Consider the following 144,179-nt stretch of genomic DNA (forward strand, 5'->3'; position numbering starts at 1 on the left):
GGGTCATAAGGCAGTTCTATTTTCAACATTTTGAGGAACCTCCATGCTGTTTTCCAGAGTGGCTGCACCAGCTTGCATTCCCACCAACAGTGGAGGAGGGTTCCCCTTTCTCCGCATCCTCGCCAGCATCTGTCATTTCCTGACTTGTTGATTTTAGCCATTCTGACTGGTGTGAGGTGATATCTCATTGTGGTTTTGATTTGTATTTCCCTGATGCCGAGTGATATGGAGCACTTTTTCATGTGTCTGTTGGCCATCTGGATGTCTTCTTTGCAGAAATGTCTGTTCATGTCCTCTGCCCATTTCTTGATTGGATTATTTGTTCTTTGGGTGTTGAGTTTGCTAAGTTCTTTATAGATTCTGGATACTAGTCCTTTATCTGATATGTTGTTTGCAAATATCTTCTCCCATTCTGTCAGTTGTCTTTTGATTTTGTTAACTGTTTCCTTTGCTGTGCAAAAGCTTTTGATCTTGATGAAATCCCAATAGTTCATTTTTGCCCTTGCTTCCCTTGCCTTTGGCGTTGTTCCTAGGAAGATGTTGCTGCGGCTGAGGTCGAAGAGGTTGCTGCCTGTGTTCTCCTCAAGGATTTTGATGGATTCCTTTCTCACATTGAGGTCCTTCATCCATTTTGAGTCTATTTTCGTGTGTGGTGTAAGGAAATGGTCCAGTTTCATTTAACTCTTAAAGACTGTTATCAACATTGCCTGCCTCTTTTCTTTCATAACCAGCTTCTCTGGAGGTTTTTCTCTTAAATTCATGTTTTAAAATTGAGTAACAGTTTTAATTTTAACAATCCTCCATAATACAGCTTTGTTTTCTATGCATTTAACTTTTTGTTTTTACATGGCTCATTTCTACCTTTGAGTTTTAAAATTTTTTAAATTTTCTGATTTGTTAGGTTTAAGTTTAGCATTCTAATATTCAGACTGATTTTGTAATATAGCATTTAATATTATGAATTTTTCTGCAATTACTGCATTAGCCAATTTTCATCAGTGTTGACATTATCAATCACAAAGTTTATATTCTTGGATTGGGTAGTAGAAGATGGGGGACAGAAAGAAATAAATCAATACGTAAAATACATTTTGTAAGAGATCAGTGTTGTGGAGAAAAATGAGTAAGAAACAGGAATAAGGAATGCTGAGGGTAGGGAGGGGGCTTTGTGATTATAAATGGAATTATTAAGCTAGGCCTCACACACAAGGTGATATCTATGCAAAGATCTGAGTGAGGGGAAGGAGGGACCTAGGCAGATATCTATGGGAAGAGCATCCAACCAGAGGAGATGGCAAGGTCAAGAGTTCTGGGGGCAGAAGGGGCAGTTGGCCAAAGTCTTTGAAGAGGAGCAAGGACAAAGGTCCAGCTGGAGCAGAGCAGACAGAGCAGAGGGTCAAAGGGGGACATGTTCAAACAGTGAACAGGGCATGTGAAACCGGGTTGTACAGTCCTTGTATGTGCTTTCACCATTAACAGGACTGGAAGACAGGGGAAGGTTTTAAGCAGAGGATTGAGATGGTCTGATCCAACTTCTACTTTTTCAGGTTCAGATGTTGACAGCAGACCAGGCACAGGCAGCAGCAGGAAGGTCGGGCAGGAGGCTATTGAAATAATCCTGGTGAAGGATGAGAGTGAGTTGGATTGTGGTGGTAGAGGTGAGTGTAATTAGGAGAAAACACCAAACAATTGTAACTATCAGTTTCCAAATATAACTTCTGCTTGCCATTTCTGTTTCTGTTATTATTTTGCATTCCATCTGCCATGACTCTTATTAAATTTCTTCAGTGTTTCTCTCTTCATATGATATTCTTAAGCATTTCTTTGGGTCTATCTTCCAATTCACTAATTTTTCTTCAGCTTATTCTAGGCTACTATTTATACTACATGTGGATTTTAATATCAGTAACTATATTTTTAACTTACAAATTCTTTCTCAGATACATTTTCAATGATGTCTTATTCTTCTCCATATCTGCAGTTTCTTTCTTTTATGTTTTTAACTATCTTAAATATACTTATTTCATAGTTCCTATTATCTGAAGTTCTTGAAGGTCTACTTCTGTTGTTTATTGGTCTACAACCTCTCCCTATGGATTACTCTTTCACGAATTACCTAATTTTTCCTTGTGAGCTAATCTTCGGTGGGGCTTCAGCTTGAAAAATATTTTGTAAGCTTGTTCTGCCAAATTGGTTTTGTGCTTGCTCTCCCCAGAGCTACCAAAATAATAGCTGTCTGGAATCCCTTTTCTGTTAATTTCTCAGCTTGCAATTTTCCAGATCTCTCCTGGAGTATCTATTTAACTTCCAAACTCAAGCATGGCAGTATTTGGTAAGAAATCACCAGAGATGATGATTTTGTTTTTATGTCCAGGCTGATGCACAGATCTTATTTGTGAATTCCTCTAACAGTAGATAGATTCCTTTAAGCCCTATACTTTATTTCCATAGTCCTTGGGAGGCTCTTATATCAGGTATACAACCATCTATCCCCAGTGCTCCAGGGCTAATGCCTCATTCATTGTTTGCTTAAGCACATCAAAGTCAAGACCTTTGTTAGAAACAGGGTCAGCTCATAAGCTAACTGGTGAAGTTTGCATTTTTAGGGTTCTTACAGATTTCCCTTCTTGTCAACTCATTTATTTAAACAATGTTGGTTGTCCAATGTGACACCCTGGCAAAAATGAAGTCTGGTCCTGCATAATCTGTTATCAGTTTACGTTTCTGGGTTAACATTCTGTGTATCACCCACAGGAGCTACCTAAGTTAGACAAACTGAAATGATTACTTTGCTTCTTCTCTCTTCTTCTCCTGGATTTCTTCCCTTGCTAATCTCTTATGTCCATATATGATTCATACATTGAGGCCCTGCTTGAATGTCACGCCCTTAAGGAAGCCCTCCCTCATCTGCCAGAGAAAAGTTATCTTCTCTCCCACAGGTTTTTATCTGAGTCTCTTATTTAGCACCTGTTGACTCCCAGATCTATTGTGCCTATTACTATGCTCTTACTTTTTCCCCACCCTGAGTAATGAACTGGAAACTTTTGATCCACGACAAGATGTGTAGTTAATCCATTTTGTATATATCCCAGATGCAGCACTATAGTCTTTCAGAGTCTGAGATCTTATTAAACAAAATTAAATTTAAGCAGAGTCTCAAACAGAAGCTATAATATAAACATTCTAGAATGGGATTAGTATACACTGAGTGAATGCATAGATTAGGTATCTGTAAATCCATTATAATCTTAAGACTTAATAAAAGTAAAAATAGTCTAAATGGTTGAACCTGTCACATTTCAGGCACTTTGTTAGTGTTTTACTTATAAAATCTCTAATTCTTATGATAATTCTGAAAAACAGATGAGGTTAGGGTAGTACCTCAAGATCTGAGATGGAGAATTGAGGTTTGGATCTAGATATACCTGGCTTCCAAAGACAACAAAAAACAAATGCACAAAAATACTAACATAGAAAAGCTATTTGCTTTACTGAAGATAAAGGATTGTTTATTTTGTGTAGATGACCAGAAATCATGGGCTGATGATTGGGATGACACCACTCATTATGAGAGCCGACCTCTGGGATCACCTCCTCCAGGAAGCACTGGCTCCTCATACTTGCTTAGTTTCCTCCTACTGAGCTTCCACAGTCCTCTACGTATTTATCTTAATTGTTATGCTTTACTGAGTTGGTTTTAACAGTCTGTTTATGGGACTGTGTCCCCATTAGGCAATGACTGACTTGAAAACGGGAACTTTATTTTTTTTACTCTGTTTTTCTAATTTATTCCCATAAGATATGAATAGTGTTCTTACCAAATTTTTTACATGCCCTATCCTAGTCTTGGAGGTTCACAATACAAATTAATAAAGGGTTTTAAGAAGTCCCACAGAAAAGAGTTTCATTTAGCCTTAACTAAAGAAGCATTTCCCAATCTCACTTGACCACAGGGTCTTTTTTCTTGGAACACTTATTAACTTATTATGCATCTAATGCTCCAGAAAATAAATCTTGAGGAATAGTGTTCTTCCCTGACTTTCTTGAATGTTCCCTTTCTCCTCATTTTTGGGATGACAGGTAGATAATGACAGTGACACATACTGGAACCCACTAATTTTATTATATAAGATGAATCCCCCTCATACCAATTGCTGAAAGACAGTATGCTATGTAAACACAGAGATGTTAAAGAAAACTCAACTGTTAACAAGAGAATGGACTTGGCATTTCTGCTTTGGAGGGAACCATACTCATTCCAGGGATATGGGAGGGGGCCTTTCCTTGAACCCAAATCTGCTCTTTGCTTTGATTTCTCCTTTAGAACATGATTCTGTTCCTTCAGAAACATGGACTTCTTTGTCTATTCTTTCTGTTGGAGCACATAAATCCGAGTGGCAGCTCTAATATTGAGAAATACATAAAAAGGGAAAGAGTTCAACAGTTTTCTCAGTGCTAATGACAGCCAAGGGCTGAGCCCTGTGTGTTATAAATGACAGGGCTGTCCAGGGGGTGGGAAGAAAATCCGGTGTAGTCAGTTTTTATCCCTTTTTATATTTTTTGGTTTTAAGGAGTAGAATCTTTCAGTAGCAGAAGCAGTTGCAATCAGCCTCACCTGTTTTTTTGGATCTCACAGCTCCTTGGGGACAAAGGGAAGGGAAGATGACCTGGAGAAGCAGAGGGGCAATGATGCCAAGTACTCAGCAGCCCTGCTTTCCAAAAGATGTACTATGCAGAGGTGCCTTACTTTTTATAACCACTTTGGTGTCTCTCGCCCCATGAAATGACTCCTGAAAAGTCTCTTTTTCTGTGGCCGTAAATGCCTCTACTATGATCCTCAGGAAAACACTCGTAAAACACACTCATGTGAGGAATTCAACCTTATTTGTCTCCTGGGTCCCTGGTATACTACAGACACAGGCACAGACCTATATTTATTACCAAGACATTTGGGTGTAGTGGCCCCCCAAGATTCTCGGTGCTCACTGCAATTATAAAACACTTGCTAAGGTAGAAGAATGACGATATTTTTATTCCTTGAACTGTTGTTTCTGTCTTGCTGACTCTGCTTGGTAAGTGGGTGGATTCCTAAATCAAAAATGAAAGTTAATTCTAAAATATTGCTGGTGAACATTTTCATAAAGGAGCATGACTATTGCTAAGGACCTGTCATGGAGCAGTATTACATTTTTTTGTTCCACTAAATTCTCATGATGCCCCATAAGGTAGTAGTTATTCCCTTTTTACATATTAGAAAAGTAGATATCAGAGATCAGGAGGTCACAGAGCTCCAGAATAATGGAGCCGACCCTTGAAACCAGGTCTGCAATATCTCTGACAGTGTAATAGGAAGTATGGGAGAGGTGGGGCAGTTTTAGGTCATTGCCTGGGAGGTAACACCTGCATAATGATGTGAAGGAGAGGATCTCATGGTCTGTGTGGGAAGGTACTACCAAAGGACATGGGATCAGGGAGGCATGAAAATCTGGGGCCATTAATGCAACTCATCTCCTATACTGAGCCTATAAGCAAGGACTGAGGGCAGAGAAGCAGACTAGGGGAGGAGGCAGGGTCCAGACAATACAGGGCCTTGGGGGGCATGCTAACATGGTCTCATATCATTTTAAGGCCAAGAAGAAAGCCCTGACAGGTGAATTGGACTAGCTGGTACCAGTGGAAGTGGAGACCAATGGGCAGAGTTGAGATATGTGTCTGTTGAACAGACAGAAGGATGTGGAGATGTTTTAGATGTGGGGACTCAAGGATCATGGCTGGGTCTCTGAGTTTATGGTGAATGATGGTACCCTTCCCAGAGAGAGCGAGAAGAATGGGGAGAACAGGGCCTTCAGGGGCAGGAATCATGAGTACTATTTGGAGAACTGACTTAGCAGTGTCCACATGAGGAAAGCAGAAACTACTAACTTTTCACCCAAAAAGGAATTTGTTGCTGGAAAATAGTTGCATTATAATGAGGTGCTTTTGCTTTTTATGGGCTCTTTCCTCCATTTTTTTTTTCTTTCTAATTGAAAGATAATAATTAAAATATCTCCAGGTGGTGGGTATTATAGAGGGCACAGATTACATGGAGCACTGAGTGTGGTGCAAAAATAAAGAATATTGTTATGCTGAAAATAAAAAAAATAAATTTAAAACAAAATATTTCCAAGGCCCTAAAACTGGTGTATGCTCAAGGTACTGTGCCTACCATGACCATGGGGTAAGTTGACTGTGCTAATGGTCCTGAAGGGACTGGAAAGCAGAGGGAATGGGATAGTGCATAGAGATGGGGAAGCCGTTGCCCCCAGTGGGTGGGAACTCACCAGCCACTCACCCACTGACTGTGAGGGAACCACCAGCTCCTGATGCCTCGCAAGGGCCCTCATTACTCTCCCAATGCTACAGCAACCTCTACTATTGATGGTGTGTAAATCAGCCTTACAGAAACTGTTGGGATCATGGCAACTGCCATTGAGTGGAAGACATCAAGGTGGCCATGGCCAGAGGTGCTGCCAAGAGCACGATTGTTTTTCATTGCTTTCCCTTCCTCATCGCATTGGAGGCTTCAGAGTCTGGGAGTTGTCACTTGCAGACCTCCAGTCTTCGTAGGACCAGGAGAACATAAGAGAGCAAATGCACGGTCAGTAATCAACAAATACCTGGCCCGTGCCTGCGAAGTCTGAGATGTCTGTGGAACATTCTACTGGAACCGTCAAGTGAGATCACCTGGAGGGGAGCATAGAGAAAGAAGAGTCAACGAACTGAGTCTAAGAATAGGATCACCATTTCCATCAGACCAGGGACGAGACACGGACAAACTGGAAAGGTAGAAAAGGCAGAGGATCAGCTGTACTAAATCCTGGTAATGGGGGGAGGAGGGCGAACGCATCAAGGTGCCTCTGGAATTCACATCACGAGCATCATGGGTAACCTTGACGAAGGTAGTTTCAATGAAATGCTGTGCAAGGACACCAAAAGAACTTTGTGTGTCCTGATTATTTTATGAAAACCCTCATGATGTGTGGATGATTACCCCACATATCCCCTGAGCCCTGGGATAAAATTCCAAACTCAGGTTTCTGACAAGGCCAGTTAGTTCTCTTTCTACTATTTCAAAAATTCATAAAATAATCACCCTTCTTCCTTTGCAAACAATGACATGGCAAAACAGAATGTTCTGATCTTCTCTTGCAGAAATTCTGGCCACGTGCAACTTGGCCCACATGGAGTCTCAAATTAAAAAACATACTTGGATACAAAATTCCACAGCCACTAGGAGTTCTCCTCGAGAGGCACTGTGAGTGTGTGCAGATGGAAACCAGAAGTGGGTATGGTCTTCTCATTACCACCTCCCCCAACACTTATTTTATCATCCTTCCCTTAAAGACCAGGGAAGATTTTGTGTTCTGATCCCTTTATTTTCAGGCAACTGCAGGGAACTTTAGATCACATCTGTCAGCTAAAAATTCCAAGGAAGCTGCCTGTATGCTAGTCGGGCTTCAGAAGATGAAAGGTCAAGTAATAACTGGTGAAGGAGAGGAGCTGCAAAAGAGGAAAATGAAAATCTGCTGAAAAACAGGGAGTTACTGTAGAAGGCTACAGAACTGAGAAGGGTCTAAGAGAACGTTCCCAGCTGATTCCAAAATGTCAGTGAAATCACTGCCCAGAATGAGCAGCACCAGCAGGAATATTAAGAGAGAGAGAGAGAGGAAGATTCCAAGGAAGAATGACGTTCTGAGGCTTTCAGTTATCTGGGGGGAAACCAGGTACATTCCTTCTGCCAGGCCCATAATGTGTCTGTGGCCTGGATTTTGCAACGGTCTCCTAATTCATCTCCCTGCCTGGGGCACAGGGCCTCCCCCTCCCCCGCAGGACTCTGCACAAGAATAAATGTGGGGCCCTTTTGCATGGGAATCATCAGGCCCTGTGGGAGGGAGGAGAAGGAAGGAAGGGGCTGATCAAGTCTGGACGACATAGACGCGGTAAACTATGTTAGGGTTCTGCCATCAGAGCACTCGCTCGTACTCCTAACCTGGGTCCTCCACCCCTCACTAGCCAGGTGCCTTGGAAGAAGTTGCTGACCTTTCTGCACACACATTTTTATCATCTGAAGACAATGTGATGAAGAGTGGCAACCTCTGGAGGTCGGTGTGATTTTTAGAAAAGCTACTATGGGTAAAGTATCTGGACTTGTACCTGGTACATGGGGTAAGTGCCAGCAAGGGTAAGCAAACAGTGAAAGGTAACTGCCTTGAAGCACAGTACAAACCACATGTGTGCAGCCTCTCTGTTGGGAGCCCGCATGGGGAATTTTACCAACGTCCCACTTTGATAGATCGATATGTGTATTTCATGTATTTGCACAAATGCACCTACACACACACACACATAACCACATGCAACATGTGCATGGACAGTCTATTTAGAAGCTTGATGAAGGTAAGACACTATTAAAGGGAGTTTGTTACAGTTACATGGAAACAGCCAAGGGCCTATGCTCCCTTCCCTATCTCCCCTGATTACTCTGGTTGGAGAAGGGGCGTGTTTTGTCCTCTTCACTGAGGACTTCTCTGTGGGAAGGAGCTGAGGCACGCCTAGCAGGAATTCGGAGCAAAGGCCACACATGGAGGCTGTACCCCAAGCTGGACAGTGGTCGTCTGCCTCTGAGGTGAGATGGCATTCTGATGACGGCCCAAGGTTCCACTGATCTCACTTCTCCCACTTTCACGACTGGCTTCTTCATTTCATCTCTCATTTTGTGGTTGATTCTTTCTCTATTAGGTTGTGATAAGATGAAAATTTTGTGGTTGAGATCAAGATGTCTGTAAGCGCAGTTTCTCCCAAGGGGCCGCCCTCCTCGGCTTATGGATGGTTGCCTTCTTGCTGGGTCCCCTTCCATGGCCTTCCCTCTGTGCACCTGCATCCCTGCTGTCCCTCTCTGTGCCCCAATTTTTTCCTCCTATAAGGACACTGGTCAGATTGGGTCAGGGTCTACTCTGTTGACATCTTTTTAAATTTAATCACCTCGCGTTAAAGATGTTATTTCCAAACACAGTCATATTGTGAGGTACAAGAGGTTGGGGCTTCAACAAATGAGTTTGTGGGGGACACAGCTTATCCCATAATACTGACTCATGGGGCTTGTGTGCCTACTGGGCATTGTACCCTTTGCCAAACCTTAGAATCCTACTGGACACTGGAATGCTGACATCAGTTTTGGGGCATTATGAGCTTGACAACAGAGGAACTGCTGAAAACGCATTTTCAAAGAGATAGGACGTGGTCAATGTAGCAAAATGTTGAGACTGTGACCTACCTCAGGCTAGTACTTTGGAGTCCAACAGATGACAAGTAGAACTGTGTTTTCTTTGAATATTTACGATAACCTGAGATGCCCCTAGGACTGCTCTGGCACCCAGAGTAACCTGGAATCCAGTTTGAGAACTCTATCACATTTGGTCTTCCCAATAATTCAGAGTTACATATAATCTATTGTACTCTTTGTGAAAAGAGGAAATGGGTCATCACTAGCCGTCAGGGAGATTCAAATTAAAACTACACTGAGATATCACCTTACACCAGTTAGAATGGCCAAAATTAGCAAGACAGGAAACAACATGTGTTGGAGAGGATGTGGAGAAAGGGGAACCCTCTTACACTGTTGGTGGGAATGCAAGTTGGTGCAGCCTCTTTGGAGAACAGTGTGGAGATTCCTCAAGAAATTAAAAATAGAACTTCCCTATGACCCTGTCATTGCACTCCTGGATATTTACCCCAAAGATACAGATGTCGTGAAAAGAAGGGCCATCTGTACCCCAATGTTTATAGCAGCAATGGCCATGGTCGCCAAACTGTGGAAAGAACCAAGATGCCCTTCAATGGACCAATGGATAAGGAAGATGTGGTCCATATACACTATGGAGTATTATGCCTCCATCAGAAAGGATGAATACCCAACTTTTGTAGCAACATGGACGGGACTGGAAGAGATTATGCTGAGTGAAATCAGTCAAGCAGAGAGAGTCAATTATCATATGGTTTCATTTATTTGTGGAGCATAACAAATAGCATGGAGGACATGGGGAGTTAGAGAGAAGGGAGTTGGGGGAAATTGGAAGGGGAGGTAAACCATGAGAGACTATGGACTCTGAAAAACAATCTGAGGGTTTTGAAGGGGCAGGGTGTGGGAGGTTGGGGTACCAGGTGGTGGGTATTATAGAGGGCACGGATTGCATGGAGCACTGGGTGTGGTGCAAAAATAGTGAATACTGTTATGCTGAAAATAAAAAATAAATTTAAAAAACAAAAAAAATTAAAAATTAAAAAAATTTTTTTAAAAAGAGGAAATGGGTGCTAGGACTAGAGTTGTAATTTCACTAAGGAAACACAGTTAATAAATAGGAAACCTAGGTCCATCTGCCTCCAAAGCTCAGTTTTCTCTCTATTGCTGGGACAGGTAGAGTTGATCAGCATACGACATTCAGTCCTACCTCCTTTCAACCACCATACCTCCCTGTGCTGCTGAAAGCTCAATGAAAAACCACTCTTTCCAGATTCCCTTGTGGCAAAGGTTCAGGATGTAAAGTAGGGCTTGCAAATCAAATGTGCTCACAAGAAATTTTAAGGGGAGAGTAAAACAGAGGTCATCACCAGGGCTGAGATGTGGGCACTTTCTCCTCTGGTGTCAATCCAGCAACTCGCCTCTAGGCTTGACCATTAAGATCATTAAAGCACTGAGCAGACTCAGAGTCCTTTTGCTCAACTGCCACATTTCTGGAGGTCAAGGTGGTGACAGCAATGGGAGCTTCCTTGGACTGCAGCCACTGAGGCATGCTCTTGAACTCAGTTGTTTTAGTAGCTAGCCTCAAATTCTTCACTCTTTGATTGGACAGTAATAGCAGCTCTGGGGTGTGGGGGAAGAGGTGTGATTCTTGTGATGCTCTGGGGCATTCCTAGATATACAGCTACTGTCCACACTTCCAGCCTTTTTAATACTTTAGAAAGCCCTGAATTCCCTGTTAAAAGGTCTTTAAAAATTCTTGAGTGATATATGTTTCCTATACATATGTCTGAGTGATATCATTATATTGCACTATGTTAATAACTTATAGAGAAAAGCCACTACATTTGTACTAAAAAAAATAGAAAGCATAAAAGAGTATTCCAGCCATCATGGCCTGTGTGCTTAGAAGGCTCAGATGGTAGGAAATTTAGGAACACCTCAAAAAGATAGGAAATTAAATTCTATGTAAAATCCAGTGGCTATAAAAGAACATTGCTAGAAAATTAATGGGCTACCACTTATGGTTTTAGGATTCATTCAGTTTAAATAGATAGTTTCAAGAATAAACTTTGCCATATTCACACCACGAGCTTTGTGTGTGTGTGTGGTTGGGGGGGGGGTTGATACACAGATGCAGACATCAGACTCGCACACTCATACACATACATATACCCAGATGGTGGAGTCTGTCTTTGAAACTTATGTTACCACGAAATAGAGGCTCCATTTCAACACAAATAAAATAGATTAATAAATCAAATTTGGCTGAGTATCAAGAGAATGCATTCCTCCCAATAATCCCAAAGTCAGTGTACTCCCCGAGGTTCTAGATGGACTTGAATTTGGGAAGTTATCCTTCCTATGCAACTATTCCCCACAAAATGAATTGGGTTGTGTCTTGGTAATTGCTCCCACCAAAGAATGGGGCAGCCTCTCTTTAATATCCAATCTAAATGTCATTCAGACCTAAGTTTGCCTTGTAAATCAGAGAAGGGCAGCAGGGACCTATCTGCCCTGGGTCAGTGGTGTCAGTTGGGGCCTTGGCAGGAAAATGGAAAGCACACTCAAAAGGGTAATTGAAGGGAGTTTAATGAAAGGCCTATTTACAGTTAAGGTCAGGGTTAAGGGAACCAGTGTGGGCTGGAGTTCCCTTAACTGGAGTAGTAATTAGCTCTAGCTTCTGCTAGCATATCCTCTCTCCCTGCCCATCCAGAGCTAAAGGCCATCACCCACTCTAGGTCCTGAAAGGACAGGGGAGAAAATAATTACTGGGCTACAGAGAGAGCTTTAGTCATGGGCTATAGCCATAGGAAAAGAAAAGTGACTACTGATAAGCCAGCAGGGAAACGGAACTGGCAAAGATAAATATGAACAAATGCCCCCAAAGCCCATCCTACATGGCAAAAGTTTCAGGTTTTGTAGTAAACAAACAAAACTAACAAAACAGGATTCAAGATGACATACTCATCAAATGTTCTGGGTCATGTTACTTAAAAATTCCAAAATTGTCTTCGCAGCTTAAAATAGGAATAATAATACCAAGGGTGTCCTAAGGATCAAAAGGAAGAACAGAGCTTAAAGTGATGTAAAAACTATAAAACACAATAAAGCCTACTTATTTTTATCACCATTACTATCCTGATCATCTTCAGAGATGCTCAATGATTTCAGAAGAATATCTGAACAAGCCATCTTATAGGACAAAGATACGATTTTCCTTCATTCCAGAATATTTCATAGTTTGGTCTCTGTGGGCCACCCCTATTTAAATATCAGGGACACATGGAACTAAGTACAGTGAGGACATTTTCAGAGAATAAATAGAACTCTTTACCCTTAAAAGAACTTAAGGAAACATAAGTGACACGGCTTTTTAGTCTTCACTTTCAGTAACTCCACGCGGAAACTTGGAAAGATGTGTATTCAGAGGGTCTTTCTGTCTAAGGTGGCAGCAAACCAGCCACCACTCTCCGCTCAGGTACCCATAACAGACATTGCAAAATGCAGAGATAACATTAGAGTACAGAGAAAACATCAGAACCTTCTTCAGCATAGCATGCCAGGCAACCACTAGTAAAGAAGTGGTCGGAGGTAGCCCATAGATGCATCACATTCACTATCACTGAACATTCAACTGGCCAGCAGTGTGTTGAACTCAAGTGAACACCCAGGTATTGGCTCATACCTCACAACTTATAAAGGATTCCAGTACATAAAAGAAAGTTCAGAAGAGAGGAGTTGATTTAGCGGAAGGACTCAGGAATGTTTTCCTGAAATTGAGAAGACTTAGAGGGGCCAAGAGGAAACCTTTCATTTAATCTGCAAGATTTGTGTTAAAAAGGGGCAGCTAGGTTCCTGGGGCTCATAGGAAAGAACTAGAATCAATGGGGAGAAGCATCTGAGAGGAGTATCTATCAGCTGTTTAGCATTCAGAGCTAACCAATGATGGTGGACATTTAAGTTCAGTTGAACCTGAGTGAACCTGTATCAGGTGGTTTTCAAATAAAGTAATTCCTGATTTAGGAGAGTGGGTAGGGTAGGGGACTACTAATATCCATTCCAGGTGTAGATTTCCAGAGTTCTAGGCCATTCTGGGTGTTTGGTGGTGCACACCACCTCTCAGAGGGCAGCTTAAAGGAGAGCCATACTCACTCGCTTGGGACTCTTCTGATGGGTATAGCGTTGGCAAAGCCCCATACAGTCCATTTGCCAGCTTTATTTTATAACGTGTCAGCCAGAACTCTTCTAGCCAATATTTTGTGCCCCCAAAAGGAAATCTCATGATGCAGTAAATTATTGATGATGCTGCCAAAAAGGAATTTCACTTTTGGATCAAATTTGGATTAAATGTAGTAAATCCACAGCATTAGTTTTTAATAACCAAAAAGTTCTGTCGATGTGCGTGAAGAGAAAAAAATTCCCCCTTTTAAAGGTTTAAAGGTTTGATGTAACACTTGAAAGCTGAGATGCAATCAATCATTAACAATGTTTAATATTTTCTACCTTCTAGAAATACAATACGGTCAAGGTGCTGAGGTGCGAAAACTGGCCAAAGTTCAAATCTCATATTAGATGAAAATCACTTTTGAAGTATCATTTTCTTGCCCACATTTCAATTTAGCTATTTCTTCACTATATCACCTTTATTCATCAAATGAAAAGACCTCGCCTGATCCTTGGGTCTCTAGGCACAAGTAGGGGGAAAGAGGACACGGTGAAACACATACAAGAAAAGAAACATTAGAGCTCCCAATTTCTGTATAAAATGACCCAACAGCAAAATGGGATTAAGAGTCTCCATATGGAAGGACTAGGTATCTATGTAAATATGAGCAAACAAATTTCTGCAATGCTGCCACTTTTTTTGGGACAAGCTTGAGGCCCTGGATTCTGTCTTATTTATCTGTTTCCTCAACTCAGCCCAGGGCTCAGAACACAATGGGGATCAATAGATACACAGTGAATTGCATAAAATACAAACTCCCAAATCCTCCCTTCTCGGTGCTCCCAGAGTATTCAACGTATGAGAAGTGTCTTGTTCATTTTTCTTCTTTCTTATGTGTGTGTCTCTTGTGACCTCCTGTGAGGTTCTTGACAGCCCAAAGCATGACACCTTATGTCATTGTGTCCCAGTGTTTAATTCAGTGCCTGCTGGGCACTCCTTTAATATTTGTTTCCTTGGTGAGATCACACACATATATTCAAATAGGCTTTACCAAAGAACAGCAGTGTATGACAAAGAATAACAGATTTCAGAGAGGCCAGGGTCCTACATTGGCCATTTACGAACTCCAGAAACATGGACAACTATTTATCTTCATTTATAAAAGGGGGAGAATAATCATTTAAATATACAATGTTGGGGTGCATGGATGGCTCAGTGGGTTAAAGCCTCTGCCTTCGGCTCAGGTCATGATCCCAGAGTCCTGGGATGAATCCCCGCATGGGGGGGTCTCTGCTCAGCAGGGAAACTGCTTCCTCCTCTCTCTCTGCCTGCCTCTCTGCCCACTTGTGATCTCTGTCTGTCAAATAAATAAATAAAATATTTTTTAAAAATATATGATGCTTGTCATTTACAAAGTACTTTCATACATACGTTAATTCTATTTAGTGTTTATCTTGCCAGGTATACCCAAATGTATAACAGTAACAATTATGAGTGCCACATATTCTTACGTTGAAAATATCATTTAATTCTTTCTGCCCCATCCTGATGGCCATATACTTGCTAGCACACCTCTTCCTGCAGATGTGGGAACTGCTGTGGCCCATCTTCCTTTCAGAGCAGACCTGATGCCAGACTTGACCTTCTCCTCCCACCCCCATCACCCTCTGTAGATCTCTTCTCTCATTAGTTGTCAGTTTTATCTATCCTATCTGCCCGAACCTCCTACCTCCATTTCCTTGTCATGGCCCATTGGCTCAGTGATGGAATTTCAGACCACTCAAATGGGCTATGATCTAGCTTTCCCCTAAGTTACTCCTTTCATGATCTGTTGATAGACTCCATACATAGAAATTACAAGCAAGAGGTGCCTCTCCAAACTTCTGAGACATTGAGATTTCCTTAGAAGCACAGTGAGGTGGGTATCATTGCCCCATTCTTCCAATGAGGAAACCAAAGCTTGGGACAGTAAAGAACGTTGTTCAGAGACACAGAGCTAGTGAGTGGCAGATCCAGAATTGGAACCCAGGTGCTCTGAGATCCAATCCTGTGCCATTTCCCAAGTACATGTTTCTTGCTCATATAGTGAACTGGGTTACTGTGTTCTATGCATTTAGTACTTCAGTAGTAAAAACAATGCATCATACTGGTAAATTATGTGGTGGTAAAAGTTCTTTTCTGTACTACCTTCTCATTTCTAAATGTACCAGAATGAAGTGAACTCTTATTTCTCAGGAAGAGCGCAGGAGAATTCATCTCCCTACACTACAGAGGCAGCGTGACATGTAGAGAGAGAAAAGGCTTAAGAAGCAGACCAGACAAATCACAGTATACTGGCTTGATGGCCTTGAGCAAGTTATTAACTCCCTGGGGGCATTTCCTTATGTAGAAAATGAGAATAATATGTGTCAAATTATATGTCGTAGTTCTCTGGGTGGTAAGGAATGAAAACCATATTTTTAAACACCTTGGCAAATCAACAAATCTAACTCACGATCTTTTCTGTTTCCTAAATGACTATCTCCTTCTACTGCCAATAAAGAATACTTTTAAAGAAAGAACTGACTCTGCCATAAAACCCTAAATCCTAAATCCTAAATCCTAATTACAGAGTTCCAAAGAAGACAGAATTCTGCTTTGTTTGGGGGTTAACACCTTCATTAAGATGACATTTATGGAGAAGAGTTGTGATGAAATCAAGGACCTGTCTAATTCCTTTTTGTGGATTCATTATTCAAGGAAGAGTAGAATCCACTAGCTGCCAAAGCCCTGAGTAGAAGCATAATTTCAAAAGCTAAACCGACTTACCACATAAGAGCAATACAATTGTAACCTCAGAGTTATTCAACCTCAGATGGAGAGAAATGACATAGAAATATGAGTTACATAAGTGAGGAGCCCAAGCCAGCTTGCAATATTTTCCAAGAATTTCTTTATAAAAGCCATGGAAAATATATTGAACAGCTATTTTAGCCTTAACAGTGTGTGTGGCAGAGTACCTCACAAAATCTTCTGACGAGTTTTTGCTGCTATGTTATTGTAAGATCTGTGTTTTATAAATTTTTCATAGTCAATTAATTCAGAAAGACCCTCAGACATGATCCCAGGCAATATCTCCTCAGCTCAGGCACCTCATCCTCAGTCCCTGTGGGCTGCTTGAGGAAGACAAGGAGGGGGGAAAGAATGGTAATAGACAGTTCTGGAATATTCTACCTCACAGGGTCCTAGTAATATTGAATAAGTTTATACTAGAACTCTTTATTCACCCAAATGTTAGCTTCTCCAAGAAAACCAGCATTGAATTCAGTTACAGTATCAACTGTCGAGGTTGTGTTTCTTTGTAAGTTCTTTCTCCTCTGCCTATCTGTGAGTCTGTGTCTTTGTACTGGACACCACCCTGCCCCTCTTCTCCTCTCATTCTTCTTTACAAGCCATTCATAGTCACTGTTTCGGCCTCCAACTCTGTAGATAATTTTTAAATCTGCAGCTCAGGGGTGCCTGGGTGGCTCAGTCTGTTAAACATCTGACTCTTCATTTCGGCTCAGGTCAAGATCTCAGGGTTGTAAGATCGAGCCCCACAATAGGCTGCCACTGGGCGTGGAACCTGCTTAAGATTATCCCTCTTGGGACACCTGGGTGGCTCAGTCAGTTAAGTGTCTGCCTTTGGCTCAAGTCATGATCCTGGGGTCCTGGGACTGAGTTCAATTCGAGGTCCCTGCTCAGCCAGGAGCCTGCTTCTCCCTCTGCCTGCTGCTCTCCCTGCTGGATTTAAGATTTAAATAATCTTATTTAAGAAAAAAAAAAAAGATTTTCTCCCTTTCCTCTGCCCCCTCTCCTCTCTTAAATAAATAAATAAATAAATAGACACATAGATAATGAATAAGTGAAAGTAAATCTGTAGTTCAGAGCTGTCTTGAGTGCCCAATGTCATAGATTGGATTTCTGAACATGTCCTCCTGACACTGAACAGAAAACTTCAAAAACTGAATCTGAAACTGACCTCCTCAATTTACCACCAACTCTTTTCTCCCCTTGACAATCAGTCAAATAAAAATATAATAAACCACTAATGTTTACTTACAGTTTTATTTTTTAAACACACCTCAGTTAGGGTCAAAGTAGAGATTTAAAATGTAATTTAAGGTAATAAGAATTCTCAAAAAGTACTACACTCAAAATCAGAATAATTTACAGCATGATTGCTTTCCTTTTTTTTAACATAAACTTTGGGAAGTATAACTTCTGTGCAAGTGGTCTCCTTTCCCAGAAGGTAACGGAATAACAATTCCATTCTACTTATTCTCTTCCCTTTCATGACCTGAGATCTATGAGAGAATAAGTGTGAAAAATTGGTATTCATGCACTGGATGGTAGAGAGCACAGGACAGAGAGAAGGGAAACAAACCTGTGAATGTGCAGCTTACCACCTAGAGATGAAGTACAAGTGGGGAAAGCTCAAATAGGTCAGAAAGTGGCACACAAGGTAGCTAGAATTTGAGGGACACAGCACCAGGGTGAAGAAAGGTACACCCAGAGATAGCTCCAGAGGGCTGCAGAGAGGTCCTTTGAATTCTTGGGTGAGTACCATTGTACGCATGCACAAAAGGAAATTACCCAAAGTCAGGAAAGAATCATATAGAGGACTGACATGGTGTATGGGCCAACCAAACAGAAATGGAAAGGCATTATAATAATTGGGATACCAGGTCAAGTTCTCAGAAGGGTGGGGCGCCTGGGTGGCTCAGTGGGTTAAAGGCTCTGCCTTTAGCTCAAGTCATGATTCCAGGGTCCTGGGACTGAACCCCACATTGGGTTCTCTGCTCACCAGGGAGCCTGCTTCCTCCTCTCTCTCTGCCTACTTGTGATTTCTGTCAAATAAATAAGTAAAATCTTAAAAAAAAAAAAAAAAAGTTCTCAGAAGGTTATCACCACAGCAGTGGGGCTGAACTAGCCCTACACATAAAGCTACTCTGGACATGTTTTAACAAAGCTCAAAAGCAAACACTGAAAGGATTCAGTTGTTCCAAATAACAGCATACAAGAACAAAATCCAACACTACAACAAGAAATGTAACAAAACTCAGCATCTAACAACATAAAACCACAATGTCTGGCATCCAATATCATATTAACAGGATAGTAGAAACCATAACCAGGGGGCAATTAACCAATAAAAACAGATCCTTACATGACAGAGATCATGAAACCATCAGACAAGAATATTAAACATGTTCCGTATTGTCAAGAAGACAGCAAACCCATAAACAGGATGATAAGAAAAAATACAAGATATAAGAATAAGACTCAAATGGAATTTCTAGAAATAAAGTCATATGCCTAATTAAAAAAAATAGATTATATCCTAAAGAAGAATTAATGTGAAGATCTAACAACTAAAATTGCCTAAAATTTGGGACACCTGGGTGGTTCAGTCCATTGAGCAGCGGACTTTTAATTTAGGCTCAGGTCACGATCTCAGGGTCCTGGGATCAAGCCCCACATTGGATTTTGCACTCAGTGGGGAGTCAGCTTGAGATTCTCTTTCTCCCTCTTCCTTCACCCTCTTCCTCTGCTCAAAAACTCTTTCTTTCTTAACTAAATAAAGCTTTTTTAAAAAATGCCCAAAATGAAGAGAAAAGAAATGACCAGAGCATCAAGAAAGAACAAAGAGGGGCACCTGGGTGGCTCAGTGGGTTAAGCCTCTGCCTTCAGCTCAGGTCATGATCCCAGAGTCCTGGGATCGAGCCCCGCATCCCGCATCGGGCTTTCTGCTCAGCGGGGAGCCTGCTTCCCCCTCTCCCTCTGCCTGCCTCTCTGCCTACTTGTGATCTCTCTGTCAAATAAATAAAATCTTAAAAAAAAAAAAAAAAGAAAGAACAAAGAAAATAACCTTCAAAATGAAAGATATTGCCGGAACGTTTCAAACTAACAAAGCAGTGTGAAATTCATTTCCAGCAGATCTGCACTGTAAGATATGTTAAAAAGATATTCTTGAGGCAGAAGGCAAATGTTACCAGATGGAGATTCAGACCTAAATTTTAAAAAATGAGTCCCAGAAATCATAAATATATAAAACATTTTTTCCTGTTTATTAATGTCTTATAAACAATTAACTTTATAAAATTTTTTAAAACGCATTAAATAGTGTTATTTAGAGCATAGGTAAAGTAAAATGTATGACCATTCTAGCCTAAAGTAGAGGAAGGGGAAATTGAAGTATGCTGCTCTAAGTTTCTTACAGAGCACATAAAATGGCATAATAATAACTTGAAGGTGAACTGTAGTAAGTTAGACAAGAATACATCAAGAAGAAATATCAGCCCCCTCCAAAATGCATGCATATAACAAAAGAGCTTTTAAATATATAAAGCAAAAACAGAATTGAAATTAGGAACACAAGAATCCACAAGTGCAGTTGAGAGTTATAAGAATCCACAAGTGCAGTTGAGAGTTTCAAAACTCTGCTCTCAGAAAATGATAGAACATGTAGATAGAAAATCAGCAAGGAATAAGAATTTAAAAAAAGAAAGAAAATCACCAAGCCTATGAAAGACTTGAACAACACTCTCAACCCACTTGACCTCAGTGAAATTTATTGGACACTCCACCCCAACAGCAGAACGCAAGTTCTGCAACAAGATTGATCATATCCTGGGATACATATCAAGTCTCAATAAATTTAATCAAACATATGTTATCTGACCACAGGAATTTAAACTAGAGACAAATGTCAAGAAGATATTGAAGAATCTCCAAATATGTAGAAACTAAATAACCCACTTCTAAATAATCCATGAATGAATGAAGAGATTCAAAGTCAAATTAGAAACTATGTTGAACTGAATGAAAATGAAAACACAACATATCAAAATTTACAGAATACAGATAAAGCAGTTCCTAGAGGAAATTTATAACACTAAATATGCTATAAAATAGGGGTCTCAAAATGATGTAAGGTTCTATTTAAGAAACTAAAAGAACAAATGAAATTACATGCCATTAAATGCACTCATTTTAAATGTACAGTTCAGTAAGTTATAATAAAGTTATATAATCCATGTATAGACCACTATAATCACCCCCAAAGTATCCTTGAAGTTATAGTATCACTACCGCCAGCATCACTAATACCATCCCAGGGTGACAAATGATCTGCTCTCAGTCATTATAGATGACATTTCCCTATTGTGGAATTTCATAAAGTGCATTAATATGGTACTTACCTCTTGCATTTCTGCTTTCTTTTGTTTTTTCTTTCTTTTTTCTTTTCTTTCTTTTTTTTTTTTTTTTAGCAAGTTTTTGAGATTCAACCTTGCTGTTGTGTTCCAGTGATTTGTTCCCTTTTACTGCTGAGTGATTTCCCATTATGGGACTATATCACATGTGTTTTTCTATTTGCCTGTTGATGTGTATTTTGATTGTTAGACTGCAAATTTTGATTACTACAGCTAAAACTGCTCTGAACATTTGGGAACAAATGAGTCTGGGACTTCATCTGAAACTGCACATTTGCTTGGCTTCCCCTCCTTCCTTATCCTGGTTCTTCTGTTCCCTTATTGGTATCTTCAGGGATACTTTATTAATTAATCATTTGTGCCTGCATCCTTGGCACAGAATCTAGTTCTTTTTTTTTAATTTCTTTTTAGCATAACAGTATTCATTGTTTTTTTGTACCACACCCAGTGCAGAATCTACTTCTGAAAGAACCCAAGCTAAGACATCACCTGAGGCAAATGCATTTCAGTATGATGCTTATCTTAAGATCCTCCCTGCCACTCCTCATCGCCTCCAGACTAATAAGAGATCAAGTGGCTTGCACAGTCCTAGCAGGGAATTACAGTCTGCTCCAGGAAATAGCTTCTTGCTACTAACGTTCACAGGAACCAGGGAGCATGCATAGAGGAGGACCCTGAGGTTTGGGATCTGAGAAAGTAGACTATAAAATCGGATAGGTGAGAATTTATTGATTCAAGATTCAACATTTTTGCAAGAATATATGGAGTTGGTCCCAGTTCACTGGCTTGAACCTGACAAAGGACAATAATGAGATGGAGACGCAAGAATTGCTTTAGCATACCATAAGGAAAATGGTCAGGCAGTAAGGGAGTTGAGAATATTAAAATGGATTTATTAGGTGAGAACAGAATTTCTACTATCTGTGTTTCCAAGGAGGGCCCCCAAGGACATTCATGTTACTAAGACAATCTACACTAGCACAAAAGCTATTGGCATTTTTTAGAAATTCAGTGGCGACTATCTACTATAGGCCAGAGTAGACAGGGGAGGTGCTTCTGGAATGGTAGAGGCCAGAAAACTGTATTCAACCATCAGAGACGAAGTGACCATAATTACCAAAATGGACAGCAAGCCTAGAGTTGCCAGTAGGATGCTCTGGCTTACAAAGATCCAGAGCAATAGATAATACATCTTGAAATTCCTAGGGGTGAAATAGGCAAACAACAGACCAGGATGATGCTCAAATTGTATAATTACAAAAAAAAAAAAAAATGAGGCTGGAAAGCAAAAATCTGATTTCATTTGCTGCTGTGGGAAATTATGGTCCAACCTCATTTCCAGTTCTAAGACAGTTCAAAGAACCAGCCCCTATTGACAGAAGAGATCCCCTTGTTGAAATTCTCTACGATATCACAAGATATATATATATATATATATATATATATATATATATATATATGACAAATATTCTGGTGATTTGTCCATAAACATGTGCCATTTTTTCTAGATAGAGGGTATTGAGAAAGGAGAATACCTAGAACATTCAAGGGATATTGGGTCAGAGATCAGAGGTGACACACCTGGATGGCAGGTAGCCTCGATTTTCCCAAAAAGCAGGGCTTGAGACAGGGATTTCTTATATGTAGTTTACTGGCAAAAGAAATATCAAATCAGAGTAGGGTCAATAGGAATAATGGAGCAGAAAAGGAGGGAAAAAAAACCAATCCAATGGTATGTTACCAAGTTGGTCCCTAAGGGGGCAACTATGACTTGATCTTGCCAGAGACCCTCTGAAGAATAATTTAGGATGAATCTTCAAACTGTCCACTGAAGAATGAAAAAAAGGAATATTTACCTGCCAGTTCTCCTTCCCCATTTGTCAAGGGTCACCTTACTGCTTTAGTCCCCCAACACTTCTTTGTTCTTTGCATCAGAATGGCTGGTGCTCTTACTTGGCAAGTATCCCAAAAGGCAGGTCTGAGAATCCCCTGGGCAGAAAGCAAGAGATACTCAGTGCTGCTTTAGCAGTAGGGACTAAACCTTGTTTTATTAACTCTATTTCAAAGCCTCAGAGATTGTGGCTGTCTACCTTTCTGAAGGAGACTCCATTAAAGAATGGATTTGCATTTCCTCTGTCTTGGGGATGAGGTGAGGGCATTACTGGGCTCCATATTGCAGAATATGGGAGGCAGATATGAGGCAGGCAGTAGAGGATCTTATTTACAAGGGGTGGACCATATCAGACATCTCTGATATACTACTTCAAATCCCCTTGACCTTGTTTATCTCTTATTCCAGTAAGCACTGTTCTGGGTAATCTCAGACTGACTTATTGCCAGTGCAATCTGACAGAGCCTCATGTCAAATCTGCACCATGCACCTCTCCTTCTCTGGTTTCTCTCTTGATCCTGAGGCATGAAATGTGCTGGGGCTAAGCACAGAATCCACATAGGCAAAACCCGGAAGTGAGGCAAAGTTCACACTTCTCAGGGTGAAACTGGAGCAAACTGCAGGGAGAGAGGTGGATAAGTTCTTCTCCTTCTCTCTCCATATTGTGGGTAATATGGAAATGCATCACATATGATCCTCAATCAGTCCTGTGGGATCAGACAATTAATAACCCCTAGCTGTGACCCACCCAATAACACATCTTTTGGTTGTCTCTCTCTGCTTTTCTCCCCAGTGTGAAAGAGCTGTTCCTACCAAATCACTCATATATAAGCCACCATATCTTAAGCTCTGAATGTTGGGGAATCCAGATTAATCAAGGGGGTGACAAAATCTCATTATTTCAAGACAATAATTATCTATCCAGAAAACCAAAGAGACACAACAACGAAAAAACTCTAGTAACAGAGCTCAGTACTTTGGTTCACAATAAAAATACACAAAAATGAATAGCTATTCTATCTGTGCATAATAACTTTAAAAATTTGAAGAGGAAATTTACTAAACCAAATGAGGACACAATGACTACATTCTGATCCATAAAAGATATGAATTATTGGGAAGACATGCCATGTTCTAAGATGGAAAGACTTAAAAGATATAAATATGTCAATTCTCCACAAACTATTCTGTACATTTAATGAAATTCCAATGAAAATTCTCATTCTTTAGCCTAACAACTTAAAAGATAGCCAAAAGATAGCTGAGAGAATAAAATCATGAAAATAGCTAGGGATATGTTTAAAAGAATAGTAATTGATATGCAAGTTTGCTATAATGCTATGATTTTAAAATTGTGCATAACAACTTTAGATAGTCCAGGAAACTGGCTCCAGTTGAGACAGATGTAATATATGTTAAAAGTGGCATAATGTATCAGTGAGGATATGTTAGGATATTAGTGGATAGTTTGTAATAATAATAGCACAATTGGTTAGTCACTTGGGAAAAAAAATTACATCTTCCCCTCCTTCATAGAGAAATAAGTTCCAGATGGAAGAACAACATCTTAGTTTGGTGTGTGTTCCTCCATAAATTTTTAACATTTGCTTATTTATTTGTCTATTTTACATTAAGGATTCCTTGTCTATAATGTTCTGCAGTGTGCTTTCTTCATTTTTTATTAGTTACCTCTAGTGTTCGGAGAAGGGGATGGGTTTGAGAGTGAAGATAAAAGGAAAGTTGATATAAGTTAATTGGTTCGTTTAAGAAACAGCAGAGGATATGCCATGCCATGCACTGTCCCTGGTGCTGAGGATATAGGCGCGGACATTCACATTAACTCTGCCCTCATGGAGCATACCTTATGGACGAGCAAGGCCATAAACAAAATATATGAATAAAATATAGGTCACATGGTAGAAAATGCTGCAGAGGAAAATAAAGCAGAAGAAGGGGCAAAGAAGAAAGACTTTGCTGAGCATGTGACCTTTGAGAAAAGATGTGACAGAGGTAAGGGAAAGTGCCATGTGGATATGGGGAATATTCCCAGGCAGTGGAACAGTGAGCACAAGTCCTGAGGAGGGAGTGGGCCTGGCTTGTTCAGTGCCCTGGCTTGGGTGCTGTTCCTTGGAGAAAGAGTAGCAGAGAATAAGGTCAGCAAGATAAGACATACCTTGCAGGGCCTTATAGGGCATTTGAGGACTGTGGTATTTCCTCTGAATGACAGAGCAAGCTGTTGGAAGGTTTAAAGGGCATGACATGACCTAACTTAGTTTCCTTAACAAGATGACTCTGTGGTTACTAAGTTAAGAATAGCAGGTAGGGAAACCACAGAGGGGGCCCAGCAAACCAGGATGGAGATGATGGTATTTGGGACCAGCATGGTGGCAGGACAGGTAGCATAAAGCAGTTGGCTTCTGGATATATTTTTTAGGAAGAGCAGAAAGATTTGTTGACTAGTTCAACAAGGACTGTAAAGACAAGAACATCACTAAGACTCTGAGGGCTTCATTATGAGGAGTGTGTGAGGTGGATTTGCCTTTTCCTGAAATGGGGAAGCTGATAGGAGAGGTGGGTGCTGGCAGAGGTGGCAGGGACTAGTTTTGGGTGTGTTTACATTTGAGATGCTTGTTAGATGTCCAGGTAGATATCAAATAATCAGATGGATGACCCTGGAATCTGAGAAACAGGTCAGGAATGGACATAAGAATTTGGAAGTCATCAGGCCACATTTTAAGTCATGAGACTGAATGAGATAACCAAGGGAATGAGGTCATGCTTCAGTGATTCTGATCATAAATATTAAAATTTTTACATAATAATAATAATATAATTATAATATAATATATAATATAATTATTATATTATTATATGTATTATAAATAATAATAAATTTTACATAATAATACATAATAATATTTGTGTATTATTTTTATAATTGTTCAAAACTGGTAAAGCACTGAAAGAAAATAAATGCAAAATTTATACAACTGACTGTAGAGTAAAATATTCTGAGTTTGATACCAAAGGCAGATTATGAAAGAAATCATTAACAGATATGAGTACAATGATAATTTTTTCAATGTTCTAGCTATCACACGTGGTATATGTAAAAATAAGAAACCAACAGGTTATCAGCAAAATCAGTGCCAATATGTATGATGTACAAGTTACTAATCTTAATATGTAAATATTTTCTTGCAAATAAGTAAGAATAAGATAAATATCCAATGGGGAAAAATAAGTATAGATCTGAACACAAAATTCATAAAAGGGGAAAAAAAAAACAAGCCATCAGCAAGTATACAAGAAACGTATAAACTAAAATAACATTTTCAACTAAATTGGCCAAAAAGAATTTTTGTGCAATACCACCTCCTTTGGGCAGGGGAGCTAAGATGTGTGTGTTCTTTATACTTTTATTGTAAATTGACATTAAATTTCGTGAGACTAACGTGGCAGTCTAAAAGACCCTTATTACTACACACATTCTTTGACTAGAGTGTCTATCTCTTGCAATTTATCCGAAAGAAATGGTCTTGTGTATGGGTCATGATTCATATAAAAAGAAGTGAACTGTGATATTTTAAAATAGTAAAATGGCAAATCATAGAAACTTAGATGGCTAATATTAGATATAACTAAGTAAATGTTATTACATCCATGTGATGTACTCTCATAGACATGAAAAACATGTTGTAGAATGATTACAAAAATATTCACATGAGTACATCTTATTTGTCCAATAAACAGAACTGATAGCAAAATAAAGGGCAGAGTAACTTTGAACCTTAAAAAATATATATGTTCATTCTCAGTAGAACAATCCAAAAGAAGATAGTTGAAAATACCACATTTCGTTTTGTCTGGGTAGTAGAATCACAAGTGATTTTATTTTTTTCCTTTCTGCTTTATTGTATTTTCTCGATGTTTTACCAAAATAAATGTTTTCCTAACTTTGTGTGGTTGAAAAATGAAATCTATATAAGGAATAAAAGAAGAAGGTCCAGCAGTCCTGGTTGCCATCCAATATTATATAATCCTGGAGTGCTTCAAAACCACCCAGTTCCGTGCTGACAGCTTGTCCAGATGTCTGGGATGAGAGTCACAGGACATCTTTGTCCTAGCGAATCCGATGGCTGGGCACACAAACAACCTGCTCTTTATTTTATTTATCTGTATTTTGACAAGGCAATTTTCCCTGTCATCGTCCTTATGCTTTTCTGTTATGAATTCAAGGCACTCTACTACGTACTTAACATGCTTTATGACATCCATGCAAATATCCTCCAAGTTGAGTGTTAATATTTCATTGACTAACGAGGAACCCAAAGTACAAAGACTTTGAGTAAGTTGCTCAGTGTAATTGGCAATTAGGGAGCAGAGCCAAATTTCGAAGGCTGGTGTCTCTACCTCCAAAACGTCTCACTATCTACCAAAATATTTATTCTACAGAGTGAATGGCCTGAAAAATGATTTAAGCGATAAAAGGACATAAATTATAACACAATGAGCCTTGTCATGAAACAGTTTGTCTCTTTTCAATTATATTCCTAACCTGGTTACATGAAGAAAAGGTGCTCAGTTTTCTAAGAGCCTATCCACAAAACCTACTTAACATTTGCTGATTCTCCTTTGTCTAATACTAAGAGAGCAGATCTACTGCTTGGAGCCTAGTTAGAATTTAATAATACTGTTTTGTCTTACTGCATTTGGTTCTACTTCTTTTTAGAGCAAGAATGCTGCTTTTTCCATTTAGAGTTGTAATACAAATTTTGTTTTTAAATAAATTTAAATTATTCATAAGTAGATTTAAAGAAAATATTCAGTCATTACCCATACAAAGACAGCTTGGAAAATAATTGAAACAGAGTTTGAAAAAGGATATAGTTAACTTCTTTCCAACCCTTATCATGGTGGCTTGGTATCTTCTGCATGATTCCACTTAATTCTCACAGTTGTTCCATGAGATTGGCATTAACACCCCCAGCTTACAAATTTGGAAATGGAGGCATTACATGGTGAGGTAGCTCAAGGATGCCCAGCTAATAAGTGGTGAACCTGAGATTTGAACTCTACGTTTTGGGTTTGCAAGGACTCAGTTTTAGACAATGTCATCCAGAGGGAGCTAGTTAATTGGTCTGCTCTTTTTTTTTTTTTTTTTTTTTTTTTTATGCTGAAGCACCACACGGATGGAACTTTATTACATTAATGTTTACATTAAAAAGAAAAGTTTACAATCAATGCTCTTTGCAATTCGTATACAAGTGGTAAGCCAGGAGCATGCAGTCAATCCACGAGAAGTTCGGTATAGGGGAGACTGCTGTGGGCTGGTGTTGACAATAAAGCTCTGTGAAGTGGATATGGCTGATATGGGCTTCCAAGAATAGGCCGGGCCCTGGGAAGAGATTCAGGTGCATTTCAGATGGAGCAACTGAGGGGACTTCTCTACCACTAAGGCTGATGTCTGAAACATAGTGCCTGACCACCCTACTGCTTTGTCCCTGTAAATGCCCAGGGAGGGGAAACATTTGAAGCTTCTGTCAATATTTCACATCTTACTGTGATTTTTCCATATTTTGCTGAAAGTAGGTTGGAATAACAGAAAACATTCCAAGATCTGGGAGGTCCTCAAAGCACAAACACCACCAAATCGGCAGTGTGGAAGCAATGAAGCTGATGTTCAAATTTGTTCCCATTTTGGTAACTGTCAATTCCAAACCTGTGTGCCTATGTAAAGGTCTTTTTCTTTTCTTTCTTCCTCTCTTTCTTTCTTTCTTTCTTTTTTTTTTTCTTTCTTTTCTCTCTCTCTCTTTTTTTTTTTTTCCACCATGGTTGTCCAGATATCAATGATACTCTCTGCAAAAGATCAGGGCAGTGGTCTGGCTCATAGAAATCTCCTCATACAGTTCTCACTGGGATAATTATCAAAAAGGAGTCTAAAGACTTATAGGACTTGACAAAACACATGGTTCAAACTTCTGGCCAAGTTTTCTAGCCTGTGAGCATATAAAATTCTAGTCAGGAAAACAATGACCATCGTGGGCCTCTGCTGGCCAAGACTCCATGTTTATTATTGGGAGGATCGCTTACAGCCCCGGGGAGGTCACCGTGTTGACCTGACAGGCTTCCCATCCCATCTCTTCTTTAGCTGGTCATTCAAACCATTTAAACCTGACCCATCAGATCCTTTCGTCCTAAAAACCAGATGTGCTCAGCAGGAGGGAGAAAAGGTCTCCTCTGTGCTGAACAGAATCCAAAATCTGTGGTGAAGAAGGCCAAACTGACAAGCAGGCTGAGGGTTTGTCTTCTCTGCCCCCTCCCTGACCTCTGCCTCCTTCTAATTCCCATGCTGGCCCTGGTAGTGTACCCAGGAGGAGGGCCCTGTTTCCTCCCATCCTCGGGTCTCAGTAGTGCCCCCAGCCCATCTGCTTTATCTCTGAGGTGTTCATTGAATATGCCCCCTCCTCTACCCCACCAGGGCCCCCGACCTCACCCACACTCTCATCATCGCTGCCCTGGATTAGGAAAGAATTTCTCAACTGACCTCCCATCTCTCTCCCTCGAAGATAATTCTCTGCATTCTAACAAGGTTAATCAAAACAATAACAAGCACAAAGATGGCAGCAACCACTGAGCATCTGCTGTCAGTGAGCTTCCCCTGGGCATTGTACACACATCTTTTCTCCTGTCTTCCCTTCCCCCTGCACCCACAGCATACCCTCCCCCACAGCGACCCCAAGCTGCTCCTATTTCTTCAGGATGCTTTCAACATCTGCCTATGGGACTCCCAGCAAGTCACCATCCCCACTTGAGACCCCATTTCCTCTGGTGTAAAATGAGACTCCATCACGTTTAATGTTAAGTCCTGTGGATTTAAAATTGCTGAGTTTTCTTTCTCTTCCTTATTAGTCTCTGTGTGCTTCCAAGATGGGAGAGGAGAACACTGGTTAGACATTCCCTGCTAACCCCAATTTATCCAGCTCCAGGAGCATCTCGTTTTCCAACCTGACTCTCCGGACACCTGCCTTTCACTGTGGAGTCTCCAGCTCTGACTGCATTAGATCCACAGCTGCAACAAACCTGTGGGTCCACATGATTTTGTATTTGTTCCCCTGGCCTCATGCAGCTCAGGTTTGTGTCCCTGTGTCCTTCCAGGTTAGTGATACAGGCCTTGTGCTGTTTTTCATAGAGACTCTCAGCAGCCGTTACAACAGTAGGGAAAGGTAGATGGAGAGTCACATTTATAACATCCCAGTTGAGAGAAGGAGCACTGTAGCCTGATGGCTTGGGTTTCTTTCATATCCTGATCCTGCCATTTACTGGCTGTGTGCCTTTGGACAAGTTACTCAACCTCTCTGGCCTCAATTCCCTTCTCTGTATAATGGAGAAAATAGCAGGTACTTCACAGGTTGTCATGGGGAATACGTTACTTAATTTAAGTCAAATGCTTAAACTAGTGCCTAGCACACAGCTGTTATCTCCTGCTATCTGCTGTTATTAGCTATTATGAACTAATTCTAAGAATTATGATAGAATCACAAGTCACAATGATAATAAAAATAACAGACCCTAATTACTGAGTGCTTAAGATGCTACCTTTTTTAATATGATGTTTCCTCATTCCTGACAGCAAAGTGTTTCATTTTGCAGATAATAAAACTGACACAAAGACTGTCTCAGTGCCTTGCTCAGAAGAAGAATATGCTTTTGAAGACAAGACTGAGATCCAGGTCACTCTTGAGTCCCAAACTCATATTGTTTCTACTGTATCTGCTATGCCATGACCACTTCTCCTCTAATTGCTTTTGGTTCTGATGTTCTGCTGAGCTGTGCAGAGAAGCTGAAGCTCATGGTCCGGGACTCTCCCCTGTGCTGGGCAGCCATACAGGTACTACTGTTTGTGGATTATGCTCCAGACGCTGCCCCTACTGCACATTCCAGAGCTCTGATGGCATCTCTTATTCCTCCCTTCCAAGGAAGCATTCTGTAAGATAAGGGGAATATTTTTATAGGGTTCACCTGGACTCTACCTGAATATGCTATTCTGGCAACAATAGCCTTGCAAGCTTCTCCCAAGTCAAGGGGCATCTTCCTCAGCGTCCTTGAACAAAAGTGATTAGCCTCACATGTGCCACTTTGTTTGTTTCTCAGGGTTGCCCCACTCTCCTCCCCACCACCTGAAGCCTCTGCTCATTTGGAAATGGCCTCCACCTGAAACTCCTAGGCCGCATTCCGTCTTGCAATGGTGCCGTCCCCCCTTTATGGGTAGCACTGGATGAAGGTGGGGAAGCCACACTTCCCCGGGCAGCGTGCTACCTCTGTTCTCCCTTAGCCCATCCCAAAGGGCCTCTCTAAAGGCTGAGCATAACCAAGTTAACTGTCATGTCAAAGAAGGAACATGTTTTATGTAACTGTCCATTATAATCTGCGACATAACTACAAAAAAAGGTAAACCCTTCAGGGTAAGGGCTCTATTAGACATGCTCAGTTTCTCACCTTGCACTGCCATGTCTACAAACTGCATGACAACCGCCCATGCAAGGTCTCTACAGTATGACTCCTTACTCTGTCTCTCATTCTAGGGAAAGACAGTGACCCTCACCATTCATCAATGGCTCCCATCATTCCCATCATTTCCACAGATTAGCTCTAGACACAGAAATCCCACAGCAGTTCAATTACCCTGTTGTTCTCTGTGGAAGCTTCACCAAGACAGTCCAGGGTGTGCTTTGGCCTTTGACATTTGGGGTTACTACTGATGTGCCATGCCATCCCCATGTAGATTTCACCAATCATTCCCCAAGACAGGCAGAGATCCAGAGTCACACGCACACATTCATACTTCCAGTGAAAAATAAACTAGGACTTAGCAGCCGTGAAGATGGGGAAAATTAAAGTTGAAGGTTTGCAGTGCTCAAACAGTTGTTAATCCTGCCATTAAAGGATTTAAAGGATAATGGAAAGGGTGCACGCTACAGATGGCAGTCCTGGAGGGGCTTCAGAACCCTGGACCTAGGATCACAGATTCAAACCATTGAGTCAACATCATTGTATCAACTGCCTTGACACTTTCCCCCTGGTTTCTGATCTCGTCCCCTGTGCTCACCACCTGCCTACTCTAGGTGGGCCCCATAGCCCTGCAGCATTCTCTCCTCATGAAGAGACTCCTCGGATCTATGACGATCGTGCCTGTCTGAAGATATCCATGATGCTGTGCACAGCTTGAAGATCAAGACCCTGTTGTCTTCACTCCTTTGTTTCATATCTTTGCACTCAGGGGATGAAAGAGTTAATGAAGATATGCCGAGAAGCTGGATCACCTACAAGTCTGTCTGAATTTAGGAAAGCAAAGACAACCAAATTCTGAACTTCCCCTTTGAAGAAGAGTTCAGTCCCCACAGTCGTAATTTGATCTTTAAAATGGATTGTTCCAGTGACGAAGATGATCCCTAATAAAACACATTTTATCATAATGACTGAAGTCATGTTTTGGCCATCCATTCAAAGGCAGAAGTTACTGCGATAGAAGAATTCCACTTACAAACAGAGATGGATGGCCAGAATTACCACTCGCTAGTAATGTCATCTGAGGCATGATCTGCAATTGCCTGAGCCTTACTTTGGTTGAAGAGTCGGGGGGACCATTAGTTATACTGCTGCCCATGGACTTTTGCAGTGTCCTAAAAATGGGGTCAAAATCGCCATCATTTCTTCCTGACAAAGGAGTTTTGTGACTCCATGAAGTTTTAAATGTAATATTAATAGCATATGGGCCATTTCATTTAAGCTGGTATGAGTAATTAGAAAAGACTTGGGGGTTTGGTTGAAATAGCAAAGGCTGTAGACTCAGGAAGGTTCTAAGTTCTGATTTCCACACTGTCAGCTGTGTGTGTCCAGGCATATTATCTAAATTCTCTCATCTCATTTCTATTACCTATTTAAAAATACTTATTTTTTTACTGATTAGAAAGTTTAAAAAGTTTTATGTAACCGAAGACCTGGTTTCCATCTACTCTCTCTTCCTGATCAACTCCTCTTCTGATCAATATCTCTTTCAATCTAATAAAGAGATCTAGGGAGTGTGTTTTCAGCGATTTTTATGAAAGACATTTATTAGGCCATAAAAAACGATGTTAACATTTTTATCCACTTGTTGGGACGTGAAGTTCTACAATCTCTTTTTATGGGTAAGCTTGTTTTTCTTCATTTTTTTTTTTCCAATCCTGAACTCAAAGTCGGCCCAAATATGGTAACAGTAAATCATTCGGACTGGGTTAATACAGGGTGTTATAGGTTTAGATACCTCTCGTTCCCCTTGCTAATCTCTAAGACAGAGAAATTAGCAAACCTTCATTAGAATGGTTGTTTTGTGCATTAAACCCTTGGGTACCACGTAATGTGATCTCTATTTTCCTTACCTTTCAAATATCTGGCTCCCGAGAAACCACAGCTCTGCTGGCTTTTGTGGAACAGACCACAGCAATGTTTTTTAATTCTACTCAATTTCCCTTCCATCTGTTCTTTCCCCAGAAAGCACTTGTTACTTTTCTGTCTCCCTTCAATGAATGCCAAGTGTGATAGGTTTGTTTCTTCCCTTCTTCCATCAAGCCAAAGTGCCTCCTTTGCTTTGGCCTGTCTTCATGGGCTCGTCTTCATGGGGTCATCTTCCTGGACTCAGGGCTATAACTCTCTCTTAGTGTCTCTGAAGTTTTTAAATTTCATTTCTGGTCATTTGGGGGCCTTCCAAGTGATGAAAACCCACTTTTTAAAGTCAGCTTTGAAAAACGTTCCATCTTGAGCTAAATTTTGTAAAATGTTGTTAAGTACTGAGATTTCAAGTTGACAAATCCTTTCTCTTTCATGCCTGCCACACCGGTGGGAGGCTACATTTGACCCTATCTGGAATAATTCTTCTAAAAGAAGCAACCTGAACTGCCACATACTCTCTTGGCACCACAATCTTGAATACGAATGCTGGTTGGATCAGTATCAAGAGAAATTCCCAAGTGGAGATCTCTCAGTTGATGGAAGTAGTGGGGCATTGTTCAGGGGCCCCCTCATCAGGGCACATTTGATGCCAATAGCATACAGAACAGCTTCAGGTGGTCCGCAGCAGTAAATAACATTGAATTCCATGGTGGGAAAATTATTTCTTTCTTCAACACCTATCTGAATCTCCTAATCCTTCATTTTATAGGGAGATAATAAGCATCAAACTCAGAACTTCAACAAAAAACAACATGTAGCTAGCATTTCAGAATGTTTCTTTAATTGTAAGTTGTATGGTTTCCATTTGCCTTTTATGATTGCCTTTATATTTACACTTTCTATTCATGAAAGTAATATAAACTACCCTTACAAAATATATTTGAGCTGAGGAAAAGATGATCCAATTCAAATGAAAATATTTTTTAAATACTAGTGTAAATGATATACCTATGTAGTAAAAACCATGGCAGTGATATGCAAATGACTAAAGTTAGAAAAATGTCAGTGTAGTTGAAAAAAACATGAATCTTGGTAGGTAACCAGATACTCTAATTTTTTTTTAAAGACTTAATTATTTATTTGAGAGAGAGAGAGAGAACAGCACAGAGGGAGAGGAAGAGAGAGAATCTTAAGAAGACTCCCTGCTAAGCACAGAGATAGATGTAGGACTCAGTCTCATGATCCTGAGATCAAGACACTGAGATCAGGACCTGAGCTGAAGCCAAGAATCTGACACTTAATCAACTTCACCACCAAGGTGCCCCCACAGACTTGGTTTTAAGTTTTCCCTCTCCTATTTATTAACTGTATTTGTAATATAGTAATATTAGTAAATAATTTACTAATTTACTCTGAGCCCTTGTTTCCTCCACTTTAAAATGGTGGAAATATCTACTCCATATGTCATTTAAAAATAAAATAATATATTTAATATGTACCTAGTATAGTAACTGATAGTACAGAGTAGAAACTCAATAACTGGTATCTCTCTTCTCCCTTGTATTCTTATTTTATACTTGTAACTTTAAAAAGAAATTAAAGTATTGGCTAAGGATAATAGAACTATATACCATTTCCTAGGCAGTTAATATATATTTAATGAGTTACAAAAATATGTAGCTATCATTGCAACACAGACCTTTGGTTTACTACTAATTATACCTCCCACAATCACAGAAAAAATTTTAGTGCAAGAGTTGAAGAAAAGGCTGTGTCAGGGTTCCCATCTGAGTCAATGCGAACCACTTCCAACATTAAGTGTTTTCTTCTGCAACACCTCCCTTTATCTGCAAAAGGTGCCTCTGGATCACTTCTATCTCAGAGTGACACCATCAATCATACACATCTACAAACCAGAAAGCTAAGACAGAGGATTTCTCTGTCTCTCTGTCCTTCTCTCTTTCTCTCTCCCTTTGTCTCCTTCCCTTCTTCCTCTATGATTCCAGGTGCAATCCATCATCAAGTTCTGTCTCACTAATCTTCCAAACACCCCTTGGACTGTCTCTATATCCACCACTTCTTTGCCCATTGCAGTAAGCTCCTAGAAGGCTTATTGTATTCTCCAGGGTCTCTCCCCTTGACTCCTCTGTCCCCCTCCAGGGCCTTCCAACCCTTCAAATGCTCTACATGATTTGTTCCCCACTTTCTCAGCCTTATTCCAAACCACGTTCCCCTCTTTCCTTACCATCCATCCTCTACACACACTATTCTTTCTCCCTAGCCAGTTCTATGTCCTTCCCATCCTTCTGCCCTAGTTCCCTTCCAGCATTTTCTCGTCCATTAGAACTCAGATCGGTGGTTCCTTCCTCTGTATAATCTTCCCTGACCCATGTCCAAAACTCTCAATTAGGCCAAATGTCTTAGTTATCCATTTTCTTTCTTTCATAGCACTTACCTATGGTTAAACTTTAAAAAACTATTAATTTCTACCTCTCTATTAGATATAGTCCATGACAGAATGATAATGTATGGTGTTGCTCAGCAGTTTGTGCCTAGGACCTAATCAGCAACTGACACATAATAAGTGCTCAGTAAATATTTGTTGAATGAATGATTTGTCCTACTACACTGGGATTTCTGTTTGTTTGTTGCTTTAATACTTAAAAATCTATTATGGTAAAATATATATATATAACATGGCATGTACCATTAGCGACATTTAGTATATTCACAGTGTTGTGCAACCACTACCACTCTCTAGTTTAAGAACATTGTCATCACCCCAAAAAGAACCACATACCCATTAAACAGTCACTCTCTGTTCCCTCTGCCTCCAGTCCCTGACAATCACAAATCTGCTTTCTGTCTCTATAGACTTGCCAATTCTGGATACTTCATATAAATGAAAGCATCACCACATTGTTTGGGTTTTTGTTTTTTTTTAAAGATTTATTATTTACTTATTTATTACTTTAGAAAGAGCGAGAAAGAGCAGGAGGGGCAGAGGGAGGAGGGGAGAATCTCAGGCAGACTTCCTGGTGAGCATGGAGTCCAACATGGGGCTCCTTTCCACAACCCTGTGATCATAACCTGAGCTGAAACCAAGAGCCAGCCACTCAACAGCCACCAGGTGCCCTATCACCAAGTTGTTTTCCTGCTATCTATAACAGTGTCTATATCTCTATATCTAGACTTACCTTTATCACTTCTTAACCCATGGCTTAACAGAGTGCAAGGGTTCTTCTACCTGCCTTGCATATAGAAGATATGGAATAAAGGCTTACTGAAATGAAAGAGTATTCTTTTTAACTTATCATATCAAATATACACACAAAATATATTTTTTAGTTCTGAAAGCACGGATTTTGCTATCTTATTCTAGAAGGAAATTGAACCAAAAAATGCAGGACATCTAATACATCCATTTGTGTCTTTCCAAAAGTAATTTTACAACTAAAGGAAACTATGGTTCTGGAAAATATAATAAGATATTATGCTAGTAGACAATTGCCACAATTAAAGACATCTCTTAGCTTCCTACAAACCAATATTTTAAAAAAAAATGTATATGCATTATAAACAGTGATAATTTTCCTGTAATGCTTGTAAAAGAGATTTGTAATTTATTTATTCATTTCTAAATATTTACAAATAATGAACTTATGTTAAAAACTACTTCATAATATGGGCATAAAGATGAATAGTTTTTGGACCTACTTTCCAGAGATTAAAGTTCGTATCTTTTTTATAAGGACACTCATGATGAGGTATCTGCTCATGCTTAGAAAAATGCCACACTTAGGAGTCTATGCATGAACCCGTTGGAGCTATTTATTTACTCAGAGATCAGATTTCTATTCTATAAGCTTGTCAGTCAAGCCACAATTCAAAGTAATTCCAGAGCAGCAAGTGGGCCGAGCCAAGCAATTTTGAAAATACCCACTTTCAATCACAGCGGTGGGTGTAGTTTGAAAATGGGTTTCTAGGAAGGTTGGTCTGAACCACAGGTCAAGCAGAGTGACCTGTGATCATTTATATATAGGCACTATGATCATTTGTCATTATTTCACACCACCTGGCAAAGATTGAGTCCCAAATAGCCCACCTGTTAGACATTATATTTTGATCAAAAATCAGATCACATAGACTGATGCTTGACTGGAAAATTTACCCATGAGTCTGCAAAAATGGGAGTATGGTTAAAGTTATTTTCTGTGTTTGTAAAATACAGACCTTCCTTTTCTGTAGCTTGGCAGAACACAAACTTAATGGAAGGTTCTCGTGGGAAACTCTGATTTGTTAAGCATTTGATGTTAGCTAAAAGCACTCTGCGTCAATTCAGAGGAGCCGAAACTGCCCAAATTAGAGTTTCTGGTGTAGTTAGGAACAATGGCAAGGTTATTTTAGGGAAGATGGTCTGTAAGGTTTCCTGATTATTTTGTCAGCACATCACTCCAACCTCAGGGTTGGATTAATTAAGGCCCTCCATGTATACTCACCCTCCCACCCTGAGAAAGATGCTAAAGGTCAAAGCCACTAAAACCACAGAGGCCTCTATGACATCCTATTTTAGTGTTAGAATTCCAAGAAGGCTTTTGTTAAAATAAACACCAAGAGATTTTAAATAAACTAAGCTGATTATTAGCTGACAGGCTTTTTTCTTTCTCTTAAGAGTGATCCACTGAAACTCAATTCATATATATATCCATTCATTTGACAAATATTTACTGAGCACCTACTAAGTGGCAGTCACTTTATTTGGGCCTAGAAATTCAATAAGAAATATGGAAAAGTTCAGGGCATTTAAGAAGAGTACATCTTACCAGGCACATACCCTAACCGTAACCCTCCTCTCCCCCACAAAAGAAGAAGCAGCAGCAGCTTACAACGCAGTCATGCACTTATTTAGTCATTCATAACCTATTTGGGGAATGTATATTATGTTCCAGGCATTGTTAAGCTAATTAGAATGTATCACTGAGCGAAATATAACAAGTCCTTACAAAGCCTATGTTCTAGTAGGAAGAGTCAGACAATAAATAATAAATGTAATTAGTAACTAAAATATATAGTATGTTAGAAGATGACAAGTGCCATGGAATTAAAACAAGGTGGTCAGGAGAATGATACTGAATAAAGCAGTCAAGGTTGGGCTCATTAAACATCTATCATCTGAGCAAAGACTCGTAGGAGTTGGGGGAGTGGGCCATGCTGACAAGTAGCAGAGAGCATTCCAAGCAATGGGAATTGCCAGTGGAAAAGTCCTATGACAGAAGCAATCCCGCTATATTTGAGGAGAAGCAACGAGGCCAGGGTGGCCAGAGTAGAGCGAGCAAGACAGAAAGTGGTAGGAAATGGGATTAGAAAGTGATCAGGGCCAGGTAGAAGATTGAAAGGAGAGGTTGTAGTTCATCAAAGTGTATAAGCCACTGAAAAGAATGGGGACTTTTATTTTGCCTAAAATAGAAGACTGAAGAGGGTTTCATCTGATTTCTACTTTTAAGTAGAAAAATCTATCTTCCATGTTGGGAATAGATGTTAAGGGCTATCAAGGATCAAGGCATAGAGAACTATTAGGAAACTGTTAGGGGAAATCTTAACTAGGGATCCGGATAGTTTAGACCAGAATGGTAGCAGTGAAGGTGGTGAGAAATAATCAGGTTCTAGAAATATTTTGAAGGTAGAGCTAACAGATTTCCTGACAGATTGAATGTGAGATGGGAAATAAAGACACAGGCCTTCATTCATTCAACCACTCTTTCATTCCTTGATGTATTCTTTCACTCACCTACTAATTTACTAAAAAAAAAAAAAAAAAAAAAAAAAGCAACTGAACTCTTGTGTGCCAACTACTGATGAACTGAAGAGAATGTAGACTCAATCTCCACTCTCGAGACATTCACGTTTTAATAGAGAGGACAGGCTTATAAACAAAATATGCTATAATAGACATATGCAACCAAAGAGAGAATGATTATTTCTGCTTAGGAGAATTTTGATACAAAGGAAGAGACATTGGAGTCAGGTCTTAAAGAAGCAGTGAGCATTTGCCAGTTGGTTGATTTGGGAAAGCCATCCCAGGCAGAGGGAACTATACACACAGAGACAGGAGACAATTTCACAAATTTTTAAAACTAAAAGTTTGGAGTGGCTGGTACACAAGGGGCAAAGGTGAGGATGTTAAGCACAAAGGTTGGAGAGGGACAAGTTATCTGATTTCAAATGATCTCAGACTCAGGCTAAGTATGGTGGCCATTTTCTTCTTAGTGATAAGAAGTCACTAGGGGGTTAAAAAATGGAGTGACATAGGCAGATTTGTGTTTTAGCAAAAATACTAATTCAGTAGGACAGAGCCAATAGGAGATAGATGAGAGATAGATACAAAAATAGATGATAGATCAATGTTATATGTCTATACCCATATCTTTAGATAGATATATATACACACACATGTGTAATGTACTATAATAGACATATGGAACCATATGGTTTAAATGAGACAACTTCTGGCAAGATTTACCATAGTGCCTAAAACTTACTGCATACTTGATAAATATTAATTACAATCAAGTAACTAAAATAAAAGGCTGAATACGGTTAGTATATTAATGTATATAATATATATTAAATATATTTAATATCTAATATATATTATATTTACATGTGTGTATATGTATGTATATATATATATAAAAAATACAATAACACAAATGTAATTGTAGAAATGAGGGAAAGTTGAAGAGATACCAAAGAAAATGACAATCTTTTTTCAAGCTCCTCTTGTCTACCATATCTTTCCCCACTTCCAATGCTATGAATATCTTCTAATTTGACACCAAACCCAGATAATTTCTTCCAGCAACCCTTTCACCCAGGCTGAGCAGGGCCCACCTCTCTTAAGCCACCATTTCACTCTGCCATTGCATTGCCCCATACAATGAGGGGGTCAGGATGGTGTACCTTTGCCATATGGATATGCTCTGCCCATGTCTGACTCTTCATCTAGACTGGAGCTCCTCAAGAATAGGATGTGAGTTATCTCTTCATCTTTGTATCCTCAGGGCATCACCATGTTTGATATGAGCCTAGAAACCCTTAAATATCTGTTGACCTGAACTGACATCAAACTTCATCATAGGCCTGATGGTTTCTAAAATTCTGAAATGAAGGCTGGGTGACAGGGCATTCCAAATAGGCTCTGGCGATGAACCAAAGTGTGGCAGAGGAATGGGTGGTGTGTGTGGAGGAGGGAGTGCAGAAAGATGGTGTGTAGTGGTGTGTAGTCAGAGTATAACATGTGTAACAGGGTGGCCTATGAAATAAGGGTGGGTGGAGGTGATGGTTAAGAAGTTATACCTTTAGAAAATGATCATGTATTGTAGGGTTGGACCAAAGAGTGGCATGATCCAAGCTGTGTTTGGAGAAGAACCTGGAGGACTGGAATGAGAGTGGACACAGGGAGATGAGTTGCAGAAAAAGCTGCCCAAGCAGAAATAAGAGACACCTGTTAAAGTATGTCAACAGACATCAGATCTGGTACAAATTAGCTGGCCCTTTCTCAAAAATTGTTGTAAGAGCTATAAGGGCAGACTGAGAATGTTTCTTGGAGCCTCATTCATTTTGTTCCATCAAGTTTTGCAATTGTCACTGTTTACTGTCCTCTTCTAAAAACAGCAGTGTGGGATAGATGAGACCACTGGATTTTTCTCATTCTGTTTAATAACTGTTTTCCATGAAAGACCAGAAATTACTCTTGTGTTTTTTCTTACTCTTTTCTAAAATGACAAAGACAATACTCTGTTTTTAGTCATCAGAGAATGCCCTGCTGCTATTAGTCTGTGTGAACAATTTATTAAAGCTTGGAATTCAGTGTGCAGGGAATTGTTTAAATGATCTTGGGGCATCATATCCTCCCTTGGTGTCTTGCCAAAGGAAAGAATTCAAGAAATATTTGTTGAAAGAATAAGTTAACAGTTCATTGCAACATTCACTGCAGTAGTTTCTGACTGGATTTTGACTTAAGAGTCCTGTTTTCCATGGCTCCCTATTTACGTGTTGGGGTCTACCATCTAGACTATATGGCTTCTGGCCCAGTTCTAACATTGAACCTGTCTCTTTCCATTTTCTGTGCTGAGCCAGAAAGGAGGGGAACTGAATCATGCCCAAGATGGGACTATACATGCAGGCAATGCCCAGGAATTGGGAATGGTTGTTAGGGCTGAAAGGCTGCTCTTTGTGGTTGATTTCATGAGTGCCATTCATATTACAGACTGTGTGATTACAACTGTATGGTCACCATTCCAGTATTTGATGATCAAAGTAACACAAATCAATAGAGATAGAGTAGATCTGAACAAAATGAACAAGCTGATCTTTATCTATAGTGGATCCAACAATGTAAAAAATTATATTCTGTCCACAAGAAGCATTTAGGAAATACAGCAACCAAAAGGTTATAAACATAAACTGTTTCACAACAAATGTCAACAAATAACAAACATTTATATCACTTATGTTTTCTAACTACAATGTGATTACATTATAAGTATAGAATGAAAATGAAGATAAACATGACATGTATTATTTTTATTTTTTATTTGACAAGTGGACATTAAGTATTTTTTAAATCTCCATAGAGGTCAACAATAAGCATTAGTAGAAAGTACAAATAATTAGTTTCAAATTTTTAGTGTTTAACTGTGGTACACATATATTTTGAGATATGTTAATAACTTAAATATTAGAAAATACCAAAAATTCAATAATAATGATAGTATTATGTATTAATATATCAAAAGAATGAAGAGATTATACAGAGTGAGTGAAGATATTTGTACTATGTAAAACCAGGATGACCAGAACTCTTGCCTCTGACTTTGAGGGAATGATAGGTTCCAAAATTACCCTTCTACTGTCAACAAATAGAAAATGAACACGGTACAGGAAATAATGATTTTCAGGCAATTATTTATGATCCCTAAGAGAAAAGAAATAAATCAAATGAGCTCTATGTTCACTCTGGCTTTTAGCTTGGAGGCAATTTCTGGATGAGGGTGTGGGAAAGAGAACCAAGAGAGAGACCAACATATATGTTATGTTGAAAAGGCCAAAATTTCTTTTGGGGAAAACTTTAACAGCTTGGCTTTGTGGGTTAGAATATAAAAAGAGAGAGCTAGGCAGAGAAAGAGCTCCAGAAATCTGCATATGAGTCCTTTTATGTCTTTGGCTAAATACCAATCCACATGCATAGGGAAAAACTCTATGAAACTGTGAAAAGTACATCTTTAGGAGAAAGTAGAATTACTGGGGACTTAGAAGCCAAACAATTTCCAGGGCTCACAAAGCATAAGTAATCATTGGAATTCTCAGCAGGTAGAGAAACCTCATTGAATACACAGGGGATTTAGAGTCATGCCTTATTAGTCATTAGTCATGCTTTATTAAACTAGCCAAAGAGGAAAGACTAATCTAGATTTGTCTTGGAAAAACATAATAAAACAAAACAAGCTTAAAAATAAGCTTCAGAATAATCAAGCCGTTTACCAAGTAACATAACTCTGTCAAAGTAAGTCAAATAGTCCTTAGAGAAATATAGCAAAATCCAGAATTCAACAATGTAAAATTTAAAATATCTAGCATCTAATCAAAGTAATTAGGTAATAGGGCCAGAGAAAAATCTGTCAATAGAAATAAACTCAGAAATAACACAGATGATAGAACTAGCAAACATGAATATTAAAAGAGCTCTTATGAGTTATGTTCAATATGCTCAAAGCATTGAAGAAAAACATGAACACTGTGAGGAAAGATATTTTTAAAAGAACCAAATGTAACTTCTAGAGATAAAAAATATAACATCCATAATAGAATTTTCACTGGATAGGTTTAGCAGAAAGTTAATTTTGTATTTCAGCATAATAAAACATTGTCAATTCTCAAGATTATTTGTCATCATGAGATAACACTACAATAGCTAAAATTTAAAAAGACTAATAATACCAAGTGTTGGTGAGAATGTATAATAATTAGAACTCCCTTAAATTACTGCTATTAATACAAAATGGTACAATGCTTTGGAAAAAATTTTGGTGGTTCCTTAAATACCTAAACATATTGTTACCATACAATATAGTAATTCCACTAAGGTATTTATCTATGAAAAATAAACATATCTGTCATAAAGACTTGTATATAATCACTCATAGAAACCTTGCTCTTCATAGCCCAAAATCTAGGTTGGGGGGGAAGTTACTAAAGATGCAAATACATAAACAAATTGTGGTGTATCCATAAAATGGAATACTAGTTAGCAGTACAAAATAATGAATAATGATAGAGGCAATAATATCGATGAATATCAAAAATATTATACTGAGTAAAAGAAGCCATACACAAGAGTATATACTGCATGATATCATTTATACAAAACTCTACAAACAAGTAAACTATTCTATAGTGACAGAAAGCAAGTCAGTGATTGCTTCAAAGGTTAGGTAAATGTGGGAAACTTGCAAGGTTTCTATGAGTGATTATATACACTAGTATATACAAAGCATTGTACCATTTTGTATTAATAGTAGTAATTGCAGGGGGTGATAGAAATATTTTATATCCCAATTGTTGCAGTGGTTACATGAGTGTGATTAAAACAAAGAAAATTATGTTGTTATACATCCAAGTTTATTTGGGACAGTCCCAGTATAATTATTACTAGTGTATATTTTTATTCTCAAGGTTATGACCCTAAGCATAATAAATAAAGACATGCAGCCAATAGAAAAGTAGACAGGAGATTTGAAGAGGTATTTCATGGTCAATAAGCATAGAAAAAGTAATCAAGGAAGTGTTCATTAATATCCCAATAAAATTCTATTGCATCATTAATATGGCTAAAATTAAAAAGACTGATAAGAGCAAATACTGCTGAAGTTATGCAGAAACTAAAACTCTCATGTACTGCTTGTAGATCAGTAAATTAAGGCAACTACTGATACTACCTTATACTACCTATTCAAACTGAATGGAAACATAGTCTAGACCCATCAATTCCTTTCTAGTCATACATAAATCTGAAATGCAAGAGTACATTAAAATTATTTGTGTAAGAATGTTTATCAAAACATTATTCATAATTGCCCCAAACTAGAAACAACCAAATGCCATAAACAGTCTAATGGGAACATAAATTGTGGATCATTCACATAGTGGAACATATTGTTTAGTAATGGTATGGGAAGCCAGGATAGGGATCATCTTTAGAAAGATGGGAGGAGGAAAAAAAGAGAGAAAGAAAGAAAGGAGGGAGGGGAAGTAACTGGGAAGAGGTATAGGGGTACTTCTAGGATAGAGATAACGTTCTATTCCCTGACCTGGGTTGTGCTTACATAGATATGTTCAGCTTACGATAATTAGTTGAACATTACATTTAAATATGTGTACCTTCTTCATGCATATTTTATACTCATGTAAAAGTTAAATTTAGAAACAGCATATCAGCATTAATACCCTTTATTTCTAATTGTGTTTGTTTGCTGTAAGTCTCTGTTCTTCTAGACCATATCATAAACCACAAAAATAATTCTCTTCAGAAAAAGTCCTATCTAAATCAGTTTCTGACATTATGTCTGGTTACCTGAAACAATCTTTATGATAAAGACAACTAGAAAAGTTGAATTAAATATGGATAAATATATTTTAATGCTTTACTGATACTTCTACATTTGTGTAGAATTGAATTACTTGGAGCTTTTACTAAGAACAATTATACAAGCTAAATAAATACAAAAATTAGCTGTTAAAAAGGCATCAGAAAACCCCTGAAAGTTTTGAAGACTTTGGAGACCAAAATCATGGAACAGAAAAACCACAGAGGAGTGGGGTGGTATCCTCCGTCTGATTTTCCTCTGAGGACATTCTCCAATTCTGGTTTGGGGGTAGGAGTCTAAAGATGTGGGTAAAACACCTTTGAAGGGCCAGAGGAACCAGCAGAACTTTGGGGAAACTCATTCTCAGTTTTCCTCTTGAGATATCTACCAAATTCTGAAACTAAACAAAAAACCCTTGAAAAGCAGACTGGAATCACAGGCCATTTTTCCTTGTTGAAAAGACCAAGAACAGAATTTAAGACCCACCAGGAAGAGAGACACTGGAGGAGGCACTAGGATTTTAGTTGAAAGTTCCAGGGAGATACGTCACAGGAACACAAGCCAACAAAGGTAGTTGTGCACTTTCCAAAATGGCACCCCAGTCTTGACTCAGATCCTGAGTCTGGATTCCGGACTGGATATTGGTAATCATTCCCTATTCTCTTTGCCTAGTACACAAATGGGGAACTATCTCTGGGGAAAAAAATATATTATTAATTGGAGCTTGTATAGTGTGTTATGCACAATTTCTGGCATTCAGTGAAAACTTATTAGACATGCTGTCAGTTAGAACACTGGGTCTGAAAACCAGGGCTGGAAACAAAACAAGCAAATAAAACCCAAGACTCAGATGCATAGGTGATCCAGATACTGGAGTCAATCAGGCAAGGACATGAACTCTAACCAAACATATCCAAAATTACATAAAAAGATAAGTTCTGTGATAGAGAATTTTACCAAGACTCGGGTTCTGTAAATAGACCTTTGAGCTGTCAAAAATGAAGGAATGTGAAGGTGTCAAACATGAAGGGAAAGTCACAGTTGCACTAAATATGGCTATCATTATGGATAAAAGGTTTGGGCAACATTCTGGTGACATTAACTTTCCATTTTAACAATTATCCAATGGGTAAGATCAAGAGATTAAAGTTTGGGATATACTGTGGACTGACTTGTATCCCCCTAAATTCTTATGTTGAAGCCATGTCCTCTCAGTGTGACCATATTTGGAGGTAGGGCTTTTAGGAGGAAATGGAGGTTAAGTGAGGTCATAGGAAGAGGGCCCCAATCTGATATAATTGGTAGCCTTATAAGAATAGGAAAAGAGAGATCATTCTCTCTTCCTTATGTGCAGACAAGATGAGAAGGCAGTCTCATTCTTTCCTATAAGCCAGGAAGAATGTTTTCACCAGAAATCAGCCCTCAATTCACAATCAGAATTGTGAGAAAATAAATTTCTGTTGGTTAAACCTACCCAGTTTGTGGCATTTTGCTATAGTACGAAAGAGAAAGCTAATAGAAGGGGTAGGCAAATTTGGAAATTTAATGGAAATCCACACTAAATCTAAATAAAATTGCAAGTAAAGAAAAGCAAGAAAAAAAAAAAAAGAAAAGAAAAGCAAGGAAACTCTCCTGTGTTGATTCGATTCATAAACCAAAGGGAAAAAAGTCTTTCTAGAGACTGCGAATACAAGTCAATCTTCATACAGATTTTTCAGCCCAAATTGTAGCTACTTTGTAGTATAAAACACCTCATGAAGATAATTTAGTTTGAAATCGCCCTGAGTCATAGGGAACTAAAAACAATTAGCAGAACCACATCCAAATCCTCTCAGAAAAAATAAAACTTCATTCCATGCCACTAAGTACTCCTACAGAAAAAGTTCCAAGGAAAATGTACTTTAAGTAAAAGATAGCAAAAACACAAGGAAACAAAGTACCAAGAATGAAAGTCAACACAAAAAATAGGTGGAAGAATAGGAGCTATAACAACTTCATGTATTGATTGGAACTATTCGATATTTATATAAAATAAGAATATTTTCCCCAAAATTAAAAAAGAGGCTTAAATATGAACTAGGTATAAGCAAATTGGGGTAAAAATGACCAAGCATATTTGGAAAAACACCAAAAATAACTCACAGAAATGGAAAATATAATTACTAAAATTAAACTTTCAATGACTGGTTAAAAGTCACATTATACACAACTGAGGAAATAATTAGTGGACTAGATGACAGAGCCAGAAACTTCCAAAATATGACCCAGAGAGACAAAAAAATAAATACAAAAGGAAAAAATATGAGGGATTATATACACAGACTATATACTGAAAGGTCTAACATATGAATAATCAAAGTTCCAGAAAGAAACAACAGAAAAAAAAGATGCAATTTATATAATGGCTGAGCACTTTTGAGAACTGTGGAGGAATCAGCCAATATATTTTTGGTAGAACAATAAATTTTGGCATGCATTTGGTATAACCTAATAAAGTTAAATATTATTATTTCCTACAACTCACTAACTTTCTCCAATGGTGTATATCTTAGACAAGTTCTTGCACATGTACACTGGGAGACCTGTAGACATACTACTGCTTATGGGGGGGGGGGCTGTTCATAATCATGTGTGATATATATTCATACAACAGAATACCATGCAACAGGAAAAATAAATGTATCATCAGCGATTAATCTTGAAACATTAAAAAGCAACTCAAAAGAACACATATCATATTATTCCATTTTGTAAAGTGCAAAACCATAATCTTTATAGATATCTGTATACAAGATGGTCCCACAGAAAGACAATGCTCTATTATTATGGTATATCTACCCAATATTTGTTCCATAAACATATATACACACTCACTACACACCATGTACTATATATCCACACAGAATTGTTCAAAAACTTGAGACCATACTATGTTTACATAGAGTAAAAAAACATATGTATACACACTATATGTAATATATATGTATGTATGTATATGTATTTGTGTTTGTGTGTGTATACACACACACACACACACACACACACACACACACACTTTTATAATCTGCTTGCTTGGGCACCTGGGTGGCTCAGTTGGTTAAGTAACTGCCTTCAGCTCAGTCATGATTGCAGAGTCCCAGGATTGAGTCCCACATGGGTCTCCCGGCTCCATGGGGAGTCTGCTTCTCTCTCTGACCTTTTACCTTCTCATGCTCTCTCTTACTGTCACTCTGTCAAATAAATAAATAAAATCTTTAAAAAAATAATCTGCTTGCTTCCCTTAGAATAAACTATAAACAGTTTCTCATGTCAAAAAAGTCTATGAATGGTTTTATTGTCCACACAAAATCTAGCATATGGATGTAACAAACTTAACTGATCCTCTACTATTGAACATTTAATTGATTCAAACATTCTTTCAAAATAAGTAGTATGCAATAATGCATACCTTACCCCAAATCTTTATATCACCGTTTATTTCAATATATATTGAAATAGCAGAATGGTTTGTTGAATGGTTATTATACTATAACTGCCACCAGAGAGATAAGGGTAATCATGTTTCTACTAGCTTTTCTAGATATTAAAACTCTATTTAATATTCTACCCATTTGATAAGTAAAAAATGGTATTGAGTTGTCTTAACGTATTCTCCTTTTCTTTCTAGTGAGATTGAAACTTTTCAGGTCTGTATGGGTCTTTCCTATCAGTTATTTTGTAAAGAGCTTGTGTATTTGTTTTGCTTGTTTGTGTATGTGACTTGTATATTTATCTTCTCTATTTTTCTTCTGGAAAGACTGCTTTTCAAAAAAACATCTGTGAAATCTGGGTGTGTATGTGGGCAGTTGCTGAAACTATTGTGCAACAGACTATTTTTTCCAGCATTGCATTTGGTCAGGACTCCATGCCAGGCAGATCATGGAATTGTCACTAGTTGTGTTGGTGCTGCTGCCTCCCCAAGCGCTCTCAACACTTGCTAAGCTATTCCATATGCCCCAGAGCCACTAAGCCCAGATGCTTTCTCCTGTCGTAGGTCAGGGATTGCCAGACTGCAAAAGGTGAGCCAAATCTTGCCTGTCACCTATTTTTGTAAGACCTGCAAATATTTTTAGAAATTTTGTATGACCTAGGGAAACATTTTATTTTATTTTCTGAAAAGACTTAGTTAGTTAGTTAGTTAGTTAGTTACAATAGAGAGAGAGAGGGAGAGGGAGACAGAGAGTGTGTAAGCATGCAGGAAGAGAGGGGCAGAGGGAGAGAGAAACTTTAGCAGACTCTCCATTGAGTATGGAGCCCTACATGTGGCTCTGGGACCCTGAGATCATGACCTGAGCGGAAACCAAGAATCTGTGCCACCCAGGCACCCCTAACAGGACACTTTAAATGTTTGGGGGGGAAAACCAAAAGAAGACTATTTCATGACATGAAAATTATATGTAATTCAATCTCAGTATCCATAAATAAAATGTTACTGGAACACAACTATGCACATTCATTTGCATATCAGCTATGGCTGCTTTCTGCTATAAGGGCAGAGGTGAGTTATTGGTACAGAGACCAATGGTAAGCAAAGCCTACCATTTTTATTATCTGGCCCTTTACAGAAAAAGTTTGCTGGCTGTTATTGTAAAGTGGTAGCTTTGAAATGCATTTAATACTCTAACTTGTCTATTCCCCACTGATAGCTCTCACCTAAGTTAGGGCTGTTACTGGGACTTTGTCAGAATCTCTTTTCCTTACTGTAATGTTGGACATCTTTATCAGGGAGGATGGATTTGAGCATGTCTTCTTTTATTCCAACTCCTGAAATCCCTTGAGGTATCTAGAATATGAAAAGCATCCTCCTTTATTTTGACTTTAATGCACATTTTCATCCATTTTACATTTCTCTGCCCATTTAAATAGTGGTTTGGGAGACATAAATCTTCACTCAAATTACCTGCTTAGTCCAACTCATGGACTTTGAATGGGATTATAACCAGAGTTCACACCCCATAGGATTGACACGGATCCCCTCCCATCCCATGATAATCACTATTGTTTGAGAATTTGTTTGGGAATGGAAAACAATTTAGGAATCAATAATCTAAAATTTAAGTGAAAAAAAAATTAGTCGATACCCTGTTTTTTCCCCAAGTTGATCTATTTCATAAGGGAGAAAGAAAAACATTTTAAAATCACTGGCTAGTAATTGCTTTCATTTCATTGAAAAATCCAACGATCAGCCTAAGAAAAAAAGAAACATTATGCTCTTGGTCCATGGCACTGACTTCCCACTGACTTCAGTAAAATGCAAGTTCTATAGATAGAGTAGTTGGTTCAAGGCAGAACCAGATCAAGGATCATGCCAGAATGAGGCTACCTGGCTTAACAATCTATAAGGAACACTAAAACAAGAACAAGAAAGAAACAAGATCAAGAAAACTGAATCCAAAAGGGTTTATCGCAAAGAAAGCACTAAATGTATCTTAAGGGAATAATTTGATAAGCCATCTGGATCATTCTTGAGTAACAAAACATGGTTACTAAACTTTCTTCTAAGGGTAGTGGGTCCAATTTGCATCTGGACTATTGTTTTGCCAAGAGTTAGGAGAATTAATAGCTATAATACTCTTTCTCATCTTTCTCCCTCGCAGCTTTAAAGACATGTCTTTAAAATAGATACTTATATCTATTTGAGTGGGCAACAACTGTTGACCCACACACCATTCCAGTCTAGGGAAAGGAGATCTCCATACAAGTCTACTGAATGTGTCAGGGGCTTTAACAATGGGGAAAGGGTTTGATGTACTACTGTACCCCATAAGACCATCATACGAAATACTTAAAAGGTAATATTGTTCCTGAGGGATATTTAACAGTGTTACATGAGAAGAATCATGACATGGCCCAATGGGAAATCAATTTTCATTTTCACCCCTTTCTGCAAAATCAATATCTTTCATAACAAGGAGATCATAGGCAGGAAGGAAGTTACCTGCCAGGCAGATATACATTTAGAGGACAGACAAAAAAATGGATTCTGGGAGGTAATATGTAAATCACAAACCCAGCATTTTGAAAAACATGTGGAAGTGAAATTAAAGACGAAGCTTAAAGTCAATCAAGTGCTGCTACAGGGAGTAGAAACTATCACCATGTATGTGTATGTGTGTTCATAGATATATACACAGATAGAGAAAGATAAAGAGACACAGATATAGACATAGTTATTTCATAATAACTAAAATCTAGCAAGATCTATAGACAGGAAGAGGATGAGGATCACAAAAACAAGAACCCACAAAAATTAGCATCCATATTGGACTGGAACGAGGACTATCTAATTTTTTAGTCAAGCTGGCTAATCCTGATCAATTAAGTGTGCAGAAAAAACCAGAAATTGATTTCAGAATTCCATTGAAAAGAGACAGAGATCTGAGAAAAAAGAGGTAGAGGCATTTAGAGTAAGAGATATATCTTTAGATTTGAGTTCATTGGTGGTACATTTTTTAAAAGTTTCATTCAAGTTTGATCAGCTATCTTTTAAAAAATATTTTCATTATCCTCATTATGTCCTAGGTTGAAAGATTCTGTAGAGAACAAATGTCACTTATAGGGTATTATTTAAACAAAGCTTGGTACATCTAGAGCCTAGATTCTCAATGTTTTGATGCTAGATCCTTTTTATGTGATTTCTGAGTGGACATGTCACATGTTTTACTGTGATATTATTGAGATTTAGCATTATATGTCCAAAATAATCACTATATACCTAGGAGAAAAAACAACTTTAAAAAAATGGTTTTTTCTCTTATGACTTAACACTTTGACTCTACTTAATATTCTATATCATTTTCTACCTACCTCCATGTTTTGCTCCAAAATCAGTTTCCACATTTCCACAGGTTCTAACGGGGTAATACATTTGTTAATAGTAAGATTACCACATGAGCCAACTGGACTGTGAAAATCTGGGTTATTTTGATTGTAGAAATATTTGGATCTTACTTCACATCTGCAAAACTTTCTGACATGTTAATATTTGGATAGCTTCTCATGACAGACCATGAAGACCCAACTCCATGAAGACATCAGACTCTGATATTTACAAGTTAGGGAACTCTAGGAAAGTTACTTGACACCTTGAATCTCAGTTTCTCCATCTGTAACATACCTAGCTCAAAGGATGGTCATGAGGATTAAACTAGATCTTCTCTGTGTGATACCTACCACATGCCCACCTGTTCACTGATGTTTCTTGCTAACTTACTCCCTAAAAAGACTGCTTCTTCAAATCCCTGAAACAGGGTTCTGACATGAAAGAATGAATTGCCTGGCAAGGTCAAGTTCCTTCTGGCTTTTACAACCTGTTTTCTGAAACCTCACATGGAGCCTTGAGAATTTGCTCAAATAAATAAATCCCATTTACCATGGATGAGTGACAGGATAATGTTGATCATCTACCTTTTCCTCTCTTGTAGACCATGGTCTCCAGGAGAGAGGCTATAACTATCTATTCCTTTCTATGTATCGAGCAAGTGGCTGCTGCACAATAAGTATTTACTGACTAAGAAAGAGCCATTTTTACCTTATTAATAGACGTTCCATGGCTGTTGATGCCTACTGAGCCTAGCATGCATTCTCTATACCCCCTTGAAACACTAAATATTAAATTACTGACCTATTCTTTCAGAGACTAGTGCTAGAGCCAGATTAGTTTTCCAAAATTCATCCAAGTCTTTCTGTGGCCAATTCTACCCTCTTTCCTCTTCTCATTGACCCCATGTTGCTAAAGCCACACATATCTTTTCATTTTTAAGATTTTTGTATTCATTTATTTGACAGACAGAGATCAAGAAGGCAGAGAGGCAGGCAGAGAGAGAGAGGGAGAAGCAGGCTCCCCGCTGAGCAGAGAGCCCGATGCGAGGCTCCACTCCAGGACCCTGAGATCATGACCTGAGCTGAAGGCAGAGGCTTAACCCATTGAGCCACCCAGGCGCCCCCACACATATCTTTAAACTAAGTTTATTTTCCTTTTTTTTAATAAAATAAAAATTTTTTTTTATAAAATAAAAAAAAGGACTTTATTTATTTATTTGAGAGAGAGAGCAAGCATGAGCAAGGGAAGGGGCAGAGAGAAGAAGAAGCAGACTCCCCACTGCGCAGGGAGCCCAGTGCGGGGCTCCATCCCAGGACCCTGAGATCACGACCTGAGCTGAAGGCAGAAACTTAACTGACTGAGCCACCAAGGCACCACTAAACTGATTTTATTTTAAAGGCATCTCACTTATGCTCTTCACCATCTTTACCATGTAATTGAAGTATTTCTGTATGTAACCCCCCCAATATTAAGTAGAAAGTTCTTTGAGACTATGATTGGATCCTCATTTAAAGCAGTTTTTCAATAAATAATTAGTGGATTTTGACAATAATTTGGCTTGGGGCCCTCAGAGATATTATTCTCTCAGAAGTCACTGATAGATTAGTTCTGAAGTTAGAATTGATTTAGGAGGATTTAGGCCATTTGTGGACAGATGGAAGGGAAGGAGGATTTTAAGGAAAATTTCACAAGCAGAAGAGGAGTATTTGTACAAGATGTTAAGAAAAAAGAAAAGAAAAGAAAACATATTTCTGAGGTCAAATAAAACTGGGTTAAACAAGATTAAATAAATTATTTATTGCAGGACACCTCAAATCCTATCAAATGTCAAATCCTGTGCTATACTGGATTGTGAAATATGCAAAGTTTCCTAACATGTTTGACCATGAAAGCTTTTTTTGTTTGTGTTTTTTGGTCCCCCCCCCCCGAGATTCTAGAAGGATTAGTGGAAAATGCTGCTGTGGGTATGTATCCAGCTCATGATGGCTTCCTGTTGTCTGCTGGGGACAAGTCTTGAAAAGACTAATTAATTCCTTCTGAATGAAATCTTGTAATATCTCCCTTGACCCTTTGTCCTCTCAATTCGCCAAGCATTTTTTTATAGCTAATTAAGCCTTAGGCAAAGTCACTGCTCTAGAATCTTTCCTTCACGTTGTCTGGGTCAGAGCCCTGCCCCAGACTCAAGGTCTAACAGATGGGGACAATCCGTACTACTGAAAACATCACAGTTGCCATTATTCCCCACCTTCATCAACAGGCTTTGTAACTTTTGCTCAATCTAGCCTTACACCTTTAACCTCAACAGAATAATAAATTTCTGGCATTTTACCTGAAGGGTTACAGAGATGTTTTCATTTTCTCTGATTCACTTTTTCAACAAGTATATATTGAATGCCTACTATATGCCGGGCACTGTCTTAGGTGTTTGAGATACATCAATGGACAAAGATTGCTTTGGTACAGCCGACACTCTAGCTGAAGAATGGAGACAGGAAATAAAAATAAACCTTGTAAATAAGCAAATAAGTAGTTAAGTAGGTCATCAAGCATACATACTGTGGGAAAAACAAACCAGATAGTATACAGTAGGATGTCGGTTAAAACCATAAATAAGGTGGTCTTCTTGAGAAGACAGCATTTCAGGAAACTAAGAAGTTGACAGAATGAGACACAGGGGCCATTCCTTTACTGGAGAGACAGAAATATAATTTTAATATATTTTGGCAAGTGACAGAGCAAAGTTCAGGATGCCATGGGAATATGTGTCAGATAATCTGGATATTCTAATCTGGATATTCTGGGATGGCCTTTTGGAGGCTGTAATTCCTGACATGATTTTTAAAGGTGAACAAAAAAGAACACAAAGCTTGTCTTCTTTATTCCTGATAAATTTTCACCTAGATGACAAAGGGACAGCTAGATGAGTAAACTACTCTGGGAGCGTGATTTTAGGCAGAACTGTTCTAAATGTGACCCCCCTCATACAACAGTGAGAGAGGACTATCACCACTTACCGCCTCAGAGCTTCCATCTTTCCCATCTGATATCCAGAGTGAAGAAAAACAAAGTATTTGAAAATGCTTAAAAAATATACTACAGACATTATAGGAGCCTCGATCTTGCAGGTCGGCTTCTAAGGTGATCTCAAGTGACAGTTAATTTGTGGATCTAATATTTTTGCATGCTGTCCTTTCCCAGGGGAGCTGCCATTGGGGGAAAAAAAAAAAAAAAAAAGCTGCCTAGTCAGAAGGAAAGGGAGAGAGAGCCAGACGTGGAATGTCTGCAGGCAGGCCTGCAAAAGGGAGCAAGGGAGGAAGCAAATCTAGTAGTTTTCCATGTAGGTGGCCAACTCCTTGGCCTCAGCGTGTTACCAGTCCTGAGGCTGAAGCTAAATGCTTTGTCAGTGTCTGCCCCTCGTGAAAGAACCACCATGGTGGCCGCAGTGGCCACAGGCTTTGCTGAAAGCCAGCTGGGTTTCAGTGAAAAGAAAGGGCTGTGTCAGACCAAGTTGAGCCCAGCGATGCTCTGAGTGTCAGTCCAAACCTGGGAGCTCTCTGTTTTGCAGTCTGGAGACTCCTCTTGTCCTGAAAGCCTAACCTTCAATTTGAAAATGTTCTCAAAGCTTTCCTCAAAATGAAAATATTTGTTCAAATCCTCAGAATGCAATAAGAAAATATCCTTCTAGCAAAAGCAATGACTTAGCATTTTGGGGTTGGCACAAAAGCAGGAAAACATAGCACAGGGAATCACAGCCGGCTGGCTATTGGCTGGGTTTTGCTTCTAAGGATTAAATCGCCTTATGAACTTGGCTCAACTTCCCTCTTGATGGTTCTTGGATAGTATTCCTGAGACCTAATGTTTTTATGTGCCCTCATTTACTTGAAGTATCTTACATAGACTCACAATATCAGAAAATAAAGAAGAGCAAGTTCCATAACCCCTTTACTCTTGAGATAGGGAAACTGAGGTCTGGAGAGGTTTTAGGACTTATATCCAAGGCCACATAACGAGTACCATAGCTGGGAACAAAACCCAGTCTCCTGACTCTTTCAACTACCACAGATTACCTCCCCCTCCTCCTAGAAATCAGTTTTCTCTTACTACCCTTTTATTCTTCAATCACATGATGAAATTTGCATTCACGCTAGTAATGCTCTTGGCTCAAACTCCAGGAAAACTATTCTCCAGTGTGTACTCTTTAGGGAAACAACATATGAATGAGACACTAGGTGGTCTAAAAGAGGAACTGTAAATGATGACACTTCTTCCAAGTTCTCAGCCTTACAGAGTACTAAAGCCAGCTTGCTTAACCTGTTTCCATATTTGCAAAATAAGGACGATCTGTTTCCATTTAGTGGTTACTGTGTGAAGGATTTGAAATCAATGATGGGGTGAGTGGCTTTGGGAGCTGGGAAAAAAAGAGAAGTGTCTGCCCCCTCCCTGTTTTGCTGTTAGTAGGAATAATAATGCTATACTCTACTAGACCCTTCCCCACATTAAAATCCCACTTCCCTCCTTTCCTTGTACAGTTAAGCCCACTCCTACTTATACAACATGAAGAAGCCATCTTATTTTCAAACCAGGTCCCTGGATTGTGCGATGTTCTCTATGCCACTTAATTCTGTCATTCAACAGACATCTGCATACTGGAGGACTGTGTGAAGTGCTGAGGTCACAAATGGTTTCTTATTCAACATTCACTCAACAAAGACTGGATTGAATCCGTGTCTCCCACATAGGAATTTCTGCGGGGTACTGAGAATACAAAGTTAGTTAAGATGGAAACATGACCTCAAGAAGCATATCCCTAGTGGAAGATGAAAAGATGAATAAATAATATTTAAATAAACTTAATTTATGTCAATAATTATATTGTCACATTTTCCTCTAATAAAAATATGCATGTTATCTAACGTTATCTAAAGTTTCTCCTGAGCATTTGAGCATCAAATGCCGTATTTACAAAACAGAAGGAAGAAAGCTATGATATTAACCTGGATGGTGTTATCCTCATTCTTTTCCTACAGTTTCTACAACACTGGATGAAGAACCACTGCTTTTCAAGCTGCTGCTAACACTCGAGCCTCATTCTTAACCCTGCAGTCCTCCTAACATCTGAAGCTCTGCGATGTTATCTTGCTATTTTATCCACTTTATAGATAGAACTACTAGTTTATCTACTTTCATGACCTCTGAAACATCCCCTCCGAGCTTGGAAGGACATATATCTATAGTATCTGTCACCATGACCTATGGATGATACCATGTTCCACCTGCCAGGGAGGGTCCTTTTAACTTCCTCCATGCTCTTTGCAGTCAACGAGGCTATGCAGAACTGGATTCTAGAATATGAGGTAGCCTCCAAAAAGGTGTGGACCTGGGAGATGGTAGCATGAGTGTGCTTTAGGAACATTGACAGTTCCCTTTAGGATTCAGAATTTTTCCTTCCCCATGCAAATATTAAACAAAGCAATAACAGGAAAAGGGAAATAGGAAAGAAGATGTGGGCAACTACATCTGGTGTTGTGCATTTCATCACTGTGCAGTAGAGAACTTCTAATCCTATAGACTTGCTTTTAATAGAAACCAGATACCTTTAAGGTTTTATCTGTGAGGACATCTTCCAGCATCATAAGAAAATCTCCTACATAACAAGAGACAGGGAGGCAGTAGACTCTGAGCAATGGACTGGTGTTCGCCACAACAAAATAGCTTTAAGACTTAGAAGTCTGGATTTTCAAAAGCCAAGTGGGAGTATTTATGAAGGCACGAGAGGGATAAGAGTAGGACAGACAGCAAGAGCATTCAGCATGAATGTGAATGTCTCCAAAGCCAGACGGTGGGAGAACAGAGTCAGAGATCACATGGTCGAAAAAACCTAGTCCATACTGTTGTGTTAAGAGGTTGAAGTTCCCTAGGCAGACACTACGAGGTAGCTGGACTGTGTGTTGTTTTCCATACCATGTAAATGTGACCCTAGAACCAAAGCAATTTTTCTACTTTTAGACACATCCTTGTAGAACAGGAGTCTAACAGGAAATCATGACTCTTAGACTCTCTTAGTTTTGGCACTTCCAGAAGCAGACCCTCCAGATAAGGATTTGAGTACAAAGGTTTGTTTGGGTTGTGCGGACAACAATGGTAGATAGATAAACGGAGAAGAAAAATAGGGTTGGGGAGGTCAATAAAGGTGTATTTTACTATGACCACTTTATTGTGGTCAATAAAGGTGTATGGTTAAGTCAGCTACCACATCAGAGAACTGAAGTTTAACCTCCTGGCACTTCCAGCTTGCTATGCTGGACCGGGTGGTCTGCTGTCATTCCAAAAATACAGAGATGTGAAACTGGCATCTGGGAGTCTGCTGAGTTGCACTAAATGATACAAGGGGTGTGGTGTTGGGGGGACCAAGATCATCAGCTGTACTTCCAGCCAAGAAGTTTAGGGGGCTGGCTAGTCCCCCATAGTAGAAGGGGGGGAGGCTTCTCTTGTGTCACAGTCATCTGCCCCAGTGGTGAAGCCCACAGGACCCAGAAGAAGCACTGATTCCGCTTTGAGACAGATTTGGGTCTCTAAATGAACCAACTCTCTTCAGACTCAAGCACCTTCAACAATAATTGTAAGCATGTATTAGAGAAGTTAATGCATTTGGACTATGAAGATTTTTCTTGAAAGCTTAGGAATTCCACGCCCAGGGCTTGGGCTGACCTGGCTAACCATAGCACAGTCAAGTGTGGCATAGAGAACACTCTGTCAAATCAGATGGGCACGAGTTGGAATTCGAACACAATTATAGAAGGGATTCAGATTCTCTGAGCCTCAATTTCCTCCTTGTCAAGTGGTAGTTTGGCCAGTTATATTTAAGGATTAGGGAAGCAAAATAGTTCAAACCCAGTCACTACCTGAGGAAAGGAATTCACATGTTTTGGGGATTGCCCTTTGACATTCAGCTCCACCATCTTGCTCCCCCTCCATTTCCACACTCTGACAGCAGCGGCCATTCTGCTGAGACATTTGCTAAGTACCTCCAAGATGAGCAGTCCCCAGCTTAGGGGAGAGACCCTTCCTCTGTGTCCTCAATCTTTATGGGCACTTTTCTTGGGTCCTTTTCCCTGTGCTTCAGGAAGGGAAAACACTTGAGAGCTGAAAGGAGAAACTAGCACTTCCCTAAAGTGTGCACTCTTTCCCCCGTCTTCCTCCACTACGAGGTTGGGAAGGAGGTGATAGTGTTCTTAGCAAGCCCTCTTGAAAGGACACTGTCTCCCGAATTTGATACTTTTCCCTGTTCAAAATGTGAACATGGAATACTTAAAGCACTTCATTCTCATCTTAACTCTTAGTAGTAATTCTGTGAAAATCATGAGAAGACTCATTCTGCACCTAACACTCACTCTATCAAAGATGTGTATCCACACCTATTACCTCATTTGATTCTCAAAATAACTCTGTAAATTTGTAGGGATAATGTGAACCTAATTAATAAAAGAGGAAACAAAGGTTTAAGGAAGATAAGTGACTTACATTAAAAAATTAATGCTAGAGGGGGCACCTGGGTGGCTTAGTCAGTTAAGCGCCTTCCTTTAGCTTGGGTCATGATTCCAGAGTCCTGGAATTGAGCCCTGTGCAGGGGCTCCCTGCTCATCAGGGAGCCTGCATCTCCCTCTCCCACTTCCCCTGCTGTGTTCCCTCTCTAGCTGTCTCTTTCTTTGTATACATCAAATAAACAAATAAAATCTTTTTAAAAATTAGTGCTAGAAGTCAATCTGATCCAGGATTGATCATGGATACCCAGTATCTTAATTCTCAGTGTCCAGTAATTTCTCTGTTAGATCAGACAGTGAGTTCCTGGAGGGCCAAGACCTTATCTTGTTTATTTCTGCATCCTTCTACACCTGACAAAGATAATGTGTGTTCTACAGATATTAACCAAATGGAAGAGCAAATAGAGAAACTTATTTCTAGGCTTTTCATTGGGTCCTAGAATCTCAGACCCAAAAGAGCCATTAAAAGTTATTTAATCAACTCTCTATCTGGTGGTCGAACCCTATCTACAAGTCTGCTTTTCTCCTCAGTATAGCTCTTCAGTCTTTACACCTATGATCATAAGCTCTGAACATTCTCTTCTCTCAGCCAAACACCTTCAGTTAATATAACAATTCCAAAGAGATATAGCCTTGACTCTTTCATGGGCCAGAACTCAGTCATCAACAACAGCAGCATGACTTCTCAGGCACTGTGTTAATTCCTTTACTTCCACTCTCTTATTTAATCCTTACAAGAAACCAATGGAGAAGATGTTATGATTCTTATCCCTACTTTAGGATGGGGAAACTGAGGCTTAGACTACTAGTTAAATTACTTTTCCAGAGTCAAACAGCCAGAAAATAATAGTGTCAAATTTGGATCCCAGGACTGTCTGATTGCAGAGTCTGAGGTTTCACACATGACAGCTCTCAAACACGATCCCTGCTTTGTGGTTTGACCAGGATAGTATACATTGGAGACATTGATCCCCTCGTTCTAGAATACTGCACTTAAGGCTGCCTGCAACATCTAGGAAAACATTCTCATTTATAATGAAAAACAGATTCTTGCTTCTCTGCACTATCCTGAAAATACAGCTTTGCGGCATTCTCCTTTTTCATGTGAGTTTCTCTTTCAGGCACACCCATTCCATGAAGCTATTGGTTTTAAGAAACCAGTACACACATCTCTCACCAGTAAGATCTGATAAGGAGAGTGAAGTGCAAGCACTTTAAGGCAGTTGGCATGTCACTGACATCAGTAAAGGAAGGCTATTTACTGAGAAGATGATTCATGTTTTTTGAATGAAATGGAAATAGATTTTTTTGTACCTTTGCCATCTCTCTCTGCCCTAATCCTGTGCCCACAAGATATTTTTCTAGCGTATCCTCTGAGATCTATAGACATTCTGATTGTAGTATCACTGATTTATTCAATTAGCAGAAGCTTCAGAAGTCATCCAGACTGATTCCCTCACTACATAGAGGGAGACAGAGACACAGAGAAGGGCAGTCACTCACCCAATGTCACACAGCAATTTACTAATAAGCAAAGCTCTAGTCTTCAGTTTCCTGGGCTTGAATTCTTGTCACTCACTACTATTCTCTCAACCAATGATTTGAGAGATAAGACTGGCTAGGTGGAGGATAGGTGAGAAACACCGCTTACTGACTACCTACTGTATATGACAGTCATTATGCATTTAATCTTCATAGAGCATTTTAACTACGTTGAAAGCTGATATTATCTTCATTTGATGGATAAGGGACTTAAGGACAGGAATTTTAAGTCATTTGTCTATATGCACAGAGCAGGAAAGGGACAAAATCTACTTTTTAAAAATTAACATATATTATTTGTTTCAGGGGTACAGGTCTGTGAATCATCAGTTCCAAACAATTCACAGCACTCACCATAGCACATACCTTCCCCAATGTCCATAACCCAGCTACTCTATCCTCCCCAACCCTTCAGGAACCCTCAGTTTTTTAGATTTTATTTACTTATTTGAAGAGTGAGAGAGAGCATGAGTGGGGAGATGGTCGGAGGGAGCAGACTCCCCACAGAGCAGGAGTCCAATGTGGGACTCCATCCTGGCACTCCAGGATCATGACCTGAGCCGAAGGCAGTTGCTTAACCAGCTGAGCCACTCAGGCACCCTGTTTCCTGAGATTAAGAGTCTGTTATGGTTTATCTCCCCGGTCCCATCTTGTTTCATTTTTTTCCCTCCCTTCCCCCTACGACTCCCCGCCCTGCCTCTCAAATTCCTCATATCAAAGAGATCATATGATAATTGTCCTTCTCTGATTGACTTATCAGAACCTACTTTTAAAACTGGATCTCTCTAGTTCCAAAGCTCTGTCTGCTCCATTAATGACATTTCTGTAGCTGAACCCTGGTCTTTCTCCTCTTCTCTCCTATCCGTCCTCTCCTTTCCCCTTCAATCTCTGTCTCAGTCTGTGTGTGTATGTGTGTGTGTGTGTGTGTGTGTGTGTCTCCCTCTTTTTCCCTACCCCCCCTTCTCTCTCCCAGTAAATGGAACCACCGTCTATACAGTGGCTCAAACAAGAAGCTCTCTCTCTTTCAAACCCCATGTCTTTGTTTGGCTAACACTCAGACTTCTGGTCTCAGCCTGTAATTTACTTGTGTAGGTTCACCTTCCAGAACCTTCCACATCAGTTGAGCTCCTCCTTTTGTACACTCTCATGGAATCCTTTACTTAATCTTTAGTCTCACTCAACAAGCCTGTGGCACATGTTCCATATCTATCTTCCCCTGTGACCATGGGATCTGTGAGGAGTGGAATGGGGACTTCCTCACGGACTCTATTATCTCTGGCACTAACCCCCATGCCTGGCACATAGCAAGAATTCAGTTACTATATGATGAATGCATGAATTAATTAAAGGATTAACTCTCCAACGGAGAGGAACAGCAGTGTGTGGAATCTGAGCATTTCTGCTGTGGATAGTCTCTAAATACCTCATAGGCTGCTGAATGTGGAGAACCAGAGCCCAGGGTAACAAGTGTGGTCTGTGTTGTGCTCTTTAATACGTCTTTGCTTTCTCAAATGAGTGATACCTTTGTAAACAACAGATGATATGGAAGGAGTTTTTGGATTCACCAGCACTGGTTAACATGATGAATTCAATCACTGCATGCAACATATTGGCCACATTGTTTTCCTCCTTTCCCTTGCCAAATATTAAATGTGTGCTGGCTTAACTTCCTACTAATAGTCTTCCTTCAATGATAAATAACCACTGAGCCAGCACATGTGTCTGAGTGTTGGCAGCAATATTTATATATAAATACAACGTGCCTAGATGTAGTAACTACGAACAGAAGAGTACTTGAAGGGACTGTGCGAATCATTTAACAAAACCCTCTTACTTCGCAGATGTGAACACTGGGCTTCCAGGTCAAGAGAGCAGATAGAGTACATGCTAAAATAACCCCCTCCACAGTTTAAAATGAGAGAAATTCTGGATAAAGCATTCTTTAAAAAATATACAAACCAACTACAAAGCAAGGAAGGAAATCTCCCTATGCCAGAAATTTAGAAGGAACCCCAGTGGTTAGTGGAAGCTGAAGCTGAATTGCCCCCAAGGGGATTAACCCAACACAAACCTCAGGAACTAAAATTTCAATGGTTATGTTGTAAAAATATTAGACCAAGACCCAGATCACTGTAAGGATCTGAAGCTAAGACCCCTGCTTGGACATAGAGTTGGGATAGGCTTTCTGTCCATGAAAGAGGATATGAAAATCTCCAAAAAGTAGTAGCAGGCCAGAGCTAGAAGCAAGCCGACTTACTCTGGCTGAGGATAGAACCATAGCATGAAATGGGAATTCTAAAATTGTGCCTTACCAGGAGCAGATCTGACTTATTACTGTAGAAAACCAAAATCCCAGGAATCAGAGAAACCAATTTACTATGTGAACTCTACAGTGTCTGCTCAAGGATCAGCATTAAAGCACCTTGTCAGCTTTGAATAGGAAACCAGATGCTACCTTAGGGAATTTAGGATCTTTCACAGCCTTGGAAGGATGTGGGGAATAAGATCAGGATGGCCACCACTAGCCTTCAGGATCTGGAAGTACAGGATAGTGGGCTGACTGCCCCTAGTGGGATAGACTTTGGAGCAGGAATCAGAACACTATTGCCTGTGGGCCAAACCTGGATCATAGCCCATTACTGTACTGGCAGCTAACTAAGAAAAAAAAAAAAAAAAATATATATATATATATATATATATATATACACACACAAACACATGTATATATCTGTAGGTATACAGATAAAAGAGAGGTTAAAAGGAGGAAGAACTAGGTAAAAGAGATCTTATATGGCCTGAAAAGTCTAAAATATTTATACCTGGTCCTTTGCAGCAGAAATGTGCTCAATTCCTGCTCAGGAGACTAGACAGAATGCACTGGCTGCACTCTCGCATCTTAGAGCAGCAGCTGTGGCTGGAGAGCAGCTTTGTCTCTTCCAAATCTTGTGTAAATGTTCATCATCGTCAAATCCTTCCCAAAGGATTCTGGTAAGTGCAAGGATTCTCACACTTTACTCTGAGATACAGTAACGAGTTTAGAAAGGTCATGGGGCACCTGGGTGGTTCTTTCAGATGAGAGGTTGACTCCTGGTTTCAGTTCAGGCCATGATCTCAGGGTCATGGAATGGAGCCCCTCATTGGGCTCTGCACCCAGCAGGGAGTCTGCTTGGGTTCTCTCTCTCCCTCTGCCCTTCCCCCTCTCTCACTCTTTCTTTCTCAAGTACTATAAATAAATTAAAAAGAGTTTAGAAAGGTCAGGGAGTCAGGGATGATGTTCAGGTGACAATCCAGATGGGCAGCTCACACCCTAATGCAAGGTGAGAGAAAAACCTACATAAGATCATTCACCAGAAGATGAAATCCCACACTTGGGATTTTAGCCAAAAGGCTGAGAAGCGGTGAAGTTGAACTCCCAAAGCACAATTCCAAAATGTAGGTATTAATCAGTGCATAGAAGAAGGATCACAAATCCTCCAAAATGGGAAAATTAAAATATGAGGACTAGAAGTACTATTTGTGATCTAAAAAGGAATGTAATAAACATGTTACAAGTGTTCTAAGAATTAAAGGAAAGAATGACAATGGTAAGAAAAAGGAAGATATAAACGAAAACAAAATCACCACCAAGAAACCACTCCCCACCCACATTCTTATCTCTGGGGCTTTGCTAAGGAAAAAAAAAATCTATTATATAGGAGGAGATGTAAAAAGCATAAGAAAAATTAAAATTGGCAAACTTGGAAATCTAAATAAGTATTGAGTATAATATGAATAATAACAGCAATATTTACATGAGTGTTTAAGCCGGAAGTATAAAATTCAATCTTTTAAAATTCAATAACCATCTCAGGGTGGTTGAAGTAGGATGCTTGCAGAGAGATGTTAAAACATGCTCAGGTTCGCATCTCTTTTGAGAGCAGAATATAGACACTGATTAACATTATACTTTATTAGAATATTAGAAATTTAGGCACCTATGTTCAAATCCTAAAGATAACTATTAAGTGAATAGTTCTGCAAAATTTCTAAATACAGTAGCAAGATCATGAGCATTAAGGCATATTGATTATTCCCAGGGAAAGCAAGAAAGGATGAACACAGAGAACAGAGGGGCTCAGGGAGGCCTCCTGCAGGCCTCCTGATGGGGCCAGGTCAGGCCTGAGCCCAGGGGGTGTGACACTCAGCTCACTGCCACCTCATTTTTACCAACATGTCTCTCTCCATACTCTGTTCCTGATATTTGCAGAGGAATTGTGTCAATCTGACCGCCAGATCTTTGTGATCTCGTAAAACTTAAGGTGTGATTTGGAGGTATACTGAGAGGGGGAAAAAGTGCTTTTTATTTAAATCTATGTGCTTTTTATTTATTGTATTTAAATATATTTAAAATTCCAGCTATGCCATTCACAATCTCCTTGGATAAAGTACTGAACTTCTCCACTTCAAATTCATCATTTATTGAATTAAAGGAGTAATACCTATCTCACAGAATTAATGTAAATATCAAATAGTCTAATAGAGATTAAATAAACATAAAGCACCTGGCTTAATTCTGGATGCTTAGTACAAGTTCAATCAATATAACTGGAGTTAATGGGAAAGGAATTCTAAAATAGGAAGAAGGATGTCAACACTGGAAAGGTAGTGTTGAACATCAGCTCTAAGGAATGTGGTAAAACCATTAACCAAAAGGAAAAAAAAAATTAATTGATGGTGAGGTGAGAAATGAAGAAGGTCAGGAATGGGTGGGGAAGCATGGCACAAAATGAATAAAGACAAGCCCTCAGGACTGAGTCAGATGGCGATGTAAGATTGCCAAAGCCTCACTTGCACATAGTGCCAGCTATGAGATGCGGAGACAGGTCTGCTAACTTAGCAGAAATTGGCCCATAGGCCAATACCTATTTTTGTAGGTGTAATTTTAATAAAACCCCAACACACCCATTTGTTTGTGTACTGTCTATGGCTACTTTTGCAGTGGTGAAGTCGAGTTGTTGTAACAGAGACCATGTTTCCAGCAAAGTCTATACCTTTTACTATCTGGCCCATTTAGAAAAAGTTGGCCAAGCCCTGGCTTAAAGGAATATTCATGCTCAGACAATCTCCACCACTCTGTAAATGGCGAGGGCCATCCTATGTCTTTAAAACCGTCCAGCTCGTCATGTAGCTAAGTCAACTAAGATAAACTCAAATTACTTCCAGCCTTCTTACTACAAATGCCTTCAGCTCCTTTGTTTTGGTCCCATCTAGTGATGACCTACCTTCTTACCTCTAGCTTTACCGCTAATTTCTTATCTGTACCTCCCTATAGAAAGTGAAAGCTGAACCTGACTTCCTAATTTAATCTTTGACATACTCTCAAGACTCAAGTTGTGCTCCCCTGTGTCTCTTCTTGCTCTTTGTGTAAATGTCCTGTATTATCAGGATCTAATACTCCAGGAGGGAAGAAGGCATCAGAATCACTCTTAGAGCAAGGATCCCATCTTATGTCTGTTTCTCAGAATTCTGACACCCGAGAGAACCTAGGAAATGTCTATTGAATGAATAAACACTATAAAGAGGGGCTGAAATCCAGACATCTAGAGCAAACAAGCTGGCCAAAAGAAAGGAGGAGAGATGAAAGGAAATGCACTGATCTTGGTTTCTCAGGGGCCAGGTGGTGTGGGACAATTGGGGAAAGGTGAGAAGGTGAGACAGGAACAGCAAGAAGGATGACACCACAGAGAAGTATGTGTGCACTGGAAGACGTTTGGATCTGACTGGGAAGGCAGCTGGACGACTTGCACTTAAAGCGGGAGCAAGCCTTTTTACCCAGTCAAGCTGCTTTGTCATCCCATCACGTAAAGGCTGAGGGATGGAAGGTGGCAGGGATGGAGAAAAGAGGAAGGAGGCATTTGGGAGGTTTGTGCTATCCACTGCCCACCCTGCTGGGGCTTGCAGTGTGGAGAGCCGACCCTGCAAAATTCTAGTTCCCAGGTCCCCGTGCCAACTGGCTTCAGTTCTCCTTAGCCGTGGGAGGCACTGGAGGCTGGTGGACAGGTAGGAGGAGGGGGTATGCCAGTCCATTCCTGCCCCTTCTCTTGCTGTTCCAGGGGTCTCCCCATCTGTGTTGGCCTCTCCTTTCCTGTCACAGCCCTTCTCTTCCATACCCAGGTCCTGTTCGGTGCTCTTCTTGGCTAGATTCTGTGACCACTGTCATTCCCCGTGGTGTCTACAGTCCTAAGAATGCAAGAAGCTTTTTCTTATGTTCCTGATCTCTAAGGGGCCTTACTGTCCCCATTTGACATTTTGGCTCTTTTAACAAGTTTGTCACCAGTTCAGTGTGTTAAATCCTCCCATTAGACTTCCTGGCTGGGTCCTGTTTTTTTTTTTTTTTTTTTTTTTTTGTTTTTTTTTTTTCTGCCTGGACTCTGATTTAGACAGGGATAAAAGAAGACAAAAACAAAACAACTCGCTTTTACTTACCTCGGTCTCCCTAGTCTTTAGCACTGGCCTAACACAGGACACACACTCAGTAAGTACTCATTTAATTAAACTCAGTGAAAAACTCCTTTGAAAACCCAAAGTGAAAACCCCCTCCTTCTGCTTTCCAAGCCCAGTAAGAATGCCTCCAAGAAACATGAGTGGAAATGAGAGGAAAGATAAGGAAGTGTTCTGAGGTCCTTGTAAGGGAGAGTTGCAGTGAGACAAGTTCATGTGTCGGGGGCTGCCACGCACACTGGAGCCCCCGGAAGCAACCTTCCCCTCAGACTTGGTCTAGACAAGGCGGCTGGAATAGAGAAGCCACTCCAATTTGCTCGGAAAGATCAAATTTAGATAAACTGCTGGAACTCTCAAAGCCTTGTGGTTCCAGGCGGAGGACAGGCTCGGGAGCACAGTTAATAAATAGCTTTACAGGACTCCGCAGGAGGGCAGGACAATGTAAGCACAGCGGCCCCCGGCTCAAGGTTTCCAGCACCCTATCCAGTTCCCAAACCCAAGCAATCTCTGGAATCTTTTGTTTTTAATCAGCCCTTTCTGGACTCCATGTCTTGATCAAACTTTCCTTGAGAGGCAGCGGGACACACTGGAATGAGCACAGGACTTGGAATCTGAAAAGAAGAGCCTGCTTTTCACTTTGCTGCCTATTAACCCCATTAAACTTTAAATTCTGCAAGCAGCGTTTTTTTTTTTTTTTCACCTGTGAGAGAGAGAGAGAATAATCCCTATATCCTAAGCAGATTGTGGCATCACATTGAAATTATCTGATATCTTAATAATAAAAATAATTGAGTGATTAAAGAAACATGCTATGAAGTCAGTTTTTGGTTGGAGTCTCTGTTCTTACTAATCTGGCCTATATTAATCTCCCTAAACCAGTTTCTTTGCTTATGAAATGAAGATGGTAATAATGTCTACTTGATAGTGTTGTTGTCAAGAATTAGATAAATAACTACAAATTGCTCAGGAAGGTACCTGGTACACTGCTATAAGCATTCAATGCTATCACCATCAGTGTGCCCTGCTGTGCACACTAGAGGCACAGGCTATGTATGGTGCATAATCTTCACCACCCTCTGCCATCAAGCCCATTCTCAAGATGTTTCTACTGAGGGATAACTTGCCTAGGTTAACATAGTTTGTCTTTGACCAAGATTAACATAGTTAATTACACAGTCAAATCTGACTCTGACTATAAACACTGACCCCCAAATAACATGCATAATACCTCTCAAGTATTAATTAGAATATTGTTGCTATGATTACTGAAACTTATATAAGTTTCCTGACACAGACTGGTTATTTTCCTCTATTCATTTCCCACCTTTCATGTGTAAAGGAATATCTACTGCCACCAGTGATATACTCCATTGTGGGTGAAGTTTAAGTGTCATTTTCTCAAGTGAATTAGGGTTATTTTTAATGCTGACATACAAACTGAGGTCTTTTTTTTTTTATCTTTTTCCCTAGTGATAGGAGATACTATTTATTTTTAAAATTGTTAGTCCAGCATCAGAATCAAACATGGTGGTATTTTACTGTACACAAAAATAAATTCAAAATGGATTAAAGACCTAAATGTGAGACCCGAAACCATAAAAATGCCAAAATAGAGCATAGGCAGTAATGTCTCTGATACTGGTGAATATTTTTCTAGATATGTCTTCTGAGGCAAGGGAAATAACAGCAAAAATAAACTTTTGGGACTACATCAAATAAAAATCTGCACAGTAAAGGAAAGAATAAAATTAAAAGGAAACCTACAGAATGGTAGAGAAGATATTTGTAAATGACATATCTGATAAAGCATTAGTACTCAAAATATATAAAGAACTGATATAACTCAACACCCCCAAAACAAATAATCCAACTAAAAATGGGCAGAAGACATGAACAGACATGTCTCCAAAGAAGACATCCAGAAGGGGTGCCTGGGTGGCTCAGTGGGATAAAGCCTCTGCCTTCAACTCAGGTCATGATCCCAGGGTTCTGGGATCGAGCCCTGCACTGGGCTCTCTGCTTAGCGGGAAGCCTACTTCCTCCTCTCTCTCTCTGCCTGCCTCTCTGCTTATTTGTAATCTCTGTCTGTCAAATAAATGAAATCTTTAAAAAAAAAAAAAAAAAAAAGGAAGAAGAAGACATCCAGAAGGCCAACAGACACACGAAAAGATGCTCAACATCACTCACCATTAGGGAAATATAAAACAAAACTACAATGAGATACACCTTACAACTGCCAGAATGGCTGAAATCCACAACACAAGACACAATAGGTGTTGGCAAATTTGTAGAGAAAAAGGAACTCTTGTGCACTGTTGGTGGGAATGCAAACTGGTGCAGCCACTCTGGAAAACCAGAGGTTCCTCAAAAGTTAAAAATAGAACTACCCTATGACACAGTATTTAATTGTTCTATGGGGTATTTACCCCAAAATTTAAAAAAAAAAAACCCTAAATCAAAGGGTTACAAGCATCCCCATGTTATAGAAGCATTAGTTACAATAGCCAAGTTATGGAAGAAACCCAAGCATCATTTAGAGTTGAATGGATAAAGAAGATTTGGTATATACATACAATAGAGTATTATTCGGCCCCTAAAAAGAATGAAATCTTGCCATGACGTGGATGGGGTTAGAGAGTATAATGTTAAGTGAAATAAGACTGAAAAAAAAAATAGCATATGATTTCACTCATGTGTGGAATTTAAGAAAAAAAAAAAATGAGCAAAGGGAAAAAGAAGAGAGACACACCAAGAAAGAAACTCTTAACAATAGAGAATAAACTGATGGTTGCCAGAGGGGAGGTGGATGGGGGGATAGGGGAAATCGGTGATGGGGATTAAGGATGCACTTGTGATGAGCACCAGGTGTTGAATGAACTTGTTGGATCACTATATTGTACACCTGCAACTAATATAACACCGTATGTTAGCTATACTGGAATTAAAATTGAAAAAAAAAACACTTAAAAAATAAAGATAGTGTTATTTTGGAGAGATTTTTAGTAAAAGTAATGCAATGTCATGTGGGGTCGGTTTCGGTTTTGGTTTATAGCAAGCCAAGAAAATGAGCAATGAACTTGGAGTCTGGTACTCAGGAGGTTAGGTCCAGCTCTGTGACCTGAGCATAGATCCAGATCTCACTGGGCCTCAGTTTCCTCAACTATAAACTGAGAGTATGGAGTGATGTGAATTCTGACATTCCTTCCAATCCTAAAATGTGAATGTAATTTTGCCCACAATGTCAATATCCTTTATGATAATGATGGCAGTAGTAGACATTTACTTAACCAGACACCTCCAAGCCTTCATCTGATAGCACTAACGTGTGTGCATATCCTCTTGTACTTGGCTTGCAGAAAAGTGTTGGTCTAAAATTACAGCTCCCTCAAATCACATTATTTCTATGTATTAAACTGAATCCTAACACTTGAAGTTTGAAGTTTTTATGATTTTGGCCAGAGTAGACATCCTGTTTTCCAGGGACAAAGGGCTTTAAAATTTACTTCTCTGCAAATCTACTCTCTCTCAAAATCATATTTTGATGAGTTAAGTGCAAATGAATCAAAAACATACGGATTTCATTTTCCTTGAAATTCTCATGGGCTGAAAGTGGGAAAAGAGAAGAGAAGACAAGCGAGGAGAAAGAGAGGGAGCAGCTACACAACAGAGGAGAAGGGTTCCATTGAACAACAACAACAACAAATCTGGCAACGTTTCTGGAAAATACTGCAAGATAAGGGTTGTACTAGATTCACTATCACTCTCCAATAGCAAGGGGACCCTTGAGTCTCTAAGGACTGGACTCCAAACGCAACATGATGAGGAGAAAGGGACAATGGCTTTGGAAGCAGATCCCAATTTGAACCATTTGCTAGTAGTGTAACTCTGTGCAAATCAGTTAATCTTAGGAGTTCCATTTCTGCAAATGGGAATAACAGGACCTATGACAGATGGTTACTCTGAGGCTTATTAACAACAACATTTATACAGTTCCCAAGAACATACCTGCAACATAATAATATCTAGTATCTGTTCTTATTTCAACATTGTTTGGCACCTAACCTATCTGGCAGTGGAGAATGAGCTTCTGGCAAAACCATCTCAATCGAGTCAGCTGTGACTATCCTTTAACCACCCCGCCTTCCTTCTACCGTTCATTCCTAAGTCCTGTGAAAAGTCAATAGCCTGCAAAAGTAATTGTATGTGTGACTTAGAGTTTCTGTGCCTGCAACACGATATGTACACAAATATGTTTTTCCCTACATGTGGTGGTAGGGAAAATAAGACTAGAGGAAAGTATCCATGTTCCCCTAAGTTTGTGGTCAGAGCAAGTCCCCATTTGGTTCACTTCTGGGCTGTTCTTGGCCACCTCACCCTTAAATTGCTCCCTGTCTCCATTCAGTTCCCAGAGCCGGGGTGTCTTTCTAGCTGTTTCCAGGGTTACCTTCTATTATTGCTTCTTTCCAAGCCCTCTGATTCTTTGGAAGGAAGGAATTAATTAAGGCTGAGTCTTCCTCTCTCCCCTTAGGCCTTGGGCCAGCTTGGTCCTTTTTGTGTTAGTACTTACTCCGATCCCCTTCTCTGCTCCTTCCCCTCGCCACCACTCCACCCCCTCAGAGTGGGAGGAAGGAAAGAGTAACGTCAAGGTGCTGCTGCTGCTGTTGATTCTGATAAGTTACATCAGTTGAGCTTTTAAACCAACTTTTTCTTTTAATTATTAACACAAAAAGTATTATTTGCCCCAGGCGTAGAGGTCTGTGATTCATCAGTCTTACACAATTTACAGCACTCACCATCGCACATACTCTCCCCAATGTCCATCACCCAGCCACCGCATCCCTCCCACCCCCACCCCCAGCAACCCTTGATTTATTTCCTGAAATTAATAGTCTCATGGTTTGGGGTGTCTGAGTGGCTCAGTGGGTTAAAACCTCTGCCTTAGGCTCAGGTCATCATCCCAGGGTCCTGGGAATGAGCCCCGCATCAGGCTCTCTGCTCAGCAGGGAGCCTGCTTCCCCTCCTCTCTCTCTTCCTGCCTCTCTGCCTACTTGTGATCTTGGTCTGTCAAATAAATAAATAAAATCTAAAACAAAACAAAACAATAACAGTCTCATGGTTTGTCTCCCTCCCTGGTCCCATCTTATTTCATTTTTCCCTTCCTTATCTTCTACAGACCCCCACCCTGCCTCTCAAAGTCTTTATATCAGAGATAGCGTATGATAATTGTCTTTCTCTGACTGACTTATTTTGCTTAGCATAGTACTCTCCAGTTCCATCTACGTAGTTGCAAATGGCAAGATTTCATTTCTTGATGGCTACATAGTATTCCACTGTATATAAATATATACCACATCTTTATCCATTAATCTGTTGATGGACATCTAGGTTCTTTCAATAGTGTGGCTGTTGTGGACATTGTTGCTATAAACATTGGGGTGCATGTGCCCCTTTGGATCACTACATTTGTATATTTAGGATAAATACCCAGTAGTACAATTGCTGGGTCATAAGGTAGCTCTATTTTCAACTTTTTGAGGATCCTCCATACTGTTTTCCAGAGTGGCTGTACCAGCTTGCATTCCCACCGACAGTGGAGAAGGGTTCTCTTTTCTCTGCATAAACTCACTTTGAAAACATTCTAAACCCTAGACCAAATTGCTTTTTAAAGACCAATTTTGTTCTAGTTCTAGGTCTCACCCACCCCCATGTATTCCATAGCTCTGTTTCCTTGTCTTCAAAATACATTTAATAGGGGTACCTGCCTGGCTCACTTGGGAGAGCATGTAACTTTTGATTCTTGATCTTGGGGTCATGAGTTTGAGCCCCACAATGAGCGTAGGGCTTACTAAACAAAGAAAAACCAACTGGATTTAATAAAACTTTAAAAAATGCATTTAATAAATCAGGCTTATCTAAATACTAGGTCTCCTACCTCTGACACCTTGCAGTAAGGGTGAGGGGGTCTGATCTCTATGGAAATGCTAAGAATCCAGTGAAACTAACAAGTGAGACAATGGAAGATTAGAAAACATATATAGATTACTATCTCCTCCTTAGTACTCCAAAAGAAAAAAAAAAAAGAAAAACACTCATTTTTTCTATTATCAGGAGAGAAGTTAGTATCAGAACTTTATAATAAAAACAATAAAAAGTAATATCAACCACTTACTTCCTGAGCATCAACTGTGCACCAACACTGTAGGAAATGTGTTACACGCACCATCTCCCTCAACCCCAGCAATGCTTGACATGCGTATTTCATACCCACCCTACAAGTGAGGAACTAGAAGCTTGGAGACATGAAGTTACTTGCCCAAGGCCACACTGTTTATTCAGAGCCAAGGTGAATAATAAGTCTTTGAAACTTTGAAGTGTGTGTGTGTTCTTTCCACTGAAAGAACAAGTTGGACCCTTCTTAACTATCTAGGAATGGAGTAGACATTCTTGAGGGAGACACCCTGGACCTGAGCGCTGGAAGCCAGGGAGGAGGATCAACGTGGAGGATGGCTGTCAGCAAGTGAGAAATGGAGGTGTGTGGGGGATGGGTTTAACAGGCGATGGGCATGTAGAACTACACCTGTTGTGAAGGCTGCACGAAGATTTATGCCAAATAGCGTGTTTGCTTGGAATGTCAAATGAGCTACTCCCACATAAAGATGACTTTCTGAGCTCAGTGCCAAAGCTAAAAGTAAATTCAAGACACAGGATAGATCATTATTTCAGTGATTCCTGGCCTAGGCCAATCCCACCACCGTAAGTCTTCTGCCCGTCTGTGCAGTATGACAGACAACAGAAAGTTATAATTTTAAAATGTTATTATGAATATCATTAGCAATACAGCATTTTGTGATTAACATGTAGAGGCTTCTGTTATGTGACAAGCTCTAGATTAGGCGTTCACAAATTATCTAATTCATGATAAATAAAATCAATTTCATGACCCTTGCAGGGGCTTAGAAAGTGGAATCATTTTGTTGAGGACTAAGCTAGGTAGCAGAACAAGGATTTGAACAGAAAGTTGTGAGGAATACAGTACAAGAAATTGTAGTATGAGGAATCAGGTCTCTTCAATAACTGAAAATAAATAACAACAAAATGCTCTGGAAACCTTTGCTTTACTTCCTCCCAAGAGGGGGAAAATTCATTCAGTGATGATAAAGAACAAGAAAGTTTATTCCTAGTGAAGAGTCTTCAACAGGGCACTTAAAATTCTTTAATTCTCTGATTTTCTGATTCCAAAGCAATTAGTTCCAGTTCATGGTATATAACAGCCCAAACTCCTTTCATTGCTTTCTACCCCAAAATGAGAGGATGAAGGAAGGTAAAACATATAATCTTATTGGTCTCACCATTACTTAAGTGGATTTGAAAGCACGCTGTCATTATTTGAACATTATCATCACCACCCTCCTTTGTCTCCCTGTATAGCCTGGCCAAATTCTGCTCATCTTCAAAACACCTTAAATGTCAATTTCTCAGGAAGTCACTCCCTCAGGGACAGCACCCATTTCACTCCACCCCTTCATTCTCCACCCATTACCAACATGACCACAGCACCAGGGACTCACCTGCCATAGTATCTGCCATTTGTTTTCATTGCATATTCTTTTCTGCAGACTCTAGTCCCCTTGAGATAGATCTTGTCTTTTAATCTCTGGGCCTCAGTACCTGGTACAGGCTCACTAATCAGTGAGTAAAAGAACAAATTAATAAATTCATTCTTTTTTTTAATTTTATTTTTTTTAAATTTTTTATAAACATATAATATATTTTTATCCCCAGGGGTACAAGTCTGTGAATCACCAGGTTTACACACTTCACAGCACTCACCATAGCAGATACCCTCCCCAATGTCCATAACCCCACCCCCCTTCTCCCATTCTTAAAACTCAAACTTGGTTTCCCTATTAACCTAGAGCTCTGTCCAAACCAATCCATCTCCATGCATTTAAATTACCCATAATTTAAGCACCATAAATTATGTGAAATTATGTGTGCATAATCATAATCATAAATGAAAATCTGTGTGTGTAACAGGTCAAGAGCTACAACTCAGGGCCCCCCACAAACATTCTTATCAAGCATATACATTGCAAAGATGATCAGCTGGTATGACATTAGAAAGGCTATAGTTCTGAAGAGGCTTACCATAGCAATAGCTACAATCAATTCCAAAGCTTTGTTATTTAGCAGAGCAAATGCCATCAATGCTTTTAGTTGATGGAATTGGCACTTGGTTAATTAGTAAGTCAAATGTTAGAAATGGGCTCTTGGTGGCAAAATGCATAAAAATTGGCTAAAATAGTTTAGAGATTCCCCCACACCCTTGAATTTGTGTTGCATGTGCCAGATGGAAGACTCCAGCAAGGCCTATAGCTTATACTCTTATTAAATATGCTACCTTCACCTTTCATCCTGGATGGTTCCTGTTGACTGAAGGGTCACAGAACACCACCTCTTGAAAATTAACGTGCTCACCCTGGAAGCCACATTTTATTCAAAATCGTGTTTACAAAACCTAGGAAGGCTAAAAGCTGGAACTTCATCAATTTTAGAAAATACATGGATGAAGGCTTTGGTGTCAGCTTGCTGAATCTCTCTCTCTCTCTTTCTCTCTCTCTCTCTCTCTATATATATATATATATTTTTTTTTTTAATTATTTGACAGTCAGAGATCACAAGTAGGCAGAGAGGCAGGCAGAGAGAGGGAGGGGGAAGCAGGCTCCCCGCTGAGCAGAGAGCCCGATGTGGGGCTCGATCCTAGGACCCTGAGATCATGACCTGAACTGAAGGCAGAGGCTTAACCCACCGAGCCACGCAGGTGCCCATATATATATATATATATATATATATATTTTTTTTTTTTTTTTAAGAAACTTTTGCACATATGGAAGAATTTGGTCTGAGATTAGCTTTGAGAATGACCTGGTAACAAGGTTCTGAGGAAGCAGCTAAAATTCTCCCACCTAAACTCTTTGAACCTACTGTTTTCTACCAAAGAAAATCTAAGATATATGCTTAACCCAACTGGCTTGGGTTAGTCTCTAACACATGACCTCAGTGTCTTCCTATAGCTGACTGAGACAAGGTGCACATATGAAGTAAGGTTTCTGTAAGGAGAAATAAATGTTTACCCAAAATGCATGGAAACAAATTAGTGCCTCCACTGAAAATTTCCAGATTGTTTTAAAAACAAGCCAGTTCTGTCAGTTGAGGCTTTTTACACTTGCTAATGCAAAGCTCCTTTTACCTTTATGAGCAACAGATTCAAGAGAACAAAATGACCTCCCTTAAAAATCTGGTCCCACATGACATAAGTAGCCTTTAATTCCCTGTTGTTTTACAAAAGCGCTTTCCAAAGTGTCACAGGCTAACCCCTCCCCCGCAAAAAGAAGATTTCTGTGGTTATATGGTCAAAACTTCCATTGCAGATAACAGGAGCCATACTAGCTGATTTTGAGCAGAATGAGTTTAACAAAAACAGCGTTTGAGAACTGAATATCAGTGCTAACATGTAGCCAGCAAAGGTGTCTCGTTGCTCCATGGACATGACCCGTAGGACTCCAGTAAGAGTTTCTCAAACTATAATGTGTACTCAGATCTCTTGGGATCTGGTCAGTACACATTCTGATTCTATAGGTCTAGAGTGTGGCCTAAGTTCCTGCTTCACTCACCCGCTCTTTCTCTGATGCCAGTGCCAGTCTGGGAACCACACTTTGAGTCCCCGCTCCCACTGCTACCGCCTGCCAAAGGGGACCCATGCTGCCAACCCTGGACATTAAAGCTCTGTCTCAACTTCCCCAAAAGAACCAAACACCTCTCATTTTTCCTTTCCAGAAGATTCAGTCACCTGAATGGGCTGCCTCCTCTCACTACCTCTTCTTCCTTCCAAAATTTAAGTGTGCTTGTGTAGCATAAACTAGGGTCAAAGATTGCTCCCTAGCTCAAGGATGTCCCTCAGATGAAGTTTTTGGATTTCCAGTCAGGGTAGGAAGACGCACTCAGAAGGGGCTGGACCTGGGTATGAGTGAGCCAAGCTGTAGTACTTTCTAAAAGCACTGATAATATCAACACTAAGAATAATTATGGCTAATATGTATTGCAAACTAATTACTTACCAGGCATTATGATAAATGTTTTACTTATACTATCTTACTTAATATCTCCATAAAAACTCTGTGAAGGAGCAATTATCATTATCCACTTACAGGTTAGGAAACCAAGAAATAGAGTGGTCGGGGGAAGCAGAGTTGTCGGAGGTCACAAAGTCAGTGATAAAGAATCTGAATACAAGTGGCCCGATACCAAAGCCCACACTCACTACTACACCACACTGCCTCATAAAAGATGGAAAATTCCATTCCCTTTTTAGAGATTCATGATATAGTGTGCCTTATGGGCTCAGATATACTCTACAGTAGAGACTTGCTTCACCTGACTTAACCCAGTGTTTCTCAAACATCTTTGGCCATGGAAATTTTTATTTTGTCAAGTAATATTTATCAACATTAGAGACATTAGAAAATGCCCCACAAAACAAACTTCAGGCAATGTAGCCTTAAAGTTTAATTCTTTGGCTGCAGACAGACCAAATGTAGAATTTTAAGCAGGAAAACCTCAGCCTGCCACTTTCTATCCAGAATGGGTAGGTCTCACACTTTCTCATGAGTCAATCACCTGGATTTCCAATTCCGTAGTTCTGAAGAATTTTCCCTTCTATCAAGTTCCTACAGAATGTTGATGATGTGGCCCAGGTCACAGTTTAACAACTGCCTTGGACATTGGACAAGTCATTGTCCTTCTCTGAACTGTAGTCTTCCTATTTGTAAAATGGATACAATGATGTCTACTTTATGGTGTCCTTAATCCCTATTAACAACTATTTATGAGTATCTACAATGTGCAAAATATGGTGCTCAGGGTGGGTATACAGTGGTGGTCAAATAGTAAAGGTCCTTGTCTCCAGGAGCATACAGCCTAGATGTGGGAGGGACAAGAGATAATTGTGTGTGACATGGGTCAAGTCAAGCATGGCCTTGAGGAGGTGCTCATTAAGCATTAGTTCCCTTCTTTCTTTCTTCTTTACTCATCTCCAAAAATTTCTTACCTATTCCTATATCCCTACCTATATTCATAAGCATCACCTCCTCCATGCCTCTCCCTCAATCCCCAACCCAATCATATTAATCCTTTAATTCACAATTCAGAACCCATGTTCTTACTGAAGTCTTTCTTAACTACCCCACCTCATGATTATCTTTCATTATGTTAAACATATGTAACACTTATCATCTACTTTCTACATGGGACTTCGAATGAAATCATGTTCCACTCATATACAGACACAGATAGAGATATTCCCAAGCAGATCATAAAAATCCAGGGGAAAATTCATGCCTTATCTTTGTTTCCAAGTACTCATAGAATACCTACCATTTTTTCTTCCCTCAGAGTGCACTGTTCCTCATAAATACTCAGAAAATTAGCACTGTATATTTGACTCACTTAATGAAATCTACTGAATCTCTATTAATTTGCTGTAAGATGTTAAAAATTCAGAGATAAATATAGTCCCTTTTTTTTATTAGATTTTATGAGCTCTTTGGGAATGGAGACAATATGGATTTCACATCTGAATCCTTAACAGTAGCACTGTATCTGGCACAGTGGAGAAAGCCAATACATTAAAAACAAATAGATAAATAAAAGAATGTTCTAGAAGAGCTTACCAACAAATGGCTATAATACATGGTGGCAAGAACAATAACAGAAGTCCACCCTCATGTCTAAAACCTAGAGGGAAGAATCTCTCTTTCTATGGAGTAGAAGGGTCCATAGGAAATAGCTAAGACATGGAAACCTGATACTGAAATATAAAACAATTTCTCCAACTGGAGAATGAAAGAAAGGCCCATAGAAGGGCCAAAGGCCAAAAGAAGAACAGTAAATGCAATGGTCTTACAAGACTATAAGCATGAGATGTTATCAAAAAATGATAGAAACTAAAAGTGATTGCTGGGGCACCTGGGTGGCTCAGTGAGTTAAAGTCTCTGCCTTCGGCTCAGGTCATGATCTCAGGGTCCTAGGATCCAGCTCCACATGGGGCTCTCTGCTCAGCAGGGAGTCTGCTTCCCCTTCTCTTTCTCTGCCTGACTCTCTACCTACTTGTGAGCTCTCTCTTTCTATCAAATAAATAAATAAAATCTTAAAAAAAAAAAAGTGATTGCCAAGAGTGGATAATAATAAATTTGAGAATATAGGAATGCAGATACCAGTTTGAAAAGCACCAGTTTGGGTTATACACCAAGGAATGTGGATTTTTATCTTGGGTCAAAAGTTATATACCTGGAAGTTTATATTTGCCAGAGTGATTTTAAATGATTTTCAATGGATTATAAACATTAAAAATTGTGATATCTTATGTAAAAATTCAGAGATCTTTATTTGCTTATTTTTGCTTTTCCTGAAAAATAGAAACATCTAGCAATACTAAGCCCACATTCTTCATGGCACCCATGGCTAATGTGAAGTAGGGTTTGACCCTGTAATTTGGGGTAATCATGCTTAAACTTTCCACATGTGTTTTTTATTTTGGATTTCTTCCTTCATTCTTCCCTCATCAAATATCGCTGAGTACCAGGTGTCAAACATTTCTCTGGGTATTAGGGAAGCAGACACATCGGGGGGTCAGGGGCTCCCAGTTTAGCAAAGAAGATGAGTGGGCAAATAAATACATTTATCAGAATTATCAGCACTTTGCTAGAACTTTCCCATTGGTATGGGATAGGAAAAGTCAGACAGACCTGGCAAAGTCCTGAAAGGCTTCACATAGGAGATAGGAGCAGAATCTTAAACACCAAAGAGATAAGGCCCTCCTAAAAGAACAAATGGGAGAATGGGTTTTCCAAAAAGAGAGAAAAGGTGAGGAGGCCCTATATGGAGAAGAAACTGAAGAAAGCCTTCAGGGTTTGATGTAGAGTAAATAATGGTAGAAGATAAGAGTGGGGGATGAGGAGAAGTGAGTCTGAACTGGTGGGCTGGAGAGTTGGATCCGACAAGCTCTTGAACTAAGAAATGTACACTTCCTTACAAAGAACCCCATGGCTCTGTAAGTACAGACATTCAATATACATGGACAGTGATTTCAAAACTCTACAAATTCTAAAATTCAAAAAACTCTAAAGCACTCTACATTTTTTAGTCTACACAAGATTTTCTTAGTACTAAAAATAGGCACTAGAACATACTTCAAAATACTTTTCAAAATAGATGATTGGATACAAACAGGTAAAGAATACTATTAGATTTATTTTACCTTTCCAGTATCCCAGAATGCTAAGGCTGAGAGTTACCCTGTCGAGTGTCCCACCTCCCAGTTAAGAAATGGAAGCACAGAGAGGGAGAAACTTGCCTGAGGTCACACAGGGAGTAGGAGTAGAGCCGGGTCTAGGCCCTGAGTTTCTCCCCCTCCCTATTCTGGGTCCTAGATACAATCACTCCACTCAAGGGCTTCCTGTAGCATGGCCAAGCTGCTTTGCTGAGTCCTGTTTTCCATAACTCACTGCCTTTCTCAAAATTTCCTGTTTCCAGTGATTTTCATTAAAAAATTGGAATCGTGTTGCCCAGAGTGGGGGAAAATTCTGGTGTAAAGGCAACATAAAATTGCTCTTAACTTTCTGATTCAAATCACCTAATTAGAGGCATTATGCTCTTTGAGACAAGTCACAAATCAGAAAAGAAACTCTGCAATGTTTTTGGACCATATCCCTGGGGGAGGGCCGTGGAGGAGTTGAGGTGAGGGGGAGGGATTAATTAGGATGGAAAGGAGTCACAAATTACCCCTGCACAGTGGCTAGGATTGGGCCCCTCAACTTAAAGGTCTATAGGAAACACAGGCTGGCTGTCTGCTTGAACAAAACTCCTGCATGGAAAACTTTCTCGGCTTCTGCGTCTGGTTTTTCTCACTCTTTCCTTTTTCCCACTCAGTAGCATTTGAGTGGATTTGGGAGAAAAGTCTTACACCACAGCACATGGGGAAGCAACGTTCAGAATAAGCACAGAATTTAAACCACTGAAGAGCACTGAGTAGAGAGTTAGGAAACGTGTGGGAGTCAACCAGTCTTCCAAGGAATTTCCTCATTTTCCAGCAAGCCAAGGGCAGTCCATCCTCCTTATTTGTAGAGCCTGCATCTGCAAATCTGCCTGCTTGCTAATGTGGCCTAATGGTGCCATGTTTTCCACAACTGTGTGCTTTCTGTTGGTGATTTCACGGTTGAAAAGAGTGCCAGAGCACTGTCCAGTGTTCCTAAGGGCAGCAGAGCCACGGCATGCTTATGGAGAGAATGAACAGGTGAATCTTCAGTCAGATGTGAGTGATAATGTTGTTGAGCACCAAGTTCAATGTTAATGATTCAACAATAAATGTGAAGATGTCTTTACACAGAACCGAACATACAGTAAGATTATGAATTCATATGTTGACAAAGGTTTTGTGAACAGAGGCTCACAGAAACCTAACCCTGTATTTCCCCTGGGAGCAATGGCTCAGTGTTTGCTAATCCGGCACTTGTGGTGACTTTCTAGAATGCAACTTTACAAATTACAAGAACTGCCTGTAATTTATTGACAGGTCGAAAGTCCCCACTCCAGAGAGGCTTTCTTTGACTGCTCTATTTAAACCTGTGTATCTCCTCCCCTTCCCTGTCACTGTTTTTCTCTATGACACTAAGCACTTTCTGATATAAGATGGTTTTGACTCTTTGTTTACTGTCTCCTCTAGAATGTAAGGTCTATGAAGGCAAGGGTATTTGTCTATTTAGTCTAATGTCTAAGTGCACAGCAGCAACAGTTGACAGTGCAGAGTATTAAGATGTTAAAATCATATAAAAAATGTTGGTACTTCCATTTGGGAAAAAATGGAAGCATAATCAAAATTAACATATATGCTAACCACAAAATGATTCTCCCACTCCACAAATTAATTTGTTCACCACTAAAATTGATCTAATACAAGCAACATAAGAGAAGGGCAAATTTGGAAATTCTGAAATGGAATTTCTTCTACTAATAAATAATTCTTGATTCTGGGCACACGATAATGGAAAAAAACAAAAAAAGAAAAAAAACAACCTGAGTTTTGGAGTTGAACAAGGTTGAGTTTAAAGCTCTGTGGGCCAATTTTCAGTAATATGCCCCTAGAAAATTTCTCTTCAAAACTCTGTTTTCTTCCCTGTGAAACAGAGATAGTATCTGTCAAAACAGTTAATGCATGCTTAATACAAGTTATGTTCTATTAAAAAAAAAGTGAATGAATGAGACTACACTCATACACTCATCAAGAGTTCTGGGAAGAAAACCAATAAGCCTTGTTTCTCCTTCCATTGCTATCTTGGTAATATATTACTTTAGCCAAAATATGTACCTTTTGGGGGGCTTCATTCATAAAATAAAAGGGTAGATTCTAAGCATTTTGTGCATCATGTTCTGCTTTGAAAATATGAAAAAAGCTATGAATACTCTGTCTAGAAAAAAATGAATATTCAAATTTTGTACAACATTTCACTGACATAGTCAAGTGGTTCATAGAAATGCATCCGTAGTTTATAGATCTCAAGTTTAGGAAATGGCAGTCTTAGACTAGGAAGAGTAAGTTCTCCTCCAGATCTTAACATCTCTTTTCTTATCCATTCCCTAAGGAAAAAAAGTCCTGAGAATTTATCACATGCATGACATTGAATTGGGTGATAGAGCACAGGGGACATAATAAAAATAAGACTCAATTTACAGCTCTGATGTCTAGCAGAAGAGAGGGGACAGTCCAATATAGAAGGGAAGAATCTTAGGTAGGGGCCACATACGAGGCAAAAGTGGAGATATGAAAAGCATAGGAGATAGTTGGAGAAGAATAAATAGTTCTGGTCTCTACCTGGGAATGCCTGTCTGGCTTGAACATATGCAGGTCATGGGAAAAACAAATCCTCTTACATTGTCAGCAAGGGCACAAGAGGATTGTCATCATCTGCCACTGAAGCTATGGCCTACCTCCACCACCTCCTGGTACCCTGTATCAGCCAGTGTTCAGCACTCCTGATGGCCAAGGATTGCTTGGTTTTCTTCTTTCCTCCCATGTCATCATACACTAAGTACCCAGATTGTACTAAACAGTTTTATACAGGTTGACTCATTTCCAAGTCTACTCATTCAGTTACTGGTGGAGCCAACATTAAAAATCCACAAAGTCTGACTCCAAATCCATTGTCCTTTACCCTGCACCAGGATGCTTTTACCTTAATGTGCCCACCCTTAATGGTAATTGGTGGAATTTGAAAGGATACATAGGAAGGATGCAGAGTTGAGAAGCAACCTGGAGACATTTGGAAAGGGGTGATGGACATATGTCAGGATGTTCTATCAATCATTGACCCCAACTGAAGACTATACAATGATGAGAAGGGACAAGGACTTTAAACCATACTGCAGGCAATAAATACTACACCAGCATTACTACAAACAAATCTTATTTATACATCTCTTCATCAAATGTTCGATTATTATATAATTAAAACCAGTAACTATTATTATATTCATTTTGTAGATGTAGATATGGGAGCTGAGAGATGGATGACTTGTTGAGTTCTTACTGCTAGTCAAGAAAAACCCAGACTTTGGACCCCAGGGTGAATGACTCTGCAGCCAGATTTTTCTCTACCATTGAACACTGCCTTTCTGGTTGAAACACAAACTTTGCTGTGAAGAGAGAACTTTCCAGATGAACATTCCACTCTGCACATAAGAAAATCTTAAAGGTTTAGGGTGAGCCGATTGATTTCAAATGGTCCTTTTGAGTAGATACCTCCATAACTCCCAATTTTCAACTTGTTTTATAGACTTCTTCTGATTCCATACATCTTTCCTCTCCTTTTATATGAGGACATCTGGGTTTCCAACTGGAATTCCTTCTCTACAAGTCAGAACCTTGACTGGACAGGAAATTAAGTTCCTTCTCTTGATTTCGCATGTTTGCCAGCTGTCCCTTCTGTTTCCCTTTTACAGCCCAGAGATACGCATGCACAGACCTTCTCTAGTCTAGTCAGGGAGAAACAACACTCCTACCTGTCAGCTGAACCTGAAGAATGGCCCTACAGAAGTCTCTACAGCCACTGCCTTCCACATATCCTGCTCTCCACTTCCAGTCAGCCAATTAGAATTTCCACATTAAGAGCACCAACATATCTCATCTTGGTACCTCTGCTATGCTATCACCATCATCTGTGACTCTCTAACCTCAAAGAGGGCTAACCAACTGGCCCAAAGCTTAGTCACCTTTTAAAAAAAACGAGCTCAAATACCTCTTCCTACAAGAAGTCTTCACTGATCTCCTCCAATGGATATTAATCTTTCCATAATCTTTCCCTCTTAGATCACCTTCAGCTGTGTACTTCTTTCTATTACCTTACATTAAATTATCAAAAGTTATAAAAATGTCTCATCTCCTCAACTTAACTACTTGACCCCTCTATTTTCTTATGACAAGAATTACATGGGATTAATATTTGATTCCCTACAACACGATACCTTAAATTTACTAGTTAAATGCCTCACCAAAAATTATCATCTTCATAATGTCTTTAATTTAACAAGCACTTATTTTGAGCCACATATTTTTCATGTATTGTTTCTAGTCATTGTACTAACCCTGCAGGGTATTTTTCATTATCCTCCTTGTTCAACTAAGGAAACCAAGACGTGGTCAGCCAATAAGTGGAAGAGGAAGACTTCAAAATTTAGTCTGCGCTTCCAGAGCCTTTGACTGTGACACTGTAGTTTGGTGCTGCTGAAAACTTAACTCAGAATAAGTAAGGTACTTCATGGATTCAGTGGCATCTCTAAACTTTGATCCTCCACCCTCCTACCATGTGAAACAAAATTAAGATCAGTGAAAAGTTCCCTGAGCACCTCAAATCATTGTCCCTATATAAAAGGCATTCATTTTGAGAAATAGTATAGTGTGACATTCATGAACACAAATTCCGAAGCCAGACCGCTTAAATGTTGACTCTGCTATTTGGCTAGCTTGGTGCTCTTGGGAAGTTCTTTAACTCCTCTGTATCTCATTTCTCTATTTGTAAATGAGCATTATCATCATCACCATCCCTGCTTCCAAAAGCCTTTGGTGAGAATTAAGTGGGTGATATGAATATAGTGCTCCGGAATGGGCTTGTTTAGTTTAGTTATTACCAATGGGCCAGCAGCTACAAATGGCTGGCGTGTAGGTAGAATACAATCTTCAGATGATTGTAACTGTAATTGCTTCTTATAGTATATTCTGAAGCAGTCATTTATAGCAAAAATTTAAAATGTTTTAGATTATACATGCACACACACACACACAATGTAGATTCCTACCTCCTCTTAGAAAATCAGAAGATCTATTAACTCTGAACACCTATTGCTTCCTGGCCATAAGCCAATGGGGCTGAGTAATAACTTGCCCAACTTAAAAAAAAAAGTCTCAGGTGCATCACTGGGGCCCTGATTTCCCTGTTGCCCTGGGCTTAGCCACTTCCTTTAGCCGTGTTCTGTGCTCTTGAACAAGTGATTCCTGTGTTCCATCCTTGCTAAGAATATTTTGAAGTGTTATCTAATCTACCGTATGCTTCAGTGAGTCGAGTTATCAAATTTTCCAGTCCAAACCCAATTTGAAATGATAAACTGGGCAATCATTCACATTAGCTAACTGATAAGAAAATAGGTATTAGAACAGATAAAACCTGGAGGAAGAAAAACCCAACAGCAGACATGGCCCTCCAACACAGTGAACCACCATATTCAAAATCACACTCCAAATGTAGCATTGCAATGTAGTATCATCCTACATGAATGCTTGCTTATTAAGAAGGAGCCCCTACCACCTCCCATGTTAAGGCCTTCCTCAATATTTTATCTTCTTAGTAGGTCTGCTCCAATCTCCCTCAGCCATACTGTACACTGTATACCAAACCAGAAGGAATGTCTTAACTCCCTTATCTCCTAGAGCACAATTTAAGAAATTCTACTCTCATCCTGATTGCAGCCTTGTCCACCAGGCTGAGAGTCTCTGAAGCACAGGGTACTGTAGAACTTGCTGTGTGCCCCTTAGGGCTAAGCAGAGTGTCTTGGAGTTATTTGATAATTATATATTTGGGTGAATTTTAAGAAAATTAAAACTATCCATTTTTCTAGTCTACCTAAGCAGACAGTATGAAATATAATTGTTCTCATATATTTCAATCACATTTAAAAAATTTTTTTCAAAAAGTATTGGGTATGTAAATGTGCCAATTCCATTTTTATTACTTTCCCCTTAGAACTAAACATGCCCAAGCCATGAATTGGCTTCCTCTATTTTTTTCTGCTTCAACTCCTGATACCAGTTTTCCAGTTTTTTATTCATTTTTTTCAAAGATTTTATTTATTCATTTGTCAGAAAGCAAGAGAGAGAGTGAGAGCACACACAAGTAGGGGAGCAGCAGAGGGAGAGGGAGAAACAGGCTCCCTGCTCAGCTGAAAGCCTGATGCAGGACTCAATCCCAGGACCCCGGGATCATGACCTGAGCAGAAGGCAGACATTTAACCTACTGAGCCACCCAGGCGCCCCAGTTTTCCAGTTTTCTAAATAAAGTCTTACATTCATCCACCAGGTCTTACCTTGCACCTCACCTCCTCTGAAAAGCTTCCTATATCTAAGACTAGATTTAAGTCTCTCCCTTGAGCCCCTACAGCTTCCATGCACTGTCACGCTATGAAAATTCCCTAGACCATCACCTCTGTAAAGGCCGTGATTATGCCCCATTCACCACTGAGATCCCTTGAAAAGACTAAATGCTCACAGAATATTTACTGACTGACAAAAAAAATTAAGGAATGAATCAACAACTGAGCGAGTGTATTTCCAAGGTAGTTGTAGGAGCCCGATTCTAAGTTGTCATCATCATTATCAGAAATGTTAAACACAGGGGAGCTGAGCTGAGAAATGCTTTGGCCAACCCTGCCGTCTGTCGCTCCCATCACTGGCTGCCTGAGCTCCAGCCCTTCACCCATTATATACCCACAGAGCTTTCCCGAAGCTGACCCCATGCAGGCAGGGCTGGGGGCGGGGGTTGTTTTCCAGCCTCACCAACCTAATTGTTCTTCATTTCCTGCCCATAAATGGTACAAGGTGTGGAGTTGTACCTCCCAATGTCCCAATTTCAATCATTTGTCTACATTAATCGACACTAATGGCTTTTACAAATGTAAGTCTTTAAGCTCCAGTAAGTTACATGTGTTTGAGAAGACCATTGCAAGAACGCTTCCAGGAAAATGTTCCCCAAATATCCTGAAAGCAGGGAGAGAGCCCAGCATTCCAAAGCCCTGTGCCTTTGCTCAGCAATCCCTCAAGAGATTGGGTTGTTATTATTAATAAAGTGTGACTTTCTCCAAATGAAAGAACAAAACCCTGTGTTTTGCATGGAAAAGACAGGCACAACAAGAACCAGATCCCATCAGTTCATTCGACACCAAAAGTGGCATGTATTTAACTTCCATCTTTTCTAAAAAATATTTTTAAGGAATATGATGGCATTAGATAAGATTTTTAAAATATTTTTGTCCTTGAGCCCAAGATTAGATTATTCTGTTGTCATCTTGGAAGAGCCACTGTCAGTCTTTTTTCATTGTTATTGTATTCAACCTAATAGAGTCTCATATCCTCTTTACTCATGGAATGTTATACCATAAATATACCTTTCTGGCTATAATCACAGTTTTAAGAGTTACTATTTATTTTAATACATCAAGTTTAATATATTTAACCACTGCCTATTATTAAACATTAAAATATAAGACCAATAATTTAAAAAAAAACAATAATTAAGAAAGTAAGCGATGGATTAGAAAAAAATACAATACATAGCAGCTATAAAGATTATAAAAGATTCCTTACTCATCTTGGCATTAGCTATCTGATTAGCACCCTTTCTGAGAATTCACAAATATATTCATTCTGGGAAGCAGACACAGGAAGACAAAATTCTGTTGATAAGAATAGACTGCAGGAAAGAATATTTTTTAATAATTTTTTAAAACTATAGGTGCAATAATAAATGTGAATAATTCCAAGTCCCACATTAGACAGTCTCTAATTCACAGAAAAAAAGTCAAAAAATCTAATTATATATTATTTACTTAAAACAGTATTGCCAAGATTAATTACCTGATACAACTAGAAAATAGTTTCAGAATTACATTGTCTTAGCCTGAATTCCCCCCAAAAGTAGATACTAAAACAAGAGCCAGTGCGCAAATAGTTCATTTGAGAAGTGAGCCTGCAAGTCAGAGTTAGAATCAGTGCAAATGAAACACACAGAGAGAAGATTAAGAGGATGCATGATTATTGATCCTGTCACTGCTATGGATAGGACACTTGATCCTGCCAGGACTCCTAAGGAGCCCTCTAAAACGTATCTCAGAGCTCTGTCCCAGGGGTGTGAGTGAAGGAAGAATTTGTATTCACTGGCTCTCCATCCCATTGGACAAGCATAACCCCAAAGGAATTAACTCATTCAGACACAGACCTTTCCTGGCTTTGTCAGTTAAAATAATACCGCTCCCTGTTGATTGAACTGGGTGTCACAGCAGCACCTGAGGTAAGTCCTGCTGAAAGGACCTGACGTGTCTCACAAGAGGTATCTGGTAACAGTCCATCCTTGGCATTGTTCAGATTTGCTCATGTGTTCCATTAAATTTATAACCTTCAAGGAGGTAGCTAACTGCTCTTCTGCAAGTGAAAAAAGCTAAGGTTCTCATAGTCACAGCTATCCCAAGCCTTAATTAGTATTCATCATCTCCCTTCCCCCAATACCCTCTACAGATTTCCTTCACTCCCAGCCAAAATTTCAGCTGGTTGAGGCTACTTTCCTGGTGAACTGTCTCAGGACATCATCCCTAAGAGAACTAAGGCCTCCACTGCTCCCATGCATGGTTTATTTTGGTTGTCAGCTCACCATTACCATTGTGCATGGCAGATGGATCTGTTGGTTCCTGACAAACTCAGCCCTGCCTCTGTTCTGCTGCAGCAACTCTAACTCCTCTTGGTAATTAGGGTCCATTACCCCCACCAGTATAGCAACTCTCATCTTTGCCTGTTGGTCCAATGATAGAGGAGCCCAAAATGGCCAGTAGGGTGTTTCCAGTCTTACCAACTGTATGAAATTTGAAGTTCAGTTTGAAGTTAGTGGAAATATTGTGTCTCATGGTAGAAGTGCCTTCTCCCACCTATGCTTGGGAACTAGAGCCTTTAATCCATCAGATTCTGCTGATTGAGCCCCAAAATTCATCCTGAAGATCTACACTTTAGGAGATCTACCATAACCAGCTCTCTTAGCCTGGGTTCCCCCAAAGGCAAAAGCCAAAACCAAATCTTGTATGCAGGTAGGTTTATTTAGGAAGTAATTCTAGAAAAGAGGGATGAGGGGCGGGAGAAAAGTGGAAAAAGAGAGAGATGGAGGAGGAGAAGAATGGAGAGAGAGCCAACACAACGATGTATTGTTGATTGGGTCATCACTATGGTAGACAGGTTCTTCATAAATCTATTTTGAAATTGTCCACTCAGGAGTCAAAGAGAGAAGAATTTCTATCACGTTAATGGTTAATTTTCTCTTTCCATAAAACTAAGTCACTAATTGTTGCCAAAAGTCCCTTTCTTTAAAACCCTACATTCCTGACATGCAGCATAAGCTAATTTTATTTTATTGTCTGGGTCAGAGACATTTTCCTGTATCAGATGTCATTTTCTATTCTTCTTGCCATGAACTTCTAAATTATCCTGCCTCAAAGCTCCAGAATTAGACTTCTGTCAAGTTCCAGGACTCTGACAGTCCTCCTCCCTATTCAGTGCAACTTCCAGTGGTTCCCATGGTGTCCCTGTTTCCGAAGAGGCTTTGCTTCTCCTCCTCTAGCTCTCCCTGACCACTCTCCATGCATTATGAATGAATGTCATGCTTCCCCCCCCTCAACCCATTATAGACCAGAACATATTGTGATGCTAAAAATCGTTGCCAAAAATTCCTGGCTATGATCACATTGAACCCTGAAGAAACACATTTTATTTTCCAGATAGACTGAAAAATAGCATAAACTCCAACAAGTGAGTTTTAACTTCTTCCCAAAGAATTTCTGGCTTAAGAGAGCACTGGAGGGACTCAGAACACATGGGTTTGAGTATGGCCCTGACACACCAGAGAAGGGATGGAAACCAAGGCTCTAAAGGGTAAAACTATTTTCCCATCTATGAAATCAAGTGTAAGATATATTTATCTGTTGAGTTTCTAAGAGGTCCAAATGCAAAATTAACTAACATTTGCATATCTTATCATTATCTCATACATCATCAATATGGTGTTATCGCATTATTGTTAGTTTAGTATAAACTGGTCAAAACACCTACCTACTGGTCTTCTTCAACACACGTTTATTGAGAACTACTATTTTCCAGGTCTGGATGTAAATTTCAGTGCCTATTAATAAAGGTTATTTAACAAATCGTAATGAAACTGTTCCTTCTGTATGATTAGCTTGGACTACCTTAACAAAATACCATATTCTGGGTGGCTTAAGCAACAAAAAATTGTTTTCTTACAGTTTTAGAAGCTAGAGGTCCTGCATCAAGGTGCTGGAAGATTCAGTTTCTGGTGAGACTCTCCTCCCAGCAGGTGGCTGTCTTCTGGCTCTGTCCTCACACGGCTTTCCCCTGCATTAGTACAAAGAGAGAGAGGGATCTGTGTGTCTCTTCCTCTTCTTATGAGGACATCAATCATAGTGGACTAAGAACCCTCCTTTATGACCTCATCTAACCTTAATTACCTGGGGGAGGCTCTATCTCCAAACACAGTAACACTGGCGGTGAGGGCTCCAACATATGAAATTTAAGAGTCAGAATTCAGTCCATAACATCTGAGCTTGCAATATAAAACAAAAGAAAGAGAGCTAGAAAGATCCCCCCATCCTTTTTTCAGATTCATGCATTGAAAATAACTCCTGGGGTCTGTTTGTTAGAAGAGAACCACCTCTCAATCCAAAGCCACCTCTGCCTTAAAACCCTCACCCAGGGAAGCCATTTGGCCACTGCTTTTCTGGGCCTTCCCCCAGGCTGGGCCTCCGGCCTTCCTCACAGCCGAGCACTGGCTGCAGCTCTGTTGTATATGCCTTAGTCTTAGACCAGAAGAGGCTCATTTTTGCTTTCTTTGCTTAAGTTTCAGAATCTGCCTCTCTACCTGGCTCCCCTAATTCCCCCAACCCCACTACTGTTCCTCTCTCTTCCCCGGGTGCCAGCAAACTACAGAAAGTCTGGAAATGCAAGGAAAATGGTATGTTTATTTGAACTTTTGGATTAACGACTAGACCCAATGTGTAAGTATGGAGATACTTCAACTAAGGTGTCTGGAGACTGAAGAAAAGTATATTGAATATCTATATTGAATATATATATTTCCCTACTCGAAAAAGTAGATAATATACTGTTTTAAAATAAGCTTATTCTATTATTCAGTTATTATTATCATATTATTATAGTATTATTATTATTATCAGTTATTATTCTATTATTATTCTCATTCAGTCTTCTGAGTTTTGGGTATCTTTTTAAGGGGTATCTTTTCCCCTTCTCACTTCCACCTGGCTCTTGTCTCCTGGGTCTCCGTGTGCCTTCCCCACATTGTGCCTCTCTGCTCCTCTCTTCCTCGGAGCCTCTTCCTCTGCCCTGGCTCTTGCGTCATCTCTGTCTTCCCGTTTCTCCATCCTGAAGTCTTCCCTCCCTTCTCCATTCTCCTGCCTCTGTCCTGCTCCTTCTCTTCCACAGACACCCTCTGATTGCGGCTCTGCCTTCATAGTTTCAGCACAGCATTTTGACCTGAGAACCTTTTTCCAATTTCCTGCCATATTAACAGTGAAGTTTAGAGGAGAGTAGGGCAAAGAGTCTCCTATGAACAGAGGAGTTGCTAAATGAGTAAATGAGCCCCCTCACTGAAAGAGTTCAAGAAATGCGGTCTTCTCATCGTAAGCTGTAACAAGAGTGGTGTGTGTCTAGGCTGGTCACAGGGACTCAGTCCCCAGCCAGATGGAGACACATTTATTGAAGGCAGACAGGATCCTGCAGAGGACTCTCAACCGAAAGTCAGGAGCTCTGCAGGCAAAGCAGAGATCTGATATTCACAAAGTCTTCAGAAAGTCCCTGGACCTCTCTGGGCTTTAGTTGTCTCAGCTCTAATACAAGGGAGTTGGAGTGATGGTTTTTAGGAACCTTCTGGGTTTGAATTGATGACTATGATTTCTCCTTCATGTAGTAGTATATTCCAAATATGTAATAAAAAAATATGTCATCAATGAATACAGATGCCAGCCTGTATGTATATAAAACATACATGCAAATATGTGTGAGTGTATATGTATATAAAATATAACATGCATATACACACACAAACACACACATTCTTTGGAGGAAACACTCCAGAAAGCCATTCTGGGCCTTCTTTCTTATACACTACAACGGGACCTGGATGGGAAGAGACTTTACTTACCTAAAACACTAAGATTAAAGAAAGACTTTGGAAAACATATCACAGTGAAAACAAGGTTAAGATATGGAATTCTTGGAGGTGGTATTTTTGGAATTTGTTTTATAGTAAAATATAGGCATTGTACTTTAAGACTAAATCAGAGGGATGCCCAGGTGGTTCAGTCAGTTAAGCATCTGCCTTTGGCTCAGGTCGTGATCACAGCCAGGGCTCTGGGACGGAGTCCTACATCAGGCTCCTTGCTCAGTGGGGAGCCTGCTTCCCCCTCTGTGGCTCGCCCTGCTTGTTGTGTGCACGATCCCTCTATCTCTCTCTGATAAATAAAATATATCTCTCTCAATAAATAATTTATCACTCTTAATAAATAAAATTTTTTTAAAAAGACTAAGTCATATATTTGAGTCCTGATTCATAAATACTTTAAAGGTGGTGTTTATTTAAATGCTAATGATCAGGGGCACCTGGGTGGCTCAGTGGGTTAAAGCCTCTGCCTTCAGCTCAGGTCATGATTCCAGGGTCCTAGATTGAGCCCCGCATTGGGCTCTCTGCTCAGCAGGGAGCCTGTTTCCCTTCCTCTCTCTGCCTGCCTCTCTGCCTACTTGTGATCTCGGTCTGTCAAATAAATAAATAAAATCTTTTAAAAAATTAAAAAATAAATGCTAATGATCCACTAGATTTGAAAAGTAAAATGAAATTAGCAAATTACATTAATGGATAGTAATTATGGAGAGAAATATGTTCTATAAACTATATTCCCTTTATAAAAATATACCCACATATGATTGGCCACACTGGGTGTTTGAAAGCTAAACATACAGGCCCCAAGGAAGGAATAACATCATTAATTAATTAATTTAATTTAATATTTGCAAATGTCCACCATGAACTTGCATTCTAAAGAAATTGGCTATGGCTCTTGCCCTTCTAGAGATGTAAGATATACAAATAAAAATGCATAAACTGTATTGTGATCTGCTTTGAAAGACAGGACATGAGGCAATACAGTAGCAAACATGGACGACAGGAGTGGGAATACTGGGTATAGAAGACATGACAGTCTGGCCGGGGGCGGGATGCGGTCCTGGATGCCTCCTCCATCTTGCAGGCCAAGATGGAGGACCAGCAGTGTGGAATAAGGCTGTATCTCCAGAGTAACTGGCCTCTTGTATGGAGGGGCCATTCAGAGCTGCTTCCTATAGCTACTAGCAACTTTCCCTGTGCTCGGACACTTGCCCTGTCCTCTGCTGCCAAAGGTGGCAAATCTAGATCTCTCTCTCCCCTACACCCGTCAGCTCCTCGAGGCCCTGGAGAGCCTGCTAACTGCTCAGCCTTCTCTCTGACACCTCAGATTTTGCCGAGGCCTCTCCTCCACTGTGTGCCATGGTCCCTGTCCTGCCCCATGGCTCTTCCCCTTGCTACTGCAGGTCCTGTGACAAGCTTGCTGACTCTTAAACCAGTGACTTTCCACACCTCCTCAGGGGCCTCTGGGAAATAGGAGTCACCTGATCGTACAACACAGGAAGGACAGGTGGTTTGGAAGAGCCGAGTTCTGGTCCCCCACCTGCCTCTGTAATTGTGCACACATAAGCCAGAAGGAGAGCCTTTTTGCCCAGTATCACTCACCTAACACCTACTACCGCTCCCCACTCTGGGCTGAGATGCAAAGAGAGGTCAGGGCACAATCAGCCTATCTCTCCTGGCCACATGTCTCCTTCCCAGAGTGTCTCCAGCTGGAGGCAGAGGCCTCAGGGCTCTCATTTCCTGCACATGTGTTCTTCCACATTAAGACCGCAAACCTGTGGGCCTGGATGCCACAGGTGGAAGGAGTAACTTTTCTACAATTAGGGAAGAAACTGTGATTTAAGAAGTTGGATTCTTCATATGATAAAGGAATTTAGAAAATCCTCTCTGTTGTTGCCAACTCAATTCCAATCCCCCCATTCTTCCTGACTATAGATCCCCGCTTTTGTTCCGAAGCATCATGTGCCGGTGAAAAGTGCTCTCCTCCCCAGATCCAAGGGTTGGCAGGGCTGGCCATGCAGCCAAGTCCTCGCCAATGAGCTAGGAGTACGGTTCTCCTTTAAAAACAAAACAAAAACCAATTAATAAATAAATAAGTACAAAACAAAACAAAAAAAAAACAGCTTAACTGGTGTTTGTTTTTGGTGTCTGCCCTTTGTCTTTCCCCCTTCCTCCTGCCAGGAATGCAGAGATGATGCCTAGCAGTGCGGTAACCAGCTTGCAAGCTCTGACGAAGGGTAATAGGAAGCTGCCAGGAGCCTGGGTCTGTGTCAGGCCTGGTTCCATGAAACCATCAGAACCGCTGGGAAGGTGGAGTTGGGGGTGGGCGGTGGGGGTGGGGTGGCAAAGGATTGCCTTATGTGATTGTGGGGGCTGTCTAGGAAAGTCTGCATCCAGTAAGGCAGCCCATCAGGAAGGGCGGACTGGGACACTGGCACCCGAACAAGCTGTGATCCACAGGTGAAATTTCTGTTCCCTCAGGGAAGACTCCATTCTTCTCTTAAAGTCTTTCAAAGGACTGAGTCAGGCCCACCCCGATTATGGAGGATAATCTTCCTTACTTAAAGTAAACTGATTATAGATTCTAATCACGTCTACAAAATACCTTCACCAGCACAAGATTAGCATGTGAGTGAATAACCGGGGATCAGAGCCTAGCCAAGTGGACACACAAAACCACCCACCATGGGGTCCCCAGCCACAGGATGATGCCAACACATTAACTCTGGATTTGTTGTTATGCAGAATAACAAAACCAAAAACAAAACAAAACGAACCAACAAACAAAAACGCTTTCAGTCTCAGTAGCCAGGTTTGGGTTGCACTCAACCAAACGCAAGTCCTAATCAGGATACATTCTTCCTCCACAAAACCAGCTTTGAAGATTTTAACTTTCTATGGACTTAAATATCTGATTTTTAAGTCAAAACTAAGCAACAACCTTGTTGTAGGAAGGCACTCGGCTTTTCCCCTAAAGATCTAAAATCCACTGCTTCTAGAGTGAGAAGGCCTGCAGGCCAGAAGATTTATAACGTATGAGAATACAACTGAACATTTTTTACCAAAAAAAAAAAGTATCCCCATTATAATATATATTTTTATAATATATATACTTTTCTACTTACGTAGAAAAATAATTTGATCAAGGCTGGAACCCAGAACTGCTTGAAGCTAAAACCTATCCCCTTTCTCCGATGCCGTGTATGAACAAAACTCTCTGCTTGGCCATCTCAGGGAAAGAGAATCGCCAACAAAGCCATCTGGTGAATTTCTTTAGAACTCTGTACTCCTAAGCATGAGCATCATAAAACTACTGCCAGTCATAGTCAGCTAAATCAGATGGATTCAATATTAATTCACTCTCACTCTATCAGTATTGAAATCTCAGCCTTTATGTCTTATTCAGAATGACAGATGTAGGTTCATCTATGGCTGTATGGAAAAAAAAAGAAAAGAAAAGAATATTAAAGCTGATCACATCTCAGTGCTAGCTCTCAGAACCCACAAACACATGGCCTGGGGCAGGGGGAGGGGTTAGCCAGAGCTTTGCTGTTTGTACTTGTTCTTGTCCAGTGAGCATGTCAAGATGGGACCATTAATTTATCTGTGTCAACTTGATTTTGAAAACATTGGTGCTGACCTGCCAAGACAGTATGGACCCTCCCTTCCCCCCAAAGACCCTTGATAATAAAGAATCCTTATATGTGCACAGAGTTTTATGGGATCTTTCATTTAGCCCCACAAACAACTTTAAGAGCTGGGGAGCGGAAAGATTTTGATCCCCATTTTATATACAAGGAAACAGCGTCAGACACAAAATGACTCACTTGAGTTCACATGGCAAGTAAACCACAACACCCTCGGTGCTCCCTGGGAAAGAAAGAGAGGAAAAAACAGCATCATAGAGTACTTAGAAAAATCTTTTAGAAGTTGAATGAAACTTGGGACAGTTTATCTTGCTTATGATGAGACGCCAATGAATATGAAAGAGGGTAGTCCTCTGCTTCACTTCTAACGGGAAGACCAAGATTTACAGAGTCTGCCCAGACCCATGTACATTACATTATTTCAAATGTTACTTTCTTGTGAGGTCATTGAGAGACAGTGTTGGGGAAGCCAGGCATGTCCGTCTGGTTATTATCCTTTATATGTTATTAAATAAAAATTCATGTCTGAATTGTTCTAAGGCCATGTTTTCAGAGCCCATTACCTCTTGGGCCAAGTTAGGGGTGTGGCAAGAACACGTAGTCACTAATGAGGTTCCCTGTGGGTGGTCATGAATGGCAGGAGAAGATTAAAAGTTCACCCTTTTCCATGGGCTAAAAATGAAACTAGACCTAACCCAGAGATAGGCACAGCATATCCTCTCATATTATTTCCTTCTGATCCTGTCCCAGAAGAAGATAATAGTAATTTGCATTTGCCTGGCACTTACACTTCCCACTTAATAGGGACCCCGAACTTATGTGGGAGATCAGGGAAGACGTCTCTGAAGCAGTAACTTTTGAGTTTATCCCTGAAGCTAAAAACCACCTCCTTTCTGCTACATTGAGTATTGGCTAAAGTTGCTTCTTAGCTGCCAGTGGCAGAAGAATCATGACAGCCCTCTGAAGTGGATGTGTTTAGAAGTCACTTCCATAAGAATAATCATTATAAAACCCGCCAGTAATACATATGGAAATTCATCCTCTTCACTGTTCATCTGCATCCTCCTCTCTATCGAAATGGAAATCTCAGCCCCCATGTATTCTGAATGACAGGCATAGGCTAAAGGTAACTGTGTGAAAAACAAGATTTTTTAAAAAAGTGTAAGCATTTTATAATAAATAAAAATATAAAAAAGTGTGCATTTGGTGGGGAGCAAGAACGGGCCATTGGGTGTTCAGCACCAAGAAGGGAGATTTCAGGGAGAGGTTAGCCCAACTTGGAGGGTAGAGTAGGTAAAACAGATGCTTTTTTAGAAAATACATATAAATATATGTATAAATAAATAAATTCTATCTAGATATACACATCAATTCATTTTGGATTCTATTGAATATACCTCCAATTATATTACTATAACCATATCTTAATTCTCTCTATATTAAAATGAACAGATTTTTAGCACTCTTATCTACTTTATTTTCTCTGCTTCTCTCAAGTCCCTTTGTTCCTACTGCCTACCACAGTGCTTGGTGCCACTGTACTTCCTAAATATTTGTTATATAAATGAAAATACTTCTCCCCCGTATTCTGCTTCACATGATCTACTTCTACTGCCATCCATACTGAGCGCAGATGTCAGCGCATAGTAAGTTCGATAAGAACTTGATCAACTGAACTGAACTGACCTCTTCAAACTTTGCTTCCTGAGTTCAAAGGGCTTCACTGTCAACACCACTTAGACAACCCACGAGCTCACCTTCCCATTGCCAAAAAGGAGAGGTAACACGATGCAGAAAAGCCCCACTCTGACAAGTCTGTAGAAGGGTCTGGTTTCATGGCTGGAGACCTAGCAATCAATTAGAGAAAGGGAACGGTTGCCATTGGAAACCTCGAGGCCCTTAGGCTGTCAGAGGGAGTGAAAGGCTGGAAACTAATCAGGCATAATGAGCTTACAGTACCATAGATCATGTCAGCCAGCATTTTTATTAATTTCCTGCCCAGTGGCCATGCACAGAGGACTGATTCATCCATTAGTCCTTCCCCAGCCTGGACGCTAAATCACTTGTCAAATCAGGACCACAGTGTTGAAAATTCTAGAGTGACATAGTGGCAGAAATAACGTTCATCATCCCTAATTCCCCACCTTTGGAGAGCATCTTACCCATATTTCCATCTGAAAGAGTGAGACGACTCTGAGAATGTAGAACTATTAAGGACGAGGAAGCACATCTAGCCTAAGGATGGCAACAGGATTGATTGGTAGTACAGCACATTGGACTAGATCAGGAGTGGCACAAATAATGGCACCCTTGCAGCTACGTCGCCCTTTTCTGCATCCTCGACAGACACTGCAAATTAATTACTCCATTTCATCCTGGGAACAACTAAAAATCCTTCTGCATATAGCATACCATGAACTTACTACCAATCTCCAAAGGTAAGCAGCTGAATATTTCCTTTTTTTTTTTTAATTTTCAGCATAACAGTATTCATTATTTTTGCACCACACCCAGTGCTCCATGCAATCCGTGCCCTCTCTAATACCCACCACCTGGTTCCCCCAATATTTCCTTCTTAATGATGAGCATCAAAAGAAAAATTTTAGTGTGCCCCATCTAGCTCTTTTTTAAAGTTCCTGATTGAAATATCTGCCATCCTTTTAACACATATTTTCTGGCCTCTGCAGTCTATCTAGCTATCTACAGGTGTTCTTCTTTCCATATCTAGGGAAAATCCTCTGGGTTAGGGTAAGCTGCCAGCAATGAGTATATCACATAGAGACTAAGCCCAAGCATGAGGATCTGGGTTCTGGGTTATCCTGAGAAGGGGAAACTGAGGGAGCCAAAGGATAGTTTTATAGTCAGAGTTGAATGTTTAACTGGGGAATTGCTTCTATACAAAGAAATAAATACCAGGACTGTGAAGAGATAAGCACCCAGGTAGAGATCAAGAGTAAGTATTATGAATGGAGACTATATATCCTAGAATACCTTTTCCATTATGTGCAGACAAAACAGAGATTGGAGGGGTATAATATGTCATTCCAGGAGGCACATACAAGGAGATAATACATAAGCAGAGTTCTGACAAATAGGAGGGATTGGCCAATAAAGAGGCAGCAAAGCCCAGGAAGGGCATCTCAGACAAATGGAACTCCAAGTGCAAGGTTCAGAAGCTCCAGAGAGTTTCAAGGTGATTTCCCTTAGGTTACCTCTTTTGGAGGCCAAGATAATCTTTACATCACAAGTGTTATGATCTCTATTTCAGAGTGAAGGAAACAAAGGTCCGATGAGTTTACCGTAACTCACCCCGAGTCACAGGTCTAGCCGTACAGACAGGAAACTAAGTTCCTTTGATCAAGAGCCCAGGCCCTTTTCATTAGATTCACCACCTCCAATGGAAGGGCTGATAATACCTCTTTTATTTTATCTGTGGTGAGAGAGGTTCTTAATGAATGAAAAACTGATAGAGAAAACAACACTGTATCAAGCTAATGGTAAAGAAATTGTAAGGATATGAGATCAGAGTTGGCAGGCAGCCCCTGAAATGGGGGAAACATTTATGTTCAGTTCAAACATGTCAACAATTTAATCCGTGTTGATTTGGTTTTGCTATTGCAAGGCACACAGTAGCCTGCTATGAATGTTAATAGATAATTTCCTTTTTGCAAAAAAATCTTTTTGCAAAAGATTGAAGCAGACTAGTAGAAACCTAAGTACTTTTTCTTTCTTCCGTTCATGCTTTTAACAAAGATGAACTGAGTCTCCCCACTACGCCAGCTATTACAGTAAGCATTGTAGAATCAGACGCTCTTAATATACTCAAATGCTCACAAGCTACTGTGAAAATAGAAACCAATAAGTACAACCTATCAACAAACATGTGGAAGGAGAGGAAAGTGCATGCCCAGGGGCACACAAAGGAGCAAACTACTAACTTGGCCTGAGTGGACCATGCCAGAACTTGAAAAGTGACCAGAGGTGGCCAGAGATATAATATGAGCATCTAAAGAAAGAAATACAGAGATTATAACCCATGGAATAAAAATGACTACGTATATGAGTCCATGTGGATCTAAGCAAATGACAGAGGAGGAAAAACTCTTTCTTACAGCAGAAAGCCAACTAATGAAAGTAGAAAAAGTACTGGATTTGGAAGAACACCATTTAGCAACCATAACAATAATAACCAATTCAGGAAAGAATTATCAATGGGGTGTGAAAACTAGTACGTGAAGTTGTGAGGAGTAGCAGGATATCTGCATAGTTTCAAAGGATCTCTCAAAAATGTTTTTACAATAAAGAAAACGGGAAGACACTAACTAAAACCAAGGTTCAAAGGTTAATATCAGTAAGGGGACAATTTGATAGCACCAGCCTCCTAATATGAAGCTCAGAGAAGAACACAAAATCATTCTGTGATATTTATAAAAAATTTATTATCAGGATCTAATCATGAGTTAACATCAGATAAATCTAAAGGAAGGGACATTCCATAACATAACTGACCTGTACACTTCAAAACTATCCATGCCATGAGGCACCTGGCTGGCTCAGTCAGTAGAGCATGTGACTCTTGATCTCAGGGTTGTGGGTTCAAGCCCCACATTGGGTATAGAGATTACTCAAAAGTAAAATCTTCAAAAAATGTCAGGCCCATGAGAGACATAGAGAGACTCAACAAAATTGCTCTAGATTAAATATGACTGAAGAGACAAGACAATTAAATGTAATGCATAAACCATGATTTTCTATTGTTACAAAGGACTATAGAGCAATTGGTGAATTTTGAATGAGGTGAATAGATAATAGTGTTGCATCAGTGCTAATTTTCTGATTTTGTCAATTAGACTGTGGTTATGAAAGAGAATGTCCTTGTTTAAAAAAGAAAAAAAAAACACTGGAGGATTTAGGGATAAAGGATGATCATGTCTGCAACTTATTCTCAAATGTTTCAGAAAATACTGTAAAGAGAAAGAGAAAATAATAAAAGAAATTAGTAAGATATTAGCCTTTGGGGAATCTGGGAAAAAGGTATAAAGAATATTACGGACTGAATGTCTATGTAACCCTCAGAATTCACTGATTAAAACCTACCTTCCAATGTGATGGTATCAAGACATGGGATCTTTGGATGATAAGTAGGGTTATCAGATGAGGTCAGTAGGGTGGGTACCTCATGAATGGGATCAGCACCTTACAAGAGTAATGACCTAGCTCTCTTGATCTCTCTGTCTTTCAGCTAAGGAAGAATACAAGGAGAATGGGTGGTCTGCAGCCAGAGAACAGGCCTTCCCTGGAGCCCAGTCATATTGGCACCATGATCCTGGAATTCTCAGTCTCTAGAGATGTGTGAAACAGATTTTGTCGCTTCTAAGTCCCCCAGTCTTGGAGCCTTATGATAACAGCCCAGACTGAGACACGGGTAGTCTTTGCACTATTCTAGCAACTTTTCTGTAAATTTGAAATTATGTTAAAAAAGTTAAAAGACTCTGAAAAACAATCTGAGGGGTTTGAAGTGGTGGGGGGTTGGGAGGTTGGGGTACCAGGTGATGGGTATTATAGAGGGCATGGATTGCATGGAGCACTGGGTGTGGTGAAAAAATAATGAATACTGTTATGCTGAAAATAAATAAATTTAATTTAAAAAAAAAGTTAAAAGAAAGACAAGTAAATAATGTAACCTGGAGAGCCGGGTAACATTGGTGGTTGTGAATTGTCCAAAACTGCAAGAGAACTTGGGGGAAAGAGAGCAGGCAACTTGATGGAGAAATAGGGTTATAGATGATTCCCCCTTGTCTGTATTACTTTATAAAATTGTTTGTATAATGAATAAAAAGGTGTTACAGTACAGTGAAACAATGAGCGGTGCTTCCCTAGGCAGAGAAAGTAGAGAAAGATAGAGAAAAATAAATAGCACATATAATGATGATTTTTAAAAACTTGGCATCACACAGCATTTACTATGTGCTAGACAATCCTCCAAGTATGGTATTCATATTAGCTCACTGACCATCCCCAAAACCCTATGTAGTCTTACTATACCCACCTCATTTCATAGAGGAGAAAATGGGGGCACAGAGAAGTTAAAGAACTTACCCACGTCACCTGGTTAGTGAGTGACAGAGAGAGGATTTGACTCCAGGGACTATGGATGTTGGAGTCTGTGCCCATAATCATTACATTATTCTATTATTAACTTTTAGGCTTGCATAGTGTCTTATGAGAGGAAATGTCCAGATTCTCCTCAGCCATTTCCTGTTCCACTTTTTTACAATAAAATGAACTGATTGTGAAGAATTTGCAAAGAGATTCAAAAAGCTTGACAATATACTCCTTGCAGACAAAGACCATTCACACATTTGTGTACCCAAGAATCTAACAAAATAACAATGCCAATGGCTGGAACTGTGAGGTAGATTGATCATGACAGTGGGAGGGAGGCAGCGTTTCCTGAACTCGCTGTGTTCCATGCATACTCTGAGGATACCACACGCTTTAGCTCTCTAAACATTCTCAACTCTGGGAGGTAGTCACTATTAGCCACACATTACAAATGAGAAGTAACTAGTATGTAGCAGAGCTAGGCCTTGAACCCTGTAATCCCCTCATGGGTCTCGGATACTCAACTACCACCAGGTTGGCGAGCATATAAGGAACATGACGTGGGGAGACATGACAGCTGGCCTTCTAATTCTTATGTGACCTGAGATAAGCTACTTCCCTCATAAGGCCTATTTCCCCACAGAAAACTGAGGTGTTGGATTGTATGATCTTTGGGTCTACTCTGGACTTTACTTCTATACCTCTGACAGGGGAAGAGGCCCATCCCAATAATGTGAAAACTTCAGGATACAGCAGGTCTATCTTGACTACCTTGTAGGAGAGAATGGTCGCTGAATGACCAAAGGAACCCTTACTGGAGACCACAGAACTATGGAGCTACAGGGCTCGATCTCAGAGCTTAGAGGCCCAGGCCACTGATTTCAAAACAGGAATATCTTAAAGGAAAAGGAAGCCCTATTCATAATTATGTAAAAACAAGTAGCAGAAACTGGAACACACTGAAACACATGGTCACCACACTTAAAACCAAAAGGCACCTGACATGCTCAGGGAGCCCGGTACCCATGGACCACATGCTGCTTGAAGTGCAGCAGATATCATATTGTATTTGATCTTCACAACAACTCAGAGAGGTGGTATTTCTCATTTCTCTTCAAAAAATGTCAGAAAGGTCAAAGAACTTACTATCTGCTTCCAGACAGAACTTCCAAAGAACTTACTATCTGCTTTTTTTCCAGTGTGCCAGATGGGAAGGGCCTCTGGGAAATGTTAGGCCAGAGATATCCAAACAGGGCATGCTGAATAAAATCATGAGCTCAAGAAGGAATGAGCATCTACGTTGTACACAAGAGTTTTAAAATCCAACAGAAATTATATTCTTAAGGCAGATAAAACTATCTTGTTGTGACTGTTGCTGTTGAAATTATCCCATTGCTTTGGTTTTTGCAGGAAAGTTACCAATTTAATGCAATCACACCACTTAGTGCATTCTCGTTAGAGGCTCTGGATGCAAGACATATATTTTTGCAATTATTAAAAATGAGAAGGCCAATTGATTATGATTTAATTTCTTGAATCTTCTGGGACAGGCTAGATCACACGATGATAAGGAACAATACCAAATCTCAGTGCTTGAAACCAGCAAACGTGGACTTGGGCCCCACTGCATGTCCATGGAGTCAGCCCAAGGCCTTGCTCTGCCTTGTCCTCACACCAGGACTCAGGCTGATCAATCAGCCCCTATCTAGAACATTGGGTCATTCTTCCTGCAGTGGGAATAAGAATTCTTGAGAATCTGGCACTGGAGATGAAATGTTTAAACTTTTGCTCACAGCTTGCCAGCGAGAACAAGTCAGCCAGTCCAGCAGAGTTACAAGGGGACTTGGCAGTGTGATCTGAACTTGCAGGGCCTGGAGGGGGAGAGCATCTGGAATATTTAGTGAAGAGCACTGATTACTACCCAACAAAATGAAGTTTTGCAGACTCGAATCCCATACACAGTTATCTAGTAAACACCAGTATTGTGCCAGGCATTGTACGAGGTACTGAAGGTAAGAAGAGGCTCATTCCTTACAGAAAACTCAGGGGTACTTGAGGTCCAATTATTATGTCAAGTAGTGTCTTTGGTGATGGAAAGTTATAAGAGCCCGGCTCTAGACCAGGTTCTTTTGTGGACACGAAAGCCCAGAGATGTGTCCAAGGTGACACAGCTGGAGGAAAACTGGTTTCCTCAGCCCAGCATTCTACTACAGTGAGTGGCAGAAAGAGACTGATAGATGCCTCAGTGTTTAGAAACCTCTCTTGAAAGTTGCATAAGTGGCCTATGGCGTCCTGTTTATATGGAAAGACCAAGGAATGTAGACAAGGCATCTACTTTGAGGGGTATGACAGAGGCCAGGAAGTCATGAACCCTAAACACAGTCAGGAAAGCTGTGGTCAGCTGTTCTGACCTGGCACCAGACCACACACCAATCTCTTCAGAGAGTCGCCATGTTAACGCTAAGCCATGTGAGACATAATGGTTTCCTAGTCTGCAGGAGTGGAGACTTCTCATGAGACAGTCTTAAGGAAATGTAGTTTTAAAAAGAGTTCTTCAAACTCTCTGAAAATAAGACTGTCATGAGCCCATATGTATGATGCTTTTTGTCCCCATTATACATCAGTGGGATAGGGCAACTGATGACATCTCATGAGCAACATGGTTCAGACAAAAGAGCTTTGGACTTCATCAAATGTGCCTTTGAACATCAGTTCCCCGACTTGCTCTGCAATGGACTCTACCTTTCTCTGTTTCACATCCCTCACCTATGAGGCAGGGATCACAATACCTAGCACCACGGGCTTCCAAGACAAACTATGTGGAAGGAATTAAGAAATGCACCTGCAGTTGCCAAGTATTATTTCTGGGACTTAGAGAGCCCAAAAGGAATGTTAATTTTCATTACCTCTCACTTTGGTAGCTCAGCTAACCTTGTGGTCATATTATTCTGGACCAAAAAAAATTTGATTTGTTGGTGTGTCCCACATTATATTAGGCTAGGCTGGGATAATAAATAGAGAAAACTGTGGTGGCTTAACACAAACGAAATGTATTTCTTGTTCACTTAACCGTCTGGGTGAGTATTGGCAGGCCTTCCTCCTCCATACTGATGGAGGCTTACAGTATTTACTTTGTGGCTTCTGAGGTTGCCCTAGGCATCGACATCTCAGTGGGCCAGGAGAGAGAATGCACAGGGAGAAGCCAATGCAGGAGATTGGTGTGGACAGGGCTGGGCATGTATGGAGTCTTCACTTACACTCATACTCGCTTGGAAAGGACTTAGTCACATGGTCACACCTAACAGAAGGTGGACTGGGAAGCCTCACCTAGCTGTAGGCTAGAGGGGAGAAGGGATTTTTGTGGATAGATATCTGTCTTGATTATTAATCAAGAGCAAACTGTGTTTCCCTTAGAGTTTTTATTTGCAGTCAGGCACACAGAGAAAGGTAGGAACCTGGGAGATCCTAGGAAGGCTTCTACTGAGGCAAAGGTAGATTTGATCTGAGTCTTGAATTTTAAAGGAAAGTACTAAACTGTGATTCTAATAATCCTTGTAAGCATTATTTCTCTAACTTTCACTAAAAGGTATCACATGCTGGGGATACAAAGATAGCAAAAGGGATAAGCAATGTGAGCTGGAAGGATCAGAAATAACAGGTTAGCTTAGCGAGCAGGAGGAAATGCGATTCTTTTATGAAAGCGTGGTTAACAAAGAATGAAGCCAGACTCTAACAAATTTTCCATTGCCAAACACTGCTGTGTGCACAAGTATTGCCTATGTTGTTTTTTCATGCCTCTGCATTCACTAGAACTGCCTCATGTTTTGTACATATGATTTTCAATTGAAGTTCATTTTTCTTTTACTCTTCAGAGAACTTCTCAGTGAAAGCAGTTCTTATGGTCCTGTTTTCAACCAGCTCAAAACATTTTTATATATTACTCTAAACTTGTTCTCCACATTCTGTTGTCCTAATTGTACTGTTTTCTTACCTAAATGTATGTCCTGAGATAGTAATGTTTTGGGGAAAAAAGAAAAAAACCCTATAGTTAAGAAAGATAGATAAAGAGAGATAGGGAAAGAAAGAAGAAAGAAAGGAAAGAAAGAAAGAAAGAAAGAGAAAAGGTGGAAAGGAAAGAAAAGGAAAGGAAAGGGAAGAGGGAAGAAAGCTAAGAGCACGACTGAAGAAAAGGAACTGACTTTTCTTAACGCAATGAATCAGGATTATCATCACCTATTTTAGAAGTAAAGAATTTAATGGTGGTGATTATGGTGATAGCCAACTTTTATTTAGCATTAATTATGCACTGAACACTGTTCTACGTGCTATATGTGTATATACATCTACATAAATACAAGTGTATATATAATAAATGATAGATATATGTGTGTACATATGTATATATTTATACTTATCACTTACTCTGTGTGTGTGTGTGTGTGTGTGTTTGTATCTATATCTTATTTAATCCTTATAAAAAGCAACAGGGAAGGTGCGATCATTATCCCCATTGTAAGTGTGAGGAAACTGAGGTCAGTAACATGATCAAGGTCACAGAGTTACTAGGCAGTAGAGTTGGAATTTAAAACCAGAGACCTGGTTCCATCATCCGTGCTTTGCCGTCAGGCATATTGCCTCCAATTAGTCAAAATGTTTAACAATGTGCCTGGGGTCACACTGAGACAGCAGCAGAAATAGGACCGAACCCAGGGGTGTCTATGAAGTGCCACTTGCTCTCCTGCTCCCTACTGCCTCTCAGTAGGACTGAGGTATAGAATGAAAAGGGGAGAAGACATTTTCTATGAGGGGTCAGCACAAGCAAGAATGAAAAGAAGACAGCAAAAGCCCCCCCCCCAAAAACATACAACCTTGAATTTTCTGGCCTCCAATACCCAAATGCCAGCGGCTAGTTTTGTGACTCAATGGAAATGCTTCCTTATGACACAGGCCACAACTCTTAGTCCAAGCTATATATCTATACTGTCAATGTGTTTATTCACATGGAGAGAAGCTTCCCTCAAGTTGGTGCCTGAGTTGTCACAGCAACAAAAAAAGACAAGGAAAACCTTGAGAAACATCCAATGGCAAGAAAAGGGTGACTGTTTGTGAAAGCTGGTAGACTGGAGGAATCATGGTAACACTGTGGCTCCCAAGAACATCCAAGTCAGAGGCATCTGGCAGCCCCGCTGTAGATTAACGAACGAAGCTTCAGTGAAGTGGTGGGCACTGTGCTCGATATTTAATGGCCGTAGCATTCATTTATAACCAGAGTTCAAGAAGATAGGATCCTCATTTGTAGATGAGGAACCAGAAGCTCAAGAGATAGGACTCACTCAATATGAAATCATGATTCAAGTCCGGAATGAATCCCAGAGCCTATGTTCTCAGGTGCAAAACCATATTCCCTAAGGACTGTGACACACCCTGCAAACAATGGCTATCCACAGGACAGAGCCAAAGCCAGGGTCCTGTCCCTTCTGTCCCCTGGGGACCTCAGTTTTTTTCTGGTTATCAAATAGCTAGACCGTCACTCACATAGAGGTCAGCCATGTATTTCATCAGTACCTCTCAACATTCTGCCCTTCATTGCCCTGTGATGGGCCTTGTTCAAACTTCCTTCTACAGTTCAACAAATAAGCAAACAAAAATTAAAAGCTTAGCTTTCCATGAAAAGGCAATGTAAACATCTGGCAAGCTTCCTGGGTCTTGGCTTCCTCTGCCTGGGTCTAAGTGTACAACATCAGTGTATTTGGTTTCCAACAGAAGAGGGCTTGCTAGACATTACTCAGACCCCTCCAAAAGCAAACAGGCCCCAAAACTTACTGATGGAAATACAAGTGCTCTTGTTTGTTGACCAAAAACTAAACAAACCGTTTGAGGTTTTGGGCTCAAAATCTTTCAAAAATGCAGTTCCCACATATTCATTTGGGATATGTGTGTGTTGCCTAAATCTTGTCTAGAATAAGATGGAGCAGAAATACCAATATATGCAAATAACTTAAATAAACTCAAGTTTTATGAAAGGAAATGATCCAAATTAGATCTCAAATATGGGCCAGCCTTTGACAAAATCATCAAGTAGGTCAAGTTTTCTCTACCATTTGGGTAACTTTGGGAGTCACTCAAATTCTCTGGGCTTTAAATGCTCATCTGTAAAATGGGCATAGTATTAGGATAGTGTGAAATTGGCTGTAGTGAGAATGGATTTAGAAAATCATGTGAAAGATTTATAAACTCTAGAGTCCTACACATGGGTTAGAAGTTGTGTTTCCTCCTACTTCCTTTAGCAGGCCCAGGTCCCGTTGAAGTACCATCACCTCCATGACCCTCCTCCCCAGTGGGTCTCATGCTTATTCTTGATTACCCAAAAATCCCCAAGAAGAGCTCTTCTCCATGGACCACCTTTTCCTGACAGGCACCAGAGATTGTGCAAAACACAGGCATCAAGTGAATTTGGTTGTAGATGGGAGGCAAAAGAAATCTGACATCACCAGATTCGAAAAGGCATAAGTTAATCAGCCACCAGTACTAACAAGGGTAATTACTTCTTCCTTCTCAAGAGAGGAGGCAAGAGGAAGTCCTTTCTAAGTAGCAGAACAGAGCATTCGTTTTTCTGGAGCGCAAGGGAAAAGGAAATCTGTAGCAGGCAGCTGTATCACAGGTAGCACGGCCAAGAGGGAGGAGTGGAATGAGCAAGACTGAGAGAGTCTTAATCAGTGCTAGATTTTTCTAATAGCAGCCAACTGAACCTATGCCTCAAGGATGAATATCTAAACAAAACTAAGTACATGAATGAATGAGTAAAAGAATGAATGACTGAATGAGTAATTTTAAATTAAAGAATGCAAAAATGTTCTTCTCTGGTACACTTCTCCAGGATGTTCTAAAAGGAGGGACTGATTTTAATTTCAGCTAGATTATCAGTTTAATGTTTGTGGCTTACTTTGATTTTATTTTGAATTACATACAAGAAAGGGATGCCACCATACTCTCAGTGCTTTGGATATTTGGTGATCTTGACCCTAACCCAGGAGGCACTTGGGTACTGAGTGTCAACAAGAGCTTCTAAGAGAGGATAAGATTACACCCCACAGCCCCACCATCTGACAATCCAATAGCAGAACGGCACTGAGTATAAGAAATGGCATGCTTCAGAATGTGGGGCAAACAATGGTGGCAACTCTGCAGACGGGTTGGAGTGGTTGGCCTTGGCCCAACGTAAAAGACAAGGTTACATAAGGAAGATGGTACTGAAGCCACTTGGCTATTGCAAGAAGAGGAACGTGGGAGCAAAGGAGTTAACAGATTGCTATATATAATTCTTCTGTTAGATGAATGGATGAGGATTCTTGTCATGCTATCAGAGCTTGAAAGGAAAGAAAAATCCTAGGCAAGCTTTTTGACTATGAGTCATGTGATATTCTATGATCTCAAAGCCTTTGCAGTTGCAAAGCAGATAAAGTCTGATCCCTTTGGCCTACATGAAGAAAACATGCCTAAAATTGTGCATTAATCTCACCTCCATCTGTCTTTACAGATTCCTCATCTATTTTATCTCCACAACCAGGAAAGGGGGGAAAAGCTGGGGCAGAGGAGGGAACTGACATTTAAAGTATGCTCTTTTGAGACACCTTTGTATAAATCAACAGATTAAAATTGCCTAATAATAAAGATTATATAAGCATGTCTACAGCATGGCACCACTACAACCCAGTAAATTCAGGAAGAAAGTTAAAGTTACAAAAAATTATATTCTGGATTTCTCACACTTACCTGCGCTTATGACCCCTAATAACCATCTTCCATAAGTTAAATGAAAATATGTTGACGAAAAAAGACAAAACAAAAAACAAAACCAAAATAATAAAAACTCACAATTTTCCTAATATGACTACTTGATTATTTAGTCTTTGTCATCAATACAGCCTGTAATTAATGTAATTAATGATGGCTTATAGAGATATCAAGAAAAATCCAACAATGTCAATATTATGAAAAGTATCTTTCTGTCCATACGGCTGGATCTCAAGCTCATGAACTTTCTTATAAATTTATTTCAAAATTGCCTGGAAAAAGCCAGTAAATGAATATTTTGAGAGAGAGAGAGAGTGTGTGTGTGTGTAATTTACCTTTATGTTCACTACGTACTACACTTTCACTTTCTGAAAGCCTTCACACATGCATTTAAATTCCTGTCTATACATGCAAATCTTTCATGGTATCAATTTTTAGAACAGCGTGAAGTAAGTTTGGTACTCAGTAGTCCTGAGACTTCACAGATGCCCAGAACTGTCTGCAGTTAAAACAAAAAAGCAAACAAACTAATGAAGTTATGGAGAGAAAATGGAATCTCTCCCCAAAAGCAGAACACATGGATTTCCTTTACTAGGATTTTCCTTCATTTGCTCTCTCTTCTATTCTCCTTACCTTTAGATAACTCACTTGATGTTACGTTTCTCATGATAACAGGAAAGTCTCAGAAGGGAGATTGTATTCAAATTTGTTAGCATTTATTTCTACAAGCTTCCAGTTTTTCTCCTGGATTCATTCTGATTGCTTGAGTGCCAGTAGAACTGGGAGCTGACTTACTTGCATGTCTCAGAGTCTAACAGAAACTGTTTTTATGGCAATATTTTGATCTGTTTGATCTGCTACTTGTGGAGAACTCTTCATGCTGACTTGTCAAGCTTGACTTCAAGAAAATGCCTGCCAAGCAAAAAATAAAAAAATATTACTGGGGATATTAACAAGCCAAAGCTGTAAGAATTCCAGTGTATCATTCCCTCACTCATTCTCATATTAAATGGGAAAAAAGAGAAAATTATAGATATTCAATTTTTTCCTCACTTAGACAAATTCCTTGGCCTTTTTAAAGTCTTAAATGTCTCGATGAATAAGTACCGTGTCTAGTATCAAATGTATGTTTTTAGCTCCTTTTTCTTAGTGGTTTCTTAGAGTTTGCTAACGCAGGAATAGAAGACCTTCCTTCTTCTCCTCTATTCAATGTCTGAGTTCTCCTCTCTCCTTCCTGCATGCCACTGCACCCCAGTCCTGCCCAGAGTGCAAGGAAGAGATCCTCTGTTGTACTTGTATGTAGCTGAAAGCCTGCAAGTCTGATATGTCAAAGACCTGGGTGAGAGCATCCGCGCTATTGACTTCTCATAGTTTTGGAGATAAGGAAACAGTGTAAGATCATGAATTCATATCAGCATCTTCAGTACACAATCATCATGGCAGGCAGGAAGTAGATGCTGCTCGTTCCCTGCCTTCATCCTTCCCATTCACTCTGCTTTCATTCATCACTGGTTGGACAAACGTGACACCGAAATCACCAACGAAGATAAAACATGTGAAAGCAAAGAGCGCATAGGAAACTCTCAACCACACCATGCCTTATGGAATCACTCCCAAATCACCTTCACAGCAGACCACAACATACATTCGCTTTGTTCAGGTGTGTTTGTATCTTTGTTTTCCTATCAAGGAGTTTATATGATTGACCTCGTTTCCCTAGAAAAGTCTATCTTTTTATGGTCTGAATCCTCTGGCGCCTTAAACTGTCCTTTGCTTTATTTCTTAATTTCATTTTTAAAAGGAAACACTCCTGCAACTCCACAGGGCTCTGACACTTTGCAATGGATCTGAGGGTGGAGGAACCCATGGGCTGAGACCATGTTTTCAAAGCAGGATGGAGGATGGTGATGGGGTTGGGTAATGGAAGCTATTTATTTACCACCAGCTGCCTCCAGCTGTGACACCCTGCTAGGTTATGGAATAAAGCACAGTAAATAAACACCCTGAGGAGACACGCTGAAGCACAGCACACATGGAAATCCATCTCCTCAGAAATCCTGGAAAAATATGTACTCAGTGATGAGCACATCCAAAATAAACCATCCCAAGCCAACGATTTGGAACGGTTTCCACGTTGCTGCCCTAGGAGTGATGCAGAGGAATAAAACAGGGTTGCAAAGGTCATTGCTCTGAGGGGATACACTGTCCTTCACCTCTCCTTACAGGGCTGTCTCCTATTCTTCCTTCACGATTCAGCAGAGGCAGCACCTCCCTGGGGACATCTTCCCTGACATCTGCCACCAAATTGCTTCCTCAGAGCTTCCATAGCCCCTGGGCTTCCCGCATCACAGACTCATCAAATTATGTTGAGGTTACAGGCAGAGTCTCTGTCTCTCCCACTAGACTGTAGGAGTCACTGGAGTGATGGACAGCATTCTATTTGAACCCCTTGCATTTAGTACAATAGCTGCTTGTTGCTGTTCAGCCAATGTTTGCTTAGTTGAGTATATTCTTCTTGGAAGTTTCATTATTTGTTGGTCCTTAATTTAAGTGACTCTTAATCTTACAAAACAAACTGAGGGTTGCTGGGGGGAGGGGGGTTGGGAGAAGGGGGGGTGGGGTGATGGACATTGGAGAGGGTATGTGCTTGGGTGAGTGCTGATTCACAGACCTGTACCCCTGGGGATAAAAATACATGTTTATAAAAAATAAAAAATTTAAAAAAAAAAGAAGGAGGAGAAGAAGAAGAAGAAGAAGAAGAAAAAGAAGAAGGAGGAGGAGGAGGGGTGGAGGAAGAGGAGGAGGAAGAGGAGGGGTGGGGGAGAAAAAGAGGGGGAGGGGGAAGAAGAAGGTAAAGAAGAAGGAGAAGAAAAAGAAGAAGAAGGAGAAGGGGAAGAAGAAGGAGAAGGGGAGGAATTAGAAGAAGAGGAGGGAAGCCTGGGTGGATCAGTTGGTCAAGCATCAGACTCTTGATTTGGCTCAGCATGATCTCAGGGTTGTGAGATCAAACCCTGTGCTGGGCTCCATGCCCAGTGTGGAGGGAGCTTTATATTCTCTCTCTCTCCCTCTCCCTCTGCCCCCAGCCCCTGCCCCCACTCACATGTGTGTATGTGCTCTCTGTCTAAAAAGTAAAGTAAAATTAAATAAATAGATAGATAAATAAATAAATAAATAAATATCAAAGAGAAGATAAAGAAAAAGGAAAGGGAAGAAGAGGAGAAGGGAGGGGAGGGGAGGAGAGCAGAGGAGAGGTGAGGAGAGGAGAGGAGGGAAAGGAAAAGAAAAAAAGGAAAGTGCTGGAGGGGACCTTGAGCATTAGCCAGAGTCCATGGTCCATGTACCAAAGACACAAAATATCACTACTTTTATCCTGCCCATCCCTGCTCTTTAGCACAGTGATTGCCTTCAGTTTTTCTTTTCTCTGTCCTTCCTTTTATCTCCCCTCTCCTTAGATCTGGATAGAAAATGCAAACAGGCAGCCCATACTTAGGAGACACTAATCTCACCCCACCTCTTTTTTTTTTTTTTTAAGATTTTATTTACTTATTTGACACACAGAGAGAGATCACAATTAGGCAGAGAGGCAGGCAGAGAGAGAGGAGGAAGCAGGCTCCCCACTGAGCAGAGAGCCCAATGCAGGACTTGATCCCAGGACTCTGGGATCATGACCTGAGCCGAAGGCAGAGGCTTCAACCCACTGAGCCACCCAGGTGCCCCTTACCCCACCTCTTTATTTTACAAATGAGGAAACTGAGTCTCAGGCTGTCCTTATTCCCATTTCCACCATTATTTTTCATTCTCTGCCCATTTAATCCTTATCTCTATGAGAGTTCACTCTTAATCCTCACTCCATGGAGGCTCACTCCACCCTTCACTCCATCCCAACCACAATGAAGAATGTGGATCTACATTTTGACATTTTAAGACATTTTCTTGGCCCACCTTCATAATGGTTAAAGCTTCCAGAGAGGTTAATTGTAAAGTAAATATGATTCTGGTGCTTTTTGGATTATATCTCTTTTCCTTTGTGGCTTGTAAGTCAGGTGCAAAGGGAGCTGTATCTCCCATCTCACTCCAAAGCGATTGAAGTTGATTTATAGGAAATAATTTTTTAAATTAGCAATAAAGTCAACTTCACTGAACACCTACTAAGCACTCTACATTCTGCTAGATGTTTTGTGTCCATGGTCTCATTTCATTACCACCAAGACTCTGTAAGTCAGATATTAATCCCATTTTATAGTGAGAAAGCTGAGGCTCAAAGAGGTCAACTAGCATGCCTCAACTTGTAGAGCCAATTAGTGGATAAGCCAATATTCAAAACTAGCCTGTTCAAAAACATTTTTTCCCCTTCCACTCAACAATGAAGATGTTTAAGTGAAGGAAAAGTCCTGGTTATATGTAGCATCTAATATCTGTATACCTTTCTGGAAGCTATTTCCTTCCTTGTCTACTCCTCCAAGATATCTCTAGGGAAAGCTAGTTTCTGAATAGTTAAGTTCCCCCAAACTACAGAAGGCAGAGAACCGAAGCCCAGGACTCAAAACCAGGAGCTCCATCAAAGAATAGAACCCAGTGGTGAGTACTAAGTAGGGCATGTATTGCATGGAGCACTGGGTTTTATACATAAACAATGAATCTTGGAACACTACATCATAAACTAATTATGTACTGTATGGTGACTAACATAACATAATTTAAAAAAAAAACCCACAAAATTAAAAAAAAAAAAAAAAGAATAGGACCCAGTAATATTGGAAGAAGTTTCAAGGACTGTCAGTCCAGTGTACCCTGTGAACCTAGAGAATGTGGTTCCCTCCCATTGGAAAAGCTTTTAATGGGGTTCCACTTGGTCCTTCAGCTCTTGCCTAGAAGCATCTTAAAAACACCCTGAACACCTGCCATTGCGCTCTCATTTGGCCATGAAGGATTGCCCCATGGGCACTGCAATTGTTATTGAATCTGTGGGAACTCAATAACTTCCTGGAAATTGCAAGTTCTGCCATAACAAAGTGACCATTTTAGCCAAACCAAATAACTTCTCAAACTGTACTCCTGCTAACCCCAAACTCTGACATGAAAGCAAAGAACAAAGACCCTTCAAGGCCACTTTATTCCCCCTCACACATTTTCTTTTCCTGAAGTTCAAATTCATGGTCAATTTTTATTCTTTGATTTTACTTTTTCAAAGCAACCTAGAACCAAATCAGTGGTTGATTCTGAAACCAAAAGTTATACTTCAACAATGATTCAGCAAGCAGGATTATTCTGAGAATTTAGTGCAAGGAGTATTGTGCTGAGTGACTTTTTACCCGTGCCTTCATTTATCCTCACAGCAACCTGGTTGGGTACAATTGTACACCCACGTTGTGGACGAGAGATTAAGTACATTGTCCAGTGTCACACAAATGAGAAGATACTAAGCAGAATTCAAACCCAGGTTTGCTGGGTTGTTGTTGTTAATTCCTCTCACTTTTTCATAATAATCTCCTAATCTAAAGAAGCAGAGCTGCACAGCAATGGGTAGTTTCAGGAAGCAGCAAATGCCCATTAGGGGCATTAAGACATGGAACAGCAGAGGATGTGTGATTCAGTGCACTTAAAATAAAAAAAGTTAGTGGTGAGTAACAGGAGAGGGGCTGGACAGGAAGTCAAGGCCAGATCATTGAAAGCCATATTAAGGCACTTGGGCACTAGGCAATGTAGACTGTTTGAATAGCTTTAAGTAATTAATTCATCATTCTTTCAACAAATATTTTATGTAGTACCAACTATGTGTTAAGCCCTGGGGACAAAACTGTAAACAGAACAGATGTTTCCTGTCCTCACTGGACCCGCAGTCCAATAGGCTCATTTCCATATAGAGTGGAAAGTGCTCTGATAGGGGATAAGTAGGGTGCTAGAGGAGTACTAGCAGGGCCAATGAAGGAAATGTCCAGGGGAAATGATACTCAAGTCAAGCCTTGATGGAGGGATGGGGTGGGAAAGAGGTAGTCAAGGAGAACGTTAGAGTCAGTGGAAAAAACATCAGTCGTGCTAGAGGTGAGAGAAGGGCAGCACACCAGAGTAACTGAGAGATGATAGAGGCGCTGACGAGCATGGCTAGAGAGGAGACTGGAAGCATTAGACATGAGGCTGGAATGGGCAAGATCAAGAAGCCGTGGAGTGTTGTGAGTAATTTTTATTTTAGAAAACCACTTTGAGTGTGGTGGCAGCTGGACACATAAAGTCCTTCGACATGCATTTAAGACTCTATCCTTATTTTATTTTATTTTATCTGTAAAATCCTTTGTAGTCTTTACTTTTTTTAAATTTTGTTTTGTTTTTTCAGTGTTCTAAGATTCATTGTTTATGTTAAAACACTGTGAAAATGTGGTTCAAAAGTTGATGGGAACTCAGCAAATGAATCTGTCACCTTTCTCAATCAAGATGCCTTCGGGGGCAAGCAACAGAAACTCAAACAGACTTAAATAATAAGGAAATGCTGTATTATATAAAAGGAAGTCCAGGAACAGGGAAAGCACAGCATAGAGGCTGAATGATATAATCAAGCACTTTGGTTATTTTTTTTTCCCCATCCCTCCATTCAGCTATCCTCAACACTGGCTTCATTCTAAACCTGGTCGCCCTCATAATTACAAAATGGATGTCTTTAGCAATGGAGGCTCTGTGCCTCTGTTATCATCCACCACGTAAAAGAGGGAAATCCTGCTTCCTCAAGCATGGAACCTAAGTCCCTTCATTTAGCTGATGATACTCATGAGACACTTCTAGATTAGTGGTCATGGGGGAATGCCACATGTCCATTGGCTTAGGTTAATCAAGATCTATCTTTGAAACTGGGAATGGTGTCAAATTTCCCTGGGTGTCATGGTGGCAGAGAATACGGACATTGGAAGATAATCATGTGTTAGGAAGGAAGAAGTTAAGGAAAGTTATAGACTGGGCACCTTTGCTTTTGAACAAGTGACCACAGTCCTGATACCCTGTGTGGTCTTCTGGAACAGACAAACCTCTCAGTTCAATCCACCATCAATTATCCATCCAGCAACAACAACCAAAATAGTAACTCTCATCCTCCAACCTGGTAAGTTTAATTATAAGGAAGTGATTGTGTGCCCAAACAGCTCACACATTGGACATAGCAATCCTGGATAAAATAGAAGTTTATTAAACTAGTCTTCATACTCACATAAATAACAAAAAGACACTAAGCCAAGATCTTTTTTCTTTTTTCTTTCACAGAATAATGTTGAGGATCAATTTCTCCAGCTTAACATCACCAGCCTTGGCAGCAGCTCATATTTGGAATATAAATGATGTCATCTGGTTGGCCTTTTCCCATCACAAACAGTAAATCTCCAAATCTGGAGAGATCTTTTATTTGGTTACACATATTGTACAGCATCAAGGGGTTAGAACACATGTGCTGGAGATTATTAAAATCATCTGGAGGAGAATGGCTTAGTATTGGAAACCCCAGCACTTATGACCCTTTCATGCCTGGAATCTCCATCAACTCTTCTTTTGCTCCTGCCTTTTCAAAGCAACAGTTGTGGCCAATTGGCTCATAATCCTTTGCCTACCAAAGTTTTTTTAGTGCACCATGTTTTTTCTCCAGAAAAGGTATCCCTCACTCAGTGAGCACAAGGCAGAGAGGTCAGGATGAGGAGTCAGGAAGCCAATGTCAGTCAGCTCAGCAGTGGTTACATGGTATTTACTTGCTTTTCATGGAGAGGATGATAACCAGCCTCACAGACTTGTTTGAGAGGAAAAGCAAAAAATATTAGATATTTTAAAAAATTATTAGTATTTGTTTATCACTTTATAATTTGCTAAGATCTTTCAATTGCATTAGCATTAGACTTATCTCATACAGGGAAGACATCAAATGTTTGTTGGATGACATGGAAGTAGGTGGGAATATGGCTTGATGTATTCTGAGTCAAGCTGGCTCACATCTCCAAACTTGGTTTTCTTTAGCTATAATATGCATTCAAATTTAACTTTCTTTTAGAGTTGGAAGAATAAAGGAAAGAACACATGTGAAGCATCAGCACTGCATCAGGCACATTGGTATGCTCGAAAATTAGAGGCTCTCTTTTCCCCAATTCCTTCCTCTTCAGGAAGGACATAGCCATGGAGAAGAGAAAGAGCAAGCCTAGGCTCTGTTTTTAGCTTTCCAAATTCCCAGTTGTGTGAATTTCAGTTGTGTGAATTTTCTGAGCTTGTTTCCTCATCTGAAAATGAAGGAGCTGGTCTAGCTCTGAAGTTCTTATACTTTTAAAATCCATAGATCAAACAACCAAACAAAACACCCACAGATCAGAAACAGAACATAGCAGAGTCAACTTTTTGATTTGATTAATAGGTATTTTTCAGATAATTGCCACTTACCGTTCTAAACATTTCAGATGAAAGGGTAAAGGATGAGCAAAATTTCAGTATAAAAGATAGTACTTTAAATGGGATGAATTAACTTTGTGCAAAAATGGTTGTATTGTCCTATTGTCCTCATTTTTTTTCCTCATCTTTCCACAGACTGGTGAAAATTTGTCAGGACCAAAATGGGTCTTCAGAGTAGCATTTAGAAATTGGGTGGCTCAGTGGGTTGAAGCCTCTGTCTTCAGCTCAGGTCGTGATCTCAGGGTCCTGGGATCGAGCCCTGCATCAGGCTCTCTGCTCAGCAGGGAGCCTGCTTCCTCCTCTCTCTCTGCCTGCCTCTCTGCCTACTTGTGATCTCTCTATCTCTGTCAAATAAATAAATAAATAAATAAATAAATAAATAAATAGAAACTGCAGTCTGAGTGATCTGCAAGGTTTCCCCTAGTATGATAGTTCTGTGATTCTATCATGATTCCACCATAGTGAGAGGCTGTCGTGCTGAAACAACAGTTTATTTGGAGGAAATTAATAAAACAGTGAGTCAATCCAGAGAATAAATCAATCCAGAAACTAATTTTGCTGTATTGAATGATTCTGGATCTAAACAGGGAGTTCAACTTAGTCAAAACAGTCTAAGATATTAGGTACAGGTCGATCCCAAGGAATGTCTCACAGGTCCTCAAGATACTTCCTTGTCCCTATGTTAATCCTTCTGATTCAACCTTTACTCTTTTTGACCATAATATGACCATGATCACACCTGTAATTACATCAAATTGAGAAAGATGAGAGCAGACCAAATCCATCAAAGTATTCCTAACTCAGGCCCCATATGTTCACCCTGAGGTCAACTTGTCTGACACCTGCCATTCTCTAATCTCATGCCAGAAATAGATATTTGAGCTCCACTATGGTGCTTTCAAAGCCCCTGCATGAACACCACATATTTTATTACTAAGATTCTAAATACTCACTGATTCCTAGTTAGGACTCATTTTTAACAAGCTTGGCTGTCTGGTTTTTACTAAATTAGAAATAGACAAGCAGAATAGAGGTAGGAGAAGTTATTAGGATAGGTCAGTGATTGGGGCTGTGTCACCACCAAGAAGGAGAGAAGATCAAAAACAAACACACAGACAGAACTGCACTACTAATAAGAACCATAGCAGGTATTTGTAACTTTGGTTCTAAGTCATTAAGAAAAGCTTCATCTATATTTTAGAACTTAAAAAAAAAGATTTTATTTATTTATTTGTCAGAGAGATAGAACACAAGCAGGGGGAATGGCAGGCAGATGTAGAAGAAGGCTCTCTGACAAGCAGGGAGCCCAACACGGAACTCAATCCCAGGACTCTGGGATCATGACCTGAGCCAAAGGCAGATGCTTAACCAACTAAGCCTCCCAGGCATCCCTGTATTCTATAACCTTTAAAGGACGTGAATGGTTTTAGATTTTAACCAAGTTGATTGAAGGAGATGCTCAGCGAGGCACATCTCAGAAATAGAAATTCACCCAGAGTAGGTAAATGCTAACTCTCCTATGATCTTACAGAAATGCAGTAGAACAGTAATAGGAACAACTGACTCTCCTGTTGTAGTTGACCTCTTATGAAGTGCTCTTTACATCCACTTTTTTCCCATTTAATATCCATATCAACTCTGTGAGGGAGATATTGTTATTATTATCCACTCGTTTCTCCAAATGAGGAGACCTAAACTCAGCGTGGTATAGTAGTTTGCCCAGGATAGCAGGGTTAGTAAGGGGCAGGGCACACAAAGCCAAGGCTTCTGACTTTAACCCCAGTGATTTTCCCACCCTATGCTCCTCTCTCATCCTTAAAAATAGCAATAAGACTAAGAGGTTCAAAGGAACTTCCTTCTGGTTCTCAGGCGCATTATAAATGCCACTTGCCCTGGGGAGGAAAATAAAGTCCATGCTCTTTGCTGGCCTATGTGCTAAGTCATTGGCGCCCAGAAATAACCTCCTGGAGACTACAGGCCTTGTATTTACCACAAAGCAGTGGGTAAATAACTAGTTGGTGTTTTAGTGTTTTGTGGTCACTTAATCTGTTGTGTTCCTTCCCAAGACTCTGAAGGTTTCCTTTTTCAGTTAATTTTTATTTACGTTTCTGAGGTCTGCGTTGTTTGGGGTTTGGTTCATTGGATGTTTTTCTTGGAGTGTGTTGCCATTGGCTTCAGGAGGTTTCTGCTCTGCGATTTCATGGAATTTTCCCTGAGTGTGGATTGCTATGTATTTCTTCAGGGCGGTGAGCCAGGGCAGTGCTGGTATGTAATCTGCTCTTCTGGCCAAAGGACTTCTTGTCACCCATCCACATGGCTTGATTGTATTTCTCCACTGATAATTCCCCTCTCGTCTGTTAATGTGCAGTGACCTTGGAATTCAGCCATCTTGTGTGTTATGTGTTATTGGCTCTGGATGAGACGAGCCCAGTTGCTTCTGATATGAGATTGTGTCAACTGATTCTACTAGTTTGTTCTATGAGCCCAGGGTTGGGGAAGGAGATACACACCAAGTGCTATGGGAAGAGTGGAGAAGGCTCCTGGGGTTAATGCTACAGACAGAGTGAGTGTGTGACTGAAAACATCCAGCCCTCCACATCGCTCTGTGCCCCAGTAGGAGATGGAGCCAGGAAGGCCAGGTGCCTCTCAAGCACCACACACTCCCATGACCCTCAGCAAGCCTTTCTTCCTCTGTCTTTGACAAGCACATAAATGATGTGCCAGAGAAAAATAAGAATTTGTTCCATATCAGAAAGTTTTGTTCTTTAGATGTTTTCTTTGTGGGTAGGGGAAAAAAGAAAGAAAGAAAGAAAGAAAGAAAGAAAGGTCAAGTAGTGTTTGGTCATTAAAATGGCATGTTTCTCTCAAAGCTTTCAGGCTAATTAAGATGCAAAACACACACGGAGATAAAACGTTGCCCTGGATAAATCCCTTCTTTGGCTTTCTTTTATTGTACTTCATTTCATTGTTTTGTTTAAGTGTTCTATACTCCCACCCTTTCCACAATGAATTTGGGATAGTTTAGAAAAATATGTCAATACAAAATAAAATATCCTCAAATCAATGAAGAAGCAGGGCAAATTGATAATATTAAAGATGTGCATATAATTAGTATTTAGAATTTCACAACAAAAACCTTGTAAAATTGTTAAAACCAATTAACAAAACTAACTCCAAAAGCCTACTGTTTATCACTTAAAGTGTGCTGTGGCTCTCTGTAGTCTGAATTGGGTGTACTTAAGATTCTGCACCCAATTTAATTTTAATTTGGAGGTGGAGGAGACCAACTTCAATACCCATGCTGACTTAGGTGTTCTTGCAACCTCAGAAAGCCTACGGTTTTCTTATTTGCAGGGAGATAAAAGTGGAACTAATATTTACTAGTTCTATGGTACATACTAGGCATTGTATCAGAAACTTGACATTTCATAATTCATTGAGTTTTCTTAACCACTCTGTGAGACAGGTATTACCTGTACTGGACAGATGACAAAACCAGATGGGTAACTTGCCCCAATTTGCCCCAAGTTCACCCAACTAGCAGAGACAAAATCAAGATCAACACAGGAACATTTGACCTCAAAGCCAACGTTCTTCTCGTGTCATTGAACTATCTGCCTGAGAGACAGGTAAAAAATTGTGGAATATGTTTCCTCCAGTTAGTGAGTATTAAATTCTCAAAGGTAGTTCATTCAAAGGTTGCCATCAAGCTGTAGGCTGACCGGGAAATAACTGTCAGTTAAAAGAAAATCACAGTGTCTGGCGGTTAAGCTCAGCAAAAAGGAGTATGTGTGGTTATCTGTGGCTACTGGCACCGCCATACAAATGTCCTCCAACCAGCCCAGAGGAAAACGTATCCCAAGTTCCTCCAAATTAGAGACCCTAACAAAACAGGAAGAGTAAGAAGTTATAGGCCTGATACACAGAAGCAATCCTACTAATCAGGGAGAAAATGGACAATGGTGTGTGTTGTGTTGGCAAAGTCCCTTTCAAGAGCTATAAAAGAGGCAAGAAAAATAACACTGTCATTTGCACTAACAGCTGCCACACTGGGTGTCTACGAGGAGCCAGGCACTCTCTGAGTTTTGTTGCTAATCTTCATAATGTATAGCTCTTTTTTCTAATGAAGAAACAGAGGCTCAGAGAAGTTTCATAGATGGCTGTGGCAGGGACACTAATAAGGTTCAGAGCCAAGGTCTCAGTCATGGGCTTAGCTAACTCTGAAGTCAATACACTCCTGACTGTGCTTTGTTGCTGTTCTTGTACCAGCCAGGCCAACCTGAGGCAAAGTTAAGGCAAACGGGCTAACACTGATGCCCAATATCAAATTCTGAAGGAACGGCAGCATCTACTTCTGGAGTCTTCTAGGCAGCAGAGAGATGTCTGCAATAGCAGTATTCTGGAGAGGACATGACCTCTAACCCATTTGTCAGGGAAAAGGAAGGGCCTTGAAGGAAGAGAGCTGGGACCTTTGAAATGCACATGATGGAAAGGGTAGGTGTTTCCAACTCCTTTAACTTAGTGGCTCTTTCATAAGCTGGTGAAGCTTGGGGACACAAATAATTTTAACAAGGTGTCTATAATATAAAGGGAAAAATTACAATTAAAAGTAAGTCTCTCAGGGCACCTGGGTGGCTCAGTCAGTTGATCATCTGACTCTTGGTTTCTGCTTGGGTCATGATCTCAATGTTGTAGGATCAAGTCCTGAGTCAGATTATGTGCTCAGCATGGGGTCTGCTTGGGATTCTCTCTCTCTCTCCCGCTGCCCCTCCCCATGCTCATGCTCTCTCTCTATCTCACTCTTGCTCTCGCTCTCTCTCTCTCTCTCTCACTCTCTTTCTCTTTAAAATAAATAAATAAGTAAAATTTTTAAAAAAATCAAATTAATCTCTCTTCCTATTAATCTGCTAGGGCTGCCATAATAAGATACTACAGATTGAGTGGCTTAAACAAAGCAATTTATTATTTTACAGTCTTGGAAGATAGAATTCCCATAACAAGGTTCCTGCCAATTTAATTTCTGGTGAGAGCTCTCCCCCTGGATTGTAGATGGCCACGTTCTTATTATGTCCTCACATAGCCTTTTCTTGGTTCCTATGTGGAGAGAGAGAGAGAGCTCTCTGATGTCTCTTCTTATAAGGACACTAATCGTATTGGATAAGGACCTTACCTTTATGACCTCAGTTAACCTTAATTTCTTCCTTACAGGTCCCATTTCTAAATATAGACATATTGGGGGTTAGAACATCAACATAAAAACTTTGGGGGGACACAAGCATTTATTCCATAATATCCTTCTACTCCAGACCATCAGTCAACATGTCTCCCCACTCCCAAAGCAATTACTGTTACCAGTTTCTGAGTATTCTGCCGAAGACCTTCCATGCACAACACGTGTTTACACAGCTGAAGGGACATTATGTGCTAAGCTCTACATCTTCCTTTTTTCTTCTGTAAATAGGAAGTGGAGATTGTCCCATGTCTGCTTCAGTCCTTCTCATGATCACATAGTATTCCATTAAATCACTATAATTAAATGCAATCAACTATATACACATACTAAGTTTGTGCTTACACTGTGGCTGTTACAAACAATGCTTTAGTAAACATCCTTGCTCAAATATGTTTGTGTGTGTGTGTGTGTGTGTGTATGTGTGTGTGTGTGTATATATATGGCTGCTACTTAGCACCCACAGGATGAAGTCCCAGCTGACATTCAGGATCTAACAGAGCATGTTGGGTGCTGTACAGTTCTCCACTGTAGCAATAATCCCTAACCACTCACTTCTCCCTGCAGCTTGTAGCTTTCCATCAGACCAAATCAATAGCATTAGAAATCCCCATAGTCTCTAGTACTCACACCTCTGAGACTTTGCAGGTATTATCCTATCTGTCCTTCTATATTTGTCTTCCCTGGCAAGTTCCTATTTATTCTATCATCTCTCAAATGTTACTTCTTCTGCAAAGACTTCAATCTTCCTCCCACAGTCTTAGGAACTCTGTCTTCAACAAAACTACAGAAGTTATATACATCTACATCATTATTATGATACTTTCATATGCTTTTCTGACTTCCCATCGTATAGTGATAAATATATGGAAAAAATTTGTTTCTCATCTTTGTATTTCTTATGAGTTAGTTCACTGAATTTTAAAAACAACTCTTTGAAGTAGCTCCTAGTCTTACTTTACATGTGAGAAAAATTAGGCATAAAGGTATAAAATAACTTGCTCAAAGAGAAAGTAAATGTCAGAGCAGGGACTTGTACCCTAACATGGTGGTTTCAGAATCTTTACTACATAAAGGTCCTCATCAGACATGTCCAAACCATCAGGGCTCCTCTTACTCTTCTTCCAGAGGGGGTTCTTCTTATCTTTTTCTCTCCCAGTTTCCCCATCTCTCCTCTCATTACAGCTCCATTTCTTCCTCCCCACAAACTATATTGACTCCCTCCTAATTAATGGAGATTCATTCAGCCCTCTCCTGTCTCCAGCCTCAAAACACTCCTCTTAAACCATCAAGGATCAGCACACAAAGGGCTCCCAGCTACCAGAGCCCACACACCATCATAGGGGGTAGAAGATTATGAAAAATAATTATAATATTAATAGAACATCTGAGCCAGGTTGGGTTCATCAGAAACCAGACTTTTGATTGAAGATTAGCTTACAGGATTTTATTCAGGAGACTCAAGTTGACACCTATGGAAGGGAAGGGGAGAGACACAGAGTTGGACAGAGTAAGAAGTTAAGCTCTGATACAGACCTCAGCTAACCCCATGAGGAGTTCTGGAGCTGAGATGGCCTTTCAGACCTCAGACCTGAGATGGCCTGATACAGACTTCAGCTAACCCCATGAGGAGTTCTGGAGCTGAGATGGCCTTTCAGAGCTATACCAAGTTGAGATGAGGTGGCCAGGTTACTGATCAGTCATTGGAAGTGGGTTGCCCCTTGAAAGGAGGTGTGACATTGAGCAAAGCAGTTTGCTTTCTTCACCAAGGAAGACTGACCCTGAGGGTTGTCTTCAGCAGTACTCCCTGCAGTAATGAGTGCATTTCTGAAGCGGGGAGAAGGTCAATGTGGCACATCAGAGCATCTACCCAATGTCCCATCCTTTAAATTTCTACCGTCATATTATTCTACAAACTGTAGCTTCATTTTCCAGATAAGACAATCAAAGTTTAGCAAGGTAAAGTTAATTGGTAGAGGTCACATAGACAGTAGCAACAGAGCTGGTATTAAAATTCAAGGCTGGCTGAGTGCAAAGCCATGTTCCTTCTCTACATTAAGCTACCTCCCTCAGGCACATTATAAATTGTATGACAGCATGTATGTGGTAATCTTTTGAAGACCAGAAATATAAACTCATAGAACTGAACTCCTTCCAGAACTGTGCTGTCCCATCATCCCCCAAATAAGCAATTCCCTCTGAGCCCACACACCCACTTGCTCTCATTTTCCACATGTTTACTTGGATGTAGTCACCAATTACATACTAGACAGATGTCATCTGGAAAAGAAGCCATGGTCATTGTCAAAGAAAAGTGAGAAATGCTTTCAAATTACACTTGATGTCTAGTCCACATGTGAGGCTAGCTCACCTTTTAAAACAAAAAATCTTAGTAATGTCCCCTAAATGTGGTGTGGGGACTCTGGGAATACCCACGGTTCTTTTAGGTAAGGTTCTATGAGGTAAAACCTATTTTCATAATAACAGAAAAAAGGTGTTGCTTTTTTCACTGTGTTGACATTCGTGTTGACATTTGTGCTGACACTGTGCTGACTGATGGTGCAGAAGTTAGAGTGAGTAAACAGCTGATGTTTTAGCACCAAACCTTATTAGTAGCTGTATTCCTTAACACCATGTACTCACAGTTAAAAAACAAAAATAAAAATAAAATCCAGTTTCACTCAAAAAAAATGTTTTAAGAAAGAGCTGTAAAAAATGTTTTTATTATTTGTAAAATAGACTGACAAACTATGGTTATTTAGACTAGGGTATATGTCATATATTTTCTTAAAATTTAATGAAAACAGTCTACCACTTTAAGAAGAACAACTCGTGGCATTTGTTGTTAATGATTGAATTCAAGCTTTCAAGCAAGAATTTAAATTTTGGAAAATTTGTATCCGCCATCATGAGCTTAACAACACTCTAACATACACTTTTCTCATGAGATTGGTGGTGATAATAAGGAATGTGATTTTTTTATATTGTATAATGAAATGAGTCAACATTCTGAAGATCTGCATAATTCAATGAACTGATTTTCCATATGACCAGTATAAGATATTATAAATTTATGTGTGGGCAAAAAAATCCATTCGAAGGAAAGATATATCAGTGGATTTCAGTGTAGTAAAATGTGAAAAGCTCATTGATTTGGTTTCAGATTTCACACTGTAACAAGCTCTAAGAAATTACCACTTGTCAAGTTTTGGTGTAGTATTAAAGAAGAACATCCATGATCGTTTGAAAAGGTTGTTAAAATGATTCCAGTACTCATCTACATATTTGTGTTAGGCTAGGATTTCTACACAGACTTCAACAAAACAATATACTGCACAGATTCTGGCTGCAGAACAGATGTGAGAATTCAGCTGTCTTCATTTAAATGAGATATTAACCAAATTGAAAAAACATAACACAATGCTACCCTTTTGGCTAATTATTTTTATTTTAGAAAATATAATTATTCTTCATAAAAATGTCATTTCTGTAAACATGGAATGGATTTATTATTGTCATTTTAAAATAAGTGAACAAATACTATCATAATTCTTCAGTTCTAATTTCTAATCCTGATAGATATATCCCACATAAACAAAAGTGCTTTGAGTTCCTTGATGATTTTCAAGAGTGTAATGGGTTCTTCAGACCAAATAATTGAGGACCACTACTCTAGAATCACATAGCTAACACTCAGAGAGCAGAGGTAAGATTTTTCCAAGTAAGTTATTGAAATATTGAACAAATAAATGGAATAAGTATTTTTATCTTTTTAAATTTTTCTCCAATGTTTTACTTAAATTTCAGGTAGTTAACATACAGTGTAATATTAATGTCAGATGTAGAATTTAAATCAGGTGATTTATCACTTACATACAATATCTGGTGCTCATCACAAGTGCCTTCTTTAATCCCCATCACCTATTTCACCCATCCCCACCTACCTCCCCTCCAGCAACCTGTTTGTTCTCTATAGTTAAGAGTCGGTTTCCTGATTTGTCTCTCTTCCCCCACCACCCCTTCATCCGTTTTGTTTCTTAAATAGAATAAGTATTTTTAAATGAACGAATGACAAAAGCATAAGGGGGATAAAGTATCTGCATAATTGTATGAGGCAAGTCAGAGAGTGTTGACTGAGGTTGGTTGTATAGATGTGTAAATCTAGAATATGAAATGGGAAGACCCCTAGAAGTGGAGATGAATATGATTTGTTCATTAGCTACCATATGACAGGCACTTTTTACACCTGCCCACATATTCTCACAATGACCTGAAGAGCCAGGTATCCTCATTCTGTTTTCACACAAGGGGGCATTGATTCAGGGAAGTTCCCTGACAAAGAGGACATGTGGCATAGCTGGGATTTGTCCCCAGATATTCTACATGGTTTCTGTTTCCCCACACTATGCTACTTCCCACCTGGTCTCTAACTCCCTCTCACTCCTTTTACAAAGGAGACAAGGCTCAAAGAAGGCAAGTAAGTGGTAGAGGCCACAGATGAATCAGTGGCAGAGTTAAATCCAGAAGTATTTCTTGGTACCCCTGGCTGGGATTCTTTCCATTATCCCATGCAATGTCAGGACAAGTACCCCTGAAGAGAAAGATGTTTTGCAGGGTGACTTATATGGTCCCCCAGCTCCAGGCATTATGATAGGCAGGGCATCACTCTGGATGCTGGAGTTTGGGTCATGAGTCACAGATCATTCCAGTACTGGAGGGTTTCACAGTCTAGTGGGGAACACTAATGGGAACAGTCCTCATACACTGGGAGTGATCAAGGTTTTGACAGGGAAAATACAGGATTGTGTGAGATATGGAAGAAAAAGATAGCCCTGCCTGGGCCCGATGACATGATACCTGCACCAAGTCTTAAAAGACTCAGAATTACCTAGTAGAGAAAGGAGAGAAGGCACAAGGAATATAATGTGTGTCACACACACACACACCAGAGTGTGACTTCAGGAAGAACTGAAAATGTTCTGTTCTGACCAGAGAGGGAATGGCCACTTTTCAAGTCTGACAGCAGCCACTCCCTCGTTCCCCTCCATGCTCAGTCATACTGAAATACATTCAGTTCAAGTTTAGACACTTAAAATAACCCACAGATCCATCACATCTCCCTTCTTGAACTTCTAGAGGTCTAGGGATCCCAGGCTGAGGATTAGTGAGCCAGACACTGTGTAATTTTCTGAGTTTGCACAAGGGAGATATCACCTCACCCCCAGACACATAACACTGCAGGACTTTCCAGCCCCGCCTGCCCCCCACCCTGCCTGCCCATATTAAGAGGCCCTTTTTTGCTTTATTCTATTCCTTTTATTTCAGCTGCTGGAAAGGAATTGGTCACCTCACTCTATGCATGCTCAAACTTCCTTCCCCTAAATAGACTTCTCTTATAATCTGTTCTGTGATCCTCAGTTCTCAAACTGGGGTGAGAACCCAGCTGCTAATTGGCTCCCTCCCCAGTGGGTCTTGGTTCTTGGTGGCCCATGCTTCTGTATCTTAATCTGATTATACCAACAATTTCTTGAGGACAGAGAACTTGACTTTCTCATCTCATTTCCACCTTAGACCAAAGAACATCTGTTTAATGAAAAAAGAAGAAAGAAAAGAGTAAAGGTTTTCATCCTAATGCAGCCCTCTTGCTCTTTCCCTGCTGTAACTGCTACCCAGAGGCTCCCCGAAAACTGCAGCAACATCTTTTCTTTCCCACATGGACAAGTTTGTCATGATTCCCTGGTTTATATTTCCCAACACACTCTGATTCAGAGGGAAATATAAGAAGGACTCCACAGGAAAGCACAAAACCCAAGCACAACAAGCTGGGTATGGGGAGATGCTGAGCGTGTGAGTCAGCTCCCAGACAAGAGCGGGTGCTGGATCCCTCTCTCCAAAGTCTTCCTCAATTTCCTTTCTTTCCCACTCTAGCCAGGATATAGCCTGAGCTGCAGCAGCTGATGGAAGCCGGGCACAGAAACCCATGGAGAAGTCTGAAGAGACAAGAGGAATCTCGAGCCAGGTCTTTCCAAAATCCAAAATGAAGGTGACCGTGAGGGTCCTTCCAGCTGCCACTAAAATGGCGAAATTATAACCATTTCCTCCAGGGTCTGGTTAAGTCTCTCCTGAAACCTTGCCCCATCAATCACCTCCTCTTTGAGATACAGCCTTTTTCTAGGCAACCAGGGATTTGTAGGCCAATTGGCTGTCCTGTGGAGCTTAGAGGATAGAGGGAGACACAAGGTTCTCTACTCTGCACGCTGTTACTAAAAGATTTCATTCTCATTTGTCATTTCACTTACCACCAAAACGCTCTTACTTTATAATCTACTGCTTCTATTCTGAACTTGATTCTGTGTTCCAGACACATATGTCTACCTCAAAGTCCTTTTACTAATGCAAACTATACAGGACATTATTTCCATCATATAGGAATTCAATCAATCCTGTTTGTTTGCATTAAATTTATTTCTCCCATAAAACCTATTTCTTCTATTTCCTATCTTTTATGCAAATGGCATCATCATTGAGCCAGCCATTTAAGCCCTAATTACAGGAGACATTTAAGAGTCTTCCCTTTCTGCAAAATGGGTGAAGGAGAGTAGGAGGTACAGGCTTCTAGCTATGGAATGAATGTCACAGAGATGAAAGGGACGGCAGAGGGAATAGAGTAAGCAGTATCACAATAGTGTTACACGGTGACGTGGTAGTTTTACATGTGTCGTGCAGAGCATTAATGTACAGTGCTGTGGTGTACAGTGCTGTGGAATCACTATGTTGTACACCTGAAACTAATGTAACATTGTGTGTCAGCTACACCTCAGTAAAAACAAACAAACAAACAAACAAATAAATAAATAAATAAAATTGCCGTTCTTTTACTTAACTTTTATCCAATCTGTTTCTAAGTCATAAGCATATCATCTCTTAAATATCTCTTGCTTCTGTTATACCCTTTTTACAAAAACCTTCCAGCTACTCTAGTCCAGTCAGCATCATTTCTTCCCTCCCTTGGATTAAGCTCCTGTGAGCCCTATACCATTATCCCTCTACAGGTGTGCTTTCTAACATACACTATTGATAATGTTACCACTTTGCTTTAAACCCTTCCATACTCTTCTGCTTCTGGGTAGAGGCAGAACTACTTTCCAGCTTGCAAGATCTCCTGCAATCTAGACCTTCCAGCATCAAGATCTTCCTAGCCTTATACTTCCCCAACTGCTTTCTGTGGAGTCACATGACCCAATGGCAAAAGCAAACTGAATTTTTTAGAGTTATCAGAATGCAAGGTATCCCATGCTTATACCTCAGCACCACCACAAAAGTTCTTCCCTCTTCCTGAAATACTATACTTTTCTTTATCTTCTTCTGGACCCACCTTGCCATTGTCCAACATTCAGATCCTGGGCTAAAGTCTTCCCTTACCCAATTGGGAATAATCAATTCTTTCTTACAACACTTAGCACATGTTTCATTTATGGCAACTACCATATTTTAGAAACTGTTCTGACATTTTAGATTCCAGAGCTGACAGTTTTCACTTCTGTGTCCCTTGCTCTACAGACAGCACCTAGCACATAGTTGATGCTAAGAAAACATGTGAAGAAATAATAAGACCTATAAACCCAACTGTGCTTTAACTTTGGATTCATTTGAATTTGCTCTTATTTTAATTCCATAGCATTTTTTTTTTCATTTTTCACCTGAAGAACAGTATTTTTAGAGTGTGTATTATCTCTGGATACAACATGTTGTGACTCACTCTGATCTCTCCCTGGTGAGTACCCAGCCTGGCAACAGCAGAAGCCATTGCGGAGCCCCTGATAACATTTCTGGGGGACCAGCTGGTTATCTAGTAGCAGTTGGTTTTCCCAACCCTATTTCATCATGGAAGCAGCAGTATTTATTCCACAAGAATAAACAAAATTTCTAAGTAAAGATTTTCCTCCCCCCACCTGCATCTTTAAGACAACTCTACCCTTTGTGGCCTTACAGAATACCTTATTCATTGCTATAATGTCCTGCATATCATTGCTTCCAATTAGTGAAAACATTTTATAACAAAGGAAGTATGACAGTGGGTTTCCATTTAAAGACTTTACTGATCTTATCACGTGTCCCATTATTCATATACAGTCGGTTTGAGGAAATGAGGGAATGGCCTAATAAGGGCTCACTCTTTTTAAGATTTTATTTATTTGAGAGAGAGAGAGAGCATGTGTGCACACATGCATGAGAATGAGCAGGGGCAGAGGCTGATGGGGAGAGAGAAGAATAAGCAGACTCCATGCAGGCAGGCTGGGGCCCTACATGGGGCTCAAGGCAGCTTGATGCCAGGCTCAGTCCTGGGCTCCATCTCCTAACCCTGAGATCATGACCTGAACCAAAAGCAAGAGTCGGGCACCCAACTAACTCTACCAAGTGCCCCAATAAGGTCTCACTTCTGACATTAGTAGGAGACAACATCCTATGGAGAAATTTTTGTTTGCTAAAACATTACTTCGGACTCACTAGGTTTGGGGTTACTACTGTCATAAGGGAGAAATATTTCACTACAGATGTATTACTTCGAATGAGACAGTACTGAGGCTCCTACTTCTTCATATTTTTTGGGCTCCCCATGCTGCTGAATAGCCAAAGAACGGTATCACTGCCCCAGCAAGGATATCTGAATCTAATTGCTGGAGGGAATTAATGATGTTACACAGTGGTGGTAAATGGGACTGTATCTATGATTGAGGGGATTCATTAAGGCATTTCTTGTTCTCCAACAGTTCTGTTCATGGAAAATGAGGGCAATCCAAAGCAAAATTTTCTAGGATTTAGATCTCATAAGAATAAATATTTGGGTTACTTCAATAGATAACAAATGCCGTCCAGCTGAGGGATTGGCAGTGAGTAATGGAAATGCAAATGGTGGAAGAAGTCAGCTATAATTATCAACACAGGCCACATGACAATTAAATGAAAGCTGAGGTTATATCTGCACGTTTCCTTTAATTAACATTTTTCTTATCTACCCCTCATTTCCACCCACCACCTTTCCTTAAAAACCTTCAGGCTTCAAATGGGAATTTCATCAAACTGAAACCCTCATGTAATATTATGGTATTTGATGGGATTTTTGTGTCATGTATGTTAAGGACATCAATCTTTTGCCTGGACAAAGACAAAAGGAGGAGCTGAAGGGCAAAGGTGGTGGACATTGCCAAATTTCTTGCAATTGGACTACCATATTTATACTCCACCGTTCTATAACCTGCTCTGTGCTACTGGACACTGGCCTTATGAACCTATCAACAGACTCCCATGATCAATGGCCTCCTTGGTTTAGCCAAAGGAAGACAGGAGAGCAGAAGACGGAAGGAAGGTAAAATTAGGTACTTATTCTCTAGACTATTTACATAGCAGATCACTTCAGGCTGGCTGCGTCCCTGATTTGAAGGCCACAGGTCTTGTCAAGTATCCTCTACTAAGATGATCCTCTCTGGGTTCTGACAACTAACTCTGCTCCTTCAGTTTCCTAGCATAAGCCTGTAATCAGTTCCTGTTACTAGCCCCAGGGTACTCCAACATCCCTTATTTCCCTAATCCATGACGTTACCATTGTGAATAGTTCTTTTTGAAAACTATCTTCAAATCATTCAGTTGGAGAGTGTCATCTGTTTCTAGCTGGGTTGTTGACTGATAGAGCTGGTGCCCCTTGCATTGTGGGAGGATGGTTCTGATTAAATAAGAGTCTTAAAACGACTGCTGTTACAGATTTATACTCCTGTGGAGGTCCCAGATTTCTGGATGAAATAGCTCTAGGGAAGATGTAAGAAAAGTCCTTTTTTTTTTTTTTTGGATAGAGCTGTTAATGGGCTTCCCTCCACCACCTCTCCCCAAAAGCAAGATATGTCAGGGCATCCTAAATGGAGGTTTGGACTCATTTACATTTGCTCTGAGAGTGAATTCTATAGCTATGGACCTTGGACTAGGCCAGCTGAGGACTGGCAGTGACTGTTCTAAGCTGACTGAAAAGGGCACTTGTGAACAGCCAGCCAGAGTCACGCCACAATGTAGCAAAAAATGCTCTTCTTTCAAACTGCTAAGTACATTTCCAATAAAATTCTTCTTCTCCATATATTAACAACAACAAAAACGGAATCATTGTGAACTAGGCCATGAAGGAGAAATGGGCTTCTAAATGAAAGGAAAAATGCCTCAGGAATCAAGCTCATTTGCTCCAGCCCCTCCACAAAACTTCCATGACCTTCCTGACCCTGCTAACAGTGTCCCATGCTCTATGGTTCTAACTAGAAATTCTAGCTAGAAATTCAGGGGCATTCTTACCTCTCCCTCTACTCACCTCAAATTTTGACCAAGCCTAGCTGACTGGAACTACCCAGAATGGGTTCAAATTGCAGCTCTAATACTTCAGAGAGTTGTGACTTTGACCAGCGTGTTTCATTCTTTAGTTTCAATTATTTCATCTGGAAATGGAAATAATGATATCTAATAGCCCTTGATTAAAGATAATATGAGAGCAATTAATATGTTGAATGAGCATGATTTGGAGAATAATTAAAACAAAACATTGTTTTCTATCATCCCTTTAAAATATTCTAAGTGGAAGTAATCTTATCATTCCCCTGTATGAAAAACACATGTGCAGACCCTCCAATGTTTCTCTCATTCTTTCTCTTAGTCTTAGGTACTAGATAGTTCCAGAGTTCTCTAAGGAACAAAACCTGGCTCCTTAGAGACACGAGAAGGGTAAGAAACAAAAATAATTAGGTCTAGAGGATTAAAAAGAAGAATGACTGTCATATTTGAAAATTATATATCTATCTCTGGAAAGCTTAAAAGAATCTATGGACCAATTATTAGAAATAGGGAGATAATTTTAAAATGTGGCTGCTTATAAGATCAATACATACAACTTCATTCCTATTAACCTCTAGAATAAAAAATGCTGAATATCTTGAAAATGTGATTCAAATGAAGATTTCAATTAATAGAGAGATACAGCATAGTCATAAAAAGAGACTATTTTTAAAATGCTAATTATCTCCAAATGGATCTATAGATTGATACACTTGCAAATAAAACCCATTGTGGGGGGGTGCCTGGGAGGCTCAGAGGGCTAAGCCTCTGCCTTCAGCTCAGGTCATGATCCCAGCGTCCTGGGATCAAGCCCCGATCAGGCTCTCTACTCAGCAGGGAGCCTGCTTCCCCCTCTCTCTCTGCCTGCCTCTCTGCCTACTTGATAAATAAATAAAATCATTTTTTAAAAAATTAGGATGTTCTGAGGAGGCTGAATCCCTGATTCTAAAATGTATATGCAAGATCAAAGGCCAAATAATAGCCAAACACTTCCAAAGTGGGAAAATATTCTCTATCAAATAGAAAGACTTATTATAAAACTTGATAATTGAGACAGTATGGTATCAGTGCAGGCAGAGACAAACCAGTTACAAGATTATAATAGAGATTCATAGACTAGAACTCCACATATATGAAAAATTCATATCTGACAGGGGGACATCACAACCTATTTGAAAAAAGAGGATTTATTCATTTAATGGCACCAGGACAATTCAATATCCAAAGAGACAAAAATTAAATTGGGATCATTCCTACATGACATATAAAAAAATCAGTCCCAAATGGATTATAGGTATATATGATAGGCAAAACTGTAAAATTTATAGTGGATTATATAAGAGACTATTTTTACAATGAGATAAAAGCAGACACCAAAAAAAAATGCTAAAAGGAAAGAAAAAAAAGATATAGTCAACTATATTGAAATCTAAGACTTCTTTATACCAAGACACCATAAAGAAAGTGAAAAAACAAGTCACAAACTGGGAGATCATATTTGTAATACTTTTAAGTGACAAAAGATTAGTGTACAGAATACTAAAAAAAAAAAAAAAAAAACCTCTATAAATTAATTAGAAAAATCAAATAACCCAAAATAGGAGTGGGCAAAATTTATGAACTGGCATTTAACAAAAAAGGTCACACTTACATGGCATTGAAAGACATTCAACTTTTTAGAAGTTTGAGAAATACAAATTGTGGTATGGTTTTTACTTACTACACTAACAAAAAAATCGTAAAGTTTGACATTTGTTGGTGAGGATATGAAAGGGAATGTAAATCATTATGAGAATTAGTTGGCATTATTTTATAAAATCAAATATTTGCATACCCAAGGTCCAGAAGTTCTATTCCTAGAGATTTATCTCTAGCAAGATCATGCAAATGGGTACCAGAAGACAAGCAAAAGAATGATCATAGCAACATTGTTTGTAATAGCAAAATAAATAAATGAGTAAACGAGTAACACAATAGTAATTTATAGGAAAATGGCATGTGAATTGTGGCAGAGTTACACACTTAAATATTGCAGAACAGTGGAAATTAATTAGCTATAGCTATAGATTATGACATAGATGAAAGACATTATGTTGTAAAGCAAATTTCAAATAATTAAACTCAGTATTATAACAACAATCATCTTGAAATAAGTAATTTGGAGAATAAATACAGATGTGATGAAACTATGGGAAGAAAAGGAATGATAAATACAAAAACGAGGAGTGAGGTTACCTCTGGGAAGCAGACATGACCATGAGAGAGGGATAGATAGTGTACTGATACTGTTCTACTTCTTAAATTAAGTTATGGGTTCCTACCTATTTATTATTTTGCTTCATAACTATATTACATGTGTTTTGTGTTCAATAGGTTGCTGAGATTCAAACGTTCTTCAATCTTTCAATGTATTTTTTTTTCAATCTTTTTTCTTTTTCCTCTGTCTCTTCCATTCTGATACTGAGACTTTACAGTGGATCATTTTTTTCAGGTTACTGAGCATGTTAGTTGGATTTGCTTCATTTTTTTATTAATTTAAATTTTTTAATTTAAATTCAATCTAATTAACATATATTGTATTATTGGTTTCAGAGGTAGAATTCGTGATTCATCATCCACATACAACACGCAGTGCTCATTACTTCAAGTGCCCTCTCTATCCCCATCATCCAGTTACCTAAACCCCCACCCACCTCCCCTCCTGCAGTGCTCAATTTGATCCCTACAGTCAAGAGCCTCTCATGGTTTTCCTCACTCTCTGTTTTCTTCATTTCATTTTTCCTTCCCTTCCCCTATGCTCATCTGTTTCATTTCTTAAATTACCCATATCGGTGAAATCATAGGATATTTGTCTTTCTCTGACTTATTTCACTTAGCATAATACCCTCTGGTTCCACCCACATTGTTGCAAATGGCAATATTATTCTTTCTGATGGGTGAGTAGTATTCCATTATGTATATATACACCACATCTTCTTTAGCCACTCATCTGTAGATGGACATCTGGGCTCTTTCCACAGTTTGTCTGTTATAGACACTGCTGCTATAAACATTGGGGTGCAGATGCCTCTTTGAATCACTATGTTTGCATCCTTTAGATAAACACCTAGTAGTACAATTGCTGAGTGATAGGGTACTTCTATTTTTAACTTTTTGAGGAACCTTCATATTGTTTTCCAGAGTGGCTGCATTCAGTTTGCATTCCCACCAACAGCATAAGAGGGTTCCCACTTTCTCTGCAACCTTGCCAGTATCAATTCTTTCCTGACTGGTTCATTTTATCCATTCTGACTAGGGTGAGGTGGTATCTCCTTGTAGTTTTCATTTGTATTTCCCTGACATCAAGTGATGTGGACTTTTTTTTTTTTTTCATGTGTCTGTTGGCCATTTTTATGTCTTTTTTGGAGAAACGTCTCTTCATTACTTCTCCCCATTTCTTGATTGGATTATTTGTTCTTTGGGTGTTGAGTTTGGTAAGTTCTTTATAGATTTTGAATACTAGCCCTTTATCTGGTAAGACATTTGCAAATATCTTCTCCTACTCTGTCAGTTGTTTTTTGGTTTTGTCAACTCTTTCCTTCGTTGTGCAAAAGCTTTTTATCTTGATGCAGTCGTCCAATAGTTCATTTTTGCCTTTGTTTCCCTTACCTTTGGAGACGTGTCTAGCAAGAAGTTGATGTGGCCAAGATCACAGAGGTTGCTCCCTGTGTTCTCCTATAGGATTTTGATGGATTTGTTCACCATAGAGTTGAGGGTCCATTTCTGGGTTCTCTAGTCTGTTCTATTGATGTATGTGTCTGTTTTTGTGCCAGTACCATACTGTCCTAATGATGAAAGCTTTGTAACATAGCTTGAAGTCTGGAATTGTGATGCCTCTAGCTTTGGTTTTCTTTTTTAACATTCCTTTGGCTATTCGGGGTCTTTTCTGGATCCACACAGATTTTAGGATGATTTGTTCCAGTTTTTGAAAGAAGTTGATGGTATTTAATAGGGACTGCATTGAATGTATAGATTGCTCTAGGTAGCATAGACATTTTAACAATATTTATTCTTCCAATCCATGAACATGGAATGTTTTTCTATTTCTTTGTGTCTTCCTCAATTTCTTTCCTAGTGTTCAATAGTTTTCAGAGTAAAGATCCTTAACCTCTCTGGTTAGGTTTATCCCTAGATATCTTATAGGTTCTGGTTCAATTGAAAATGGTATCAATTCCTTGATTTCTCTTTCTTCTGCCTCATTGGTAGCATATAGAAATACAACTGACTTCTGTGCATTGAATTTATATCCTGACACTTTACTGAATTCATGTATGAGTTCCAACCATTTTTGTTGTTGTTGTTGTTGGAGTCTTTTGGGTTTTCTACATAGAGTATCATGTTATCTACAAAGAGTGAAAATTTGACTTCTTCTTTGCCAATGTGGATGCCTTTTATTTCTTTTTGTTGTCTGACTGCTGAGTCTGGGACTTCCAATACTATGTTGAACAATACTCGTGAGACTGGACATCCCTGTTGTGTTCCTGACCTTAGGGGAAAATCTCTCAGTTTTTCCCCATTGAGGATGATATTCACTGTGGGGTTTTCATAGATGGCATTTATGATATTGAGATATGTTCTCTCTATTCATACATGGTAGAGAGTTTTTAATCAAGAAACAACCCTATATTTTGTCAAGTATTTTTCTGCATCTGTTGAGAGGATCATATGATTCTTGTCCTTTCTTTTAATAATGTGGTGTATCACACTAATTGATTTTTGGATGTTGAACCACTCCTGCAGTCCAGGAATAAATCACACCTGGTTGTGGTGAATAATCCTTTCAATGTACTTCTGGATCCTATTAGCTAGTATTTTGTGAGAATTTTTGCATCCATGTTTATCAATGATAATGGTCTGTAATTCTTCCTTTTGATGAGGGTTTGGGGATTAAGATAATCCTTCTCTGGTTTGGGGATTACGATAATGCTGGTCTCATAAAATAAGTTGGGAAGTTTTTCTTCCATTTTTTTTTTTGAAACAATTTGAGAAGAATAGGTATTAATTCTTCTTTAAATATTTGGTAGAATTCTGCTGGGAGTCCATCTAGCCCTGCACTCTTCTTTTTTGGGAGGTTTTTTATTACTGATCCAATGTCTTTGCTGGCTATGGTTCTGTTCAGTTTTCTATTTCTTCCAGTTTGATTTGCCTCTTGATTATCATTTCTATTTGTCACTAAAAGCTTCTGCCTTACCACTTTTTTCAAATTTATACACTTTTACTACATGGAGATTAGTTTTAAGTGCTGTTTTAAAGTCTATTTCTGATAATGCCAATATCTGATCTCCAGGTTGATACCCATTGTCTTTTCCCTTAAATGTGGGCCAGAGTTTCCCAGTCCTTTACATGTAAAATAATTTTGGAATAAATCCTGGAAATTTTTAATATTTTGTTGTGAAGCCCTAGGTCTTGCTAAAATCCTCTAATGAATGTGGATTTGTTGTTTTAGCAGGTGATCAGTTAGGTCAGACAAGTTCTAGCTCACTTTCTGTGGGTGGTGGTTTCAATATCTGTTCCGTTTTTAAAGCCTTTGCTATGTTTCATTAGGTCTGTTTCATATATTTCAGGAATGAGTTAAGGATTTGTGTCAATTTATACACAGATTCAGGGATCCCCTTCTCCAGAACTCTTCCCATGATGATTTTCCATACACTCTTGCTTTCTATGGAAATCACAGGACTCCCTTTCTAAGTCTTCTGGCTAGAACATCAGGGTTCTCCTTGTGCTATTGAAAAATTCCATGGACATGTGCTTACCCTCATGACAAAGTGCCTACCCTCATGACAAAGTGGAGGAAACAAAAAACAACACAGGGATTTCCTCTATGTTCTTTGAGACAAGGTGGTCCTTTTTTTAAATTTACTTAACCAGAAAAACAGGTTGTCATTAGTGGACTTAAATGTCCACATTATGACCACAACCAGAATCAAGAAAGGACAGGGAGAACTGCCCCCCCCCCCCCCACACACACACACGCACAAAAGCAGGAATATCCTCTTATACTCTCCAGGTATTGGGAGGCCTCTGTCTGTATTCCTCGGGCTATATATAACACAGGGGAATTTTTTTAGAATTTTGTTATATGTCTCCTCTCTGCCACATGGGACTCTGTCTTCCCTTATGGCAAACCTGGGAGAAACTAGAAGGAAAACCCCTGAAACTCACCCCAGTTACGGGTCATTATTCAACAATGGACTTCCCTCCCAATCTGCCTGCTGTTGTTAATGTTTGGAGTCTTTAAATCAAATATATATATATATATATTTGTTGTTGTTGTTGTAAGTTTTTAGTTGTAGTCAATGAAAGAGATAGGCTGGAGTGAACTTACTGCATCTTTGCTCATGTTCAAATTCATCTATTCTTTTTCATATGTCAAATACTACATAATACAATTAAAGATAACAAAAAAGGCCCACCCTCAGAGGCTCTCATAATTCACTGGACAAGGCAGACTCTAAACACACTGTTTTAGGGAATTTGGCTCCAACAAGGAGAAAAGAAATAGAGTCTGAGGTAAAAGGAGATATAGAGTAACACTGAATGAGAGGGGGCTTTGTTGTGGATTCCTTTTAGTTTTTTGTTTTTTGTGTAAGATTTAGCTAAGTGGGGGTTATGGTTTCTTCTTCTCACACAATAGTACATTTTTTACTATTTTATATTTATTTAGAATAAATTATTTCTTTCTTCCTCCTTGGATACTAAGCCACATGAAAGCAGGTCCATATATGTGTGATTCACCCTTGTTCTATTCCACACAGGAGGTGGTCAAGATATGTTTGCTGACAGATTATGTAGTATCTGTCACTTATTTATTATACCAGGTGCTGTCATGGCTCGCCCATATCCTCTGCCCTTTACTTCAGTCCACACTGACCCAACCTCAAATTGCCGGCTCCCAAATGTCTCTGCTTGAAGTCTTTCTCAGACTTGTCCACCTGCTTGGCAGGTAGATAGTGCCAGGTAATGAATATCTGCTAGAAGAAGACCACAAACAATGACTGACAGAGTTGGTTTATAAAAGCCCTAGCCGCTTCCCCCTTAGGGGGTTAACTCTGTATCCTGTATCCTACACTAACTTTCAGATTTTCCCCAGCAGAATTTAGTTCCAACTGCCCACAGTGATAGCTGGTTTGATGATGCATAATTTATTGGTTACCTTTTCTTCTCTGACCCACCTTACCAACCTCTTGTATTTCTTTATCCTCTGATAATAAACTACTTTCACCTTAACCATATTTCAGGATATGCCTCTGGAACAACTGAAATTAAAATACTGCCTACTCTACATACATAGACATAGTCTTTTATTAAGAATTTTCCTTGTAGCTGGTGGAGTGGGCAGAGCACTGGACTTCACATCAGAAGGCCCTAGTTCACCCACTTAACAACTAGGTTACCTTAAACAAATCACTTGACTACTCTGAGGCTCAGATTTCTTCATTTGGAATGTGGAGTTAATAAAATCTACTCATAATATTATTTTGAGGAGAAAATAAATATATGTGAAAGAACCTATCATGGAGGCCAGTGCCTAGTGAGTACCTAGTGTAAGATTAGTGTGTGTGTGTGTGCGCGCGCGCGCGCTAGTTGAGTGGAAGTATAAAGAATTCTTTCTTGTGCTGTGAATTATCATGCCTGCTTCATTTTTTTTTTTTCCTGAGGTACAGTGGGGGGTTATATTAACATGTCCAGTCAACATCAGGAATTGCTAATGGTGGGGAAATGTTGGAAGGCAGCTATGCTCACCACTATACCACCAACGCATTGGTGGGGAAATGTTGGAAAGCTTGTATTGTTTCATCTTGAGGAGAATGCTTCTAATTAGCCAGAGCCTGTTTTATTTCAACATAAACGAGCAGTGGCTCGGTGGATGGTCCCACTATTTCTGAGTCCCATTGTGTTCCACAGGAAATGTACAACAAATACTTCAGAGAGAGCACATCGTCTTTTAATTTATATGGATTTCTCTTTTATTTGAGAATTGTTCCATGAAGTCTTCATGGCTTCATAGTCTTTTAGGTCATAAAGAGACCCTAGTGATCAAGAACAGTCAGACTCCATTGTTTTACAGTTAGAGGATCAGAGGCTCCAGTAGCCTCTCTTATAGTATTTCAGTTGTTGAATGACAACTGTCTTCAAATATCTATAGGATTAATAAATGAGAGAACTGGAAGTCTTATTAAAGTGACTTCAAAAATTAAAAGTGGTGGGAGAATTCTGAATTCTACTAAAGAGGGAAGATTCTGTCAACTGGAGCTGTTCACAACCAAAGAGATAACCGAAGCTCACTATCCCTGGAGGTATGCAAAGAGGAGAGTGAGCCTATATTGAGTACTTATAAGAGATTCTTGTTCATGAAAGGGAGACTTAACTAGGGACTCAAGTACCTTCCAATTTTATATTCTATAGTTTGGGTTTTCATACAGGAAATGCTTGCACAGTATAGAGCTTTAAGTATATGCTCAATGAAAACAATGACTGATTACTACCAAACCCCACTGGGTACCCTCAGGTTGCCTGAGAGATAATTAATTCTCATCTCACCTCCATGAGTCCCATGCTTTTTCATATTGACACTCCACTTAGGGCCAGTCAATCCCATTTCCAAGCAAGGTGGAAGCTTAGATGTTTGACACAGGTAGGGGGGGTGCAGGAGGCCAGGCCTGACCACAGAAATGAGGATGTTTGCAACAGCCATGCGAGTGCACGGCATGGACCTCTGGTCAAGAAAGAACCTGCCATTCATCTGTCAGGAACAGTGAGCCAACAGCCTCCAGCCATTAGCACCTTTAGGTTTCATCTTAGGATGAATCTTAGGATTTTTAAGCCAAAGCCCTATCATTCCCAGGTTGCCCTCACTGCTAACTGAGCATGGAAAAAGTATATGGGCCCGGTCATTTCAGCCTAGATTGAGACTCCTCTTTCAGGCTCTTTGTCCTGTGGCTCACTGTGGGACCACTGACTTTTCAGACCTGAGTCTGCAGCTCTCCCACCCCAGTCTTGCTTCTTCCCAACTTTCCTTTCTAGGTGTCAGGTCTACATCACAGGCTGAGGCTTTCCCTATCCACCCTGCTTCTCTTCCTATTACCTCTCATAGACAGCAACCCTCAGTAAAGCTCTTAGAATCCTAAACTGTCTCCAGCTCTGCTTCTAAAAACACCAGGGGACTCATTGGTTGACCCTGCAACTACGGAGCCTATGGCAAAAAGGAACAAAAGTCCACATCCAAAGAAGGAGAATCTGAATCACCAACACATCTAAGGAGACAGAGAAAGCAGGAAGGAGGCCTGAATAATAGGATGTGCCACAAAGACCAGTGGGCAGGACCAAGTTTTTGAGAGGCAGAGGCTAGAGAGATCCTTTAAGGAAAGAGTGCTGGGCGGGGAGGTGTTTCCATAGGGACTCCCAGCCACACTGTCACTGCTGTGCACACAGATAGATGTCTCCTAATAATATTTGGTCTTTAAAGGGGCCACAGAAAGGAAGGGAAACTGCCCACGCTCAAGCCACTGACATTGCCTGTTGCAGAGCACAAAATGCTGACATCAGCAATGAGCTTTATAGATGTGCAAGTGCCAGCTTTCAGGGAGCAGATAATTGAGATAGCTAATATTTACTGTACGTTTAGTATGCATCAGGCACCATTCATTGTTGTAAGGTCATTGATTATCAGTTGATAATGTTCAGTGTTGATGATGTTCAAGAATTTGGAAGCAGCTTGCTGGATCATTTTGACTTAGGGTCTTTCAGGAGATTGCAAAGAAGCTGACAGCCAGGGTTGTAATAAATTCAAAATGTACCTGGGGTTGGAGGACCCACACCCAAGATCATTCCTGTGGTTTCCTGACAAGCCTTGTTCCTCACCATGCAGGCCTTTCCATAGGGTTGCTTGACCTGGTAGTAGGCTTTCCCTG

General features: G+C 39.8%; 1 long non-coding RNA gene across 3 annotated transcripts; it reads right to left on the reverse strand.

Moving 5' to 3' along the window:
• Positions 1-4,122: 4,122 nt before the first annotated feature.
• Positions 4,123-90,876, reverse strand: LOC106005672. 3 transcript variants are annotated; one of them, XR_001179206.2, is made up of 5 exons: positions 90,729-90,876; positions 74,641-74,754; positions 22,537-22,669; positions 6,657-6,723; positions 4,123-5,088 (listed from the first exon to the last, which is right to left on the reverse strand). It is a non-coding gene; the product is annotated as an uncharacterized LOC106005672 (long non-coding RNA). The 3 variants fall into 3 exon arrangements; XR_001179207.2 differs by lacking the exon at positions 22,537-22,669 and adding an exon at positions 49,340-49,469; XR_006601592.1 differs by lacking the exon at positions 22,537-22,669.
• Positions 90,877-144,179: the final 53,303 nt, after the last annotated feature.

Source organism: Mustela putorius, unplaced genomic scaffold (assembly GCF_011764305.1).
Source record: "Mustela putorius furo isolate JIRA1106 unplaced genomic scaffold, ASM1176430v1.1 tig00003853_pilon_pilon_pilon, whole genome shotgun sequence".
In the NCBI taxonomy this organism is placed as follows: Eukaryota; Metazoa; Chordata; class Mammalia; order Carnivora; family Mustelidae; genus Mustela; species Mustela putorius.